Source organism: Alosa alosa, chromosome 19, assembly GCF_017589495.1.
Source record: "Alosa alosa isolate M-15738 ecotype Scorff River chromosome 19, AALO_Geno_1.1, whole genome shotgun sequence".
NCBI classification, from domain to species: domain Eukaryota; kingdom Metazoa; phylum Chordata; class Actinopteri; order Clupeiformes; family Clupeidae; genus Alosa; species Alosa alosa.
The window spans coordinates 26,830,802-26,974,287 of NC_063207.1; the positions used below are offsets into that span (position 1 = coordinate 26,830,802).

Sequence of the window (143,486 nt, forward strand, 5' to 3'; positions counted from 1 at the left end):
TCTTTTTATTTTTAATGAGCAGGTATTGACTCGCCTGCGCTGGGCCATGTTGACATGGAGCCAGCGTCTGTGTTGAGTTTGGAAAAGCCTCTGCGATTGTGAATATAATAACGGCCTGAGATAAAGTGCTTGACAAGGAAATGTATTCTGTGACTGTCTGAGATGTGAATTTTCTTCCAAAGGATTATAGTGGTGATGGGTGTGGGGAGTTGGAGGTTGGGGGGGGGGCATAAAAGGGGGAAAAGCCATGCTTTACATTATCAAGCGGGCCCCACGCTACCTCTATATACAAACCTTCTTTGACTGAGCACTTTTGTTTGTATGTTTTTATGTCAGTGGTTCAATTGCAAAACAAACTATGTTTTTCTCGTCGTAATTATTCCTTCTTGGCTCTCCTTGTGCATTGGTGGTTTGGCATGGACGACTGTAATTTATGGTGTTGTTTACATTGTGCTGTGCTTAGTCCCTGACATAAGGTCATGGGCGAGGTGGGGGTGTTGTGGGGATCCTGGTCAAGAGTCCTGGACAGTAATGAAAAAAAGTGCAGGTCCTCGCGTCTTTCAGGAGTTAAAGTGTGTTTAGGATCAGGCTACACCTGAGGTGAGGATAATCTATCAAACGGCATGAAAGCCCTAATTAAAGCGTCTGTGGGCCTTCCAGACACTGGAGTGAACCCGCTTGGCCTCGTGCTTCACACACACACACCCTCTCCTCTCCACTCTGCTGTTCTTGGCATTGCTGCACTCACATCTCATATACTCAAGAACAAAAGAAAACAACCACAGAGGAGGAGTCCTTGTGCAAAAATCAATGCTTTACCCTAGAAGGGCATTAAACAAATACAAGACCTTTCTGCGTTTTTCAAATAACGGCTGATGTCTTACATACAGTTAATATTTTTATCTCTCAGTTTTGGTGAGTTAGGCTTCCCTTTACTGGTGTGTGTGCCCTTCCTCAAGACCTTGGCATGGGGGCCTGTGGTGTCTTTTTCCAGCATTGCTGCTGTCTGGTAGGGAAAGGCATACCACACTAAGGGCCCATGGCTTGCCTCACCCCTCTGGCTTTGTAAGCCTACGGGAGCAGCAGCAGCGGCGGCTGGATTAACGGTAATTGTGGTGTGTGAAAAAAGCCAGGATTAAAGTGGGATTCTCCCTTATCCATGGGGATATGAAGGCTAATATGCTGCATGAGGAACTAGACACACACATACACAGACACAGACACACACACACACACACACACACACACACACACACACACACACACAAACATACACACACACACGTAGTGTGTTTTGATGGTAATTTACGATTCATAAACTCATGTCCACAATGCTTACAGTACTATGTGTAAACAGTTTTGTAACAATTTGAGGATACAGTATATCCTAAAATGTTGACTTAAATGTGCAGACAGCTACACAGACACTGGCATAGCAGTGCTGGAAGAGGGGACATGACGTAGTTCAGCTAAATACAGGGTATGTCCTTCAAAGAGCCCAATTCTTATGATTCACTTCTCCCAGTGCTGAAGTGTCTAGCCTCAGTGAAGGCTGGAACACCACACACACGCACACGCACACACACGCACAGACACACACACACACTCACACACACACACACACTCACCCACACACACACACACACACACACACACACACACACACACACACACACACACACACACACACACACACACACACACACACACACAAACACACACACACACACACACACACACTGATGTGTTTACGTCTGCTCATGGGTAAGCTTTGTGCTTCCCTGTGACACAATCTGTTACTAAACATCCTACATTTCCCGACAGCGTCTAGTGGAGGGGCACCCGCCTCCAGTCTAGCCTCTCTGACAGCGTCTGAATAGAGATGCATACCAGAGCTGGGTGTCTTCTCCTCATCTGTTTAAAAAATCCCCATCATCATCTTTCATCCCTCTATCTAAAATGGACCTGTGGATGCCCAGGGAACACTCATCCATACATTGAGATATAACATAGTACTGTATGTATATCCACGTACACAGCTGGAACCATGATAGGACATGCTTTAGAAATGTTTACACAAAAGAGAGTTTTACCCTCCCGCTCAGGTTAACCTCCTGAGAGATAGCTCGTCTTCTTTTATCATTTCTGCTTGGTCAGGTTCCTTCAACATTACTGTGTGAAGTGAGCTGAGAAGCCGCAGCCTGCCCTCCCTCTCCCCATAACCAAATCATGTCAAAAAGCAATTAATAACTTAATACCTCCATCAGCCCTGCCACCTTCGCCTCCCCTCCATTTTCCAATGCCGCCGTGAGCCCGTGGTTTTCCTGGTCTCATCTACTAGTGCCCTTGGCGGTCAGCTGTGGTTTTCGGGGGCACAAGGAACCAGGCTGTGGCCAGTGTGGCTCTCTTCGGCTCCCAGGGCTAAGTACCGCAGGTCTGGGAGAGTGGTGGGAGAGAGAGCCTAAGCACTAATGCAGAGTCCAGCCACGCTACAGGTCCTGACTGGCCATTAGCATGGAGTGTGATGCATGCAGCTCAGAGGAGGCAAGAGAGACAGATTTCATCCAATTTAAAGCATTATCAAAGTCCCATGATTGATGCACTATGTGAATATAGATATAGTCCCATAGATTTAGCTGTTGCAACTGGCTGTCACCTTCCTGTGGGTTAGTTTTGTTTTTAAGCTCTCGTTGAAGATTTAGATTTGAACACATATCAACCAGGACCGGCTCCAAGCCCATGGTCAAGGCGAGCTGGATCCAAACCCCAGGCTTTCTGATTACAGTCCATAAAAAAGAAGAAGAAAACATAAATCTACATCAAACCTGAATAGGTTTCTTATATTATGGTAGGTCACGGGGTAACTCTTCATCTCAGCTTAGCTCAGCTTTTTGAAGAGGAAAGTGAAGCCGAGCTTTAGGACGTGGCCACACAATATTTTGTTTTTTTGTTCATTTCTTTTGGCAGGGTCTCCTTGAAACTTGTGGAAGTTCTTGGCAACCCATGCAGGGAATCTCATGATTAAAGAGTCTAAAATAAGTTTATAACTCATGTATTTATTAACCACTGAAAAGAGGGAAAAAGCTCTTTGCTTTTCCTACCAAACCACGTGAGTTGTCTGACCACATAGTTGTGTAATTTCTCTTTCTCTCCCTCTTTCTCTCTCTCTCTTACCGACCCTCTAGTTTTCTTTCTCTTTCTATCTTCCTTCCACCCTCCTTACCCTAACACATACACATCCAGCTCACTCACTTACATTCTCCAGTATATACTCATCCACTCTCTCTCACTCTCCTTCTCCTTCTCTCTCTCTCTCTCTCTCTCTCTCTCTCTGCCTCGTCCACAACCTCACCCACTTACTTTCCTCAGTACCCCCCCCACACCTCCCTCTCTCTGCAGCCCTCTCTGACGCGTGACTTGGTCCGAGGTCACCCCGGCGTGGTCGGGGCCCACACACCTCGGCCGTCTGGGTGGTAGCGGCGCTGTGTAAACGCTGACTCCAGGCCAGTGGTTTGGGCATGCGGCGCGGACTGGACTGCAGAGGTAAAAACTGCCCTCGTGGCTCTCGCGCTGGGCTCGGCCTCACCTTCACAACTCCCATCAAATAACAGCTGCGTCAATATATGGATATATATATTTAATTCCTGTTATGATATCTACTTTAGGCATAGGCTTTCATTTTTGCATATGCCTGCAGAATCATTATTATGACCGCCCAAGAGCTTAAGCGGCGGTCATATAGGTTTAGTCAGATTTTTTTTTTTTTTTTCTTTCTTTTTTTTTTTTCGCATGCCCAAATTTCCGTCAATGATTCCCGGGACACTGAAAGACCGGGGTACACGAAACTTGGTGGGCATGTAACCCCACATGGAAAGCATGGAACCATCGTTTTTTTGTTTTGATCTGTAGCCCCCGCTGGACTGGACCCCCGAAAGGAGGGTAGGGCAGACACAGTTTTCTGTGAATATCTCGAAAACCGTAGGGTTTAGGGAGGACCATTTTTTTTTGTATGTTGATCTCAAGGGGCCATGTCAACCCATTCCATAACCACTCATTTCATGTATAGCCACCTAGTTAAACAAAAAAGTAAAAATGAGGTGTTGTAATTGAAGGTATCTGTGACCTAACATAGTCAAAACTGCACGAAATTGGAAGTGTAGGATCATTATGACACCCTCTGTATGCACGCCAAGTTTTGTGGAATTCCGTTCATGGGGGGGCCACACAATAAATTAATTTATGTTACTATACACCAACTGGCCTGTAGGAGAGTTTTCTGTGAATATCTTGAGAACCGTGAGGGCCTAGGAGGTCCACCTTTTTATGTATGTTGGTCTTAAGGGGCATGTCAACCCATCCCATTACCACTTATTTCATGTATAGCGCCACCTAGTTAAAAATTAAAAAGCAAAAAATTAGGTGTTTTCATCACAATATCTCTGGCTGACAAGGTCAAAACTGCACGAAATTAAAAGTGTAGGATCATTATGACACCCTCCGAATGCATGCCAAGTTTTGTGTACTTTCGTTCATGGGGGGCCTTACAATAAAATAATTTATGTGTACATTTAGTGACGTACACCAACAAGGATTCCCGGGACACTGAAAGACCGGGTACACAAACTTGGTGGGCATGTACCCCCACATGGATAGCATGGAACCGTCATTTTTCGTTTTGATCTGTAGCCCCCCCGCTGGACTGGACCCCCCGAAAGGAGGGTAGGACAGACACAGTTCTCTGTGAATATCTTGAGAACTGTAGGGCCTAGGATGACCATTTTTTTCCCGTATGTTTGCCTCCAGGGGTCATGTTAACCCATTTCATGTGCACACATGTGCACAAACAGATACACACACACACACACATACATTCACAGTAATCATACGTATGACACATACTCACACAGTAGACATATGTACGCTTGCATGCACAGGCACATACGCAGGCACACACACAAGCACGCACACACACACACACACACTCACACACACACACCCACACACATAACATAAACATAACACAAACAATCAAGAATTTCTCAGAATTATGAACAGGCAAGATGGAGGTGGGTGTTGTATAAAATGAATTTTACATGTGAAATCTATGAACTAATCATGTTTTGGTACTTGTTGTCTAGCAGATACCAGTGAGAATTGAGTGTGGATAATGCAATTTAGTGAGACAGTTAGAATCATATAGGCCTTTCAGCGTGATTTCTTTTTGTGGAAAAAATGTGCTGGACTGGGCGGCGGTCATATTTTGTACTGCTCTGCGGTACATCTAGTTATGTTATTATTAGCATGCAGCAGTGAGCATTGAGGTGGTAAAAAGTGTGACTTGATTGTAAAGATTTAATAGTGCATAATACACTTAAATCAGTGTTGTAGGAATTTATAGCTTATCGTGGGTGTTAATTCCCTTTTACTATTACGTGCCTATTTGTAAATACCTTTTGGTTGTGTGCATTCTTCAAATATGACCATCTTCTTATTTCTGTATTTCTATTTCAACTCTGGTGGGTCAAAAGTTGTTATTATCTGTTTTTACCTCTTCAAACTGCTGTGTGAGCTCTCTGGATCCCTGATTGATTTACTATTCACCTCTTTGACAGGCTGCATAGAGACAAGTCATAATTCTGTGCACTTGGGAGATTAAATTCCTGTATCGCTGTCAGCTACATTAACTTACTTCCTGGATCTCAATCCAATTAGTGTTGCAGCCCTCCCTAGCATTAATAAATCAATACCGATGACCGGCTGATAGGCCCTGGACTGTTGATGAGGCTTTTTCCCCTCTCCCCTTGTCCAGCATAGATATGGTCAACATGGTCTCTCTTAGTCTCTCGTTTCTGGTGTTTTGGTTGTTGAGTTTTTACACTCAATGTTTTGCAAATAAATCCAAAGATTTCACTACCTTAACTGCCTTTTGAGGTAAATGCTGGAGAGATCATGATCGTTTGAACGTTTAAATCATAGCCTATTATAACAGGGTAATTAAATATTAATATTCATTAAAGGTAGGAAAATTAGAAGTAACAACATTGGTGATAAGTCTTTGCTGATCTTTGCTATTACTTGGCACCCCTTGGTTAACCCCAACCTTGGTCTTTGTCTCCTCAGCTCTTCTTAAAGGACTCTGCTGTTTACCATGCCCCTGTTTACCAGCCGTCTCTCTCTCTCTCTCTCTCTCTCTCTCTCTCTCTCTCTCTCTCTCTCTCTCTCTCTCTCTCTCTCTCTCTCTCCCCTGCAGCACTTAAGCCACCCCAGCTGCTTGGAATGCCCTCACAGGAGGAGCAGCAATGCAGAGCAGATCGCGGTGGGCAGGATACAGAGTGTGCTGTTAGCGGTTGGCCTTGGGCTCTGTTGCAGATTACCAGGGTTCGGCACTCGGAGAGAATGACACAAATGAATGTGCCGGTGCATAGTGTCCTCCGCCAGCCAAGTAAGAAAACTCACCTCTCAACCCAACCTATATGCCAGAGCTGATGATTTACATGGCAAGCAAGTCTGCAAGGCCAATGAATGAACCCAAGGTCAAAATGCACTGTATAAAGCTCACTTTACATTTGTTTTATATGCTTTCCTAAAGTATTTGTTGTGCCTTATTATGGCACTTGATTTTTCTTGTTTCTTCTGTCTGGCTACACTCTAGTCTGTTGATTGCTGTGATCCCCTTACAACTGGTTGGGGGAACTTGACAGAGGTTGCTTCAGTATGGTTTGTTTCTTGATTGCATACGTCATCCTTCTAAACTGCCTACAGACTAATTTGCCTGTCTAGCTGGGGAGACAGTCGATAGGGCCATTGATTGCTTTCACTTTCAGGGAAAGACTTTTGGGGTGACGGGGAATCTGGTGTCACAAAACCTCACCAGATAGCTTTCCATACAGTTAGTAAGTTGACATGACCTAAATGGGCAATAATTGTAACAATACAATGTTCATTATGGCAAGTGGTCTAGAGAGGAAGAAAAAGGAAGTGGCTATATCCCATTCCCACTGCATTTGTTATAACAAAAATATACACAAAGAATAGTGACCCTCCGTTATGGGCTGCAAGACACATTTTGGAATCAGATAAAACTCTAAAAGATTTCCAGATAAATTCAAGATAGATCAATGCACAACTAAAGGAGGGGAAAAAGTGAAGAGAACGAGCTCATCCCTTTTCAAGGCATATGGTGCAAATTTGATCAGAAGCGATTTTTTAAGAGAGGAGGAGGAGGGGTGGTATTTGTGTCATTGATGTGAAAAATAACGCAGGCTGTAAAAACCCAAATCAAAAGTGCATCTGAAAGTGGTTAAACCCAAAGAAGAACCAGCTGCATCATCAGGGGTGTCTCAATCTCCCCGTGGTTGGCAGGGCGCAGCAGAAAATGCCGAGACAGCCAGCCCCCATATCTCGGCTGCTGCCAGCGAAGATTCCATGTGCTGGAGGAAGGTGGAGGACTGGGCCTTTTCTCCTGGGATGGCAAATGTACCAGTCCCTGGATGTCCTTAAATATTAATGTGGCCTGTTAGAGACATAGCGCTGGCTAATGTGCTGTAGTGGCCCTCAGAGATGGTGCACTCCCCGAGAGTGTGCACGCTTTATTTGCAATTAAACTCCACAAGTAAGACGGCTAATGCAATAGCTTGAAAGATTTGTTCTATTTCTCAATTCAGTTAATCAACACAGATACTGCACTAGTGTGAGAGGAGCTAAGCACAGTAGGTCTGCAGTGTCTAAACTGGCAATGGCCATAGAGGATGTTTAACGGCAAGTTTTGCATTGTGATATACTCAGGTGCTGATGCATGTTGGAAAAAAAAAATTTGTTTGAACTTTGCTGTTTGTCGGCCGTGAGGGTAAGGGCCTATCAGAGATGAAGTGTGATGCAGCTGGATCCATACCCACTGAAGCCCATTATGGTCAGAATGCCTCGTACCAAAACTGAAACATGGTACGCTCAGAGGGCAGCCATTCTGTACTTTTGACCCCTAAGACTGTCCATCCATCATCTCTGACAGGAGAAAATGACAAGGGCAATGTGAAAAATCAATCCCATTACCACAGTAAACAGAGGTCTGTGAGGGGCATGGGCCAGGCTTCTGATCAGCCCCTTCTTGCGAGCTCACTCACGGTCAAATGATGAGGTGAAGGTCAAGTTTCCAAAGTAGACTTCGCAGATGTACCCCAGCGCTGGACCATAAGGTTGGCCCCGGAGGTCCGTCTGCTGGTCCATTTGGAGATGACCCCTTTTTGTCGCGTGCACGCCCTGACATAGCAAACAGACTTGTCCTGATGCCTCCATGGCCACAAACTGGCTCTGGACAAGCTGCCAGCGGCGTGTGGGACCAGAGATGCACAAAGGCAGCTCCTGTTAGCCCTAGTGAAGTGGTCAGGCAAGGGTCAACCAAGGGTCGAGGAGGGGGATGGATGGGGACTGATTTTTTCACTGTGAGGACAACTTCAGTGCAGGATGTCCCAAACCACATTCACCATGTCAAAAATGCGGCATTCATTATTCAGGCTTGGACCTTTCCCCGTCCCTGATAAAAGCTACTTACAGTACATGTCATTAAGTTCATTTGAAAAATATCAGTTATCAGAGTTTTCTTGAATGGATTAAACAGGCTGTATATTTCTGCTGTTTGTCCTCTGTGTTGTATATACCAATCCTCCTTGCTATGTCAACTCTGGGCAGCGGCCCGTCTGTAATCACGAGGAAGAGGTAAGCAATGCCCTCCAGATGTCAGAGAGGGCCCCTGCTGCCTAGACTGGGATCCAGAGGCTTTTTTGGGCAAATTAAAACACAGAGAGCATCAGACATATGGACAAGTCAGCCAAAAGTGACATCCACCTCCTGTTCTAAACTGTGTCCCTCCTTCAGATAAGAGAGTCCAGGCCAGCAATCAGTGTCCACAGCATATGAATGGGACCTTCATCCGTAATGGAGTGTGAAGACAATGATGGAGCAGGACCTTAGAGTGTGTGTATTTGTGTTTTTGTCAGCGTGTGCACACACACACATACACACACACCCCGTTTGATTTGTTTGTGGCTCCTAAGTGGCCTACGACACGCAAGCTGCTCCCCCTCGACCCTGACGAGCGCTACTTTTGGGTGAGTGTGTGTGTGTGTGTGTGTGGTTTCGAGCGAGAGCGAGTGAGGCTACGGGGGCCTTTGCCAGGGCACTCTGGTTTTTCACAGCTTAATTCCATTAGCAGGGTGGCGCACCGTGCTGCCTGTAGAGGTGGAGAGGGACAAAGAAAGAGGCTGGTTCTTCTGCTGGAGCTATTCCTGGAGATGGAGGCGGAGAGGGGGATGTGGCGAGAGGCAGGACGGAGGGATGGAGGAAAGGTGGTGTGTGTGTGTGTGTGTGTGTGTGTGTTGTTTGGGCGGGGGCGGGTGTGGGGGGGTGTCAGTGGTTCCACAGTCTCCCAGGCTGCCGGCTCACTCCTGCCGAGTGTAAACTGTGTTTGCTTTGTAAAGTGACTCTGTGTGTCTGTCTTTGCTCTGCTGACCTGGCTGCTTGCATAATTGAATGCTACCTGTCCCACCCACCCCGGTGGTGCAGGCACTGCCACCTTGTGTTAGGGCTCGCTGCTGCTATGCAAATGGTCTGTGAAGGCAGGAAACACAGCCAGGAAGGTTTCTATGGGACAGTGTGTATACACGTCAGTGAGTGTGCATGTGTGTGTTTGTGTTTGTGTGTGTGTGTGTGTGTGTGTGTGTGTGTGTGTGTGTGTGTGTGTTTTGGGGGCCAAACATTACATACTGGGGTGGATGGTGATTTCCTCCTCCTGCATGTCTCCGTGTGTGTGTTTTGCCCAGACTGGTTGTTGTGACCCTGAGAGAAGTTCCGATTTGCTCTGGCTAATAGCGCACCGCAACAACAAAGACTGCGGTGGGCCACGTTTCCTTTCATAGGCCCAGTTTGGGACAGAGGAAAAGCAGACCAATATGAGGAACACAAGGACCATGGCGAGCACTAAATAGCAGATAAAGCACTAAATAAATGTAATGTGTTGTTGTTGTTAAGAAAGTGAGGTCTGAATCCCTCAATTTACGTCAGTCTCTTCTCCACATCAGTTTTGTCTGCGTCTGTCTCAGATTCACAAACAACCAAAAGCTGTGTTGGTCATTTGAAAAGTCATGAGTTTGTATCAGCTGGCAGCATTTCCATCCTACGGATCACATTAGCTTGGAATTTTCCCACTGATGATTGTTCCTATTGGCCGGTGTAACGGCTTATTCACATCAGATGCGTGGCCTGTGTGTGTATCTCAGGCACAGCTTGCGCCGCGTCGCCACCGCGGGCCAGCTACAGAATAGAAATGCCGCCTCATTTTCACGCGGTCCTGTGAGAAGATCCTATGCAGCTCTGCATCAGAGATGTTCCTGGTGTGAATATGCGCACGCAACCTCCACGCAGTAGTGACGGAACGGAGACGGAACGGAGACAGAACACACACAGCACGCATCTGGTGGGAATGAGGCGTAAGAGACTCTCTGCTGTAGGCTGTTTACTCGAATCTGAAGATCAGAGAGGAAGATAGATCACTTGATCCCAAGATAGGCTCCACTGCTCCAGACATTTTTACCGCAGCTGTGGGAAGAGCAGATAAATGTGCAAACTGTCTTCATTTGAAACTTTCTGCTCACTGGCCATTGCCATTCTTCTGTGTCCATGCAAAGTGGGGGCAATCATGACTGCATTGCCAATCAGCATCACTACAACTGCTGAGTCTGCTAAGCACATGTGATACCAGACTCAGGCCTATTCTCTGTGAGTGGTGATGATCAACTGGTGTTGTTCACTCACTTCATCTGGTAACTTGGATGCACTGTCACTGATTTCCTAGACTAGACTGCCAACAGAGAGGGAGGGATGCATTTTGAACTGAAGGCACTTCAAATGAAACATTCTTGAAAAACACTGATGAAAAAAAGTAATCTGAGATCTCCAATATCACAATTTAGTCAACAATGTATCATGTCTAACAGCATAACAGTATGCAAGAAAACAAAAATACACAACACAGCAAAGCAAATAAGCACATGCAAATACTACTAGGACAAATACTAACATAATGACTCACAGAATGCTCTTATAGTTGCTATTGATTTTCTGAAAAGCTGACCATTTGTGTAACTTCTTTGTACAGTATGTTCTAAAACTTAACTGCTATGGCAGTATTTGTAAAGCAAGACAAAAAAAGAGGGAAAGAGTAAGTGGGAAGAAATACGACTAAAAGGGAGAGATGCTGTCCCTCAGTAGCAGAGAGAGGAAGAGAAGGGAAGAGAAGGGAAGGAGAGTGGGCAAAACCTTGGGTTTCACTGTGCAAATCAGGCATGGCCTCATGTGTGGACCCTCATTGCATGGTTTCACAGCAGCTGCAGAAACCACATCTCCTCCCATGGAGAGCGTCCAGCTCCGTGGCCGGCCCTGAATAAGCACTGGGCCTACAGGAACCAGTTCAAAATGGAGCCGTTAGCAAAAAAAAGAAAGAAAGAAAGAAAGAAAGCACAGCACACAAATGGGGGTTGGGGCTCCAGGGCAAAGGAAACCACGCAGGGATTATGAGCACACTGTTCCAGCCTCAGCAACAAGCCCTCTGGACCCCCCCCACCCCCCGACTACTGTACGCCCGCCCCCAGGCTGGCAAAGCTATTTGTTACCACACAGACCTTTTTTTTTTTGGCCCTCTATCATGATTCCATAAAAGTGGTGATCTGGTGGCAATGAGGAGAATCCAGATCTGGTTACAGCTGGACATTTGGCTGGTAGGCTGATGCCTGCTGCCCCATCGCTTTATTCTTTGAGGTGTATAAAATCTACAGGCCTCGGACAGAAAACTGGAAAGCCATTTAACATATACAGGGTTTCAGTTTGGAGTTTGTGTCATTTCTGGAAGTGCTTCTGACGCAAGAAGCCAGGCGACAGTTTTTCAGAGCCAATCAAGACACGTCCAGTCATATTTGGCCGAGGCGTCATTAGCTGGTTGACAGTTTCATGGTGCTGCTCCAACTGACCCCTATCAGCTCGTGCTGGCGCAGAAAAAAACACACATTGCTTAGTGCTCTGCTAATAATTGTTGAGTGAGTGTTGAAAGGATATATCCAATGAAATTAAAATCAGTGTGAAGACATGGTTTTTGTCACATTGTTTCTTCCCATGCCAACTTTGGTGTCTAGAACTGTCTCTTGCTTAGATCTTGCTGGCCTCTCTTTAGGCCACTTAACGTCTACAGGCAAGGGAAAAGAGAGAGAGAAGGAGAGAGAGAGAGAAAAAATGTTTGTTAGCAACCGTCATAGCAAACACTTATGGTGCTAAACACTCAAAGGCCGATGTGAAAAGCTGATGGAGTATGGGCTCGACACAGAAGGGGTGGATACTGGTATTGTCCTCTGCTGTCCACAGAGGTTTCTGGGAACAATGGACGAATGTCAGCGATGGCATGTTCTCATGTCATCTCTGTGTAATTAGACGTCTTCTGCTAGTCATCTCCTCACCGCTGCTGGATGTAAATATAGACCTATTGAATTGTTTGGCAGAGAATCCCTTTGATTTTCCCTTTGTCTTTTCTTTCTGTGGTGGCTGTGCTCCTGGCCAGCCATACTGCCTTTGTTCTTCAAGGAAAAGGTCAGTGGCGATAAGCAATAGGTTTGTTGTCCAGGAGACATGTACTCTCAGGTCTTTGCAACACAGAGACAACTCAAAGGGAAGTTAGGGACATCTTCTGCAGCTCTGTGCACTTGTTAAGTACACACAAAGGTAACAAAAATGCCAAAAAGTGAACTGGGTGAGAAGTGAACATCCAAACCCAGACTCTCTCACAGTCAGCCTGTGCAGTCCTAGAGAGATGAGAGGACGCTAACGATATAGCAATATTACTGTAATTCACAAATATAACATTATCCCACAAATGCTGCATTTCAAATGGCTCGCAGCATGATTACAGGTAAGAAAAAAACAAGATTAGCCTGGTCCAGGAAGTATTGTATTTCATTATTCCTGTGTGTTATGTTGTGTTGTGTATGTGTGTTGCATTATAGGATGCCTTCATTTCCTTCGGGATAAATCAAGTCAAAGCTCAATCAGTAATTGCTGTGCTTATGAAAATCACCCAGTTCACCCAAATAAAATGCTTAGCTTAATGAATTCAGTTTGTGAGTTCATTTGAAATGGGAAAAAATCGTGGCAGTTTCTGACGATGCCATTTTGATGTGGGCACATTCTTGTCTGGCACATTTTGTATGCTGTAGACTGATGTTTTTACACGCTAATGTTACTGTGTTGTCACAAACAGCCGAGATGTTGAGCACTTAATTTCATAAGCACTAAATTGTTTTTGTTTTTTCAAATGCAGTATTTTCAAATGTTTGATTTGTGTTAATAATTTGTGTTATTGGCTTTTTATTGCTTTGCTAATGTTGTTGGGCTGTGCAGAAGTGGGCTCCCATCTTGCCAGAATCATATCAGTGTAGATGGCCAAGAGTGCCTTAGAGAGGCCTGGAGACAATATGGCATCTTACTGTACATGCTAAGCACAGCTGCTCTGCTTCTTTAGGGAAAATCTACATGCCTGCCTTAGTTATTGCGTGTGTGTGTGTGTGTGTGTGTGTGTGTGTGTGTGTGTGTGTGTGTGTGTGTGTGTGTGTGTCTGTCTGTGTGTGTGTGTGGGACATATGGGAGCCAGCCTCATAATCGTACATTTGTGTGCACGCGTGTGTGGAATGAGTCCCCAGTGTTGATTTAGCGTCACGAGCCATCAGCGGGAACAGTTGCAGCAATGTGCATGACGCAGCTACCACTTCAGGCCCAGCAAACCCATTCACCCCCACCCCCCACCCACCTCAACACCTACCACCCGCCCAAGGAGGGGAACACGCTCCACCTTGCACCTCACACTGGGTTGAGGGACCCACAGGTGTTGAGAGGGAAGCACTGTGGAGCCCAGGGTGGGGGAGAGAGGAGGGGAGCGGGGGTACAGTGGGAGCTCGGCCACCTACCGCGCTCCGCAGGAGCCCAGCAGCGAGCCGCCATCTGCGATGCATTAGAAGCTGCCTGCGTAATAAAGCAGTTGTCATAGGAAATCAATATAATTAACGATACGCCCCGCTCTCTGTCATATCCTCTCAGCTCCCCATCTGCGTGTTCAGAGGGATGCTATGCGCAGGCTTGTGTTTACGTGAGCCTTTTTAGTGTGCCGCTCTGTGTCTGTGTGTGAGTGTGTGTGTGACAAAAGATTACAAGTGTGTTTGTGTGCATGCCTGAGTGAGTGTGTGTGTATGTGTGACTGTGTTTGGGTGTGTATGTGTGTGTGTTTGTGTGTGCGTGTAAGTGTGTGTGTGTGTGTGTGGTTGGGTGTGCGTGTAAGTGTGTGTGTGTGTGTGTGTGTGTTTGTGTGTGCGTGTAAGTGTGTGTGTGTGTGTGTGGTTGGGTGTGGTTGTCACCAAGTTAATTTTGTTGTTTTCCCCACAGTCCTAAAGAAGCTGTTGTCAATGGTATTTAGCCACTCAGTCATATGCTTCAGTCATTTGTCCATAATTTTACATGTTAGGTATAATGCACACGTACTGTAGCCTATAAAAGCCTAATCTGTGGGCAGAGCTGTAGGAAATTTGGCCTCAAACAGATGAAAAATCCTCCTGACAAATAATCTGCATGGACCTCCTCATACACACACACACACACACACACAAACACACACACACACCAGTCTTCAAAGGAGCCTGGGAAATCAAGTCACATATGGAGGACCAGAGCAAACATCTGTGAGGTTGTTGATTAAATCTGAGGCTGTGGAGAGATGAGAGGATGAAGTGTAAAAAAATAAAGTAAAAAGATGAAGAAAAGAAAGAGTGAGGGAGAGAGAGAGGGAAGAAAAAATGAAATGCTCCTGACTGTGAAATGACTGCCAGCTTTCTATTTGTGCTTTCTTTTAGAGTCGCTCCACGGCGATTCTTTCTACTCCAGCAGCATATGGGATGTGGGATTGGAGTTTTGGCGAATCAAAGCCTTCTGGATAAAGATCTCTGGAAGCTCCAACTAGTAAACAGTGCCATAAAAGTGGCTTGCGGGGTGGAGCGTCAAACAAAAACTTGAATGTCTGCCCACCGCCAATAAAGCCACGGCTTCCACAGCCATCTCCTTACTCCCTTTGCTTCTCTTCTTCTCCCTCTCTCTTCCTCTCCCTTCCCCTCTACTCTGCTTCTCTCCCTCTCTCTTCCCCTCCACTTTGCTCCTCTTCCTCTCTCTCTCTCTCTCTTCCCCTCCACTTTCTCTTTTACTCATGTCTTTATCTGTGCCCCCTCTCTCTGCCCTCTATCTCTTTTTCTCTCGAGCACCTCTCTCAGTGGGTCCTTTTTTCTCTCCTTCCCACATCCTTCATCACTCTTTCTCATTTCCCGCCCCTTCCACTCTCCAGAATTGTGTTCTGAGGCTGCCCTACAGTACTTGTTTTTTCCCTCCTTCCTGCCTTTTCCCTCGTTTTTTATCCTCCATTTCCACAAGCTCTGCTCTATCATTATCTAGAACTTTCCTGATCCATCATATCAACCTCGATCAACCTCCACCCACCTCTCTCCTCTCCATAAGTAACACCTGAAAGTTCATTTTCTGTATACATTCATCTAGCAGAAACCACAGAAGGTCCTTCAGCAGTTCTCAGCGCTTGGGTGGAGTAGGGGGTATTTCAGGATCTAAGTGTTTGTGACAGTGCGGCTAAAGGAGAGTGGGGGTGTTTTGACCAGAATATTCCATCTGAAACGACTCAAGCCTAGTAGCAATATACACCGATACATCACTGGTTGGGAAAGTGAGACATGCCCTCCTGCTTTGCGATAGTTACATGCATAACTGTGGGGTTTTTTCTCCCCTCTGTGTGAAAAAATACCTTGGGAGCTGTTGGAAGCCACATCTGGGGCAAATCGTACGGTGTGGTGTTGTGAGCAAGACAAATGTGTAGAACAGACTTAGACTGAGACAACAGTGCCTTCTCTGCAGAGCTCACCGAAATCAGAACCGCCTGTTCTGCGCCTGTATGTGGAAGATGAATGGACTCGACCCCTCCCCAACTCTCATGCCATCCATCCCCATATCCTTCCACCCGGTTGGGTCTTACAGGTGGATAGCTGACTATCTAATGGTGAAGAAAATGCTTCCTGAAGTCAGCCCATGTGTTTTGTAATGCCTGTGAGAAAGATGTCTTGAGGTGATGATGGAAGTGGTCAGTGAGGTCCTGCCCATCCTCATGCTCAATACTGACCTCTAGTGGTCTTTTGAAGATGGACTTCATTACAGTGTTCCCACCACACCAAGACTTCAATAGTCAATCAGAAAACCTTATTTGTGGAAAATTGAAGTCGTACTTAAAAGTAGAGATTTATTAATATCTAATGTGAATGTTGATGTTAATTACCTCATAACTCCAGGGTGAATGGAAAAAATGGTTTCATGAAAAATGATCTAATGAGGTTAAGTAAAGCTGAAAGATATGTAGCCAAATGTGTTAACCAGAATACATGTTTAATAATCCAAAAATCGTGATTCTGATTCTTAGGAACTGCATGCCATCATAATATCTTTCCACATAATTAGTTCAGTACTCTCTCTTTAGAACTTTCCATCAAGTGTAGTCTTAAAGCCTCCTATGTTTAGCTTCCAAATATGGGTGAATATTTAATATCTCTATAATTTGCCCAACCTCTAAGTACTGGCACTCTCCAACCTTGAGATTGCTGGAGGAGTAGCTAGAACGCCTGAGCCCCCAACCGCCCATCATCATCAAACCTGGTGTTAAGGGTTTAATGACCCTCTCCACTGCATGCCTTGTTAACTCTTCCACGGTACAAATTAGAACGTGTTGCAGAGGGCAAAGGTCACAAGCAGCTGCTGTGGCACCTCTACTCAGCCAATCAGAAACAGATGCTGTCCTCTTCGAGCATTAACAGTAAATAGGCCTTCAAATATAATTGAACATATTTTTTAAAGATGACAAGCACAAAATGAATACCCCATCCAGACTGTTTCAGTCAACAAATGTCTTGATCTTGAGCTTCAGCCTAATGGGTGATTCATTGTTGTTGAAGTCATTTCGTAATGATGTATGTTTGTAATAAGATGTAATAACATCAGTTAAACACATTAAAAAGATTATTTTAATACATTGCCTATTAAACATTTGTAAATATTAGTTTCTGTTATTTGCACAGTGTACACAATCTTGTCTTGAAACATTCCTTTCTGCTTGTTGATTTTCTGACAAAACTTTGCCAATTGTTAATGACACAATTCAGTCCATTTGTGTGAAACTGAATCAAAGAAAGAAAGAGAGAGAGAGAGAGAGAGGGAAAGAGAAAGAAAAGAGATTGAGGAAAAAGGGTGAGAATGAGAGAGTACTGATGAGACACCACCGGAAAGGGTTTCATGTGACCCACTCCTCTCACACGCACTGAAACACACTTGTTTATTTTGGTCTGCACCCTGTGATTTCTCGGTCACAAGTGTAAATTACATGTCGCCACCATTAATTATTAAATCCAATCGGTGCTTAATTATTGATGGTATCACCTATTATGCAACGTTGCCACCACTAAAGGAGGCAGTCTGGGAAAGAGCTTTTCTTCATTAAGATTTTCTTGAGGTTAGAGACTCTGCCCACCCATTCCAACCCATATCTCCTGTTCTCTCTTTTCTCTCTACTTCTCTCTCTCTCTCTCTTTCTCTTTCTCCCCTTTTCTCTCTTTCTCTCACTAGTGATTGATGATTGCAGGAAGTTCGTAAATGAAAGATGCACAGGGAAAAAAAGCGCTCTCTCCGAACTGGATCTTCGTGGGTTGGGATGGCCACTCAGAGAGAAAGTAAGTGCTTCTCAAACCACAGCTAAGTATTTTGTGTGGACCTGAGGACACTCAAGCTCCCCTCCGCCCGTAACGATTAGTTTTGGGAGTAGTGGGCGGAGGGTGGCGAGTGGTTACCCACAATGCAATGGGAGTCCGTAGGCCTCGGCCTCACTCCTCCTCTGGTGGTGTGTATATGGTTGCATTGTCATGCCACTTCGAAATGTTTAATCTGCACACAAATAATCAGGCGATAGAGGCAAAGGACCACTTAGCACCCGCGGGTAAACATTAGTGACCATGATCACCTCAAGTCGGTAAGGAACACAGTGGGAGCGAGTCCTAAGACACCAGTCCCTCTCAGGCTATTCCTCATGCTAATAGATTGTTTCATAAGGCTGTAAACCAGAAACTCCAAAGGCTTTGTTGTGTGCGGCACAACATCAGTTCTCAGTTATGTACTTTTTGAAATTTCCTGGACAAATGGATAGTAATAATGATTAGGGCAAATAAAACAATGTGAATGCTACATCTTATTTTGATATAGCACATGCTGCTATGATCATAAGTTTGAAACAAATCAGTTCAGATCTGCTCCAAATCACACATAACATTCATCTTTCAAACTGATATCTACAAGGGGATATTACACTTTTGTGCATGAATACAACTCAGAGCACGAAAACAAAAGCCGCTTGGCATATAGAGACGCTCTCAGCAAACCTTTGAAAAACTGAGCGAATGCTAACAGACAGGGGGTTGGGTGGTAATCAGCCCTCACCGGGGCACTGTTAGTCGTCGCCGGCGATAATCAATATGGCTTAATAACCTATAATCGAGTCTGCGCTCGTCAGAAGCGATGGTGACGGATGGACCTGGGATAGGCCCTGACGCTCCGGCTAATGTGCTCTCAGTGAGCGACTGTTTATTACTCAATAAGGGACTCGGCAACTGCCATGATCAATAATGGATGGGGCTCTTTTAACTGTGTGCAACAGCAGAGGAGCCGGGAGGGACTGCAAGCAGACTAGGCCACTCTGGCTCACCCTCACACTGAGCTGAGCTGAGGGGTGGACATGGCCACGGAGGTCCACTCAGGTTCAGCCCAGTTTAGGATGGATGGGGACGGGGCAGTTTTAGAAGTGATGTTTAATATGGGCCCGCTACATGAAATGTATCTCTCCTTCAGATGGGTGGGCTGCGTCAAGGTCATCGTGTCAATAATATATGGAAATAAACATTTACCGATACACAACAAATGTGAGAAAGAGATTTTAAGAGATATGGATGGTACATGTGTAAACAAAATAACACATTAAAGTAATTTGTCAAACTAAACTTACATATAAAATGGAAACTCCCTATGCTGTTTATGGTTAAGAGAGGATCTTTAAACACAATCAAGATAATGCTATTTTCTGTTTTAACGGAAAGATCAGAGCCCTCAGTTTATGTGTGGAGGTGAGACGGGGACTCATTTATCTCAGATCAAGGGAGCGCTTGGACTGAGGTGGCCTTGATGCTCAAAATCGTTTTGATTCAGCAACCTTGAATGGACCTTTTCAGAAAATTCTTTCACACACATTTCCAAAAACCAGGGATGACAGGTCACCAAAAAAAAGGCAATCTTTCTGGGCCCTCTGAAAATATTTTCCGAAACATAAATAGCAGCACACTTAAAGAATGACACTTTTTTACGCGACGGCACAGCAGTGGCCAGTATATCAGGCAGCCAGGTTGTCCAGATCTCTGTCTGAGGACGAGATGTTTGTGTTTTTTTTGCCAGTAACCACAACTTAGAGGCAAAGAATCCTCTATCCTCACCACAGGCTCCTCAGTCGAGGCCCTGTTCCTGGCCTACGGGACGAGTGGAAAGGGAAAAAGCTGATGGACTCTAAAAGTGGCTGAGGTTTCCTCAGGACTCCAGTGGTCCAGTAGACGCGCCTCTGTGTGTGTGTGTGTGTGTGTGTGTGTGTGTGTGTGTGTGTGTGTGTGTGTGTGTGCTCAGCTCATGAGTAGCCCAGTTCAGACAGAGAAAGCCTCACCAACATCCGGCAGTCTCTGTCCAAATATTTACCCCTTGTGTGTGTGTGTGTGTGTGTGTGTGTGTGTGTGTGTGTGTGTGTGTGTGTGTGTGTGTGTGTGTCTGTGTCTGTGTCTGTGTCTGTGTGTGTGCTTGTCTGTGTATGTGTGTTGGTATCCAGTATGGCCATAGGCTCCATGTGTGGGCAGTGTCCAGGCTCTTTGCCACCTTCCTGACCTCCCTGGGTTTTTGTCTGCTGCTGCCCCACCCGCGGCCCCTCAGCCTGCGGCCCTGCTGCCCGGCCTCACACCACACAGACCACCCAGCCCGCCCAGGCCTGTGAGGGGGCCACTATACCTCCATACAGACTGAGCCTCCTCACCAACAGTTACCCACAGGACCCTAGTGTACGTGTGTATGTGTGTGTGTGTGTGTGTGTGTGTGTGTGTGTGTGTGTGTGTGTGTGTGTGTGTGTGTGTGTGTGTGTGTGGGGGTGGTTATGTGTGGGTTGTAGGTGTGTGTGTGTGTGTGTGTGTGTGTGTGTGTGTGTGTGTGTGTGTGTGTGTGTGTGTGTGTGTGTGTGTGTGTGTGTGTGTGTGTGTGGGTGGGTGGGTGTGTGGGTTGTGGGTGTGTGTCTGTGTGTGTGTGTGTGTGTGTGTGTGTATGTGTGTGTGTGTGTGTGTGTGTGTGTGTGTGTGTGTGTGTGTGTGTGTGTGTGTGTGTGGGGTGGTTGTGTGTGTGTGTGTGTGTGTGTGTGTGTGTGTGTGTGTGTGTGTGTGTGTATGTGTGTGTGTGTCGTGTGTGTGGGTGGGTGGGTGTTCGGGTGTGCTCCCTATGGTTACACATGTGTGTTTGTGAGAGTGTATGTATGCCAGTGTCCAGCCTTTTTTTCTGAATTCATTCATCAACACCTACTATTCGTTGACTACAAGTGAGTTTAATTTTGAAATTATACTCAAATTATCAATTTAAAGATCACCAGACCATAAAACCAGATGACTTCATATGCAGTTGAATGTTGACAATATGTGTGTGTGTGTGTGTGTGTGCATGTGCGGGTCTGCTCCCTATATGTTTAACATCTGATGTCAAGGTGGTGACATTAATCCTGTGCTCCATTGGCCGTGTTGCTTAGTAGTGGCTCTTGCGATGGGACTATTTGTGTGTGGGCCATACCCATCCTGTCATCCAAATTGCCAGGGACAAATCTACCCCATATGTTGAGTAGCATAATGATTATACTTGCCTTGTCCGTGTGTGTGTGTGTGTGTGTGTGTGTGTGTGTGTGTGTGTGTGTGTGTGTGTGTGTGTGTGTGTGTGTGTGTGTGTGTGTGTGTGTGTGTGTGTGTGTGTGGATCACATAAGCCTAAAACACGCCATTAAAGAAGCTCAGTGGTGAAGTAATCACTCAGCATCATCCGAATCCAGGTACAGACAACTACAACAGCACAACACATTCACACATTCACACATGTAATAAATAATCCTTTCAACTCTGCAAACTCATAGAGCTTTTTTGTGCAGCAATCACTCACTGACATGCTGTACCTGTAATGACAGCCTGGTGCATGGGAGTGGGCGCTCATCTGGAGAGTTGTGGAGCTTCAGACGCCCTCAGATCCTCGCAGGCTGATGACTGTGGTGGAGCAGCAGAGGGCTCATAAAGGTGTCAGAGTGTTGAAATGCTCTCTGTTTGAAGCCACTCCCCACCGCAACCCGTCGCCACATCTGACGGTCTGCCCGAGATGCCCCTGAGCAGCCGTCAGGATGCCCTTCTATGCGTCTACTGTTCACTGCTGCTCCTGTTATGGGCCATAAGAGAAGCATCCTGAGAGGGAGAGAGAGAGCGAAAGAAGAGAGAGAGAGAGAGAGAGAGAAAGAGAGAGAGACTGAGGGATGGAGAGAAAATGGGGAGCCAGTGGCAGCCGTTAGGAAGCTGTGCAACCACAGGAGACACGGATGAGTCACCGAGCGGAGTCCTCCGAGCCCCCTCGGAAAAGGCCCAGCCGAAGACTCCTCGCACGCCGGCGTCCGTCCTCCACACCCCTCTGTTTATTTTCCCTTCCTGTCGCCTGATTGGCTCGTGCGGACTACCAGCACTGCGCGCTGCACGGAGAGCTCGTCCCTCGCAGGGCCGATGACAGATCTAAAGGATAGTTCCCTATCCCCTTGTTACAAATAACTTCCTCCGACATGTTTGGGCATGCTGACAATGTTTTGAGTGAAAACAGCTTTCAGGCCTGGCCTGGAGTCAAGCTTTCAACCCCTGGGGTGGGCTACGTCTTCAATCGCTGTTTTATTTCTCCAGAGAAAGAGAGAGAGAGAGAGAATATGAATGTGTCAGAGAGGGAGAGATGGACTTGATGGGTGCAGAAGCTGTGGGTTTAGCGATGGGTAGGAAGACAGAGGGAGAAGGAAAGAGCTGAATAAATTACTTTTACCGTTTTTTCGCCATAGATTCCTAGTAGAAATAAAAATGTCTGAGGAGAGATTACTGGTGTTTCTTGTGACTAGTGAGCAGTGGCTGCTATTTATCATTATCACACTATTCCCAATTTCACTCTTCATCTCTCTTTCCTGAGCTCGTCCTGCCTCTGGCTCCCTCCATCTCTCGTCTGCCTCGCACTCTCTCTCTCTCGCTCTCGGGGTCCTGTGGGAGTCTCGCCTCTGGTCAGTCCACCGCCGTCAGAGTGTTCTACTCAAATGCTTAATCAGAGGAGATGGCGAGATCAATGAGATGTATCGTAACAGGAATCTGAAATGAATCTGTTCCTCCGGATCAATGAGCCCATGTGTGGAGGGCGACTGGACAGAGAGAAGGAGCTGGAGGTGGAGGGGGGTGGAGGAAGACGACCTTCCATGAGACGGGAGCGTGCTGAAGAGATGGTGCATCACTTTTGGGAAGTGGCTCCTCGGAGGAATAAAAATGAGAGAGGGATGCGATGGAGGAGTGCCTGAAGAATGAAGTGTGAATGAAAGAAGCAGATCATTCTGCCTTGCTCACCGTCTAGGAGCATAAATATCCTAAAAAGGCCTCTACTCAAGTGCCTCATCAGTCTATGTGCCAGTGGACTATCCTACAGGGATTAGTTTCTTGATGGATGTCTGTTTACGGTCGCCCCCACCTTCCAAGCTCTTCGTCTGTATTAGTGCCTCCTTTTAGAAATGTGTCAAATGCACAGATCACACTTGTCCAGTCACAAGACTGAATAGCCTTCCAGGGTTTTCTATAAGGAAACCGTTTTTATGAAACAGTTTTATTTACAACACGCGGATGAAGGGTCCTTTGTTGTAGTTTTTGCGTGTAATGGCCATGGCATGATTTGATTTGGGCTACACAGAAGGACATGGTAAAGTTTACTGAACCAACGCACGCCAACCGCAATAGAATTTTTTTTGATGAATATATCCACACCGCGTGTAGAAACAGCTGACAAGTGAAGTTTCACGTAGACATGAATGGAGGACAGTTGCCCCTTTTGATCACTGTCACCCCTAAAGGCTGTGTCCTGGCACCATGCAGTGATCCTACAAGGAAAGATGGTTTGCAAAGACTTGCCACATTTGTGCTAAAACAACCTTCTTTTGCAGTGCATGAGCAACCATAGTGCCACTTGTTAGATTATGTAAGGCAGGGATGGATTACTGCACGGGCCTACCGGGCCCAGGCCCAGGGGCCCAAGGGGTCAGGGGGCCCTAAAGCCCAAGCCTTTGCATGGAATCATTGCCTCATTATTAACAAATGAGGATGTAGGCTATGAATCTGATAGAATTCAGTATTGGCCATCCCAAAAATGCACCAGAATACAGGAAATCAAACAAACATCAAACAAATTAAACAATTTCTGGGGGAGGACCCCCCCCTCCCACATATACGACAATAAATCTCTACTCCAGCTAATGCTTGGGTCTGTTTGATTCTTCAAAGCAATATTACGCTCTTGCTTTTTCATACACCTCACTCAAAATGAAGAACAGATACAGTGAAAAAGGGGGAGAGATGTATAGAGGTAGGGGCTTTACAGACATTAGTGTTCTGCCACCAGTAGATGAATACCAGATTAATAGCCGAGGGAGGCAGCAGGCTTAGAGGGGTTGGTGTATCCTGGGCAGTGGATGAATAATGGCTCTGGAGCATAATGGAGAAAGACAGGCAGACAGAGAGAGAGAGAAAGCAGACAAGGGAAGCCAAGCAAGGCGACGAGGAGATAAAGTAAGGCGAGGAGAAAGTGGGGAAAGAGGTATGTGGGAGCAAGAGAAGACAAGAAGACACTGGTGAGTCACTGCAGAGCATCCCGCCCCATATGGGCCTGATCACAGTTTCTGATGGCACGGCTGATGTCATCGTCACAGAAGATGTTAGCAATTAGGGTCTCGGGCTGAAAACATCTCTGATGGCACTTGCAATGGGGCCTGGATGAAAGTGATGGAGCTTGCCTGAGTTTGCTGTCAATGTTGCAGAACAGGCCAGTCTGCAAACACTGGAAAATTCACAAATTATCCCAGGTCATGAGAGAGTGGAGAACAGAGGGTGCAGAGAATGGGTGGGGTGCCAAGCTAAGGCCCAATGCACTTCAAAGCCAGCATCTCCATTTGCCAGAGAGCTGTTAGAAAGCCTTGAGGGTAGGATTAAAATGGGCTGTTTAGAGGCGGATGTTACATTGATGTGAGCCAGGCAAAGTTTTGGTGCGCAGCCATTATTTATGGCATCACACTAATTCAGTCCTACAGCACAGCTCAGTGTACTGTCTTTGTTTACATAATTGATCTCATCTACCACTATATCTGTCTTTTCACCACTTCATCCAGCTAATTCATCTTCAGGAGAAACTACCTCAGATATCAGACCACGATCTCCTCCACCTCCAATAGCTGTTTGGCTGTTGGAAAAAGACTACGGATGACAAAACACCTTGGCCACCGTGGTCTGCATCAGGAGCTGGGTGAGTGGGGGGTTGAGACGGGGGATGTGGGGGTGGGAGGGCGCCAGCCTTCACTGGTCTGCCGCGCGTCATATTTCTTTATCTGAGGCCCAGGCGGCAGGCGAGCCTCTTTTCCCAGAAGCTGTCAGGCGGCGATGAGATCAACGGCTCATCCATCAGAGCGGCCCGCTGCAGCCAGCCCTTCCGTCTGTGTCGGGAGGCAGCGGAGGCAGCGGAGGCAGCGGAGGCAGCGGAGGTCCCGGCGGCCTCGCGCCCATTACGCTTTCACATCATCATCCCGCCGCCTGTCACGGCTCTCGGAGCGGCCAAACGGCAGCCCCTGAATCTTTTCTTCACTCCCGCTCCCCCAGTGTGGAGTGTGTGTGTGTGTGTGTGTGTGTGTGTGTGTGTGTGTGTGTGTGTGTGTGTGTGTGTGTGTGTGTGTGTGTGTGTGTGTCTGTGTGTGTGTGTGTGTGTGTGTGTGTGTGTGTGTGTGTGTGTGTGTCTGTGTGTGTGTGTGTGTGTGTCTGTGTGTCTGTCTGTGTGTGTGTGTGTGTGTGTGTGTGTGTGTGTGTGTGTGTGTGTCTGTGTGTCTCTGTGTGTGTGTGTGTGTGTGTGTGTGAGTCTGTGTGTGTGTGTGTGTGTCTGTGTGTTTTACGAGGAGCAAAATAGCATATGAATTTGTGACGTGCTCTTTTTGAGTCTCTTTGACTGCAAATGAAAGCCATATTTCTTTTTCGCTCTCACCCCCACGGAGAGAGTGCAAAAGGCAAGGAGAGGAGAAGGGAAAGAGAAGGAGGGAGGGAATTACTCATCCGCACATTCTTGATTCCATTCAATGTGCTGTTCAGTCAGTTGTTTTAGTCAGCTGAATTTGTTTGCGATGTGATGTACAGCTTCCATGCACATAACAGATAACATGTGTCACAATTGTTGAATACAGTTTTTCTCGATTGCTTTTACCTGCTTAAGTAAACTAGAACCCACTTGGTCTTCATGACTACTTTCTTTGCACAGCAGAAGTCATCTCTTGCGAATGTGTTCACACATTTTCATTGGGTTCACACATTTCTCACACCCTTTTGCAAAACAGTTAACACAGGTGTCATTCAAAAGCCCCAAACTCTATTGGTTTTCCCATGCTAAACAAAAGGAAAACATCTTTTCACAGGTGGTATAGATTCCTTGCATAAGTCTGAATCTCTGATACACCTGTGTGAAACTCCTTTGCACAATTCTTCAATCAGCAATCATTCATTATACATAAGAGATGTCTGTTCTGTGTTGCTATTTAGGCAAGTATCATCTAATGTACATTTAGACAAAGTACTGTATTGCCTATTTGGTGGAGAAAACAGTACAAAAGGTGTTTACTGTAGGTCTATTTCGATGAAAAATGACCAAGTTGTAGTTCAATGAAATTTACTGTATGTCTTACATGTCAATGGCAGTTACATCTTGGGAGAAATGAATAAATTATTTTTTGATTCAGTACATTTTGTCTTTTCAGAGTTTTTTTCTGATACCAGAAAAATGAGAAAGCAATGGAACAGACATAGCAAAAATGCTTATTTTGAGAACTAGATTTTGCATTTTGTTGTCCAGTGTGTAATGATTAATTAAAGAGTGTTTTTTAATTGGCAACAAGTTGTAGTGTTTGAAGGGAAGATTTGCTTTTGCTGCATGTTTTAAGTGTTTTGAGAGAGTAACAGCCTTTTGCAAGCAAAATGTGTCATTTTGTCCAGAGTGCTTTTGTTCAGACACGGGTGTTAACTGTTTTGAGAACGTGATTTCAGAGTGGACACAGGTATCAAAACGATCAAGAAAAACTGTAATTGGTCTCAGAGGTACACTATTGTCTCTCACTTCTTGGTGACTGAGTGGATTCTTGTTAGAGTCACCTAATTTCTACCCACAGAGGTATTAGTGGACAAATGCCATTTTCCAGAGAGAGTAAGGAGACTGAGAGGTGTGTTTGAGGGGGACAGAGACAGAAGGAAGGAATTGAGAGGGAGAACGAGGGGGTTGACAGAAACTAAGAGAGAGAGATGTTTATATGGGGGCCCTGTTTTTTTGTGGTTTATTTTCTCTCCCACGTTTCTCATGTTCAACTCTCCGGTGTTTTAAGACGGCCTCTGGAGACGGGTTTCTCCTGAGGAACTGAACAGGCTTCCCCATTCACCCCTGTCGTCTGTCCGCATGGCCCTCGACTCCCTCCACACAGGAAGGAAGCAGTTGTGAAACGCTCAGACAGCTTCCTACAGAGGCGCTTCGCTCGAGCACCTTCGGCTTCACAGACTTCTCCCTTAAGTAAAATTGGTATTTCATAATCTGTGCTTGTTTGAATATATGCTTTAACAGATCTGGAGAGGAATTTTGTCGTCTTGTTTTTGTCCTTGCGTTTCTCCCCAAATAGCCCCATCCAGTGTCGTATGTGCTCCCCCCCCTCTCCCCCTCTCCCCCTCTCCTCCTCTCCTCCTCCTCTCCTCCTCTCCCCTCTCCTCCTCTCCTCCTCTCGTCCTCTCCTCCTCTCCTCCTCTCCTCCTCCCCTCCCTCCTCTCGTCCTCTCGTCCTCTCCTCCTCTCCTCCTCTCCTCCTCTCGTCCTCTCGTCCTCTCGTCCTCTCCTCCTCTCGTCTGGCATTGCCACTCGCCCTCTTTCTCTCTGCTCCCACCCTCTCAAGGTGTTTACATAATGAACATATTGAGTTTGTTATAGAAACTGAGCCTTATTTCCCTTCGCTGTGGGGAAATAAAAAGGGTAGTCTTCATATTAAAACATATTTTTGAAATTATACGATAATTAAAGCAATTAGAACTTGTTTATGAGGCTGGGCTGGGGTTATGGCCACTTTAGGCAGGCACAGGAACAATATGGATCTTGTTTGACTGCTATTTGAAGCGGTTTGGCACGGCAGAGTGTCCTGTTAACAGTGCCTTTCAAGCAGATGATCTGCACTTTGCAGTTTCTTGAAAACTCAACAGAGATTTTACCCAGGCTGTCATCTACAGTTCAGCTTCTAAAGTATCAGTATTTGTGGCAGTTAGGAACCAGTCTTCATAGGGAATGTGATGTTGGAATGGTCTGACTTTCTGGATAAACATAGCCTTTCTGTGTTTTGTGATGGCTCCTTTGAATATGTGACTCTAATCAAAACCAGTTACCAGTTAGAAACATTTCATTCATCCTAACAGCAATTTAAGTGTCATGTTCAAAAAAACACCGTAATGATCAATAACATAGTGTATTAGTTGTTTTCTGACAGTGAGTACCCGTTCAAATGTCATTATGCAACCTCTTGTGACAGTTGATGACTATGGACACACTGTTGATTCATCATCCACAACCATTATGACATGTCATTATACCAATTTAGTGATTTATTAGTAATCTGTCTACAAGCACACATATTTTCACTAGCTTCAGTGTACATGTGTCTGTTTGTGGTGTGATTGACTGATTAAAATGAAACATAGTCTTGCAGTGGTCTCTAGTTTACTTTGATTCTATCTGTGACAGGCAGTGCTGTTTTGGTCCCACATACATGTTGAATCCAAAACACTTCACACCATTGCTGGTTTCATAACAACAGTAAATCTTTGGTCCTTCAATTTGCCTCATCAGAGTATACAGCTCATCTTTAGTTTTATCTAAATTCTTATAATATATTGTGCTGAAAGACAAATGGCTTGTATAGCTCCAGTACATGTTGAAATTTTTCTTTGATAATGCCAGAAATATTCAAATCCAGATCTGTGCCAAGACAGTGTTCAGTGCATGGACTGTTATATGTGTAGATAATGAGGCACTCCACGGTGTCTGTCACAGTGCTACTTAGCACTCGCCTTTCTGAGTGTTCCATGGATGGGTTACCTTCTCTGTTGAACTTGCGCAGTGGGATAGCTGCTGTGATTGGTCCTCTGTATATTTCACCTTTTGCCATCACACGTCTTACTTCTCTGAAGTCAACAACATTCAGGCTCTCAGTTGTACCATTACTACAGTCACTCTGGGTAAGCTTGAGAGCCATGGAGAACTGCACACCTCTAAATGAAAACAAAAACATAACAGCAAAGTAACAGCAAAGACAAGTGGCACTGTGCATATATCATAATCCATTGGTTGCATAAAATGTTCAGGTTAAATAAAAAAAAAAAGAAACAGAAACAGCAACCACTGACACATGTATGAGTGCTATTGCATTGCTCTGTGTGTATGTGAAAAATTAGTATGCTTTTAGTAGACCTTTATCAGGTCAGGAGATAACCGAAATGTTGCTAATAATAAATTAATATTACAAGTGAAATAGACAGTGGGCTGGAGTTATTTTCAGTATGTCCGTCGACCTTTGGTCTTCTACAATGCACTTGTCAACTTAAGAAGCGTGCAAACGTTTTTTGCTCTTGAATCACACCCATTTACAGTACATATGCCCCTTGGTGTCTCTCAGAGATGGTTTCAGACCCTTCAAATCATGAGAGGAAGGAATGAAGCTAAGTGATAAAGTTACCTTGGCATCTTATGGTCACTCTGCATATTGTCCTGAGCTTCAGATTCTGCCTGGACTTCTTTCTGTAGTTTACTGTGGTCGAACCTGCAGAGGAGACATTTAAATAGATTTGAGGCCATTCATGTGATTTACAGAACATTGAAATATCTACAATATATCTTCACTTTGTGTTACAATAATGGAAATCAGAAGTGTAGCTGGTTTTCTACAAACAAGAGGCCATAGAATTTTAGATTAATTAGCAACGGGACTCACTCAACAAAAACTGTTTGTAGTATAGATGCCAGTTTAGAGTTGGTTAATCCATCAATAGATGTCACAGACAAGATGTGTATGTTAGGTGTATGTTATCACAGTTACTATCAGCATCAGTTTCGCCTGGGGCGAAAATACCAACATGAAAGGATAAAACATTTCATAATCAAAATGTTTAAAATATTTGAGTCCAAAGGATAGACTTCAAAGACACACACTCTCTCTCTCTCACACACACACACACACACACACACACACACACACACACACACACACACACACACACACTGACAACATAAACAAACATCCACCCAAAATAACTAGGTGGCTATAATAAAGAGAGATTGTAAAGAGATAGACATAATGCATGTCATTTTCAATGGACTTAGGTATAATGTTGTTTATTTTTCATGTGTAAGAGTACTTGCTAACAAACATTACAGACATTACTCACAAAAGTCCTGCATCCTAACAATACTCACCATCTGACTGACCGATATGTCTCTCACACAGAGTCTGTGACCAGTTATCCATGATGAACAGTCCATTATATCCTCTAACCTTCAGCTGAGTAACGCCCCTTCAACAGTGTAATGCCTGTAATGAATATTGACATGTTTTATACTTTACTGTTTAAGACACTAAACTACCATCATATATTTAACTACTACTCATACACCTCATACACAATGACCTGATTCTCACAGAGAGGGGAATCTACATAAGTTTACTGCATTAAAGGATTGTGAACTTGTGTCACTGGCAGGCATGTACCAGCATGCTGACCTGAAGAAGCTCAGACAGTGGGCCCTTAAGTGGGCTCTTACAGAATGGGCTTTTAATCCGATTCACATTTCTTACATTTGCATTTTAAGTATATATATAAGTATATCTAAGTATATATATATATATATATATATACAGACCAGGGATGTCAAAGTCATTTCAAGATATGTCTGTATAGGGTCAGACTCACAATATTCACAATCTGAGCGTTTTATCCCCTAAGGCTGATAGTAATACAGTAATACAGTACAAACATATAACACACTGTCCTGTGGAAATCACTGAATGGAAGAAATAGACTTTTATGACCCACAGTCTCTCTCACAAATTGATCTGATAAACAGAATTGATTTGATTCCAAAACATTTCGGTAACACTTTACTTGAGTTTACTTGAGAGTGAGTTCATAACACATTCATAGCAGCTCTCATAAACTGCACATAAAGCATTCATGACTGTTTCATGAGACATGACTCAACATTCATACCAAACCTTTCATGAATGTAGAAGACAGAACGACGACAACTTGTCAAAATAAAAGTCCAACAATCGCAAAGCAGCATTGCCGTTCTTCTCTCCAGCCTTTGTAAATATTTCATGAATATCTACATCGAATGTCACTTTACTATACAAGTTGGGAAGTATTCGTAATCACGGAGTTTAACACTGGGAGGTAAACTAGCCTACATTCAGCCGTATTTGTGTAATCAGTGGCAAAAGATGAGAAATTATCTGCAAAGGTTACATCATAAAACAAATACATTTTGTTTGAAAAAAAAAATATTTGTTTGACCATGTTCTGTCTTTTTGGCACTGGAGTAGCCCACTGACTCAGATGGGACGTGATCAGGTAAGAGGTTTGGAACAAAAACGGCAATGCCTCTTTGCGATTGTTGGACTTTTATTTTGACAAGTTGTTGTCGGTCTGTCTTCCACATTCATGAAAGGTTTGGTATGAATGTTGAGTCATGTCTCATGAAACAGTCATGAATGCCTTATATGCAGTTTATGACAGCTGCTATGAATGTGTTATGAACTCACCCGTCAAGTAAAGTGTTACCAACATTTCTGTAATGAAAGCCTTTCATGACCATTTTGAGTCACACTGCATTCCACTTTCCAGTGGTTCAATTTAGGCCTATATATACTTAAATAGCTCTGATATCCAAAAATGTGCTTGGCTTTCACAAGCTAACATTAAATAATTAATTAAATTAATTATTTAACATCAGTGTAGTTTGGTGAAGATACACAGAAACAATTCAAGATTCAGGATTCAAGACTCATTCATAGTAACACCTCATTATACCACTGCTTGGTTGAATTTTCCATTGCCATATTCTTTAGAACGTGTAATAACCATAGGTTATTTGCACACCTATGAAGTAGCTCCGATTTTATAATTATAATAATATAATAATAATAAATTTGTTTTATATAGTGCCTTTCTAGAAACTCAAGGTCACTTAACACGAAGGGGTGGTAGTAAGTGTGTGTGCATGTGTGTGTGTGTGTATGTATGTGTGTGTGCGCAGGAGCGCTGGGTGGGATGGAGAGGGAATTAGAAGCCGAAGGCCTCAGTGAAAAGATGTGTTTTGAGGTGTCCCACAGGCCCACAGAAGAGGCACAGCGGATGTGGAGGGGGCTGGTTCCAAAGAGTTGGGGCGGACACACAAAAGGCCCTGTCCCCAAAAGTCTTAAGTCTGGTGCGAGGTATAGCCAGCTGGTCCTTGTTGGAGGACCGGACCGCAGAGGGGTGTAGGGGTGGAGTAGGTCAGAAAGGTTTTAGAGGCCAGAGCATGGAGGGACTTGTAAATGATGCAGAACTTGATTGGTAAATGTAGCTGTATGAGGGTGGGGGTGATGTGCTGCCAGGGCTTAGTGCCTATTAAGATCACACTTGTGTATTAATTTGCCAAACTCTGTAAAATACAGACGTTTAGAACATAGCAACATTGTAGCATATGACGGAGGTGGCTTTTAGCTAGTTACATGGCAGTAGGCTATGTAAAATAGTGATGTTTCAAAGGTTCATCAGAATCCTGGGATATCCCCGCTTGGGAGAGATGGAACTAACGACTGGCCTTTGGCCATATCAACCATCCATTTAGAACTAGTAACGGCAGTTTGTCCTGTTAGTTGAGAAATTAGTTTATATGTGGCGGATAGAATTGGTTCTATAAACAAGACAGTTTTAGCGATTAAAACATTTATAAATTAAATTAACAGCAAATGAACACATGCAACGCAAGTGGCAACAATGGTATAAGATAATGGACTCCACAGCGTTCGGTTCACTGAAAGAAATGCATGTGGAGGTGTAACTCCGCTGGCACGTTGGGGCTGTTTTACCACCACGAACATGCATTTCTGTCTGTGAACCGAACGCCGTGGAGTCCATTATCCCTTAGGCTATTTATACATGTATAGGAAGGGAAAAAACTTGTGTTTTGGCTTCTCTTGCCGAAACTTGCCAGAAAGTTGTGGGTATACAGAGAAGAAGGATACTCAGGACACAGCCCTGGGGGGTCCTGTAGGAGTCAGAGAGGAAAAGTTGGACCCCATTCTTACCACCCGGCATCGTCCTGACAGGAAGTCCCACAAAACCCCTTTTTCTAACCCAGCATTGTGAGAGGTTAAAGTGTCTGCTAAATGTCCGCTTTAAGTCCAGGACCCAGCTGCACAGACTGGGGTTAAGACCGAGACTCCCAAGCTTGGTGTTAAGTTTGGACTGTGTGGTGTTAAATGCTGAGCTGCAGTCAGCAAACAACATTCTGCAACTTTTCTTCTCCAGGTGGGTCTGTCATAACATAACACATACACCGTACTCATTCTATAGATGCTTTATACTGTATAAGCTATCATTCAAGCTGCACTAATCACCATCTCGTTGGTGAGCTCTCTTTGGCAGCCCAATTGCTGCAGGTTTACATCAAACTATAAAATCTGGTTAACACTATATTAAAAACTATTAAAAAGCCACAGGTGGGAGTGAAAAATGGTTAGTGGTTACTTCACCTCATTTGAATTGTAAGGTTGTGTCAGAATTACTTGAGGTGAGCACGTCACAATAAATGTTGCTGTTTGGCACTGGAAAGCTACAGGGTTGAAACAGCTTCAGGGGAGGGTTGTATCATGAGTGGCGGCCTGCCCGTCAGATCTTCTCATCAAACGGCTTCTGTGGCAACAGCTCCGAGCCCAAATATCATCTTGTGTGGGAGGCCTGGTGTTTGTTTTATTCGAAACCTCGCCTCATACTTTTGGTTAACCATTATCTTGCATCAGGTTTGTTGTTCCAGTCGGCAGTGCTGATCGGGCCTGAAACGAGTGGTTTGTTTAAAATGTGGGTGGCTGGCTCGATTCAGACAGCATTAGCTGAGGCAGCTCTGCTGGACCCGCTCAAGAGTATTTTAAACCTCCCCACAACATGAATGCCTCATTCAGGCCACAGGCCCCCCATTCCTTTCACTGCACTGTCGCCACAACCTGAATACCTTCGGATGTGTGTACAGAGAGCCATAGCCATGCCTACCCCCGAATACTCAAACATGTGTACTCGCAGACAGACATTCTCACCGCACCTCCCAGAGGCATATAGCATTATGACGCCTTATTGGGTCATTACCTGTTAAATGCCACTACAGGTTAAGTGCACTGATACCTGTGTCATTAAGCAGACAAAACACAATTGCCAGTCATGCCTCGCACTTTAAGTGTGCTGTGACATTGCTGTCATAATAAAGTGGATGATAACATATACGCACACTCACAATGACATACAGTAAGCACACTACTACACAGTACACATGCACATGTGCACACACACACAAACACACATAAACACACACACACACATAAGCACACACACACATGTAAGCAGATGCACATACACAGACACAGACACAGACACAAACACAAACACAAACACACACTCACACACACACCCCACATGCGTAAGCAGCCAGTTCGTAAGAATCTGGGTGGAGTGTGACAGAGCTAGTCACCTGGCCTGGCATTCCATTCAGACAGGGCATGCATGAACTGGGTCCCTACTGAGGAATGCAGACATGTATAATACTCAATCAAGCAACAGCAATTAAATTATTTGCGTTTTTACTCTCCTTGACAGATGAAAGAGGCACCTTATCGGTGGTGTGATCAGATTAGACAAAACACGCATCACAAAGTTTCTCACGCCACTTTATTAACACAAGACACTTGCCCTTGATGCAGAGGTATTACTATAACGACAAATCAAGAAGTGATTAGCCAAATAAGGTCATTTGTCGCAAAATATTTGTTTCCTGATTTACAAAAAATCCTGCCTTTGTGTGTGTACTAATCGAGTATACAGTCGGCATAGTTCAATTGAAACGATAAGGAAATTATGTTTATTTAATAAATAGTGAAATGCTCATAAAGGGATGTCTGAGGAAAATCAACAAACAGCAAATGAGTAAATAAATGATAACAATAAATGATTAAGAACTCATGTAACATAATTGTTTCCCTTTCAATTCCCTCGCAGATTGGGGCGATTTACATGTTCCATGTAACAGCGATACAGCTTTCAGGGTATAATTCTCCCATTAATATTTCATTGCCATCAAAGTGTGTTTTCCAAAGGATAGGGTGACGTGCTGGTCAATCCCTCCAACCCCCCATGCAGGCCCTCAGCTCAGCTACAATCCGGCCGGTCACAGGCTGGGCGGAGGAGGACAGCTGTGGTGTGGATGTGGAGGGCAGCGCCTCCGAAGTCATCTTATCCCGCGCGCCCGAGCGCAGGGGCACCTGTAGCGCCCCGGCAGCAACAGTAAATCACGTGACCATTTCCGCGCGAGGAAATCCTAATCCCGACGTTGATCTGCCCGGGCCCCGAGCTCCGCGCGGCTGATAGAGGGCACGCTGAAACCCGAGGCGGCGGCATTAAGAATTAAAAAGCCAGGGAAGTGGTCCCCACGCTCGCCTTGTTTTGTCATCAGCGCTCCATTAGTGTCACTTTAGGCCGTGCGGCCCCCTCCTGCCGCCTTCATTGGGCCTGAGTCAATATCGGGAAAGCCGGCCCGTTTTGGCCCAAATGGTTACAATACACCGTCTTCACGCCTAAAGAGCTGACAAAGGTTATTATAGCGACCCGCTGAGCAGACATGGAGGAGAGAGCTCCAGAGGATAAATCGTTACTCTATCGGCCCCAGACGCAGTAAGTAATGCGAGGTGGTGCCGAGGTGATGGCCCTGTTCATGGGTGTGCTTAGAATGCCACTAGATATGAGAACTACATTATGTGTACCTCTTTCAAACCAAAATGTTAACTTTTAAAGCATTCAAACAAAATGTCATATTTTGATAATAGTGAATTTAATGGATCTTATGTCCATACAATAAAACACTGTTTGGTTACACTTTACTTGACATAAACAAGTCATAAACATTTATGACATAACGTTTCTGTTATTGAGTGACATTCTGTTTTTGTCATAACAAGTTAGGGTTAAGATTAGGGTTAGTTTAAGGGTTAGGGTTAGGATTAGGGTTTGGGTTTGGGTTAGGGTTCATGTCTCATGACAGGGTCATGTGTTCATGACAGTGTCATGTCACTCTTATGTCGATACTGTCAAGTAAAGTGTTACCCACTGTTTTTTGTCTTTGGTCTCTTTTTTGTATGATTTGATGTGCAGAGAAATATCACATAATAGCATAACTTTGTACCATGTGGTCATTCTCACTATGTGGGTGTCCTAATCTTCTGGATACAATTCCAAGCAGCCTCGGTGTCCTGTGCTGAAGTGCACTGAGGCAGAAGGCCGTGGGGAGGCAGGAGGCTGGAGGGAGGTGAGGTGACACGAGCGGGTTGTTTATGATGTGGCCTGCTCAGGTGGTCTGTTCCTGCACCCACAGCCTCCACAGATCTATAGCCGCTGCCACTGCATCCCCACAGGCACAAAGCCACAGGGTACCCCACCCGACCCAACTCAACCCCACCCGACCCAACTCAACCCAAGGCAGCACAGGGCTGCACTCACAACACTGTTTCACATTACACAGGCCCTCAGTGCTGATGCACACAATACACATATCAGTCTCATTACGGAATGACCAGTGGAGAAGTCCTTTGACCAATGGGAATGAATATTTGACTTCTCAAACTTTATTAAAAGACATTATTTTAATAGTGAAAGTGTGTTTGTGGGTTCTAGAGAATTTTCATTATCATAAACATGGGTATGAGAAGCCAAAAGCACTTCACTCTTACCACTGTGCTTCTAGTCTGTCCCTATATAGTAATGTCTCTATAATACTACATGGCAGTGTGCCATCATGCACACAGACACAGATGTAACACACACACACACACACACACACACACACACACACACACACACACACACACACACACACAGAGAGAGAGAGAGAGAGAGACTCACAAACACCATACATACACTAATGGTTAAAGATTTCTCTTTCTTGCTTCTCCAGAATGTCAATAAATAAACCAAATAGCATTAAGAATAACTTGAACTATATGATCGGAGCTCTAATTTGATAAAATTAGTATCAGTGTTTTAAGGTTTGGCCATTTAGGTGAAATCCTAAGCCAAAGTGGGAGTAATTTGGTCGTAGGGAAATTGATTTTGAGCATCAGCACTTTCTCATTTTCAAACAGAGCCTTCGGCTAACCAGGTTAATTTCTGTTAAACGCATTACCCAGGTAGCTCCTGCTCTCCCTCGCAATGATTATGTGTCGGAGTTGAGGGATTAAAATTTCGTGCAAATAAGAGAATTATTATGGTCCCTGACTGGAAAGGGAAATTAAGCGCCGCCATTACGCTCTGTCTCAGGGCCCAGAGCAGAGATTAAAGATGATATTATTAGGAACAGTTGGAGTCTCCATGGGATGAAATAGAGATTTCTATCAAATGGGGATTTCTTTTCTGTCTTCCACTGAGCCAATTTGTCAGGGGGAGCTGTTTACAAAAGATCAGAATGGATGGATATGAATATTATATACTTAAAAAGATGCTACAAATACAATTTGATATTTTTGTCATAGTGACAACACTGCCAATCTACATGCATGTGTAAGTAGGCATAGTATATCAAAAGTCAGCATTTATCCTAAATCCTCAGTACTCTCTAAAGCCCTGAGTCTTCTCTGTTAAGTTTCCATAAGGACAAAACAGAACCTAAAGTGCCCATAAGTATGGCAGATTTGTGTATGGGCAGCTCAATCAATGTATGTTGCAGCCCAGAACATCCAAAAGAGCCCAGTCCCTGCAGCAGCCTGTCCTGTGCGTCCTGTGGCCGGCCCATCTGGGGGCCGCACGTGGCATTTGGGTGCTGCTAAGTGTAACCATGTGGGGGAACCTGACACTGCTGCTGAATGGGCTGAAGGGTTAACCTGGGCAAGCAGGAAAGCCTCAGAGCCCTGGAGATGGATGGTACTTCATTCCCTTTCAACAGAGAGAGAGAGAGAGAAAGAGAGAAAGAGAGAGAGAGAGAGAGAGAGAGAGAGAGAGAGAGAGAAAGAGAGAGAGGGAGAGACAGATAGGCTGGTATACTGAAAACAAGGAGAGTGGAGAAGAGAGACTGAGTGGAATGGCTGGTTGGTTGGTGAGAGGGGAAGATAAAGGGGAGAGGTAGAGAGTGAGAGAGATGGGGCACTCATCTAAACGAGAGGCAGAGAGAGAGAGAGAGAGAGAGCAAAGTAGACTGAGAGGAGAAACAGAGACAGAGAAAAGAGACTTCATCCATCCGGCTCCGTCTCAGGGGTTTCTGCGGCGACCGTGCCTTCCAGTGCGGCCGACCGACAGGAGGCATTTACCGTACGCCATCCGGCAGCCAAACAACAAGCAGCCACACTAATGGGCGAAAAAAGCAAAAAGCCACAAGCCACACGTATCCAGTAAATAGCCGACTGACCGCAGTCATAGAAATGCAGGCCTTTTCCATTCTGTTTGATTCCACGCGCCAGGTACACTCCTGTGCCCATTACAGCGTCCAGGCCAGCCGTCGTCTGACCACTGTTGTGACTCCTGTAAGTTCATCTCAGGGAGTGTGGTCGCATCCCAGGCTCCCACTGAAATGAGAGGAGGGAGCCTCCAGGAGAGGCTGTGTGGGACATGGAGAGAAAGAGAGAGAGAGAGAGGTGGTGGGAGGAGAAGAAAGATAGGAGAGGAGATGAAAGAGAAGAGAAGAGGAACAATGGTCTGCTGAGTCCAAAAGACTTGGTTTGCCATTAGCCAGTGTATTTCATTCTCCTCCCTGTATGTATGTATGTATGTATACAGACACACACACACACACACACACACACACACACATGTTTGTGTGTGTGTATGTGTGTGTGTGTGTGTCTGTGTGTGTGTGTGTGTGTGTGTGTGTGTGTGTGTGTGAGTGTGTGTGTGTGAGTGTGTGAGAGAGAGGTGTGTGTGCTGGAGGATTAGAAGGGCCACACGCTGATGGATCTTCCTGAGGTCAAGTGGGCAGTTCAGTCCCCAAACAGGGATTGGGGGTTGGTTGGGTATCAACCCAGCTCGCCATGCCTCAAACCTCCTGTTGACTCCAGCATGTGCTTTAAGTTAAGGCAGCGACTGCGTCTGATGAGGGGTTAAGTGAATTTCCCAGCTCACCGGCGTCTGGGCTTATTTGCTTTGTTCAGCTCTGCAATGGATTACAAAGAGCCTGTGCCCTCCAATCGCGTGCCCACAAATCCTCCCCAGGTCATTACTGTTACAGAAATGGTGTGATTGAGGCCCCTTATATTTGACTTTACACAGAGATACTGAAACCTGACACACACTGTTACACCAACATTGCACAGACATTCAGCATTCACACAGGGCCAACTAAAACTATATGTCTGTAAGACTGAATTTGATCAAGGTAGAATTTTTTGGCTTTCTCCCTTGGCACTGTTTCATACACAGGCTCAGAGATTGTTTCCACTTTGCCCATCCTTAATGTCAGTCTTTTGAAAGGCGAGCTAATCTTCTGAACTTCAGCTGAATGCTCCTCTGTTCACTGCCCTTTCCTAAACAATTCTGCATTCTGTTGCCGCTTGAAGCCTGAAAATTGTTAAGCATCCACATACTGCTGTTGGGATTGTTGCTCTCTTTGAAACTCTTAGCTCTTCTTATGTTCTTCTTACGTCACCAGCTCTGTCTCTCTCTCTCTCTCTCTCTCTCTCTCTCTCTCTCTCTCTCTCTCTTTCTCTGTCACTCCCTCTCCTTTTTTCATTCTTTCACAGACGCTGTTCAGCAACAGCACTGGCGCCTCCCTTAGGCTGTGATTAAAGTCAATGAGTGAAATAAGATACAAGGAAATTGAAATGATTAGCTTTTATTGTAACCACGGCGACTGGCAGGGCTGCCCTGCCACAGAGCAGGAAGGCAGGGCCCATAAAGCAGGGCCACTCGACTGTGAAAATATGAGTTGGGAAGCACAGCGCAGTGCGGGGAGGAGAGGGAGACGAACGCTGATTATATGCTGATTTTGCGCTGTGCTCCATGAAATGCGCCTGACCTCATCACGCAGTCCCATGACTTCCTGGGACGCCACTGGACGCAGCTGAGTGATCGATCATGCCATACGGCTTTAGTCATTAGTCAGCTCGTATTTTTTCCTCTCTGGAAAAAAGAAACAAAATACTAGCTAGCAGACATCTGAGTATATTTTTGCTCTTCCTTTTTTTGTGCATATATTTATTAGCTGTTAAAATGATTTGCATCATGGAAAACGTCAATGATGCCTGGCATGAATGTGAATGCTATGAACCCTGTTGTGCAAACCATAAATTTGAGGATGCAAAAGGTACTGCCGTTCTGTAGATGAGCAATCTGATGAAAATTAAAATGAAGGCCTCAGCTCAGCTTACTCCCCTTGGCACTCCTCTGTTGCTTACAGATTTGTTTGATCTAAACTCTGTGTGTCCCCCTCTGCACCCCCAGCCCCCCAAGTCATCCCACTAGTCCGCCACACTCGGGCCTGGCAGCGGAATAAAGGCTGCGGAGCCGCACAACTGTGCACAGGCCGGGGCCAAGCGGGCAGGATGCCATCGGTACATTTCCACATTCTCTCATCGCCAGCACTGCGCTTCCTCTCTGCAGGCCATCCATCACCCGCCGAGCGCCACGCGCACACCAGGCGCTCTCTCCCAAACGTGCCACGCCGGCTGGCCGGCCGGCCAGGGGCCTTCACCCCCCGGGCTCCCCGCGCTGCGCCACACAGCTACAAAGCCACAGGGGAGAGGGGAAGGGTGGGTTACAGACCAGTTGGTGGACCACGTGGGCAAAGAGTGAGAATGTGGGCAAGAGGGCCACCATTTCAATCCAGGGCAGATGAAACGGCTTCGCTGGCTCCTTTCCTCTTCTTTTCCTCTCATCGCACCTCCTCCCCCCTGGAGGAGGGGGGATTCCTCTCTCCTGTGGCCTCCGTGATTTCCTTTTTGAAGCCAAGGGGCAAAAAAAAATGTTTTTTTTTTTTTTTTTAAACGGCCGGCAGCCCGGGTCTTGGCAGACCTTCGGCTTCCCTGTGGGGGCACAAATTGTCACGGCCACCGGTTGGCCAATACCAAACCACCGTGACCGGGAGGGAAGTGACATCATGCACCCTGGCTTGGCGTGCGGGTGTGATGGCACTATAATAGCCATAGCACTGCGCTTCTGACGCCTGCCAAGAGCCGCTTAACCACCGGGAACAGCGATGGCGGCAGAGAAGGGGGTAGCGCACTGCCACAAACGGCATCTTAATTTGTCCCAGAGAGCTTCCTGTCAGGGGGGCTCCAGCCTCCGCCCCCGCCCTCACGCCCTCCTCCCCCTCCCTCCCTCGCTACAGGAGCAGTGCCTGACATGGATGTTTGTTTTCCTGAGCTTCATCTGCTTGTTGTGGTTACTCTGCCTTTATTTTTGTGACTCCACAAAACACACACAGGACCATAGCAAATGGAGATAATGCACAGAAGGCCACATCGCTGGCTTAGCTGGACCCAGTTGCCAAGATTTGACCACATGACAAGAGCTAAATATTTGTTTTCCAAAAACTCAGTGCATCAATTGTTCTGTCCATTTTTTCTGATTAATAAAATAAATGGTGCAATTCTTCTACAAATGGCTTTGCCCTGGCTTCATGGAAAATTTTTGTTTTATTTTTGAAGTGAGTGTACTATGACATTAGATGGGATTTAAAAATATAAATTTCATAAGCAGACAGCGTTGATGTCAGTCGCATAACCGGAGGCCTATGGCATGACTTCATCACACTGAAGGAGAGTTTGCAAAAACATGCTCTAGTGAGATCTCTCCACTGCCGGCTTACAGCAAATTTAAACGATGCTTCTTATTTAGGCAAGCATATTACATTGCAATGCGATACTGGATTACATTCGGCAGAAAGAGGAGACGGGCTCTATTCCCCCCCGCCTCCTGCTGAACCCTCCACTCACTTTAGGATGTAACTTCATCACTGATGTGCTGCCAGACCCGTTGGGGGAGCTGAAGTTTGGAAACACCACGCCCCATCAAGGCCTCCCAGTCTGAGGAGAGTGTTTAGCTGCGAGCTGAAACACACAAACATAAAGCTTCATCCAAGAGTGATATCTGCCTCAGAGGATTTGCAGTTTAATGGACTGAGCTAAATGCATTCCATCTTGGCGTTACCAGGTGAATAGGGCCATATCTGGTTTCTGCACACTGTTTTTCTCCACGTCTCATTCCCATTAGCGCTTATCCATTTTCACACTCCGTGGGGTTTTCCCTCTCCCCCCACTTGTAATAGGCCCACTGAAGAGAGCAACACACCTTTAAAGTTCAAGGTTCTTTGATGTAACATAATGTATTATACTGATTTAATGTATCATACTGACAATATGTGCCATGCATAATGTTTCAAATCAGTTTTGCACTTTAAGTTTTTGGCATAACTTAGTGCCATGCATTGTTTATTCATTGCCCACTGAGTAAGACCATGAAAGTAGATGGGCATGTGCTGTGTTATTGTTTTGAGACACAGTGGTTGATGATTCAACTATTCTGTCTTTCATCTCAGTCCAAATACTATGATTTGCCAGTCAACAAGTCAATGCATGCAACAGCAGCTGTTGCACAAGCATCATCATAAACATGAAGATCAAGTGATCCAGGCAATCAATTCCGACATTTGTTATTAAAACACTTTTGAATGCTAAATGACTGGTGTCTACTTCATTTTAAGCCAGCAAACATCAGTACAGTTCTCCACAACCAAGCAAGGGTCAACTTGTCAATCTGCGGCTCAGTAGGTCTACAATAGGGCTCTGATGGTGTGAACTTGAGAAAAAAAGAGTTCCCTGGCCTCCTTTATTTCCTCCGCGCTAAATTGCGTGTTAGCCGTCCAAGCATCCGATGTGAGGAAGCTGTGGCCATTTGCGCATCCCGCCGAAAGGAACCATTTGATGTTGGGTCACATTTTCTGCGCCGCCAGAGACAGATAAGACCGACTGTTCCTCTCACAGCTGTGTGTCCAGGGGCTGTTGGCAAACGCATCTTCTAGCTAGCTTCCTCCACAACAGGCCATTGTGTCACCAAGTGAGAACTGCAGCATCTAATTAAGGTCAGAGGGAAGAGAGGATGGGAGCTCAAGATGTGGGGGTGCAAGAGAGAATTGTTCTCCACATATGATGAGGGAAGGGAGACAGCATGCGCTTGAGTTATGTGGTTTGGAATGGTGGGAAAATAAGACTCACATGTGATAATACTTTGTTATCCCTGCCTCCATTCCTCACCTGTTCACTGTAGAATCTGTTCAATACATACATGATATTCATGTTCAAACTTGACTGACTGTTTTGTTGTCTGTTGCGCATCCACCAATGCCTTCATGTTGCTGTTGAATGGTCTACATTTACATTCATTCATTTAGCAGACACTTTTATCCAAAGCGACATTCAAATGAGGATTAACATTCAAGCTGCATTGCAACGTCTAGAAAGGAGGTATTTTTAATGAGGAATCTGTATTTCTGCCCTTGGCTATTTGGTGTGCACACATCCGCACTGATAATAAATGTTTCACTATAGTTAAAGTCCTAGTTCCATACTCACCTAGAGTCTTGTTTCAGTTCCCTCATATTTGCCTGTCACTTCTTTCTGCTTCTTTTCATTTTCTTTCAACTGTTGGGCATTGTTCTGCTTATAGATCTCTTTTGATGAGAGCACATTTGTTTCATTAGGGATTAAAGGACTGTAGAATGTAAATATGTCTTTCTGGTGGGTAAAATGTTTTAGATCATTGCAACTGTGACAAAATAATCCATTGTCATTGAACTTTGATTCCCAAAAGCAATGCTCAAATGTGTTTGATTCGTGCACTGGCAGATGTGTACATTGCTTAAAGTGCACTAACACAAATACACACACATAGATGGATAGAGAGAGAGAGAGAGAGAGAAACACAGAGAGACAGAGAGAGAGAGAGAGAGAGAGATCAGGACATTGTATGTTACATGGTGCCCTCTTGTGGCACGAGACCTTCTTTGGTTCTTCCATCACAGTCCTGTCTCAAAACATAAATACTACTTGCAATTCCACATTCCATTGTCCTCCACAATGAGATGGACAGAGCCACCATGGTACTGGTTTTTATTTTCCCTTCACTTTTTTGTTGTTTTCAGGCCCTAAAAGTCTGAGCACTAATTATGATAATAAGCGTGCAGATTAGTCAGCATTGCCTCAGAGAGTAGACTGGGAGACATATGTTTATCCACAGTTCTCTGGCAACAGCAGGGCTTTGGTGGTTGATGCTTGTGGAAAAAAATATAATGGGTCTTAATTGGAAGTTTAATTGTCAACAGCACTTCAAGAATGATGAGAGCTCTACAACCAGTGGTATTTGAATATGTTTCATGCCTTCCCCGTTTGCCCATATTTTGTGCTTGTGCTCAGTAATGCTATAGCCATGGTTTTTAAGCACATGGTGTGCCCGGAAAATCATTCAGAGAAAGTGTACCTTGTATGGAACATGTTATGCTATCTTGGACCGTGAAATCAATGGAGAGCATTAGGACTATCTGAATGGGTTAATGGTGAGATATTTGTCTACGCACAATTGTATAAATGACATGTAATGTGGTGTGCGATATGGAATTAAGCAAGGCATGCCATGGATGGTGATGCTGCGATTTGAGTGTGCATTCGGATTTTTATGGGCAAACAGTGTAGAACACCAACAGAGAGAACACATTGGCGCCTGATAGGCTCTACGAAAGGGGGGACGGTATGGAGAGAAAGAAAAAAATGTTGATGAAAGCAAATGAAAACAGACAAGCTGTAGTAGGCCTACAGGCTACAGCCAGGCTGCCAAACTTACCACAGGAGCACAAATTAATGTATGAGAGAGAGAGAGAGAGAGAGAGAGAGAGAGAGAGAGACTCTGTATGTTTGTGTGTGTGTGAGAGAGAGAGAGAGAGAGAGAGAGAGAGAGAGAGAGAGAGAATGTGTGTTTCTGTGTGTGTGAATTTGTAAAAATGGGTGGTGGCTGATTAATAAATCAATGCATCATGGAAACCGAATGAGAATTAATTGTGTGCTTCTCTGCTTGGATTTCCGCGCTTTTGTCAATAGCAGAGTAGCATTACAGCTCTGTGCAACGGAGACGCATGTTTTCTTTGGCCAGGAATTAATAACTTTTCATTCAGTGCGGAAATGACAGGGATAGCAATTAAGGAAATGGAATGATTTTATTGGCCATGATGTTTATATTACTTTCCAGATGTTGGACAGCTGTAAGAGTTCTGGTCTTACAGATATGGCAGTCTGAAGGACTTGGAAGTAGAAGTTTGAGTTATATTTAATGAAAATTGTGCTTTCTATGATGCGTATGTTATGATGAACAACAGAACATGACTGGTTACTGTTCCACTATTTTACTATGACAGAAAGATGCACCCTCATAGTATATTCACAGTGATTCAAATGCTTACATATTTGAATTTTGAATTGTAAAGTACTAGGTTGTGTGCATACAAAATTGTCTATAAGGATAGATCTATGCGTTTTTGTGTAGCCATGGTTACATTGGTTGCTACGTGCACTAAGTGAGAGAAAAGGGAGAGAACAAATTCATTTCCTTCCCTCTGTCCCAACAAACACAAACACAGACACACACGCCCACCCTACTCACACCATCATCTGATCAAATAAAACTATTTACAAATTATTTGTTACATCCAATCTTTCTCAAACACTCAAAATTTTTCAACAGTGCTTTACATAATTGGTATCCAATAGGATTTGTTTCCTGACTACTGTGTCTTTGACCAACCAATGTTTCACATTGTTTTGCATTGTGATGGTCTTACATCTGGTTTCCAGTGAAAATGCATCACCCCATTACCATCGCCTGTGATCTGGAGGATGCTTTAATCTGAGGCTATAAACTCTGCTTAATTACATCCTCTTTAAGTGCTCAGTTAATTATAACATAATCAAACAGGAAATGCATCTATTTTAGTCAAACCGACAGACTGTGTTAAAGATGCTCTGCAGACAGTTGTTTATATCCCCTAATTCTTGAGTGTAAACTACAGAGACACACATAAAGTGCCATGCACTCATGAGTTTAATCTCTATTTGTGCTGAACAGGGGGGGGGGGGAATCAGTGTCCTATACAATATAATATATATATTGATAGGCTAAATGCTTAATTAAAAAAAAAAGTGAGTTTGAATTAGGCTACAGGCTGTCCTATATCAAACTGCTTTTCTTCTATTACCGACACTGGAGATTCTAAAGAATTTATCAAGTGAGTTGTTGGTAGCCTACCATAAACAGTAAGTGAAACTATTCACCAAATTGTATCTTATCAGTAACATGGGGCAACACAACACTTGCAGTAAGGTCGGCCTGTGTAGTATACACCAAAAATCCTTGATCAGCCTACTAACTTCACTTCTACACGGTCTGGTAACCTACCAGTGTTAAAAGTCAAATTAATATATCGAAACGTCACTTCCTGTTTACAATATTCAAGATGGCGTCTGGTGTAGAGGTAGGGATTGCTATGCTACATATTTCGAAAAATGTAATTATTGGTATTTAAACTGCGCTAACTGGTTTATTATTTGACAGTTTCATTGTGTCTGTATATTTACGACGGCAGATATTCATTGATTTTCCCTAGTTTTGACTATTCACTAGTCGTCGCAGTTTTCCGTCGGGCTTTTAGCTAACTGTTAACGTTAGACAACGTTGTTGAGGTTGTTGGTCGGGAAAAAACTACGACATCAGTGAATGGCTAATCATGATTATGAATTATATAATTGTACGTACGTAGTGGAGAAGAATAAGGATTAAACACGGTATTATGAGTGATGTTAAACTCATTTGGTAAATGCGGCAGTGTCGGCGCTAACGTTATTTGTTCGGTGTTGGTGTTATTAAGTTCGAGTGCTCAGCTTAATGTAATGTTAGACCCTTTGTCTTTTGATCCGTATTATATTTGGCGCAGTATTCATAATAATAATAATATTCATAATGATCTGATAAGTTTGCCTATATTAGCTGGTTTCAGTCATTCTGTTAACTCACGTAGGTGTTTACGCCAGTTCCTGAAGAAGAGACAACAGAAAGCCTCGCATCCCAGAAGAGAGAGGAGAGGTTAAGAAAGTTCCGTGAACTTCATTTCAAAAGGGTGAGCGCAACAGTGTTTCTCAGTGATATTGACTATGCAAACTGGCTATTTTGTTGCTGCTGGGAAATAACAAACAATGAACTTGTTGAAAGACGCTGATTAAAGTGTTGCAGTGGTATCCCATTATTGTGGTATACCATGGTATGAATATACACATTGTGTACCAAACAAACCCAGTATGGATATAAAAGTGTCTGGCAAAGCATGAAACATGTCAGACATGTTCACATGAACCCATCTTTGAGAACACCATCCGAAACCATCCATAACCATTACAAAATGCAACATCGAAATAATTTTTCACATCCTGGCTCCTAGCTAAATCTGTCTGACTTGTGCTGCTTACTGACACTCAGTACGGTGTCAAATTACAGAATACCATGCAATTTATATTAGTATTATACAGTTAAAAACTCATACTATTGCATCCCTAACTGATTATCATGCTCATTAGAGTTGAGTAGTAAGTATGGTGTATGTCTCTGTTGCAGAATGAAGCACGCAAACAGAACCATCAGGAGGTGGTTGAGGAGGACAAGAGACTGAAACTTCCATCTAACTGGGAGGCAAAGAAAGCTCGTCTCGAGTATGAGCTAATGGTCGATGAGAAGAAGAAGGTGAACATTTTGCCCTTCTTTTTTGTTTTTTGAAATAAGGTGATAGACTAGCATTTTCAGCCGATTATGATTAATAGCATTTTTTCCCCAATTCATATTAAGCACAGAGTTATATTTTGGTTTGCTATCTGACGTTTACCTATTGGAAAATGTTTTAATTGTGATCCATATTGTGTTAAACATTTAAAATGAAGTATTCTTTTGAACCAGCAAATTTCAAATGAGGCAGCAGGCAAAAAGTTTTTATATTAATAAAATAGCCCAAGTTGCAATATATCAGCGTCTCTGTAGCAGCCAGTTGGGACGGAGCTGTGCAGTATGTATGTTAGGGAGAAGATTACATTGGTGCCGTGTCAACGATGGGAGTGAGGTTTAGGGGGATGCGTATAATGGTAGCCAACTGAGACATAGCTGAGCATTACGCATGCTGAGTAAACCTCCCTCTTGACACCTTAAGAGATGTAAGAGCTGTAAGCGATGCTAGCACCCATGGGTTTTAGCTCCCTTGCTAGTGCACTCGCCTCCCAATCTGGAGGTGCTGTGTGTTGCGGGTTAGAGTCCGGACTATAATGCTTACAAAAATAAATATTACAATAGTGCTATCTCATGGCTGTGCCATCCTTATGGTCACATTGGAATCAGACCTGCTAATTCTTAAAGCTAACACCTGGAAGGTGCTTATGAGGCTTTCAGAATGAGCAAAGAGAATACAGAGTTCTGTATTTTTTATGATTTGAGGCTTTCTATATTCTGTATATTCAATGCTTTGGCAACACCATGGGCTTTTCAAGTGGTCATGTCAATAAAGAGTATTGAATTAAATTAAATTAGATTGAGTGCCCTGCAAGGGGTCCATGTCAGGCAAACATTGGCCTGCACCACAGGCACAGCTCTGATAAACTGCTGTGTGGTTTGTAGGAGTGTGCAGAGCGTGGGGAGAACTACCACCGTGTGAAGCTGCTTGAGATCAGTGCAGAAGATGCTGAGAGGTGGGAGAGGAAGAAGAAAAAGAAGAATCCAGACCCGGGTTTCTCTGGTGAGTCCTGTTCACACACAGTGGAAGCGCACCACTATTTATTATACTGTGGCCAATATGGCTGCCAGCTGTTGCTCTTCAAGCCTTAAGGAGATGAATTGACAAGGGAGGGGGGCGAGGGGGAAACGTGGCTGTTATTCATTGGTCCTGGCAATTATGAACTGAAGAGTTTTTCCTTTCCCACTGACTTTGTATCTCTCTCTCTCTCTCCATCTCTCTTTATTTCTGGCCAACCCAAAAGGCTATGCTGAAGCCCAGCAGCGGCAGTACCAGCGTCTCACCAAGCAAATCAAGCCAGACATGGAGAGCTACGAAAGACAACGAGAGGAATAGTATGTTCCTTGTGCACTTTTACTTGACTACCTGCTATGCCAGTTTTATGCCTGTTAAATGATAATGGAGATGAATTAAATGTTGCATGTTAAATATTTGAATGTAAGGAATGTGAACTGATGAAATATAGTGTGCACAGAGTACATTATGTGTGATATGGAACCTTTCTGGTTACCTTTCAGTGGTGAGGACTTCCACCCCACCTCCAACAGTCTGATTCATGGAACCCACGTGCCCACCAAAGAAGGCGTCGACCGCATGGTCCAGGACCTGGAGAAGCAGTAAGTGGGAGGTTGGAGGGGAAGGAAAGAGACCAGGACATGCCTTAACATTGTGAAAAGACTCCTCTGTTCAACAGTGCAGTCATGAATAACATTAGATGATGGCATCATCTGAGTCGTCTATCTTTGCTGTGTACAGTGTTGGGCCAGACAATGCCAATCTGAAATTTTGATTAAGCCTGAAGATGTAGCAATTAGTGGTTACCCTTTAAATTATCTGCATCAGTTTATATTTTGTGTTGTAGACATCTGTGTAGACAACAAAGCTATGAAAAATTGGGGCGATTTGTAGAATGACCATGTGCTTTAACCTATGATGTCATGCTATGGGCATTTAGTGCTACTTTTCATGATTTTCCATGACAAACAGCACTTGGAAAACTGATAACGTGTGTGTAACGTCAGCCTTGGTGTTCTAGGCTAGATTATGCTTTCAAGATCTATTTTTGGGTGTCCTATTGTAGCCATAGCTTCTGTGAGAGATTAGCCAATGCAGTCGGTGCCAGGCCATGACGCATATCTCCATGCTTTGAAGATGCTTGGAGAGAGAAAAAAAATGACAGTGTCTGTGTTAGCTGTACTGCTTCAGCGGGCTTGAAAGTTGACTGGCTCCATTGTATTGTCAGCTCCTCGAATTAACTGCATGTCAGAAAGTGAAGCAAGACCATCTGGAAAAGATTCAGTCGAGTGAATCCTTTTTTCTAGGGTATTCAAAGCACAAATCTCTGTCTGACCCTGTCACTTTTACCTCTCCTCACCCCTCCAAACAGGATTGAGAAGCGGGCTAAATACAGCCGCAGACGAGCCTACAACGACGACGCGGACATTGACTACATCAACGAGCGCAACGCCAAGTTCAACAAGAAGGCTGAGCGCTTCTACGGCAAATATACTGCCGAGATCAAACAGAACCTGGAGAGAGGAACTGCTGTGTAATCGTAGGTCAATGTTCTAGACATTTCCGGATTCAGCAGCTGTCCATCAGCTTGTAAAAACAAAATCACCCATAATTTCTCTTCTGGGCGATCCCCTGTTATCTTTGTGGAGAACAAGCTTCTCTTTGTCTTCTGGTTGAAGGGTGGCATAACAAAGCAGTGAGGACTGTGATATCATCAGAGGTGACTGTGAAACAGATTTCTCTTACATTTCTTTATATTATTTCTTTTAAGCAGGCAAAGCATTTGACCATATAGCGATTCATTGATCATGCAAGGTTTCTATTCGCATCGGTATTTTTTTGTTTATATAAATGCATTCTATTCCACTTTTATGATTTCTTGTTTGTTTTGCATAATAAACAACTATAGTGTTTACTGATACATCTTTTAATTACGTTTCCTTCTATCTGTGGGAATTGGTGACTCACATTGGTTGTTTGTGCGTGTGTGTGCTCATGTGCTTCCCAAGTGTGCGTGAGAATTCAAAACCATTCATCTCCAGGGGGCATACTGCCAGTGTGCCACATTAAAAATACCAGCCAAAGAATGCATTAGTGTAGGTGTACGGAGAAAAACAACAATTCTGCAATTCAATTTGGTGACTTTATCGGGCTCATCTCAGGCCTCGGAGCAGAGCGACATGAGAGGAGAAGGCTTGTGACCTGAAACTAGATCAAAGGAGACAATGAAGAAACTCATGCTGTCATAATTGGCCATGTCTTCTGTCCACACTCTCCCAAGTCCAGCAGCTGATTTCCTTGGCGTGCCTGGTCAAATGGGTCCTCCTGAGGCCTGTACAGTATGCCAGGGGGCCCGAGGACACGGTTTGACTTTAATTAAACCCCTGCAAAGCTGAATGGAATAAAAACATCTTACATGAAGAGAACAAGTCAAAGATGCAGCACTTGCAGCCAACTATGAGTAGTCGTGTGTGTATAGATGGGGCGGTGGGGTTCTTTGTAACGTGTCACACCATCATATGAATCAGATAAGTGCATGTGATACCCACATGTGGTAAATGAATGTTATGAATTAGCTTTGGAGGGGGTAAAAATAATTGCCCTGTTTGGTTTGTGGATGGGACGGCTGCTTTCAAAGGCGGATGCGTGCGAAGAATTAGTGATTGTTTATGACTTACCCCATACATTTCCACTCAGTTGCAAAATCCTAGGATGAGGGGCAACATGATGACAAGGGGTCAAGTCAATACAAAGCATCCATACCACCTTAAAACCATTGTAGAAATCTGGGTGGTTTGTTGATGTGGCCTAATTGAGGTAGCCTACCTCATTTGCCACTTGTTTTCACTGTCTGTTTAAGTGCCATTACCGTTTATGATAACATGACCTCAACTGCAAAGGGAACAGGTAACAATGACAGCCAGTTGCAGACAATCCTACATCTACCCAACATTGGCAAAGAGAGTGCTTAAAACACACACATACCCTGTTAAAATTTCAAGTCAGTAATTGTTCATCATTTCAATACAGCTTTCAAGTTACCTTAGATCACTTGATCAACAGCTTTCAAGGACATCTCCATTCTTTAAGTCTTAAACATCCCCATTAGTCCACAAACCTTTACAATATTTGATTAGATTGTATCCGCTTGCTTCATGTTGATGAGTCCAACTCCGACCGTAGTCTAAAGACATGTATATTACCTCGCAGAAGATTGATTGTAGTAAGGTGTTGAGAGTCTTTTGGTGAGGATAAGATAGCCCTATTGTTTAACTTGTTACGAGTCCTAAGACAGGCGCCTTTGAATACAAATTAAACTCATGTGATGGCCTCAAATAGATGCCCGGCATCCGTGGCACTAAAAGAGAAAATTAAACATCAAATAAACTTTGCCTGCGAGGGGTGACTTGAAGCATTTTTCTCAAGCCAAACAGAAAAGGCGTTCTGTGTCTGGCAAACAATGGAGGCCTTTATGTGCATCTGTAAACACGGAGGGGTATCTTCAGAAGATGTGTCAAGATTCTTTTGTGGTTTTGCCAGGATGTTCCCGATTTAGAGGGCAGCGTTCCCTTGTGGCGGAGTATCTACATCAAAATAAAGTCTGCTAGCTGCAGCTCACAGCACCGTGAGGATGTTGTAGAACAGTCCCTCACTAAATGCTTTCGGACATGAATGAATAGGCCTACATGTGCGCATGAACGTTGATGACATGTAGGCCTAAATAAAAAAAATCCCGCCCCCTAGCTGCAATGTGAACTCAACTGACAAACGAATTTTAGAACTAGGAATCAATTATTCTGATGTCAAAACTAAATGCTCGAATTCCGTGATAGCAAGAGCACACCCTTGATAAATGGCAGGGGAGGTCATGTAAGGCAACGCATGAATTGACTCGTTTGGGACCATAGCAGACTGGTACACGCTCGAGGTATTCTAAAGACCAAAAGCAATGCTGTACACCTGCCAAATCTGTTTTTATAAACAAGGCTCAACTGTCATGGCTGCAAAATTAATTGCAGAGGATTTATACCACAACATTCAAATATCCGATATTTTATCCCCTTCGTTCGTTGTTTATTAAAACCACTAATAACCTTGAACTTCGGAATCGTACAAGATGAGGTGACATTAGATGTAGTCCTCTACTTCCATCTACTGGCTAGTTGTGCAATTAGTCATTAGTCCCACTAGTCACTAGTGCATGTTCCAGCCTATCCTTTTCTGGGTATGAAGTCTCATTTATTTATTTACATTTATTGTATCTGAGTCATATCAAGAGCTAGACAAAAAGGACTAAGAGCCACTCACAAATCCACATTATATGTCTTTATTCAAACCACAGAAACGTCACAAAAATATCCCACCTGTAGATTTTCTTCTTGCCTTCTTCCCAATTCCCTCAACTGCTTTTTACTGTACATCTGCAAGAAAATATCTATGATGAATTCTATACACCCCCTTCCCATATATACAATAAATACAATATATACAAAGTTCAGCAAGGACTAGCAAGCTTGCTACTGTTTTGATGAAAGAAGGACTTTTGTCTTGACGGGGATCCACTGGCCATAAGGCTTTTTACTGCCCACGATGTCAACCCTGGAGGTTACCTTAACCTCTGCCATGCCCTGAGGTTTGCCATTCGTCGGCTTTGCAACAGTGTTCTGTGAAGATACAAAAATAATCATAAGCATGCTTTCTTTCCTAGGAATATATACTCAGAATTTCACACATTTCTTAATACTTGTGTGGATTTGTGACGTGACAAACTTGAAACAAAAATGCACAACTGCTTTTGTTTCTGCCATTCATACTCACATTGATGCTGAACGTGATGGGTTTTCTCTTTGGAGACATCTTGGGGCTTAATTCGCCATCCTCTGAGGCCATCTCTGTGATCTGCCAGAAAGACAAAAGGAACAGACTTGTTTAACAAAGTGATCACAAACTCTTTTCAAACTTTCTTCATCATCCTCAGACTGATAGAGATGTGACCTTTTTTTTTGTCTTTAGACAACAATCCATGCATATGACTATCTCAAGGTCATTAAGGCCACAATGTACAGGCATAATTGTGACTTAATATCTACGATCTGCAATGTTACAACGGATATCTGTCTGCACTGCTGCCAATGGGCAGTTGCCGAACTTTTGGACCAGTTAGTTCCAGTATATTTGAAGGGAAAAGGAAAAAATAACAGCACAAAAATAAAAATAAAAGATCCCTTTCTCTGATGATGCAGTTTCTGAACCCCAACTTGTGCCACAGAATGGGCACAAACTTATCTTTGGTACATGGAGAGGGGGAGGGGGTTGTTTCTTCTTCTGTTTTTAAGTTTTCAGCTCAGGGATAGTCACTACTGTGCAGTCCCAGCACCTGCACTTCTTCTGCAAGCTGGAGGATGGCTCTGCCAAATAACAACGCATCCGTTTCAACCAAGAGCAAACAAACAAACGTTTCTGTTATGCATGAAGAACAGATCCTGCTAGTACGTTACATGTAGTCAGATATGAGGCGTTGGCTACTTCTTTAATGTCTATGTTGAAACGAGCTAGTCTCCAATTTGAAAGGGTGGAGATCAATGCTATACAAAGATGTACACTTAACTATGGTGCGCTACTAATATGTACTGTACTTATTAAACAAGGTACACTACAGGCATCAACTGTTACTTGACCTTTAATGTGCAAGTGAGACTTAAGAATTAACCCTTTCCACAAACCCAGTGGCGTCACATGACTGCCCCCTCGCTCTCCTAAATCCAAGGGGTGCTGGAGAGCAGACCATGTTATCTGAAGAAATGAATAAAACAAAAAGGCAGAGCACATGAAGCTAAACCATGTTCCTACAGACAGTGATACGAAGGCTGTCAAGAGTTAACACACACTTACACAGGAAAGAATTAAGCATACTCTCGCTCTCACACACACACACCAAGCATGCTCTCGCTCTCACACACACACACACACACACACATCAAGCATGCTCTCGCTCTGACACACAGACACACACTCACACACATCAAGCATGCTCTCGCCTCACACACACACACACAAAACTTTATGCTTACTAAGGGGAGAAACCTCATTTACCTTCAACATTTTCTTTAAATGTCCATGACAGACTCGATGACTCAAATTACCCGAATAAGCCTTTGCTGTAATTAACACACAGCGTTTAGAGGACTATTTATAATCAGCCTGATCCAGGCCAGTCAGATGCCTGCAAATACACTTTCTTTATCAAAAGGAAATTGAAAAGTTATAGAAACGAGCCAGAGAAATGTGTCAGTTTAAAAAATGTTTCACAATTACAAAAATATAAATACATAAATAAAGAGACCCCTTCACTCTTAACAATCTTTTACTTATTGACTGGTGTGTGGGCATTCAGATAGCCATATTGGCAATGGTCAGTTTCAAATACTACACTACTTGCACATCTCCATTGTAGTAGCAGTAGTAGCTCAAGTACTGTTACATTGTACAAGTGTAAAATAAGGTCTTCTGTAGCTCTATCCCTCATTCAAACAGGACGCACAAAAGAATAAATGATCTGCTTCTGTTGACACCCACCTGTTCTAGACTCTGCTGGGGTTCTGGCTCTGGTCTCACCCATGGGACTGGACTGCTATGATCTGGTGAAAGGGCTGCTTTCTCTTCCGACTGGAGGGTCCTCTTCACACTTTCAGGCAACTGCAACCGGTCTGACCCCACAATCTTCACTGCATTTTCCGCAGCAATTCTCAGAAGCTCCCTTTTTTCTGTTAAAGGACAACCCAAGATTATCAATTTATCAGCTTGACAACTAACATTAAGGACACTAACAATAGAGGAAAATGTAACCCACTAGTGTCAGTAGTGTTGCAAACTGACAAATATAAAGTTCCTCTGTAAATAAAAGAGCCATATACTAGAAGCAGGCGCAAAAAAAGCTCTTACCATCCTGACTGAGATGGACTGAGGACTGCTCGGGTGTCCGGGACTTGCTCCTGCGGCTGTAGTCAGAGGGCCTGCTACGGTATCGGCCAACGACGCCACGGTGCCTTCTGCTGTCGGGTGACCTGGAGCGAGAGCGGCTTCTGCGTGTGTGGTGGCGATCTGATGACGGGGAAGGGCTGTAGGAGCGGGAGCGTGCCCGGTAGCGGCGAGGTGGCGAGTGGCGATGACGGCGGCAACGGTGGCGTGACGATTGTCTGTGGCATCGTGGATGAGAGCGGGAACGAGATTGGGTGCTTGATGTAGAGGAACTGGAGGAAGATCTGGAGTGACGTCTCCTCCTATGAGATCTCTTCGAGCTTCTGGATGAGCGACGGTCACGGCTGGTACTGCGGCTGCTCCTGCTGCTGGAATGGGGACTAGAGGAGGGAGAGCCGGATGGATCTTGATCAAAGATCAACCTCAGCCCCTCACTGAGACGTGCTGTCTGAGTTTGCATGCTCTTGTCAGTGGTCTTCATATTTTTCTATGGAGAGCAGAAAAGACAACGATTTAGAATTTTTTTTTTTTTAAATACAACACTGACTAAGTGTATTATGCTATGACTTCGACTTTGCAGCGGTTTAAAACGAGACACAAATTGAATCAGCAGCTCAATTAGCACTAAACAATTTTTGCTCTCGGGGTCCCCCTACAGTTGAGTAGCGCAATAATAAACGAACTAAATATCCGTCTTTTGCAACAAAGTATGAACATAACTCGAATATAATATAGAGGGAATACAGCAGTCTGTAGAAAAAGATCTTAGAATTACAGTAACATAGCAGCTCTTTTCCGTTTCGATATCGGAGGGGGGTCGGTAAAGTCAAAGTCAAAGTCAGCTTTATTGTCAATTTCTTCACATGTTCCAGACATACAAAGAGATCGAAATTACGTTTCTCACTATCCCACGGTGAAGACAAGACATATTTTACCAATTTAAGTCCACAGACAAACATAACATTCAAGTAAACAAAAAAGTAAGTAAATAAGTAAATAAGAGGGCACATATAATAATGGAAAAAAAAATTGAGGTTATGTGCCATCAAAATAATTTTGGAAACGTTATGCTAAGGTAAAATAATAACAATAACAAACACACACACATTTTAAGTGTCGGGTAAACAGGCACAGTTCCGCAGAAACCTAGACGTTAACGTTACACAAGTGAGACCAGCCCGCCCCTCGAGGCTGTCCGAGTTTCATAAACACTGACATTACGCAACTCTGGAAATTTCCAGGGACGACTCGATGGTTCACGTAATCGCAACCGTAATCAGTAGCATTTCAAACACAGCTATCTTATAGATAATCGTAAAACCCCGCAGTCTCACGACGGGTTAACGTTAACATAACATTCCGAAAAATCTCTATAGTTAGCAGCACTAACTTAGCATTCTACACTATCCAGGCCATCCGCTAACGTTAAGTTAATGTTAGCGTCAGCACTCACAAAGGGCAGCTAAGACAATTTAGCTAACGTTTAGGTTAGCCACAGACATTTCTAGCAACATTTTAAAGTGAAAAGTTAAGGGATATTTCACACCCCATGCCACTCTTATTTGACACCAATAATATCGAAATTTTGGTCAGTTTAAAGTTAGTTATCAAACTAGCTAGCAATAAGGAACTTACCAGCGATAGCTTCACGTTGACGTCGTCAGATTTAGCTGCTAAGCTCGCTTAAAGCCACGCTGTTCGGTCTGTTTAACTGGATTAACGTTAAGTAAATAAAGAAACCTTTGATTTGAAGTTCAAATACGTTTACAAGGGAAACTTACTTATGGATTCGTTTAGGTTTTTCTGAGATCACATTTACAATAATTCGCAACAAAATAATAACTCTCTGTTCGGACTTCCACTGGCCCTTCAGACTGTCTCCAATGGCGACTACGGTATGCGCACGAGTCACGATGACCAGAGGCAAATAATATGTTGTGACGTCATGTTCGCGTTTGACCAGTGTGGTTTACACACTTTTCCTCACAAATATCTTGTGTTTCACAATATGGCGATTCAAAGCAGTTGGTGAAGAACAAGCATATACACTAGTTGGATACTAAAGTTAACGACTAAAGGTAGGATATATTTAAACAAAGAAAACATGATAACCAACCAGATCAGATCAGCAAACATCGCGAGAACTGTTATCTACTAGAAATCACTTTGGCTGGCTCTTAGGCTACTAGAACTACTTCCTTCCACAAAAATCATTACTTCACTTGAGGGAAAACGATCGAGAACGACAGACTAGAGACTAAACTATATATTCAAAATATTTTATGTTAAAGTACCTGCATGATGGACGTTCTTGACGTGTTACCCTCGAATTTCGGCCTTGTGATCTTCACGTACCTGTACAGTTGGATAATGCTATGTTATCTTGGAGTTCAGGTTGGGTCTGCAAGGAAGAAATATGACGTGAAGGTAGGCTCCGCATTTGATTTTGTTTGCATGTATGGCATGTACCCATGGGTAAGACTACTCTGTACACTAGCATAGATGGACCTTCCTGTCTGTATGCCAGTCAATGGTGAAACTAACTGTTTATAAGTTCAATAAGTGAAAGTTGAATTTTGTTTAATGTCGTAAATGAATTGGATAGAATACTCTACTCTACTATATACTCTTTTGATCCCGTGAGGGAAATTTGGTCTCTGCATTTATCCCAATCCGTGAAACACACTCAGCACACAGTGAACACACAGTGAGGTGAAGCACACACTAATCCCGGCACAGTGAGCTGCCTGCAACAACAGCGGCGCTCGGGGAGCAGTGAAGGGTTAGGTGCCACGACTGCCCTAAAAAAGGGAGGAGTGTGTGTGCTCCTTTGGGCCTTCCAGTGGTGTGAGTGGCTGCCCAGGGCCAAAGCCACTCTGACTGGACAGAGGGAGGAGTGTGTGTGCTCCTTTGGACCTTAGAGTGGTGTGAATGGCGAGCCAGGGCCAAAGCCACTCTGACTGGGGAGAGGAAGGAGTGTCTGGGTGGAGAATACTGAGAAAAGTACAGTGTCCATGCACTCTTGAATATAAAAATTACTAACTGGAGATAGAGGCCATAAGTCCACTTGTTTAAAAAAGTTAACTTTGGCCTCTTTGCTTATGAGCACATGGTGAGATAAGGGAATAGTGGAGCAGATAAGCAGATATATAAAAGGTTTTGTGCATTTTATGATGAAAGCATGACATTTTGTCTGTGAACTTCCTTTTCAGACGTGGAACCACCTCAGATTTGGCCTCTCGGACCAGGCAGAGTAAAAAAAAAGGCCCTAATTTTCAGGAGTAGGCCATAAAATATTTCTGAAAGTCATTCTAAAATTGTACCAGAGAGGGTTAAAGCGGTTGTTGAAGGAGAGAAATTGGACTATTTCATGGAAAATATAAATTTCAAAAAAGTTGACGAACTCCAGTGATATCCAAATTCCTTGCTGCAGACATTGCAGAGGACTTTATTTTAATCAGCACTTTATTTTTATCAACACCATCATTTACATTAAAAGTAAATGTTCCAATCAATGATCTAGGCAGCACATTTTCTTCTCTCTCCTTTATTTTACAGTCGAATGGTTACTGACTAGAACGGCTCTGGGTCAAAGGTCATACGGAATCAATTTTTTCTCACATTAAATAATCGAAATTAATCAGATATTCTGACAGCCCTATATATTAATTAATATTATTATGTTAGTTTCTTTACATTTATTACTAATACTTTATTGTTACTTTTATACTCTTTATTAATATTTTACACAGGAGAGATGTTAAATTCCTCGTGCTAGGGATTTCACACACTGGCCAACCTACTAGCCTATTTACTGTCAAAACCAAAATCAAAAGTTGTCCGAATGTCCGTTATGGATGTTTATACCTGGTTGCTATGGTTACATTTACACCTGGAATGGCCAGACTGGTGTTCCAGGAAGAATATGTCTGAGGCCAAAATAAGCTTTTCTATTGGAATAAAACAGCATATTTGTAAACATGTACATTATTGTAATGAAGAATAAAGGGGTAAAATGAAATAATGATGTCATTGACCCACAAAGGTCAGGTACAAAATGGCTCCACGTCTGAAATTAAACGTTAGAGTGTTTAGATTATATGTGGAAACTTTTATGCTTTAGTCATAAAATGCACAGTTGTTCTGCTTATCAGTCTAGATGGTTTAAGGTAGACTAGGCCTATTTGGTTTGCTGCATGGTTATGTTGTGCCACTGTACCATTGGATCTCTTCCTTTCCAGTATCCAGCAATGTACAGTGACAAGGACCAGGTGTTTAACTGCATTCAGAGAGCACATCAAAATACCCTGGAGGTGTATCCTCAGTGGCTCGTCTTTCAGACAATTGCATCGTTGGTCTATCCTGTAAGTTTTATCAAAGGTTAAGAAATGTTTCATCACAATTATTAAGATTTCAGATAATATGCCTTAATGTGTAATAGGCTACATACACTCATACAGACGTTCCCAATGTGCCTTCTCTTCCTTGCTGACTAGGTTGCTGCCTCTGTGTTGGGTGCCATCTGGGTGACCAGTAGGTTCTCATATGCCTGGGGCTACTACACTGGAGGTAAGGTCTTCTATTACTGGTAACTAATTTACCTGTTTTTGTCTTTTATATGTGCATCTGAACATGTAATAGCCATGAGAGAAGCTTTAAGGTGTAACAGTGTCTAAAATTGTATTGCAACCTAATTAATTGTACAAAGGGGAACCTGTTCCAATTCAGTTTGCAGTTGAATGTGTATTGCCCTTATAAAGTATGTTCGGAATAGTTGAGTTACATGTATGTTTTTTGGTTAGTCATGGATGTACTTTTACTATTCAGATCCTGCAAAGAGGATGCGTGGTGTTTATGGCTACATTGGATACCTTGGAGTCATCATTCTTTCAATTTCCGTTGCTTTGCAACTACTTAAAGTGTTCTGATAAGTAAGGCAAATATTTGTTATTGTCATGGCGCACAGCTAGGTGAAAACAATCATGTTCCTCCATTACATATTGCTGTAGATTTGATCTGTTTGTGATGTGTTCTCTGAAATTGATCTGTCTGCATAATGCACTGCTTTTAGTAAATTATTCAAAAGGACCACTATTGCTTTTTATTACTTCTAGTAATGACTTCAGAAGATAATTTTAGCTTTGTACATCATAAATTGTATTTGATGATGTATTGCATCAGTAACACTTATCAAGGCATGACTATTTTGCATATCTTTGTCTTTTGACAACTGGAAACATGTACAATTAAACATCAATTAACAAAAACATCTATTTAGAAACAACTTCATATTAAATAGTTTACTCAATACCAGCCTTTGGGGTAGAAAGAGTAGTCTTTCTGCAATGCTTTAGCTTTATTCAGGTGATCATGTGACATAACCCAGAATGTCTTTAAAAGTTACTTGTTTGTTGGTTTTCTGTCATATGTCATCATGTAATGTCTGAAAATTAAAGTATGCCATTGAACTGTAACTTAGTTATTTGATAACAAATGACAAACCTATTCTAACTTCATCCAAGGGCTTGTGTTTTAACAATAAAGTATTTTACAATGTATTGTCAATGTTGTTGCTGATATATAATATATTATATATGATATACTAATTTACTATCATTCTAGTGTGTACAGTCAACTCTTATCTCTGTCCTGCAATAAAGTTCGTAGCTTAGCCATCAAAGCAGAGTTAATCAGGCTAAATGCTTGTGATCAACAATGTCATCTGACCCACTCTCTGACTTGACTTGACTCTCACATGACTCATAAACCAGTATATCCTGTTACTTTTTGATAGGGAAAATACACAAAATGCCTATTAAGAATTTACGAATAGGACATTTTTATAACGACAGATGAACCATTAATATTATCATGTCTAGCCTAAAGCATTGTAATATGGTTAATGCCTCTCGCAGTGCCAGAAGCTGCGCAAGTCCTCACAAGTCCTCTGATGTAAATATGGTTTAGAGACAGTAATTGATCATGCGCATGCGCTTGAGACAAGTCAGTCGGTCGGAAACAAGGAGGAAACTGGACCGAAGACGTCTGAATTGGTAATATTCCGTTGATGTACATCACAAATACATTCGTGGTTACATGCGTTGTTGATAAAAAACAAAACAAATCACACATATACTTTATTTGAATCATGGTATGTTTTTAGAGTAGCGAATAAACGGGCGTTTCTGCAACGACACAAGCTAGGTTAGCCAGGATAACATTAACGTTAGCTTTCAAGATCTGGCAGCTGACTACTACTGCTAGCTAGGTAGCTTGTTGGAGGAGTAGAGGCTTTTATTCCCTGGACAGAATGTGTAGCTTATCGAAAAGCCGTATTTTGTCTATCAACTATACACATAACTTGTTACATTATTGTCCAAGCTGTCTCACGAAAAGAGCTTGTGTTATCGCTTATCCACCAACAGCTGAAGTGAACGTTAATGTTAATCCTTTGTGTGTAACATCTCATTTAAGAACCCATCGACACTGCGCAGCATTGAGGACACGAATACGAAGGTCGAACAATTCAAATAGTTTTGTGAATAGGTTTTTAGCACTCTGGTCCACTGATACATTTTTCTTCAAATAACACATTTGATTCTTGTTCTGCAATCTAGAGCGTTTGGTTTTAGTTATAAGTTCCTTGGCATTGTTGTGTTGTAGCTTGCGCCTCGGTGGCCTACATTTCCCAATCATCCACGCAGAGATCTATCGATTTTTTTCATGTAACTTTAAGCTAATTGTTAAGATGTTTTGCTAGATTTCGGGAATAGGATGGTCCTGTTCTCAACTCTATTTCGGGCGACGTAACCTGTATAAGCGCCTTAAAAATTTACTTCTGTGTAAATAACATGTCTGTTTACTTCTGTTTCTCAGGTGGTGAATCATGTCAGGTTTTCTGGATGGAATCAGATGTGGCGACTGTGAATGCAATGTGGATTGGGGCGAGAAGAGAAACACAATAGCTTCGATAGCTGCTGGGGTTCTTGTAGGTTCCTCCAGTTTAACCCTTAATTATTTGTAGCTCTATGCATAGAGCTGTTTTTGATAATGTACCCTTTTACACCCTACTGAAAAAAAAACAGCCTGACCAGCTTAACTTGGTTTGCTGGTTGACCAGCTTGTTAACCAGCTTGTTTGACCACCCTATGATGGTTGACCTGCTAGACCAGCGAAAACATACCTTCAGCTGGTTTACCCAGCCTACGATGGTAGTTCAGCTGGTTTTGCTTGTCGTACCACCTCAAGCTGATCATTTTAGCTGGTGTTGCTGGTCTACACTGCTGGTTTAACTGGCCATGCCAGCTTATGTTGGTCATTCTAGCAAGCCAACGTGATCATCTTACACAAGAATGTCAAGCTTAAGGCTATTCACCAACATGACTATCTTGTACCAGCTGTATCCTACACGACAGGCTGGTCACACCAGCATGACCAGCTTCCTCAGATGGTCACGCCAGAATATCCAGCTGGTGGCCCCACCAGCTACACCAGCAAGAGCTGGAAGAAAATCAGCAAAGACCAACTAACCAACATAAGCTGGTTTCTAGCTGTTTTTTTTTTTCAGCAGGGCAGTTTGAATCTGAATGTCTTAGTTTTTTTTTTTCTGTTTTAGTTAATCAATTGTGTCTTTATGTCTAAGTTTTTCACAGGATGGTGGATTATCATTGATGCAGCTGTAAAGTATCCAATAGAAGAGGACTTTCACCATGCTTACCACACATGTGGAGTCATAGCCACTGTGGCTTTTTTAATGTAAGCCATTGCAGTAGCTCACAATAGAATGAGACTGTGACAAACAAAGTCCATTTGCAATGATGATGTTCTTTTTGCAGGATCAATGCTGTCTCCAATGGACAGGTGAGGGGAGACAGCTACAGTGAAGGATGTCTGGGACAGACAGGTATGTGGCAGTTGAAATGCTTTCCCACATTATTAGTGATCTTGTGTTCGTTTCAAACACAACATGGATCGTGAAGCTGAACTGTTACTTTTTCACTAGTGTTTTATCCCAAAGTAATAATCCTTGAAGACCTCATTGCACTAATCTCTTGCTTAATTGAATTTCAAAGAGGGCCAGTCCCAGTTTGTGGTAGATTTAATGTGGCCCTTATCTACCAGTAGTTCACTTTTATACTGATACAAATGAGCAGATTAGTCTTTCAAATAATTCATAGAATCACCCCGGTTAAAGGAATCAGTATTCAGTTGGTATGCTTAAAATGCCATGTAATTAATTTTTATGCTTTGCTATATTTGGTAACAATTGCTAATAACAAGCGATTGCTAACAAATGGTAGACTCTTGGTCCTATGACTTATTATAACTGAAAGACGGCCAACCAGGGTGTGACACAATTCCCAGTTACCACTTACGAGAGAAATGGAATGCAGCATATGTTTTGCTTGTGTGTTTATTCTATGAATGGTTGTTATGTAGGCCAAGGACCTCACGTAAAGGAGAAATCTGCTTTTTTTTCACATAGATCTCCGTTTTTCGAGGTCACAAAGTACTGTCGATATGAAAAACGGTTTTACCTAGCCCGAGTTTCTGCTAACCTGACTCTCGCCAGATTAATTTCGTTCCGCCTAGCTCCACTCACATCCATCTGGGATTGCTTCCGTTGAGAGTGATTTTGGCACCAGATTTGATGGTAGAGCCAATCAGGACACAGGGCGGGAGTTTCATAGATGTGACATAGCGTAGAGGCGACTGTGAGACTTCTCAGCGTCACGGGTTGGCTTCGATGTGAGTGGGTGAAGTAGCACGTCAATAGATGACGGACAAGTGACTTATCCAATCATATGCAAGGATTTTTGATGAGGCCCAGCCTTCTGAAACACCTCTCCAATGGATCGATCCCAGATGGATGAGTGGAGCTAGGCGGAACGAAATTCATCTGGCGAGAGTCAGGTTAAGTTTCTGCAGCCAACAGCTAAAATAGCCAGGCAGCTACAGCGCTACACTTTGGGGGCATGAACATGGGGGCTCATGAACATGCCCCCAGAGTGTAGTACCGTAGCTGCCTGGAAGCTCCAACTGTTGGCTGCAACAACTCGAGCTAGATAATAATGATTGTTTTGGGGGGGGGTTCCATACCAACAGTACTCTCTGTGACCTAAAAAAACGGTGATATATATGAAAAATCACCAGATTTCTTCTTTAATATTTATATGTTTACACCACTAAATCCAATCTATGTAATTCCACTGAATGAATTATTTTAGGTGCCAGGGTGTGGCTTTTCATCGGCTTCATGCTGGCATTTGGATCCCTCATCGCTTCCATGTGGATCTTGTTCGGAGGATTTGTTGTCCCCCGTAAGTACTTTAACTGTTGGCCTAGTCCTTTTCATTGCATGTTGAATAGTTTTCTTATAGAAGCCCATTTCCACCGCTTGGGTTATCTCAAAATGTTTAGTATCTTAGTATCTTAGAAACAGGCTTTACTTTCTTATGTGAAAATCACATATGAATCTATATGTTTTTGTTTATATCCTGCAGAGAAACCCATTGTGTACCCTGGAATTGCAGTTTTTTTCCAAAATGCTTTCATTTTCTTTGGGTAAGTGTTTGGTTGTCTAGTGTGTATTTGTGGGTGTAATTGAACCTTAGCACCTGAGATGTAATGAAAGCTTGACTCTTGTGTAGTGATTTTGATGTCTGTTTGCACCAATGTCTTCTGTTCTATTTCAGTGGCCTGGTGTTTAAGTTTGGACGCACTGAAGACTTGTGGCAGTGATGAGCTGTCTTTACTCAGCAGAACTGTTACACACACCTGCTTCTGCTGGCCTCCTGCCCTTTGATTCAGCCTGACCCCTGGTGTGATGAGACCAGTCAGACCAAAAATTGCAAAATGGACCCCAAAGCTTGGCCACCCATGGAGAACATTAGCTTGTTGCAGTGTCAAACCTGTCTGATCTCGTCACGACTGTGGTTATAAAAAAAACATGAAAAGAATGGAGGCCACAGCCATTTTTGATAAGAAACTTGGGTTGCTGTGTCTATGTTGCATACCGTGGTGTGGTATTCCATTTTTGCTTGGCACAGTCTTCAGCTGTAGCAATACTTAACCAGAACAATATCCTAATAAGAACAGTGGTTTGAGGTTAAAAAGTTAAAAACAGTCATATATCAATAAACAGGAGGTGCCCAGAGTTATGATGCTAACTAGTACATAATCTCCTTTGTTTTTTATATATATATATATATATAAATACATATATTGCATATGTTTTCAAATACACCGGTAAATAAAGATTAATATGAGTTTTATGGTTGTGCCACCTAATACTTCAAAGGGAATGTTTCCAAAATCGTTAAAGCTGGAAATTCTGTTCATGGTGTGAGTGAGTATGTTACAGAATGTGTCCCTCTGTGCAAGAAAACGTGAAATGTACCCTTTGCTAAAATTGTTTGTGCTGTTGCAGTCCTCTACTCTATATCTGTCCATATCAGCAAATACAGACTATATTCTGTAGCTTTCACTTAAGTATACATTATTTATAGAAATGGTATGTGGTGGCTTTAGCAAAAACATTTGCATTATGTAAAAAGCACAATTTGATATCTGAGGTCCACGTTTTGAGGAAAAATCAACTAATCTTGTGTTAAGCGTTTGATTGGTCTACATCTGATGTTGGGGAAAAAGAACATGCACTACTTTGTTTTAGTTTCCATTCTCTAAGATGCCATAATAATGGTTCTTTACATGTCTTACCTTGCAAAACAATAAAAAGCTGATTTGTTATTAAACATTGTAAGATGGTCTTCCTATGTATATTAGAATGGGAAATCAATCCCATATGTGCTAGTCAAGTACAAGTAAACAAATGAAAAGCAAAAAGTTGTATGATGAAACTTATTATTGATGTATGTTTTTATTACTTTTTTCTCTCAAAGATTATCCATTGTTTACATCTTCTCACTTGTGTTTTGCCAGGTGGGGAAACTGCAAAATATTTATTCGTTTTACAAACATTGCTGTTTTCATGGAAACATAGTATTAGTTTATTGTAATATATACCATAGAGTGTTGTACCAATATGGACATCTGCATGCTGTTATCAAATGTGTAACAAATTATGGATAATGTTACAGGTAGTACACTCACTTTCCCAAAGGCCTGGTCATCAAAGCACTTCCTGTCCTGAGGGGGTCTCCAAAACCTCTATTTCAGGATGATGCCTGAAAAAGACAGCCATCGTCCATAAAGACTTCAGTAGGTGCATGTTGAACTTTATTCTGTATTCTTCTAAAATGGGGAAAACTGGGTTCAGAAAGTAAAGGTCCTTATTCCAAACATTCACTAATTGAATAATAATTAAGTGAATAATCTAATTACTGAAATTTCCTGTTAAGTGCACCAGTAGAACCAATACTTGGTATGACTTATACTTTCAGAAACCATATTTTCCCGCCTCTGCTTTTTAAATATTGACCACTATGTATGTACCTGTAATGACTCCCATAGTCAGACTTGAAGCAAGTGTGATGAGGAGGATCACAATGTGGTACACAGCAAACCTCACTGCACTGATGGGTGAAGATTTTAGAATATTGTGTTGGGTGCATACAAGGATACAAATACATATAGGAAAGGTTTCAGGAATGTTACCTACATCGTTGTGCTATCTGAGTTGGCAAACTGAAGAAAGAGCCGAACAAACCATCCCAGAATGGCAGGGATCCCATGAACACTGAGAATGCTGCAGGTGTCATGGCATTTGAAAACTACTTCCATAAGGAGCTTAAGGAGAAAACAACAAAGGTTTTTACCGATCCATACTCTATTATCGATCCATTTGAAGCAAAAATATGTACCTTAATATATTGGTGTCCCAAGGTTGACATTATGCCAGCTGATAACCCAACTGCCATGGCAACCCAAGGTTGAGGAAAAGTTGACATACTGCCTCCCACAGCCACCCCACCAGCGAGAATACAGTTCTGGACATGAAGCTGGCAGAACAACACCTGGACCAGTCAGCTTCAACTCCTAACACCACTCATAGAACTGTATTGCAAAGTGCTGGTGTAAAGTAACAAAACTCATATTTTCTCATCCCAAGATATTTCAGTCAATTTATACACTATGTTTGTGCATGCTTTCTTTGATTGGGCTTTCAAAGACTTCATGCCCTCCCCCTTCTCTTTATCTCTGTAAATGTTGCTCATACAAAAGTCTTCTGGACGTTTTAGAAAATTAGTGCCAACCTCACCATGTTGATTTTCCCTCGAGGGTTGAAAAGAACAGAAATCGCGATGGCAGTTACAGCAGAGACAGCCATCGCCAGGTATGTGCTACAGATGACATTTAAAGGCACTGCAAGATCCATATCGTTGTTCAGTAAATGCACTGAGTTAAAACTAGGCCAGAATATCCATAGGAAGTCCCTGAAAAATAAAGATTTAACCAAGAACTCAACATGAGGAGAACACATGGGCCCATAAAGGAAAGCACAAATGCCAAATAGTTACATTATCATTCAGTCAAAGCCACAGCTGGCACTGACCAGCAGGGTATTTATATATAAACTTTATTACAGGCTCTAGGCCCAACAGCAAGACATACAACAACAACAACAACAAAAAAGAATAGATACATAAACACATACAAACATACTCTGATTCATGAGAGTCTTAACAGGCACCCATACCAATGTTTCCATAAATTTGATTGGTATCTGACCGAGCTGCACCTAGGGCTTGTGAGCATCATTATAATACGGTTTTGAGACTCATCAAGTCGGGTCATGAGCTTAAACATTAGGTTCCTCAAGAGAGCCTGTAAAGTGCTTAGCCCTGAGTCACAAAAGAGCTTACTTGCACTGCTACTCCTGGGCTTTTTCAGCAGTATCCTCAGGCATTCAATGCCACCTGAAGTTTGCGCAGGGTCTCCTTTTTGTAGCGTACCCATAATGGGGCTGCATACATAAGGGTGCAGTATGCACGGAACATGCTCACTTTCACATCATCAGAACAGTGATGGAATTTCCGGACTAACATGTTTGCTTGGATATACAACATTTGTCTCTGCCTATACATATCAGCATCATCTTCCATCTTGTCAGTGATGATGTGCCCAAGATATTTCGTACAGTTAAATACCCAGAGGGATTGCCCTGACAGGTAAAACATTGGAAGGTGCAGCTTCTGATCCTCTTTGGTCCTACATATCAATACAACACTCTTTTTTGCATTGTACTGTACATCAAACTCAACCCCATACTCAGAGCATATATCCAACAGCTGCTGAAACCCAACAGTGCTGGGGTACATAATAGCCAAATCGTCTGCGTACATCAGATGGTTTAACAGAGTGTTCCCTATCAGACAACCTGTACACTTCCCCAACTGCTTTGACAGGTTGTCCATGTATAGATTGAACAGGGCTGGAGACAGAAGCCCCCCCTGCCGTACACCATTGCCTACACTAAAGGGTGAGGATTTCCCCATGCATCTGTTTGGCATACCAGTAAACCAGGATACGTATGATGCATCCAGGCACACCCCTAAGCTTAAGTTTAGTAAAAAGCTTATGGTGATTTACCCTGTCAAATGCCTTGGAACAATATACCCTAGAAACATTGTAGAGCCCTGATTTCTGTAAGATTAAACTGCTTCTTTCAAGGCATAGATCTGTGCTGTGCTTAGGCTTAAAACCAAATTGATTTTCTGCTAGTAGTCCGCATTGAAAATATGCAGTGAAAGCTTTTCCAACATTTGTGTAGGGTGGTCCATCCCAGACTGCAGAATTGTTATGTGAAAGCATACCTAAAAGAGGTAAATTGCTTGATACTGTTGCTTTAACAAGATCAAAGTTCATTCTAACTTACCAAATAAGGAGAATAATGTCATCTTTCGATCAGATTTCTCTTTTTCATGTCGTGGTTCAATAACCTTCAATACCCCTGTTAGGATACAAGCCATTTATTTATATAGATAGATAGATAGATAGATAGGGGATATTCTAGGGGATATTCCCACATCTGTGTCAATTGTCCAATGTACAAGCCATGTAAAATATAAATTAAAACAGGGCTTCTAGATTTGAAACGGTCAATCCCAGGATTATACTCAGTAAAGTTTGAATTAGCCACTTATTGAGGAATTATTGAATCCAGTAACTTCCATCAAAGACATTAAGAGAAGCTGGACAGGATTGGTCTTCCCAATCACAACACCCATGGAAATCAGTGATGAGAATGCACTCATTTCTGCAAAGACCAAACTGGCAACACAAATAGTCATTTTAACTGCTTGAAATGCATTTTCTTTCAGTTCTTCAAATTAGAAAATCTCCAAGGAGTGTTTGTGTGACGACTTGGTTTTGCTATCTTGTCTTTCTCAGGAGTTGGCATACAGGGATACCTTTCCATGGTGATTCGCCCTGGATTTGGTAATTGCAGAAGAGTCTGAAACACAATGGCCCACTGCACTGCCATGGCTGCAACTAGCAAGCTGAAGCCAGCACTGCTGAAGCCATTACGAACCAGGAAGGTGGACAAGAAACCAAACCCCATAAAAACCATGACGTGGACATCCTGGAACTCTTGAAACCAAAAGAGAACACACCCTCAGATGCAGTTTACAGGTACAATGCCCTAAATGCTAAGTGACGCATTCATCCAAATGGTGGCTAGTGACCACATGGTTATCTGGGGAAAATGACAATTAGAATGTGATAGTACAAATTAGGTAAAACAGTTGTCATTTTAAGGATCCCCCAGTTTCAGTGAATAAAAACCTGAGCTGCACATTCAACATGACCATTTGAGACTGCATATAAAACCTTTATAAACCATATAATTGGTGAAATCTTCTATTTTATGAGGCTTGTCATGTGAATGGAAGCCTATAGGGAAATTATTTTTTTTCCAAGCATTGCTTTCATGGCAAGCATTTGGGCAGAATGGCAAGGCCAGAGCCTCTTAGAAGCTCTTATCAGCTCTAGCCAGGGCTGCATGCTGTCCACCTTCACCCCAACCGTACAATTGTGAAAGCTATTGAATGAAGAATGTCTGTATTTTAACAAAATGTTAACAAAAGGTTCTTGTATATTGGACTGTCTATACCATAGCCTACTCAAAGGTATTTTTTGGAATAAAAAAGGCACATTTTCACAGTCAATTAGACGTAAACTGGTACAAATACAGATACTGAAGCATTTTCTGTACAAACCTGCATAAAATACAATTGGAAATATGTATGGAACTTCCATGTAGAACGCAAAAAACAAGATAAATATAGTTTCCAAAAGTAAGGCAACGACAGGGAGTCGTGACCGAAGACTAGGTGCATACTGTGGCACCATCAGTATGTTTGAACCTTCATACAATTTTAGCACTGACTCTCAGGCGAGAACTTACTTTGCACATGAGGCAAAAAGGGGTGTTACCTCTGGAGAATTTGAACTACTACTCACACATCACCTTACTCTGCAGATATTCCTGGTAGGATATGATTTTAATGGACAGCAAATATTTTGCTCTGGCTATTTTCAGCTGATTTATCCCAATTCAATTTCCAATGGGACCATAAACACAGTGGGTGTGCATCCTACACTGCTACAATAACACAGAAAATATTTAACAATTAGAAACAAAACATGGGTATTAACATTCTTCTAGGGCAACAGGTAAATATGGGCATCAAATGTCTAAGTGACATGTTAACGACTTCTGTTTACATTTGAATAAAATCCTAATGAAAGACAAGCTCGTATTACAAATAATATTACAAAGTGTATAGGCCTACATCAGAAAGTTTGGGCAGGCCACTGCATTTTGCATACTTTAGTCTTTCATACTTCACATTGTGTAAACCTTAATAAAAAAGCTGACGAAAAGGCAAATAAATTCTAGCTCACAAATATATTTTCACTAATGACTTTAAACTGGTGGGTATGTCTGAAATTACGTGTAAGTTAAGCACATCTTCCATTTCACTGCTGGAAATTGAACTATAACATCCAGTAGGTCTAGTAATTGTTCAGTTTAGATGTACAAATGTGGCTGTAAACTCTCAAAGATTAGCGGCTATTATTAAGGAGTGCCTTTAGATGGCACTGTGTTTCAACAATCTTAATCAAATGGAAAATACTATCCTTTTCATTTTTTCCTTCCTTTTAAAAAAGGTCATGTGCTTTGTATAGAGAATCAGTGTTTATTGAATTGCAAACATTTATCAAATTGTTGTCTTATTCCAAGCACTAGGTGTGAAGATCACACTGTCAATTGTCTCTGAAAACTGCAGTAATAGCTGTTAATTGCTCATGAACCAGCATAATCCTCTTATGATGTTGACTTCAGAAGACCTTTTGAAGACCTGCACTCGTCAAGTTTTTCATAAAATCCTCTTGGCCATCTTTACTCTTAAGTCCACCACTGAGAACCACAATCAAAATATCAGCGGGGTTTATGAACACCTAGAATGTTAGTTTTGCTCATTGACAGATTTCGTAGATTTTGTGATTCCCCACCTGTGAATGGTGTGTTTATATGTGGCTTATGTGAACAGAGCATGTACATGACAGAATTATTACATAACAACACACATCCTGTGTCTGAGAAAGACTAACACATCTTCTTCACACAGGGATCATCTGGAGCTTTGCAAATGTTGATGAGCTAATCGGGGGTCTCACGGGTCATTGAATGGAATAAAAGGTCTATTCCAGACATATGGTCATTTTTTAGGAAAAGTCATGGAATATCAGGGAATTTAAGCATGTTTAAATGTATTCATGCATTATTCTTTACTGCATTATTTCACATATTTCATATATCGCATGGTTGCTACCGTTGGCCTACTTGATCTTTTTCCCACCCATTTATGCCTCTCTTGCTCATCAACAAGATGCAACTTCAGGCAAGATACATATGGGTGTTTTAGCTTTTTAGTCAGTGAAAGTCAGGGAAAAGTCAGGAAATTTGACATGTGACTTAATAGTGGGAACCCTGGCTAAGACTATGATCAGGTTGTGCAAAACATGTCATTAGAAATCCAAAATGGGAGCCACTCCATTAAATGATCTCTCTCTGAATCCCCTTTGTTTTTATGGTATGATCAATGGTTGAATGATTGCTGGTCTACACCATGATCATTAATTTTCTTTCTGGGCAGTCAATCAAAGTGAATACAACAGAATCAACATTTGAGACAATACAGTCAGTGTGGAGCTTCACAACAGTTTATTAGACACGTCATCCTTAAAGAATTACTCACGTTTAAATACTGTGCTGGTGTAAAAACGTATGAGGAAACAACATCTATTCCCGGGCTAACATTACCAAGCAAGCTTTGGACCGCTATGGTCTATTTGAGGGAAACATGTCCAGCATCAATGAGGCAAACACACTCATCATGTGACCACTCAAGCTCTTCACAGTAAAGTAAAGCAAAGTCCTGAATTGGTGTCAGTTAATCAGTCGCACAGCTTCTGTGCCACTGTTTGTCTGTGTCAAGTGTGAAATGATCACTTCCCCTTCCCATGCCACTGGGTGACCCAGACAGGCAGAGCATAGGTGCAGACTTACAAAGGACTGGTTAAGAGACACTTCCAAGGGGCCCCGATAGGCATGAATGCAGACAGACGAATAAAGGGGGAAAGCAAGCAGTGACAGCTCCTTCCTGCTATGCGCATGTACAGGAAAGCTAATGTGGCACATAAAGGGATATTTCCACTCTCTAATTGGATGGAACGTTGGCAACTATCTATACTTCCATTTTAATACATTTTCAGATTGTCCATCACAAAGTTAAAAGAAATGGTTTGAATTTATTGTGAATTTCCTCTTAAATTTAAATCGTAATGTTAGATTGTGTCTGAGACAGCAAAAATCATTTTGGAATCATGTCTCTATATAACGGTTCTAGGTTGCATAACTAGGCAGCTATAGGCCTCTATCCATCCTCAGCCACACTGGCAGCCAGATGGCTTTGTCTGGGGAGGGTCGATCTGCACAGGTGCTCCAACTGTAAGTCCATACCATCCGTCTCGGATGGAGATTCGGCGTTTCTGGTACTGATTGTAGATTCCCTGGGCCAAATTCTGAAATGCCAGGCTGACATTTGTGTTGTCCTTGGAGGAGACTTCCAGATAGCCCACCATGTTGAGCTTCTTAGCCAAGGCCTCTGCTTCCTCGGTCGTGACCTGCCTCTGTACATCCAGGTCACACTTGTGGCCCACCAGCAGGAATATCATGGGGTTGGGTTTGACGTAGTCAAGCACTTCCTGTTGCCAGCTGCAGATGCGCTCAAAGGTCTGTCTCTGGGACAAGTCAAACACGAGCAAACAACCAACAGAATTCCTCATGTAGGACTTGGCAATTGACCTGTGTGAAGGCAAGTATCAGTAGATCAATTAATGGAAATGAAATACATGTAAACCTGTCTCCAGGCAGTGAAATGGTCCATTTGTAAATTATCAGAAAATTAACCAGTCCTGTCTGCCATGAGGGAACAAAACGTATATATTACATTCTTATTGCTATGCCATAACATAGTAATGTTGTTACTGATCCGTGCTGTGATACTGTATAATAATACAATTTGTATTGTCTGGTGTTAATAAAATGTTTAATATGATTGACAGCTTACCTGAATCTCTCTTGTCCAGCAGTGTCCCACAGGAGCAGTTTCACCACAATACCAGGGTCAAAATCCACATGATGAACTTTAAAATCAATTCCAAGCGGAGACAGCCTTGAGTCATCAAATATGCCCTCAGTGTAGCGATGGAGAAGAGAGGACTTTCCTACTGCTGAGTCCCCAAGAATGACAATCCCAAACCTGAAATTCCATGAGACCTCCATTCTGTTGCCAATGTGGCTGGATAAAGACCATAAGCTGGAAAACAGTGTGGTAGGTCAGGGAGATCTTTACTGCTTCAGTTGCATTTTGAAATAACTTTGGTAGAATAAGTTTAGATGTGCCAGTCACCCGAACTTGACTTCAGTAAATCCTCCTCGGACTGAACAAACGAGTTGGATACAAAGACATGTTCATAATTGTTGTTGGCTCCACACCTACTGTAGGTGTGAATGGGTTAGACTGCGTTCAGTATGTGGGCAGATGTCAATACTGCATTTGTGCGTCATGACAAAGTTGACCATGTCAAAACAGACACTTCTGTCTCTTTACACAGATTGTCAAACAGTGTTTTGAAAGTTTTCTCAAAAGAGCCCATCCTCATTTACCTGTGAATGGTGCACCTTTGTTTTGCTAACCTCTTCCTTTTCTTTGTTGCTTGTTGCTGTCAAACAAGAAAGCTTAACCTGTTGGTCCAGCAGGCCTGATTTTTTTTTTGTTTTACAGAAAGGATTGTCACATAGCATGACTGTATTGTGAGGTACTGTATATGCCAAACGATACCTTTATTCTAGACCTAACAAGTCAGAAACACATCATGATAAAAAAAACATTTATTTAAAAAAAATGACTAATGAATCAGAAGAAATCAATTAAGTGTCATACAGTTCATACATTCAGAATGGATCAGGAAAACATATTTAGAGTGTCAAACAAAACACAAAAATTGTGTTTTGGATTTTAAAAAGTCTCTGAGGTGGAGAATGATTCTATGCGGTGGACCAATGATAAGTCAATTCAGTGTTCCTTTGTGTCAAAACATAACCTTCGGTCTCCTCTTGAATAATGATGCAGCTGAAAATGTTCTTCAGTGTACTCAGAAAGTCCAGAGCACGTGAAAGTCATTTAAAAACAGGCGTTCAGCCTACAAACAAATTTTTAGCTCATCTGTGCCAAAACAATAGCTTTAAACATGAATAACAAATTCAAAATAGATTGAACATAGTCTGACAGTTATGTGCTCATGTGTATTGCTGCTACCATCTGTGACAGTGAAAACACATTCTTATTTATCCACATAACAGACCAGCCATCCAGCACATCCACATACTTCTGAAGTGGCTCTCACCCATTTCTGTCTTAACACAGGGAGAAGCGCCGGGCATTGATGTTCATCTTGGTGACCCCAATGAGCTTCAGCGGGGCAGATAGCCCAAATCCAGGTGTGATGGGAGAGTCGCAGAGCAGGTCTGACAGCTCATCGCGCTCCTCCAGCCCAAAGGTGGCGTCGTTCAGCATCTTGCGGTGGAGGTGACAGGTCTGCTCGATCTTCAGCTTGTTAATGTCACTGCGCAGGCGCATCAGTTGCCGGGCAAGCTGCTGGTCTTGTACTCGCATTTCTGTCTGTGTTAAATGGTGAAGTCATTTGATAATTTTTCTTTCAATTACCAAATTTAGTGTAAGACTTCCCACATTAAAGGAGAATTCCGGTGTGATATTGACCTAAAGTGTATTGAAACATGATACTGAGTGTGAACGTATGTCTCATAGCCCATCTCGGCTTGTCCCCTGCACTCCAAAATCTGGCGCTAGTTAGCCGATGCTACCAACAGCTTTTTCAATAGTGGTGCTTTCGCATCGGGCTAGCCATGCAAATAAATCACTGTTTTACACCCATTTACGAGGCTCAATGTATCTCCACACTTCATTGGTAGACTTCCGAGGGCCCTGACATTTAAAACGAGACATTGAGAACTTTGAAAAAGCACTGGTAGTTTACTTACAAGACGATTTATACAGACAGTATCTTCACGAAGTTTAGCGTTTGCAGCCATCTTGAATTTAGTCACGATAAGTCGAGCAACGAGTAAGAATGAACAGCTATGATAAGGGATCAGATTCCAAAAATAATTCAGTGGAAATGCATGGATTCCAGTTGCTGCTACTGGAAGAAACTGGAATCCATGCATTTCCACTGAATTATTTTTGGAATCTGAATTCACCACTATTGAAAAAGCTGTTGGTAGCATCGGCTAACTAGCGCCAGATTTTGGAGTGCAGGGGACAAGCCGAGATGGGCTATGAGACATACGTTCACACTCGGTATCATGTTTCAATACACTTTAGGTCAATATCACACCGGAATTCTCCTTTAAACTCCCCTCTTCTCAACATGTAATTGTATTTTAGAGTTTTGTATTATATTACATATGGTTTGTGTCTGGAAAGTTGGTCTCCATACTAACACCAATGCCAATGAAGTGGTAGTACATTGCTTGGCTTATTGAATGTCATTGTACATTTTTACATTTTGTATACTCTGTTTTAACCATTTCTTTTTAGCAAGACAACAAAGCAAAAGGTCCTGCTCACCAGCTCTCTCCTCAGCCAGACCAGGGCCTCGTCTATGTTGCCGAACTCCCTGAGACTTGTGAAGGGTATGCAGTCTCCATCTGACCCCAGGCCAGGCCCTGTGTCCCTGGGTCCCTGCTGCTTCAGAGATCCTGGAGCACATGTGTCTTTCCCCTGGGTGACAGCCACGCATTCCTCTTTCCCTCTCTGGGCCTTCGGAGCGGGGGCCTCCAACTGGGCCCTCCACTCCAGGTAAGACGGCCTTCTGGTGTCCAGCTGCAGCTTCTCCGTCAGGGCCTTCAGACTTAACAGGTGGTCGTCCTGGCTGAGGCCCACCTTCTCTTTTTGGGAATCTTCCACCATAATGTTTGGGATTCGTTCCATATCCATGACCCTTGATCAGAGATACATTAACATGTCAAACACTGGTGGTATGTATCTGACATCTGATGTATCATACTGGTGGTATGTATCTGCCATAATCAGCCATTTACGTCGTACTATACATATATATACAGGTGCTGGTCATATAATTAGAATATAATTTATTACAGTAATAGTAATAATAATAATAATAATAATAATAATAAAGTGAAACTTGTATAATGTATACATTCATTCCACACAGATTTCAAGAGTTTATTTCTTTTAATTTTGATGATTATAACTGACAACTAATGAAAACTCCAAATTCAGTATCTCAGAAAATTTGAATATTGTGAAAAGGTTCAATATTGAAGACACCTGGTGCCACACTCTAATCAGCTAATTAACTCAAAACACCTGCAAAGGCCTTTAAATGGTCTCTCAGTCTAGTTCTGTAGGCTACACAATCATGGGGAAGACTGCTGACTTGACAATTGTCCAAAAGATGACCTTTGACACCTTGCACAAGGAGGGCAAGACACAAAAGGTCAATGCTAAAGAGGCTGGCTGTTCACAGAGCTCTGTGTCGAAGCACATTAATAGAGAGGTGAAGGGAAGGAAAAGATGTGGTAGAAAACAGTGTACAAGCAATAGGGATAACCGCACTCTGGAGAGGATTGTGAAACAAAACCCATTCAAAAATGTGGGGGAGATTCATAAAGAGTGGACTGCAGCTGGAGTCAGTACTTCAAGAACCACCACGCACAGACGTATGCAAGACACGGGTTTCAGCTGTCGCATTCCTTGTGTCAAGCCACTCTTGAACAAGAGACGGCGTCAGAAGCGTCTCGCCTGGGCTAAAGACAAAAAGGACTGGACTGCTGCTGAGTGGTCCAAAGTTATGTTCTCTGATGAAAGTAAATTTTGCATTTCCTTTGGAAATCAAGGTCCCAGAGTCTGGAGGAAGAGAGGAGAGGCACATAATCCACGTTGCTTGAAGTCCAGTGTATATTTTCCACAGTCAGTGATGGTTTGGGCCGTCTACTGTACCTGCTGCTGACCAACTTTATGGAGATGCAGATTTCATTTTCCAACAGGACTTGGCACCTGCACACAGTGCCAAACCTACCAGTACCTGGTTTAAGGTCCATAGTATCCCTGTTCTTAATTGGCCAGCAAACTTGCCTGACCTCAACCCCATAGAATCTATGGGGTATTGTGAAGAGGAAAATGCGATACGCCAGACCCAACAATGCAGAAGAGCTGAAGGCCACTATCAGAGCAACCTGGGCTCTCATAACACCTGAGCAGTGCCACAGACTGATCGACTCCATGCCACGCCGCATTGCTGCAGTAATTCAGGCAAAAGGAGCCCCAACTAAGTATTGAATGCTGTACATGCTCATACTTTTCATGTTCATACTGGGATTTTCATTAGTTGTCAGTTATAATCATCAAAATAAATAAATAAATAAATATTTGAAATATATAAGTCTGTGTAATGAATGAATATAATATACAAGTTTCACTTTTTGAATGGAATTACTGACATAAATCAACTTTTTATATGACCAGCACCTGTATATATATTAGTATTTATATTTATATATAAAGTATTTAGACATACTTTCTGTCATCATGGCAATATCGCGAAGCCTCTGTCACTGTTTATAACCAGAGAACAATGTATAAGTTGCTCCTCGATGTTTTTCATAGTTTGAGGTTCAGGAGGTTACACTATGACAAATGTATGTATGTAACATATGCTAAAACTGGAATAATAAAACTTAAGAAATGAACATGTAAAGGTCATTACATAGGCCATCCACTGTAAGGATTTAAGAAGCGTTATGTGAAATGTAACATTAGTAACATTAATTTATAATGGGTCTGTTAACCCAATGAAAAGATGAATGTTCACCCAATTAAAAGCCTGCCATCACAGAACAAAGACTGTCTTCTTCACTGCCATCCAGCTTTTTGACTCATTTGTATGCATAAGAGGACTTGAATAAATATAAAAGCAGACACCATTTAATATGAAAGCTAGAGAGAATTTCTAGATTTTGTTCAAGAGTATCATAAACATGTTGATTTTAAAAGTAAGAATACAATGAAAGTTCCTCAGACAATAATTGAAAGAAATTTTAATTCATATACTTAACATTAATGTTTGTGAAAATATAAAATTTTATTTGTTTCCTCACAAAATAAAAAAAAAAAGTGGGTATGTTAAGCAAATTCTACTGCTGCTTATTACCAGCTGAGTAAACTGTTGTTACACCATCATTGTGGCAGTGGTAGTGGTTAAGGAGCTGGGCTAGCATGCAGTAGCCAGAAAAGTTGTGGGTTCAATTCTCGGCTCCCACCGTTGAGGGCTTGAGCAAGGCACCCCCGAGTTGCTCCGGGGACAGTGTAACAATGCCCTTGTAATATAAATGACATATGTAAGTCACTTTGGAAAAAATATAAACGTATTAACTAGACCTGATATTTACATATCAGACTTTCAAACATTTCACGTGGAAACCTTTGCAAATAGGCATACACCATGGAGGTTGTGAGTTCTGTTTGCAATCCTTCACTACAGATGCACAATTGACTGCTACCGTTTTTCTGGTGAGAATGTAAACCAGGGCCATCTGTTTGGGATGTTGATGTAGGTGTTGATACCTTGAGGTGTTACTGATGTTGTTGTTCAGCTTGCCTGAATATGTCTGACTCTGCACCTAATTTAATGTAGTAGTTGTGGCAATATTCAATACCCACAAGGCATGATGCTATTGTAAACTGCTCATCATCAAACTGCCATGATAGGCTATAGCTTCATGTTGGAATCTAAGAGCATGCACACAAGATAGCGCCCTACTGCACCTAGTCTGTGCTTGCCATTGTGTTTCCATTAGGATTCAAGAGTCCGTGGGTAGCTTATGAGACCAATTCAATATAAGCCAGAGTGGTGTTGATTAAGTTGGGTGGCTTTCTAAATAAGATTGTTTTCCAGGTGTTGCCAGTGTGTGAAAATACAGAATTGCATCTGACTCCAACACTGCATCCTTGTTAGTAGAGTTGGTTATTAAACCAGTGTATATCTGTGCATTTAGGCTATGACCAAACAAATTGTTATCCCACATTTATATGAAATTGTTAGTAGCCAACACAGTTTAGCTGCCACAGTAGGCCTACATATTCTAATAATTAATACAGCCAATACAATGAACTAGTAGCCTGGGTGAACCAGACGAACCAGTTAGCAAATTTGAATTTGCACTGGTGGTCCGTCTGGAAAAGATACCATTGACGCCGTTTCCGAACTTCCCGTTTTACAACCTCCAGGGACGTAACCAGCAGTGAAATTGAACTTAAATTCATGCATGAAACTACCTAATTGTTTCAGAAGTGCAGCAAACACATATTTCTTGTATTTTTTTTTTTTACTAAATTCCAAAGAAAATACATGTTCCTGGGTTTTTGCTGATTTGGAAACGGACATCAATGGGACCCTTTCCAGCAGGACCGGAGTGGGGCCACTTTTCAGCCCGGGAGTTTCAGGCCCAAGACCGGCCCACTTTTTTAGTGGTGGTTTATATGGCTCTGATATGGACCAATTAACTCTACTTGGGAGGGGAGAACAACCCATGCAGAGGCTGCGGTGTTAGGCATAGAATGCGAACGTGTGTAGCCAACTTTAAGAGAAGATAGATTAACGTGACAAATGCCAATATTTTTCCCTCGACCGGCCCAAAAGTGAAGCGACCCACCGGGAATTCTCTCGATTCTCCCTATTACCCACTTCGGGCCTGCTTTCCAGATGAACAATATCACCCTGGCCTATGATGGTTATTCTAGTTAGAGGATAGCCAACACAGAGGAGAATTATCAAAGATGGTTGATTACGAAGATACTTCATGAGAGGCCATTTCCTGTCCCTGGAAATGTATGTAAATAGGGTAGCAGTACACGCCCCCGCACATTTATGCAGTGATCGGGCTCTCTTTTTAACATTGAGGTCTATGGCAGAATCCAAGAATTTCCCAGAATTTGTCAAAGCCTTATTTTTCTGAGCAATGGATGCACATTTCGGACACGGTATCATGATCTCCAAACCCTCCTCCCTATTTCAGTAGAATGTTGTGATAGTATGACCCTCCAGTCGAGAGAAAATCAACATTAATGAAGGTGTACACCCTTTATTTGTAATCCGGCTTGTCTGGCGTGGAACCGAGGCGTTCAAACGTATGTCATACGTCAGTGACACGCCCCTGTGCAGGCGGGAACTGAACCAGAGCCCGTCTCTGACTGAACTCCACTTTGCCCTCATAGACATGAACTAGGACGACCCATCTTGCTACGCAATTATCTTTGGAATCTTTGGGCTACGAAATTATCTTTGGAATTATCTTGCTGCAATACCTTTAATACTTTATAAGCAATGTTATTTCACATCACATGCACAGACACTTTTTCAAAGAAAGGCTATCCTATTGCATCTTCACATGGGCTGCCTGTATCCAGACCTTTATGGTTGTTGGGCTTTTGTCCAAAGCGACTTACAAATAAAAACAATAAAATACTTAACATGAACAGTGAACAGTTTTAAAATGTTGGTACATTATTAGCTGCAGTTGGCAAGATTTTTTTGATCATATTCACTGAAACCGACTGTTTGTAGCCAACATTTCAGACTCAGATTTACATTATTGGCTCATCCGAATAATAATAATAATAATAATAATAATAATAATAATAATAATAATAATAGTGGTAGTACTATTAAGTAATAGTAGGCCTATTAATAGCCTAATTATAATAATAAAGGCTATTTATGTATCGACTATGGCGGATTTTCTGCTGCTCAGTTTTTATTTTACCAGTTCCGTATTAAATAAAAAAAGCCTAATAAGATAAACCTTTCCTATCCCGTTTAAATTAGGCAGTACTAGGCTACACCACGAACAAACTGTCAATATTTTTTTTGCGTTTGTACAACTTTTATGACGTGACGTTTCTTGGGCATTTAGCATTTAGGCCTACTATCATGTCAACAGGCAGCGTTGTATGCGCAATGCGGGGGCTATAGGCTATGGCTTTAAGTGTTGTTTCATTTTAAAAAGGGCGGCAAAAGTGGGATATAGTGCGACTGCTCCAGTTCTGTTGCTTTAATCGTTTGATATGTGGATAACTTTCAGCAGACTAAACAAATAAAAGGTAAGATTGTGTTATCACAAAACTAACTGGTTCGTTAAATATGGCGAAGCATATTACAGCCAACTTTGTAGGCTACTTGCAGCAGTGAAGCTGAGTTTGTTGTTAACATCGTTTGTTGGTAACGTAAACGTTTCTTCCGTTACGAGCAGGACTTTTTTATATTCTGCATTCATTTTCATGGGCAAAAGCTAGCCTAATATGCATGAGAAATCAAATTAAGGGAGCTGCAGCTGTTAGCATCAGCACGGTCATAATACTGTAACACAGCAGGGCACACTAGCCCAGTGATGAAGGATCGTGTAAAATCCCCATCCCCAGAAAGTTTCAAACGAAGCTTGGGATGATCACTGATCAAATTACTATTTTCTGACACAACCATTCCCAGGTGCTTCTATCTGTCTGAATCTCATAGCCTATTGAGCTCTTTCTTTACCCATCTCATCTTAATAATGTATTCACAGCACGGTGAATGACATGTTCATGAGTTCATGAGCCTGGTTATTTATTGCAGGACTACATCATGTCACGTTTTATATTTTATTATGATCATTCTCTCTCTTTTGGGCTCTGATAAAACCATAACGCATAAGAAACGCTTCAAGCCGCCTGCCGATGGAGGCGCACATTCACATGCACATTCAAAGCAAACTTTGTTAGCCATAGGATGTTAGCGAGTTATGAACACATTGTTTTGGCTAAGATTATAAATTGCGTGAGTGAAGCTGAATCCATATTGAACATTTGTAGTATGATTTTACATGTTATAAAAAAGGGTCATAAGGGGACAGGTAAAACCTGTTAGACTGTGGTAAGTTAGCCAAAAGTTATCTCTCCATGGACCTGGCCAAAGGCATCGGCAACCACATTAGCTAGCATTAGCCAGGTAAGCTAACCAAGTTGGTTGCTTAACAACCATGAAACTTAACACCATTATGACATAACAGTTGTTAAAGATTAATATTCTTCATACAACAATATATTTGTCCTGACCGTAGGACAATGGTTAGCGGTACCGATTCCCAATCACAAGGTCACGAGTTCGAACCTGGGGTGACCTGGGCGACCTGTGATATGGGGTATGGAAGATCGTGTCAGTGCCAGATGATATTCTCGGTTGAAGGCTGGGGCCCCATTGTGCAGTCTTCTCTGAGTGGTGATCACTGGCACTACTTTGTTCGGTCTGCACATCTAACCATGTGCGGTAAGGCAGTGTTTTTTGTGGCATCCTCATCTTCAGTCAAAGATCCTTGTTTAACATTAACGTTACTCTGCTTCAACCCTCTCTGCTTCAGTTTCGCTAACACTTTTTAGACAGATATGTTCAAACATAGCGATTATTAAACCTAACACAATCGAAATATCATTTCTGACTCAAAAATACCAAAAACAATAGACCAAAACATCACAATACCACTATCAAAAAAACCCATTTATGAACACACAGGAAATCATTCACTAAAGGAGTGTGCACTGCGCAAGTTTCCGGACAATAACGGCTCTGGGACAATTTTGCAACTATCGCCCTCTAGTGGGTGCACCGACAACCTTTTTTGCCTCTTTCTCGCCAAGTAGGCTACTTTGTTCACTACAAAGCTACACACATCATAGTCTAGCTTTCATATTAATTGTAAGTAACTACATTTAAATTTAGTTCATTGTCACCTCTGGTTTTACATGAAAATCTCACAATTTATGTTTATGGGTATGTTTATGTTTATGATTTTGACACTTAAGTGACCAGGTCTAATAATTCCAATATCAATAATAATATCACTTTTATAATAAAAAAAACCTCATATACAAAATACTTTATATGTTTATATTAATGATATCATTCAGACGCTTTCGTTCAAAACGACTTTAAGAAGTGGCCTATAACATTATTATTACATTATTATTAGTTAAAAATAATAAGCCTATTTAAATTTAGTTCATTGTCACCTGTTTTCCATGAAAATCTCACAATTTATGTTTATGGTTTTGGCAGACCCTTTTATCCAAAGTGACTTGGGGCTGTATTTTTCACACTGGCGCATGGTGTAAAACTCGTTTTCCACCCGCGCAAAGTTTAATTAGGTATTTTGCACGTTTATTTTTTAAACAATGCGCCCAGGGGTGTGGCAGTTAACAATCTAGGGAGGGGCCTGGCGCATTGTCTAAACCAGTTGTTCTTAACTGGTCTGGCTTTGGGACCCACAATTTCCCATGTTCATGAAGTCACGACCCATATATTTTATAGCGTTCAAGACAACAGATTTGGTGAGCTACATGCTAAGAAAGGCGAAGTGCCTGTAGGCCTATTTGTTTGGAACATGCTGTTTGGCATTACATTTGTGAAGTCTCCAACTCCTGATGTCACCTTAAAGTACTTGACAGGTCTGTCTTTAACAGGTGTACTTTATTATGAGGCATTTTCACTCATGTTCCAGCAATTGTGAACATCGCACACTGTGGATTCTGCACCATTTTGTCTCAATTTAAGTCTATTTGAAATGGGCGATTTCTTCTCTTTTTTTAACCACAAGCTCCGCGACCCACCCAGAATGGTTCCGCGACCCACTTTTGGGTCCCGACCTACCAGTTAAGAACCACTGGTCTAAACATCGCTATTGTACACCTGGTCAGAAGTCTATGGCGAGTTGTTTATATGTTATTTTAAGAGCGCATTGTCAACAGTCGTATTGGCAGGTGCACGCACCATCCTTCTATCATTCATGAACGCACACCAGCGCACGTCCATGCAAAACATTACAAATTGCACGATTACAATGGGAAACATAATTAGAATAAAGATATTACGAAATACTGTACATCTCATGATGAGTAGTTATTCACCATCATTTGCAAATTGGTAATGATGGTTAAAAGGGATTAGGGGAGAGGCGAGAGACAAGAGTTCAAATAATAGACGAGTGTAAACGGTCTCGCAAGCAGCCTCCTTCAAATGCGCCGTTGAATGCCAAAATACCAATGCATTTATTTGACATATCGCGCTTTGCGCCGTTAAAGGGAATGACAGATGTCATTCTCATTGGTTTAAATGTTACGCCCCAAACACACCCATATGACTGATTAAAAAACCTAGCGCCTTGCGCTCGACGTTTGATAACGAAACCCCTCCCAATGTGGACTGGACATCCTACTAAATTTAAATAAGCTTTTGACAAGTGACGATGCACTTTAGAATGTCATGATAGGGCCCTTGCAGTCTAATAATAATAACTCTAATATCAATAATATCAGTTAAATAATTAATTGTTCAAAATAACTTTAAAAAGTGGCCTATAACATTATTAGTTAAAAATGATAAGCCTACATAAAAAACAGTAATAATAACAACATGATTAAAACAGTAATAATAACAACAATATCAATAATGATAATATCAACAATAAAAATAATGAGTTTTCATATGAACATAAATATAAAAACATAAATATACAATAAGTAGTTTCCGGATGATTTTGCAACTATCGCCCCATAGTGGGTAGGCCTACCCCGGCAACCTTTTTCTCCTCTTTCTCTTCAAGTAGGCTACTTTGTTCACTCCAAGTACCTACATGTTTGTCACATCTGGGTTTACAAGAAAATCTCATAATTTATGTTTATGTGTATGATCATATTTATAGTATTTGGCAGACGCTTTTGTCCAGAGCGACTTGCAATAGACTCTTATGTCGATAACTATAACAATTGAATAAATAACTCATAAATTTCATATGAAATACTATATACTGTTTCTGTTTATATTTATGGTATTTGACACTTTCATCCAAAGCAACTTACGTAACCACAACATTGTTGGTTAAAAATAACAGTTTAAAGGAAAGCTGGAAAGCCAACATTAAGCAAAGTGCTGACAAAAAGTAACAACAATTCTAGTTTGGAAATATCCATGGCAAGCAAGAAGTTGTGTGGCAAATTGTGCTAGATAGGGTCTAACCATACCTCATATTCTTAACTACCATGGTTGCACGTATTATGATGGTTTGGCTCTAGGAGATACCCTATACTCGAAACAGAATGAACTTGAGAACATAGCCAACTCTCCAAAGTCCAAACAAAATCAAGGGAGGTAATTGTAATGCAATTTGGTAGGAAACATCATTCTACTGAGACTGTCGTCTGCTTCCTTTTGGAAAACATGAAATCCAAGCTCGATGCAGGTGGTGTTAGAGGGCTGTATTTCTTGACTTGAGGAAAATTTTGATACCGTGAACCACCAGATACTGCTAGCTAAACTGACTCATTTTACCTTTTCTCTTAACACATTGACATGGATGAAATCATACATTTGAGGATACAGTTAAAGTACAAAGCATGAGATCAGTGATGTGACAATAATCTTGGTGTAGGCCTACCACAGGGTTCGGTCCACTGCTATTTAGGGCCCTATTTTCGTGACTCAAAACCTGGCGGAAAGCGGATTATTATCCCAGCGCAAAGTTTATTCTTATCTTCTCTTTTATTGAGCAACGTGCCAAGGGGTGTGGTAATTAACGAACTAAGGAGGGGTCTGGCGAATTATCTAAAAATCGCTATACTACCTAAAACGCATTACGCCACTGACCAAGACAAACCTAGTCAGAAATCCATGGCGAGTTATTTTTATGTTATTTTAAGAGTGCTTTATGTGATATTGGCGGTTGCACAACACACCCTGCTTCTCTCATCCACGAACACGCACCAGTGCATATCCATGCAAAACATTAAAAATTACACGATTACAATGGGAAACATAATTAGAATAAAGATATTATGAAATACATCTCACAATGAGTAGTTATTCACCATCATTTGCAAATTGGTAATGACGGATAAAAGTGATTAGGCCAGAGGCAAATATGAAGCACAGCTGAAGACGCACTGTCACGAGATAGAAGCAGCAACTCCTCTGCAGGATAAATGTTTTTTATTCAGTCATTCGAACATTATTGGTTGTGTTTGTGTTGGTTTTTCCAGGCTATGTTTTTGGTAACCCATTGTCAGTCAATAGTGAAAGTAATTAACTGTTTTGTCATTGACTGACACCACGGTGAAGTTAGTTTCACTTTGCCAATGAGTTCAAATAATAGACGAGTGCAAATGTGTGTAGGCTAGGTTTTGGTAAAGCATGGTTTAGTGGAATAACTGTTCCACATGGTCTTGTAGTGTTGTCACGATACCAAAATTATGACTTTGATACGATACCTGCCATAAATATCACGATGCTTGATACTGAAACGATACTACGGCAAAATCCTAAGATATCTGGAAAAGAAAGGACTCATACCTCCTCCAAGTGTATTGAGTCATTTGTGTTGAATTCGATGCACTTTTGTAGTGTGCAGGTCAATTCTGGGTTCTAAACTTCTAAACTTCCTACATAATTATTATTTTTTATAGTCAGTAAAATAGTAGGCCTACTTGTTTGTTATAGTTCATTTACATTGTGTTGTGTTTTGGCAATAAAGTAGCTTTAAATAGCCAAACTAGGCTAGATCAAGGTCAGTGTTGAAATTACTGCATGCAAATCACTGAATGCTATGCAGAGGGGGCTAATCTTTAGGCCATCTTATGTACAGTATAGTCTACCCTAGGCCTTCCTGTGTTCATGGGATTTCCTTGACAGTTGCAAAGGGGAAAATGTGAGGATAGTCTTCTTTGCGCCCAGTGTACAAGTACGACGTTCCAACCACTCAGGTCTTTGTTAGATAGGCCTACACCATTACCTGTTGCGTGCATTCCTACATTACGTCTATTTCTTTGAAAACATGATTTGCTCACGTAACAATAAGCCGCTATTATTATTAGGACTCAAAACGCTTTGTTATATGCTGTGGGCTTTAATTAGTGCATTTTGGGTAGCCTATCCTACATCTGGGCAATAATTATTGAACAAATTGCAATCTACATGCCATGACAAATATCACCAGTAGTACTGACCGAACATGAAATAGATTGTTTACAAGTTATGGTAATGTTATTCTGGCATGAACATTGCGCTTTTATCACGTTAGCACCCTATGATTACAGCTCGTTATGTCTCGTCAAAATGATTACAACTCGTTATGTCACGTCAAAATTGATGAAGGAAGGTTCGCTTTATCCCAGAGAACCATACTCGTTTCACTTAGGCTAGACTAAAACAGAAGAGAAGAACTTGGCATATGTAGTCGTGTTTTCTATAGCATATTCGTTAACCTGTCGTTCTTTGAACTCTGTAAATTTTTTGGGATATGTTTGCGTGGTGTTTAGCCCAGTTCCATGTGTAGCCTACTGCTTTAAAATGACTTTGAAACATATTTTACAAACGGGCCTCTGCAGCCTTTTAAAAGAAGCTTTTTTAACTTTTTTAAAATAGTCGAAATAGTTCCAGATTTCACATTTGTTTTATCCACAAGGCCGAGGATTGTCGGGAAAGACTATGTAGACGTTGCCTGCGTACTCACTCACTCGGAGCTGCCTGCTTGACATGCCCACTTGCCTAGATGCGTGCAAGGAGCAGTGACAGCAGCAGTTCACAGACACTGAACGTTATTATTTTAACAAAGTATCGATTCTAAAAACGTCGGAAATCGTATCGTTTTTTTTTGCGTGAAGGCATTGTGATACCTTTTTAGTATCGATACACCGTGCAACACTATGGTCTTGCGTGCAAGCAGATTCCTTCAAATGTGCCGCTGACCATCAAAATACAGATGCGCTGTTCGCAGGTGCTAGGCTAGCGCAAGTCAACGGTATGTGCTAGCCTGCCACTAAAGACAGTCTTACCCACTCCAAAGTACACCCGAGGCAAATAAATTATAACGCCAGACTATCGATGTAAATGTCTGTATTGACAGTGTTATTTCTAACGTTATTCTATCCTTGCATTTCAACGATCGCATTACATTTTGAGGGACTAGTTTCTTAGCAGCGGCGGAATTATACTTGCTCCGGTTAGTAGTACTGCGCCGAAAAGTAAACAGTAAAGCGCACTCCAATGGGGATACCTAGTAGTAGCCTTGGTAATATCAGTCCGCCGCTGAGTTGCAAAATGACTACTAACAACTTTAGGGACCAAAGTATAACTATTGCAACGCGATGCAAGGGTAGTTGTATTTCTTACACTATTCTATCAACACAGACATTTACATCGATTGTCTGGAATTTGCCTCAGGTGTACTTTGGAGTGGGTAAGACTGTCTTTAGTGGCAGGCTAGCACATACCGTTGACTTGCGCTAGCCTAGCACCTGCAAACTCTGCAATTAGAAGGACTGGATGAAACGTGCTGAAAACGGTCTCCACTGATAAATATCACACTTGCTTACTTGGAAATAAGGTCTTATGTCCAAAATCCTGAACCACCCCTTTAAGGCTTAATTTCTCCTTAGGTAAGGGGTTTATTTAAGGGTGTTGCACAGAATAATACCTTAAATTGTTTCTTTAGTTAAGGAAAAACGTTAAGGGATACATACTGCATTGAAAAGGATTTAGCCTACCGTCACGAAAATTATATTGAGATTGTTCAACAGCTGTAACTAGCTGGCTAGTAGGTGATGTCGTTAGTTAGCAATCCACCGAACACAGTGAAGCTTAATGATCTTATCATTCATCTCACCTTAAGAATATTCGCTGAAATTCAGGTAGCAAGTAAAGCATGTTATAGACATGCACTGAGCAATACTGGCTGGCTAGTTAGAAATGATCCTGACTGTCATCAGTGCACCAAAACGATCTTTTTTGTTAATGTTTTGCCTAGCAAACCGAACCGAAGCTCATGGCAGGCTAACAAGACATCCACATCCACATGAAGTTAAAGTTAGCCTACCACTAACGTCATGTAAACCACACAATAACAATACATTTCTGAAAGGCCTATTTGACAGAGTAAGCATATTAACAGAGAGGTTTTATTTTAAATTGTGTCATTTTCAAAAAGTATAATTATTGCAAGTTGCACTACTTTTTGTATTGGTTTTATACAAGATGTAGCCTACTTGTGAAATTTGCACAGTAAAAGTTCTGTATTTTGACTGTAATTGTCTTTGCATTCTGATTAGATTCTCCATTAGAATCATGAGTGGCTCTTTGTAAATAGCATCATTTTCTGGGGCCATGCATTACCCTAGTGTGGAGTTATTCTACATCATGACAGTAAAATAGACCATCCTTAATCAATGTACTGCAGCAATTCCTCTCTCAACCTGTAGAAAATGCTGTGAACATCTGATTATGCATGGTAAAAAAAATACCATCATATACCGTGAAACCGTAAGAATTTTGAAAAATACCGTGATATACATTTTTGGTCATACCGCCCAGCACTATGTCCACCACATGTAACCTGCCAAATGCACGCTGATGATGCAGTTATGTACACGCTAAAGACAAAAATCAGGCTCCACAAAAACTGACAGCTGTCATGAGTAATATGTAACTAACAGTCATCAACACCTCAATTTGTCAAAGACAGTCTGTGTGTATTTTTCAAAAAGGGCAAGCCCCAATACCCCAACATTCTGGTGCGGGGGGTTAAGCTTGAGGTTGTGCATGAATTTAAATACCTAGGAATGATATTTGATTCACAACTTAGCTTCAAGCAGCAGGTCAAACAAACAGTGAACAGAATGTTTAACCTGTCCAATTTTAGACAACTTAACCCTTGAAGTAGCTACATTATATTTTAATGCTATGATCATGTCACATATAACCTATTGCATGATGAGTTGGTCGTTGGTTTGTAAGCCAAGCTTAAAGCCAATTGAAACAGCATAACAATTGTCATATACTTTGGTCTATGATGGTTCCTCCTGTAAGAGGATAGCCAACACTCAAGTAGAATCATCTTGTCCCATTGTCTTTAATACTTAATAAGCAATATTATTGCATGTGTAAAACTTTTATACATTTTAAATATCGGATCTGCCCATGAAGTCTTTAGGCTGTATCCAGCGCTGTATCAGAGTATTTCTCTCTTGAGCTCTGGTGTGAGAAATTAGTTTTAGGATGAGTGACCATTACCAAACCATGCTGTGCCTATTAGTCCGTCATTGGTAATTCATTTTCGAATTCTCACAGAAGCCCACTATTAAACACTTCAGATGCATCTATACTTCTTTGCTACAATTTGAATATTTTGCATGAATTCACTATTGCACTAATTCACTAAATATGTAGGCCTAAGTAGATTCATAGCAGTCAGCAATCCACAGTGCAAAATCCACATTTGCTTTGTTAGTGTCATGTTTTGGCAAAGGAAGACATAAGCAGACACTTACCAGGACATGTGTGATTCCTATAACCTTGCCTTAAGCTTTTTCCTGGAGTCGCATCTCAACCTCTCTGACTCAAAGCTTTCATCTGGGATTTGTAGTGGGAGGGGGTGTGGTGTCGGAGAGGGGGCGTTACCTAGACACCATTGAGGAATTTCTGGCAGGTCTTTATTCTCTCCAGAGCTCCTCAATGCTATGCTCATCATAGGGTGCAAATCAGGACAACATGCAAACTTCATGTGAGCCTCATTTGAATGGCTGTGGCTATTATATCTCACGCTAAACATTTTATGTATAAATAAATATGACTATGGTAAGATATAGGCCTACTTTAATCATCCTGAGGGAAATTAAGTGAGCCAGGGAGATAAATGAGATCCACACTATACGCCATCAGTCTGGTCAGTTGGGGTGGAAAGTTGCATTTGAGAAATGAGAATACAAATGAAAAGTAGTTTGTTGGTGCGCACATCCAAGGCAGGTGCTGGACAAAAAGTGCTAGGCTATCAAAAGGAAAAAAGGTGGATTGTCCGCACACTTGCTCCCATCAGGAATTTTAATTGACTTATTCACCCGTGTGTAATGTTTCGAGCTTATACGCTCTTCATCAGACTTGAATATCAGGCAGACTGTCGCCATATTTAAACAAGTACAAAAGGTCACATGACCCATCCGAGTGATAGGCTATAATTACATAGATTTACAGAACATTTATATACATATATACACAACGTCATAATATCTACAAAAAGCATGTACTTATAGAAAAACATTTATATAATAGACTTTTTTTTTTTTTTTTATATAAATAAATACAAGCTTCCACCCTATCAGAATACTTGGCTGTGTATCAGGCCGCATTAGGTCGTCATAATAAGTAAACATGATATTGGCATCTATCTAAACATGACACAACATCACATAATCAGTTACAGAAAGGGCCTAATACTGAAGTCTTCATTTAACCCTTTATGTGACATCGTGTCCAGTGTGTAAATACAGTATAGTTCACGTTTAAGAAGTAGAGTGTCAATATGGCCCCCCCTCCGGGGACTCTTAATTCCGATGTATTTTAGAGCAGCCACATTATGTTCAGCCTCTTTAAAGTGGACTGCCACTGAACTTTTCATATCCTGATTACGAATTGTGGATCTATGTTCTGTTATCCTGGTTTTGAGTGCTTTTGTGGTTTTACACACATAGGCAAATCCACAGGGGCAAAACAGCATATATATTACATTTTTTGTTTGACACGAGATGATGCCCTTAATTCTGTACTTCTTTCCTGTGTGTGGGTGATTGAATGTGTGTGTCTTGTATGTGAAGTTGCATTGTTGACAATTTCCACATTTATAGTTTCCCGATTGGACATTGCTGAGAAAGTGTGTGGGGGGAGAAAGATGTAAGTCCACCCTAACAAGCATGTTGCGGAGGTTGGGCTGTCTCTTATAGACAACACGTGGTGGTCCTTGAAAGATCTGTCTCAGAGTCGGGTCTGTATCCACAATATGCCAATGTTTTTTTAATAGTCCGTTCAATATCTTTAGCGATGGGAGAGAACTGGACGCAGCAAGTAATCCTAGGCACTTGATTCTGGGCTCTTTCCCTGCTCAGACTCTCAGATTTTATCAAATCTATTAGAGGCTTCTGTGATCCAATGTTCTTTGTATCCCCTTGTTCTGAATCGATCCTTTAGTATGGTAGATTGGATCTGATAGTCCTCATCTGAACTACAAATTCTCCTGATTCTATTGAACTGTGATATGGGGAGGTTTTTCTTAAGAGACGTTGGGTGATATGACTCCCCATGAAGTAAAGAGTTTCTATCGGTGCTCTTATGATACAGATTAGTTTTTAGAGTATTTCCTTCCCTTATTACTAAGATGTCCAAGGAATTCATTTTTGACTCATCCACAGACATGAAATTTAGATGTTGATTGCTTTCACACATGTATCTATGAAATTCTTCTAGTTGGGTCTCATCTCCTTCCCATATGAAAAAAATATCGTCCAGGTACCGTTTCCAATAGGATATGTTCTGTATATAGGGATTCTTTTGGGTGTCGAAGATCACCTCTGATACGAACAGTCCCACGTAGAGAGATGCAAAGCTGGGGGACATTTTAGATCCCAGCTATCAGATCAAGAAGGCATTCAGTTTTTGGGCTATTGATAGTCCTTTTCTCCAAGAAAGATTTTGTAGCCTGTAAACCACCCTGGAAGGAGACGTTTGTGTATAATGACTCAATCTCCATTGATACCAGGAGTTGTTGGGAATTTTTACATTTTACAGACTGGATCATTTTAATAAAATCCATGGAATCTTTCACATATGAAGGGAGCTCGACGACCAAAGATTGTAAAGTATTGTCTACAAATAATGAGATTTTTTTCAGTCAGGGAGCCAATAGCCGCAACAATGGAGCGTCCAGGTGGTGTATCTGTAAACACTTTATGGATTTTAGGGAGAGTATAGGATAACACTGGAGTAATAGGGTAATCCACCTTAATGTATGCATGTTCATGTTTGTTTATATGTCCCATCCCCATTTGTTGGTTTAATTTCTCATGCAGCTGGTTCCTGAATTTCAAGGTAGGGTCAGATTCCAATTTCCTATAACATTTGGAGTTTTTTAGCTGGTTCTGTGTTTCCCTCACGGAACAATCACGGTTTAAGATCACAATGGCCCCGCCTTTATCTGCACTTTGTATAATCAAATCTTTATCCTCTTGTAACGTCCTCAATTCTTGCCTCTGAATTCTAGTTAAGTTATTTCTAACTTTATTATCTGTCTTGTTGCGTATTGCAGCCGCTATGTCATGTTCCACCAATCTGCAAAATGTATCCAGAGAAGGGTTTCTATGTTTTGGAGGTATAAAGTAGGAATCGAGTCCTTGAATCCTCTGAATCGAGTCCTTGATTGAATTGACGTACACGTGTTCAGGTTCATCTTGGGATGATTCTGAGGATCCCGTAGTACCAGCAGATGATGTAGGCTGTAGCATTGACGTCGATATATCCACCTCCACCTGGAGGGCGGGAACATTGTTAGAATCAGTAGAGCCAGCGTTGTCCTAGGTTAAAGTAGGCCTAGATGTGTTGCCATTAAAGAATTCCTTAAGCCTCAGGTTACGAAAAAATCACTGTATGTCTATGTAGGTGTCAACTCCTGTGTAGGCTCCGAGTTGCATTTCGATTTCTTTGAGGGTCTTTTGCCGCGTCGACATTTCTTTTTGGCGTGTTTCTTTTGTAATTTTGTTTCGAGGGTCTTCCTTTCTGCTTGCCATGTTTCTGTCCTAAAAAAGGAACATGTGCATCATCCTCATTTGCGCTAGATTCCGAGTCACGGGATGAGAAGGAGTGCCAGTTTCTTGTGTGTCCACGTCTATATCCACCTTGGGATTGGCCTTCCCTTGTAGTTGGTAGTCGCCATCTGTATACAGTGCCCCCCTCGTAGTCCGCCCCGTCTTTTGCAAACTTCTTTCTCTTTGAAACTCTTAGTTCATCCTCCAGTGCCTTTTTATGTTGTTCGCAGTCTTCCAACAATTTTTCATACTTCTCCTTCTCTGTTATGCTTTCCCCGAGTTCCTTCTTCACATCAATGATTCGTGCTCTCACCGTAGAGAGTTGTGTGGAGGTTTCCTCAATTGTTAGAGCCATGAGATCGAACAAACACTTATTTAGGATTTCACACCATCGGTCACTGAATTCCTTGTTCTCTCGACCCAAGAAAGGTGTTTTAGTTATTCTCAGACCCCTTGGGATCTAGTCCTGAGATAATCACTCAGGGTCACTGCGTGTAGGTAAAGACGAGATTCCTTTTCTTGCAGTTTCTCCAGTGTGCGTATCAAAATGGTTGGTTCATTACCTTGTGGTGTGTCCGTGAATAAAGAGTCCTTCAATATGATTCTTATGTAGTCCGCTTTTTTGAACTCAAAAGTTTTGGAAAGCTCCGACATGGTGGATAAAGTATTGTGTAGTTCCTTTTCTTATTAGGAGTCAGGTGGAGTGCTGCATCCAAAAGTCCAACAAGGCTCGTCAAATGAAAAGTAGTTTGTTGGTGCGCACATCCAAGGCAGGTGCTGGACAAAAAGTGCTAGGCTATCAAAACGAAAAAAGTTAGATTGACAATCTACCTTTTTTCCTTCAGAAATGAGAATACAGACATACAGCCTCTTTTTGGCATGTTCCAGTTTTATTCACAATGCAAACCCTGAAACTTTGCAAAGCACCAATACACCATTCAGCACAAGCAGGTACAAGTTGGCTGAACTGAACATGATGCGCCATTATGAACTAGAAAGAAGTGTGTGTTTGTTTTTGAGCACACAATGTCGAAGTTGGTATTTGAGCATAAATAAACTTTTTGCCAAAATGTTTCATCAAAAGAGTTTTGTTAAATGCTGTGAACAGAACACATATTTTTTATTAGGCTTTTCATGATTCAGATCATATTCCTCCATAGCAAAAGGTAGATGATTGTTCATTTTGTTCAATGGAAGTAAAGTGTGGCAACCTTGTGAACACCATAGAATGAATTGGTCTGACCTGACCCCTCGTGGACAAAGGTGAGCCTTGCCCTGAAGGCCATTTGCAATTTTTTAGAATGTAGAAAAGCTCACAGTTATATATCTCACTGACATAGCCTTACTTCTACTGATTTTGTCCTCTGGTTTGAAGTCAAACTTGAGCATAGGCTGTGTTTCGATTTATACACAAACAAAAAAAGGCACAGGTCCAGACTCAACCCATTTTTCACCATGAAAGGAAGATGGATGCAACTGAAGACATAATAGTTTTAAAAAATATCTTATTCATTTTATTAATCTGATTAAGCCAGCTACCCCTGTCATGACTTGCCTCCATGCCTCTAGTGGAGTTGGTATGGAGAAGGATGGTGTCTATCTCTGATGGGCATGTCACAACACTTTTACAGCGCGTAATATGTCATATTAATCATATAAGGATGTAGGCTATTTATTCATTTAGGCCTATTGTTATTGATTTATTTTGTTTTCATTTATGCTTCATATTGAACTTTGCTTTTTGTGTTAAGGGATGAATGAAAAATGAAATGATCTTATCTTATTTGAGGTTACAGTTCAGTAGCCAAGAAAAGAAATACGACAAGCGATTGTTGCCAATAATACACAGAAAGATCTGCTATATTTAACTATTTTTACTCTATCCTAGTCAGATGTCCTGTCATTCAGATGATAGTTCTGCACCTGAACCTTGGGAACCGCCTATCTCTATTTAAAGCATTACTATTGGTTAATTCAACTGCTTCCTCGTGTCTATCAAGACGTCTACGTCATACAATAAGACAAATTGAGGAAGTTGTAGAAATGACGTGATATGGTGATATTCATTCGGCATCGAAATGTCAGGCTAATCGCTGATATTTAGCTGGTGATCTATAGGCTACTCGTTTGGAAAACGAGTAAATGCTGTTGCTGTTTAATCAGAGACAGTATAAGGGTAAGTGTGGTTGCGTTAGTGTTAATCGCCGTGATATTGTGCAATAGGTTTGGCAAACGTAGGTTTAGGTTTAGGGGCCTATCTTAACTGTCAGAATGTTCAACGTGCATTTCCTCCTCTTTGATAACGTTACAGCAACGACAATGTCATTTAGTTAACGTTGTTTTAATTAATACAGCATTTGTAAATTATGCGTCGACCACTGTGTGCTAACCATCTTTCAGTCACTTAGTGCTATTTAGGCTTTGCATCGAATGTTTTTAGTTTGGTTAAGAGTATTGCACGACGCTTGATACAGAACTTTGTGGTGGTTCTTCCGTTTTCCTTGAAATGGCTAACGTTAACGTTCAGTCAGAATTGTGTTGCACCTGTTTGTTCCGTAAGTTAACCGGGTTCGTCGGCAAGTTAGTGTGACTCAAATTTTAAGGATGTTATGTAATTGAATTGGTTGCCTCTGCAGATCTTCCTGAGTAAACCCAGATAATGTGATTAGGTTCATATCGCTGTAATTTCACTAAGCAGAACTGAGTTGATGCGCAGTTGCAATTCATTCTTGCGGTCTTTTCTCAAAATATGTCTTACACAGACTGAGTAACGTCAAACCTTAGGCCTACGAGTGGCTTCCTGAATTTAGTCAAATGATCAAACTGTTGTTGCACATAGTTAAATCTGAGGCACTCAGGGGGCATTAGCCTAGTTAAAAATGGCTAGTTGTTCAGTCATTGTGATAAAACTTCAAATTGTTATTGAGTTACCCTCCTCCTGAGTGTCCCAGATCTGTTCAACAATGCTCAACCATGGATCCCCATGGCTCAACCATAGGATCCCCAAACTGAAAAGCACCAGAGGAACATCTTTTTAAGCCTGAGTAGTGGCTACTCTATGCAAATTGGTTTAAACCGTAATTTCTTGCTTGACGTTGGCAAAAATGGTTTCTCCCTGGTCTTACCTCCCACCTGTCTATATTTTTAGAGTTCTTGAAGGTGACTGCCTCAGTCTCCCACACGCACACAGGATGTTGATTCATCAACTGCTTTGGTTAGCTGTCTGCTGTGGATTTGCTACTTCAGAGCACAGAGGAAATGACACTGAGAAGCAGTCCACACCAGTGACCCATCCCTTACTGCTTGTATCCTTTGATGGTTTCCGGGCAGACTATTTGAAGACGTATTCCTTTCCACACTTTCAAAAATTTGTCTCTGATGGTGTTCGTGTGGGCTACCTCACTAATGTATTCACAACAAAAACATTTCCCAACCATTACAGCCTAGTCACTGGGTTGTATGCCGAGAGCCATGGCATTCTGGCCAGCCGAATGTATGATCCACAGACCCATAAGACCTTTACCATAGGAGACACCGATCCCTCCTGGTGGGAAGAAGCCACACCTATCTGGGTGTCTGTGCAGAACTCTGGCTATAAGTCAGCTGCTGCCATGTGGCCGGGCTCCGACCTGAAGATCAAGAACAGCACAGCGACCCATTTCCTCCCCTACAGTCCCAAAGTGACTTTCCAAGAGAGGATCGGAAACCTAACCAAGTGGCTGAAAGATGACTCGGATGTTAGGTTTGCTGCTCTTTATTGGGAGGAACCGGACCGGTCAGGCCACAGGTACGGCCCAAACAACACTGTAGAGATGGCCAAGGCCTTGAAAGAGGTGGACAACAACATAGGCTTACTAATGGAACAGCTCCAGCAGGCCAACCTGTGGGGAAAGATTAATGTGATCCTGACCAGTGATCACGGCATGACTCAGTGCTCCGAAGAGCGGCTCATCAAGCTGGACAACTGCCTCAATCGGACCGACTACTCAGTGGTGGACCTCACCCCTGTAGCTGCCATCATGCCTCTTAACAGTAAGTTCCACTGCATACGTAAACACATTTCCAACACAACACAGACACTTTGGACTACCAGTCCAGTATCAATAATCAACAAAGGCTCTCTGCATAGTAGCCTCATTGGGCCTTTATTCAAAATGCCAAAATGCATGGAAGTTTATTCCATCTAAACCTAAATGTGTCCAGACACTAAGCCGTTACAAAACTGTTCTGGTAACTTATAGGTTAACTGTCGCCGAGACCCGAGACCAGAGATTCTTCTTCAAGAGTTGGTCCACATGTCCGCACATTGCATTAAAACCACAAACAAAGTGGCTGTTGACAAAATACTAGCATGTGCATTTATTGCTGACGTACATCCCCGATGCAACTCTTATTCAAAATATTTTCACAGATGTTTCCAGGGTCTACAATCTGCTGAACAAGTGCCACCCTCAAATGAAGGTCTATATGAAGGAAAACATACCAGAGAGATTGCACTACAAGTACAATGAAAGGATTCAGCCCATCATCCTCGTGGCTGAAGAAGGATGGACCATTGTGCAGAATGGCTCGCTTCCTCGACGTAAGCTTCTCACTGCAGTTTTGCCATTACCCCTTTGTATCCTTCAGATATCTAACATCTGGAATGTCATTATAAGGGATAACCTTGTGTGGTTTAAAAGGTTATTAAAATGAGCAACAGTCTATTCACACTGTGTTTACTAATGCCTTTTTTATTACAGTTGGTGACCATGGCTACGACAACTCCCTTCCAAGCATGCACCCTTTTCTGGCAGCTCATGGTCCTGCTTTCCGGAAAGGTTATCACTTGTCTAACTTCAACAGCATAGACATCTACCCGTTAATGTGTCATCTACTGGGCATCCAAGCCTTGCCCAACAACGGCAGCTTTGTCAAAGTTCGCTGCATGCTCGAAAGTGAGACCTGCGCAGACCTCGCAGTGACTGTGGGCATTGTGATTGGAGTCCTCATAGTGCTCACCACACTGACCTGCCTCTTCAGGCTTATGAAAAGCAGAGGGCCTTCTCCCTCTCGGCCCTTTGCTCGCCTTGAGCTACAGGATGATGACGATGATGATCCCCTACTCGACTGATGCACTTCTTTTTTTTTCATTTTAAGGTACACATGTTCAACCCATGTTTTCAACCTAGGTTTCGTATGTATATCTGACACCATTCATACCAGGCTGCTGACTTGCCGTATTGTCAGGTCAAAATAATTTACACCATGACGAGGGCCAGTCAATAGCCAGGTATTAAAATTTGAATGCAATGACGTCACTTCAGTATATGCAGGGTGGTGCAACTCTGCTTAGTGTTAGTGTTCTGCACAAAACTGCTAGGACTTGTGGATATTATAATATTCTATTATACCACTTGTAAACAAATATTTAGTGTTCATTTAGTGTCAACCAGTAAGTTTGTGTTGTATATCACAAGCAATAACTCGGCAGAGGTTAATTCTGTTTTTTTTTTTTTTTTTTTCTAGTAACGTTTGACCCATTGGTATAAATGGAGTTTAAGCTACTTCCTTCCATGGAAACATTGGTTAAAACTTTCTCAGAATGCTCAAAGATAAAATTCCACTCCAACCAGAGACTTTTAGAAGGGCCTATCTGGAAATGATTATTGTATAATATAACAATATATTTTGGACTCTTCCAGTTCTTTTCTACTTGTGTAAAGTTTTTGCTATGTTGCTAAAGATTGCTAATAAGGAATACTGTGGGAGGCTATTCATGTTCGGTTGGTTTGTCTCTAAACTTAAGTGCAGCTGAGCCATTTTTTTTTTTTTTGCACCGTCACATTTTTAAGAAGCTATGCTTCAGTTACTGTCTGCTGGAACTTGGAAACTCCCAAAGACGAGGTGTCACATGAGATGTGAACGTTTGCTTTAATATTGTTTGTTGCTTGTAGACACTGGAATTACTTGAAATCTTTTTAGGCCAGATGTGTGCTAGTATTGGTACAATAGCATTTTCGGTGTCTGAAACAATAATACAAGGTCTAAGCAAATTTAAAAGAAAATGTTTTAAGCAGAGATAAGGGCATGAACTGTTCAGAATTAGTGTTTTTTTTTATTATTTGGAAAAGGTTACGTATTTATATTTCCAGGTGATTTGAGTTGTAAATGAGGGCACACACATTCATTTCCTTGTACATTTGAAGTCTTGCCTGAAAGTATCACTGTTCACTGTTAATAGAATGTATGGAAATACCCTTTTAATCACACCTTCATATTGACAGGCTTTTGGGACATTATTGTGCACTTCTCTATTCAGGCATGTGAAAGGACTTATCCATACACCTTGTAGAAATATTATATCAGGAAAATATTTGTTCTTTATTTAAGTCTAATCTATTCTTGCTTTGATGTGATAAAACGAAAAGGGGCATCTATGTTATGTAAGGAATGTTATGCAGTGTTCTTCTTAGTGAGCGTTTCAGTTTTGTTCTTCTGTCAGAATATATTATCTACCTGCACTATTTGTCACCCCCTTCCAATGGTACGATACTCTTGCACAATTTCACAAGTAATGGTGAAGCTTACACCAGAATATTGGTTTATCTGGCATTTTTCTGTATTGTGGCCAGGGTCATGATTCCACATTGTAAACTATAAAGACTTATTTTCATATAGGAGACAGTAATAGTGCTTTAAGTTAAGGAAAGCCTGAGTAGGCATGAGGTTAATAAAAGCTTTTTTAAATAAAACATTATTGCCATACAGCCTTGTGTAGCTGCACTTATTGTTACCACTTATAAGCCTAATAGCCTGCACCCAGAAGAAGCCATGTTGCTTCAAGAACACCTTTCTTGAAGGACAAATTGTGCATATTTAGGATGGTGGTGTATTTCTTCCCCATTTCCACGTTCTTCTGGATTTTGATTTACCATATGCCGTTGCAAGAAATCATCATCCAGGCAATCGCCATGTGGGGGCAGTCTGCAAAGACTATTGTAGCCTATAGCTCAATGAGCAACAAATAGGGAGCCTTGGGTTGGTGTTTAATCCATGGAGGTATTATATAGACAAAGATCCTTCCTTCAACCCTCTCCTGATGTAGACCTGGAGAGTACGAGGAGGAAGTACCGCCTCCATTCATTTCAATGGCCGATGCTAGCTTCTTCAGCCAAAAATATCCTTAACTGACTGCCACCATCTTTAAAAATGGTGTCTGACTTGCCCACTTCGGGCCACATTTTCACAAACAAGACATTTAGGAGCCACTTTACAGATGGCCACAAATGATGTCATCCATGTGGATTGCCTCCCAACTTGGAAACAGACAATATACTCTTGTGTCCACCAGTGACATGGTATCAAGAATGCCTTGAGGCACGTTTAGTACAAATTTTAACTTGGACTCTTAAGATCAACTGATTTGATTTCTGGGGGCAAAGGTCAAAGTTAAAGGTCACTGTGTCCACATGTATGTCCCTTTAGCGTGAACGTGATATCTCAAGAATGCCTTGTGGCATGTTCTACAAATTTCGGAGGAACATTCACTTGGATTCCTTTCCATAATCTATGTTTTACATGCCTCACCACACAAATGTATGTCAATGCGGTAATTGTAGTTACTCTCCCTCCCAGGAATTGTCCTAATCTGCCAGATGCCACTTGAATATAGTCACCTTCCTAAAATAATGGCATAATTTTTTCAGAAAACACAAAAAAGCCATTATTTTAGGAAGGTGACAATATCTCATTCTAATAAGAGAGGTTTAGGTGCGCGTTTAAGATTGCATGTTGTCGTTCACTTTGCATTGTAACAAAAGTGGACACTCTAAACAACAATTCAGGGGTGAAAGGCTGCAAGAGCATAGAAATGTCTTTTTTAAAAAGGTGTATGTTTTAATCAGTGCATAATCAACTTTGAATTCTGTCATCATTTGTTTGGTTTACAAGATGCTAGCCTAATACAGTAGCCTAACAGTCAGAGCTGCCAACTCTCACACATTGAGAGTGAGATTCATTCATTTGATTGGCTCCACACGCCCTTACACCAATCAAATGCGTAACATATGCCAAATTCTATGGTTGTAGCACTTTGGTTCCGTGACACTAGGTAGCTTATAACCTGTTGTGTCATTTCTTTATCTTGATATACCTGCTTGGCTAATCCAAGACCGTCCAGAAGATTGCTGGGTCACTCAGGAAGGACTTCAGGTTTGTCTTATGTAACACACATTTTAATTGATCTTTCTGAAAAATCTTTTCCCTGAAATCTTTTGAAAATACTCAAGCTGCATGTATCGCTCACTTTGCCACTTTATCCTAGATTACTAAGGTGAGAAATGTCTATGTTCTTCCGTGTTGTCATTGTTATGTGTCATTTGAGATGTCGCCACACCTCAACTGCTGTCGACCCTACCTTTCACAGTACATCCTTAGTTTTAAAACCGCCGATTTGTAAGTTGGGCAGAGTGGGATTCTGTGAAGTAGTTGCCCTGTCATTCAATAGTCAACAGAATAGAAGAGAACGGCTTGTTCTTTGCTTTTATGCACCTTGTGTGTTTTATGTTTTCTTTTTTTTGTAACTATTCTTTAACTATTGCCCTTCTATGCTTCTGTTTATGTAAAGCACATTTAATGACCTCTGTGTATGATATGCGCTATAAATAAACTTGACTTGATACTGCTCCATAGTGTACCAGACTCTATTGTATTTTACTATGCTGTACAGCAACTAAATTACAACAAAGTTTTTATTATAACTGTCATATTAATGAAAAAGTGGGTTCTACAAATTTTATCCAGAGACTTCAACATTTTATACTATGTGAAGGTCAAAAGGGTTTCTGAAATGATGTGGTGGATCTAACAACCTAAAAGTGGAAGAAGTGAAAAGGTGGCCCATGATGGTGGTTCACATGCAAGCAGATCTAGTAAAGGTTATTGGTATCAAGATGTGTCCCCAGGGATACACAATCACAATGTCCAAAAGTACATAAACACATATTTTTTGTTTTATTTCAGGCTATGCTATGAAACCTTATCCTTTCTGTGCTTGATACAATACACATGATGGTGGGAACAGTCATGCCCTGGTAGCCCGCATAGCAGCCGTGGTGACGGTGGCCCAGTACCAGTGTGAAGGTCGGCAAGTGCAAGATGAGGTGTGTATTGCTTCTGTATACCAGGTAACTTGAGAAATGAGAAATTGCTTATTCTATGGTAATTGAATATGGAAATTCTAAGGTCATTGCTTAAGTAATTTTGGCTGTATGGTTATACTTCCTCTGCAGTACCATTTTCCAACACAGGAGGCCAGTATTAGAACAGTATTCAGCTGTTTTCCAAGAAATTGGGTGTATGCGGGAGAACATATATTACTCCTTTGTAAAATTGTCTCATGCTAATATGTTGATATTTGCTGCATTGCTTCCATTGAGCTTTTAGATTTAGAAGTCTTAGATCTGCTGTGTCTCAGAATGTTCATTGAGAACAATATCATGAACCAGGTTATATGATACGTTTTTATTAAGCCTAGTCCTAGACTAAAAGCTCTTTTTCAATGGAAAACCTCTTTGAAATTCTCTTTGTCAGGGACTAGGCTCAATCTTCACCCATACCGGCCCCAAATGTTTACTCGCTCATGGAGCTTCCTATTGTCACTTTGCAAGAATGAGCACAGTTGTCGTAACATGGTGTACTTGTTGCAAGATGTGTTATCTCTTGCAGTTATTCATTTTAAGTCTAATCTCAAAATGTCGGCTTTGTGTTTCCAGTATAGTGAGTTGTGCATGTATATGTGCTCGAATTACATACCAGTGGACCTGCCCCAGAGGACCATTTGTCTTGATGCAAGGGAAAGTGGTTTGATGGTAGCCTATTCTGATGGAACTGAACCTCTAAGGCAGTTATGGGAATTTTGTTCATGTCAGTCTACACAAATTGCTGTGTGCCTTACCTGATTTAGTCATCTAGGTCAGTAATGTAAAGGTCACATGTGTTATCATGCAGGATGACAAGTTAGTCGATGTCCTCTAAACTTCCGTAAGGTACGTGCAGCTTTAAGGGCCAATAATAAAGATGAAAGGTAAAACTAAAGTGTTACCCTTTAATCGAAAGTGACCATTTATCTACAAAACAAGTCAAGTTATTTGGTTAGACAAATCCATTGGGGAACAGTGAAAATCATAATATTCGGGCTGAAATGTTGAACAAAAATTCTTCACATATCAACATCAATTAATCCAAGTTAAGATGTTGACAAATAGATAAGTGAGAGATTGGTCAAATGTGTACCCAGTTCTTTAGTTAACGATGGCTAAGGTCCCCTATATGTATATATGTGTGATAATACAAGGCTTAGCAGGAGCAGGAGCACAAATTGATTGCTTCATTTAGTTTGTCGGACTGAATTAATAATGTACCCCTTAAGTAGCACTTGCTGACACTGTTATTGTTAATGATTACTCATCTGGATCAAGTGCATCATACTGCCTCGAAGACTTGCTGTTCAGGGAAGTTAATTTCATTTTTCAGTGCCTGTATTGTTCAACACAACACAAACAGACAGACAGATATACTGTGAAAGTAGCCTATATGTGTTTGGGGTATGTGTGTCAATGCAAGACAGCCAGACATAGATTTGGTGGATAACTGGTGACCATAAGGTCTTAACTTTGATATCCTACAGAAGTAATATTATAGATCATATATACCGGTACAGTATATATACATATATCACCTCGCCAGAATACAAATACTGTATCTTAAGCCAAATTACTCTCTTTGTGGCAGTAACCACAATACAACACAGTAGATCAAATGTACACTCCTCTAATTGTGCATAATGGACTGACTGTAGCACTCAGTGTTGTAGAAGTCTGATTTCTGGCACTGTCATAGAGGAGGTCCAGCAGTTTTTTTAATGGATATCAGCAAAGAGAGCTGTGTGATGTTGGTGGTGTTGGATAGCATTTAAGACACTACTTTACTATCTTGGACTCGTATGTGGATGATTTGATTTTTATATTTTATATTTTCATATGCTCATAAATATGCTTGGGTAGTGTAGAAATATCATCTTGATGTGAAGATGACACACAAACCTTATCATTTTCTAATCAGTGTTTCTTCTAATGAAACATCCCCTTCTGTTAAACAGGAAATTATATACTACAGTTGTTCCCCTAACCTTCCCCTTCAAAGACACAATTCCTCTATGTGTCAGAGGTGCTGGACATGTTGAATACCGTCTATCTGGGGACCTCATCAATCGAAGAGCTGTGGCTGACTGCATGTACTTTATTGAGAAGTGCGAAGTGAACTCAGTTCCTTTCCTCAGTTTATGTCTTCCACAAATCCTCTACACTATACATTGTCTGCATTTTCATATTGGCTATAGAAGTAGTTCACAAAATTGACTGGAGATGAGTGAACTCAGTGCTGTGGTTGAGGGACCAAGGGAAGACCTTGGTCTTCTAGTCTTCCAAAAGTGTACTGATGCCAAGTAGTTTCTAAGAGGCCATGTGATTTATTAGCGTGTTAGAGGTTCATTGAGATGAGAATTGCCTATACTTGCTGTCTTTTGAATACAATACATTTAGGTTTTCTTTACAAAGGGGTCATGCCTCTGTGTACATGTATTATGTCAGAGCACAGCATTGATTTTGCAATCATTACAGAACAGTACAGCACATTTTGTAAGCTTGAATGTTTTCTAAATGGAGATACTCCATTTTGGAATTGGAATTGGTTTGCAGCCATAGAAACTGCGACCCAATGTGCTGTTGCATATCCACCTACCAATTTCATATTTCGACGTGCCCCGTGATTATTTACACCTTCAAGGCTGCTCGATTGAACTAAACATCAGTCAATTAGCAAATCAGAAATGTTCCTATGATTCCAATTTAGTGAGGAGTCCTTGGCTCCCCTCTAGCTCCCTCTCACTCCCCTCCCCTCTCTCCCCCCTTTTAGATTTGCACCCTGACAGTGACAAATGACTCCTCTGCTCGCCGAGATTGGAAATTAAAAGCATTTAGAGTTGCTCATGCATTTATGCTAATGAGAAATTCAGCTATGATTTGCATGCAAAAGAGCCCGGGCTGAAAGCTCATCATTTTCTCCGTCCCTAGTGCTGCTGTTTCAGTATCCTGCCTCGTCTTTTGACCACAGTGTGGGGGATAAAAACAGTGGGTGTGGGGTTGGGAATGTTTTGGAGTGAAGAAGCACTGAGGCTTTATCTAATGATGGACATTTGCATTTGTCTGTAGAAAAATTAAAACTGACTACTTTTTCTCTTGGTCATGTCAATTGCACATGTATTTGTATATGTTGAAAGTCCCATTTGTTTACTATGAGATGTGATTTAGTATTTTCCCTTTCAGACATTGGCTACTGCAGATTGAAGTTTCATGTGTGCAACTAGCTTGACATAGTAAGTGGACATAATTTCAACTGAAGACTCTTGAACTTGACAAGATAATGCATATCTGTGATTCTCAGTGGTTTTAGGGATGGTTTCCACAAGAATTTTACATAGAAGTCTAACATGCATCACTGACCTAGAAATATTGTTAAAAGCATAACATGCAGGTCTGTGTGTAGCTTGCTGTATTTACAATGAACAGATGGGGTTTAGAATTGTTTGGATTTTGTATATGTGTTCAATAGTGTTGTTAACAGCAAGGTAGTAAGCTAATTGCATATTGCATCAGCTTGTTGGTTTTGATGATGGTGTCTAGCATTCAGAGTTGGGGCTTATACAGGCTTTTAAATCAGTATTTTAAAAGAGGTAAACTATTTTAGGTGAAGTCTGATATGAAAAATGCCAAAAATGAGGCTAGAATTATTACATAATAAACATAATGGTAATGATGTAAAATTCTGACTTGTTTGTTGCTGATCTCATTGCCATTGATGCACTGAAATACAATCTGCATAATGTGTATAGCTTTTAGTCTGTGTAATGCATTTTGTTTTCTTGACGGGGAAGTGCCAGTATTGCTGTATTCACACTGCATAGTAACGTGACCCAGTTCTAATTTTTGAAGTGGCACAGTTGTGGTAGGTGTCATGTTAGTGTACACAGGATAAATGTGGATGGAATTTTACCTGAGTTGTGCTACATGGACTAATATCATATTTGCTCTAGAGAAGGGAATTTTAAGGTGTATCATATGCAACAGCCAGTAGAAGAGGTGCTAGTCATGTGTATAAAAAGTAGCTTGCACTGTAGCAACAGGTGACATTGTGTCAACTATAAAGTACTTTGAGACACTGTCTATTGTTTAAGGCTATAGTATGTTATATATAGTACAATTAATAACAGTGAATTAATTAGCATCTATACTCTGAAATTTCAGTTTAATACAATCAATACAATTCGATGAAACGAACATCGTCATCCACATATGCTAGAGTGCGTGAATGTACTTGCTGGAGTCACACTTAAGGCAGTAGTAGGCTACTGCATGGGAGGTTGAAGTGCTCTCATGTACTTAGATTATTTTTCTGTAAAAGCATTTAATTACAAACTCTTAGAGTGCTATTGCTCTGAACCTGCATAACCTGTGAAGATGCATTGGTCTTGTTAAAGATGAAAAGGTTTATGGATCTCAAACTTAAGCAGCCATTAGAGATCAGACAGAATGCAGCCAACGTGTCACTTTCTCCACTACTTTCAGCATTTACGCTAATATATTAATGTAACATCAGGCTATCTGCCACATACAACTTATTTACATGCTGCAAACCCCATGTGTTTTTCACCCTTATTTAGTGAGTGTTTGTTGATAACATATGTGCATGCATGTTTTACATAGACAATATAGAATAGAAACTATAATTGAAAAACTAGAATAGAAACTATTGACATACCACATTGAGTTTTTCATTCTCTTTATTTACTATATATTCTTACTGTTGGAAATAGATGTAGTATAATGAAGAATGAAATATTCTGTTAATATGGTTTTGTCGTGCCACTTGTATTTGTCATCCTGTCATTTCAGTGAGGAGGCTGCAGCAATTAGACACACGGTTACTGTGCAATTAAAACTGCTGCTTTCATTAATAATTTTGATATAAATTCATCATCACAGGAGAGAATAGGTGCTGCAAAGGCGTTTCAATTATGTTTCTTAATTAGAAATGTCAATACTAAGAAATAATTAAACTCTGAAATACATTAAGGTTGTCATATGTACTTCTTAAAAACAGCATGAGTATCTCTTGCATCTTGCCCTTTTGCGACATCTTATAGTCTCCAAAACATTCACCAAATATAGTACATATTTTAAATAGCCTAGGCCTACATTAGTGTTTCTTACTCTTTCTAGATGATTGAATGCTGTATACGACACATTAATACTTTGTTTTCTTGTTCCCTCTTATTACATACTGTATACGAAGAGAATACGTTGTCACTCAATTGGATGTCAGCAAATAATGGTGTGGTCACTCAGAGTTGTGTGTGATGACAGAAATGAGCGTGTGCCACGCTAGTGTGAAGGCATTGACCCCATACTGCCTGTACAGCATCAGTGTTAGCTACCCGGAAGTCTTGGAGCGTTTCCCTGAAGGGCTGCCAGGGATTGACTCTGTGGCACAGGAAAGATTGAAAACCCTGGTTGGATGTGAATTATGTGAATTACCTTGACTTTAACCTTCACCCTTGATGTAAATAATGAGGATTACATTATGATCTATGTTATCTACCCATCAAAATCTACTTTGCAGCAACTATTTTGTTAACATATATATCTGCTAACTAGTTAAACTTGCACACTTGGAACTTTCAATAGACATGTAATGACTTTAAACATTTTTCTTTCTCAGTAAAGTCTGGCATTTTATATTGTGTATGTTGTGTTATAGAGATAATTTAATTGTTTTCTTATTGTTGTGAACCCCCTCCTCTCCTCTCCTAACCAAAACTTTAAGAGAGCTGCTTAGATACTTCTCAACTTTTTAGATGCTTGATCCCAATTTGTATTGTCATAATACATTTTCTTTCTCAACCACTAATTAATTTCGACTACTTCGAGTTATGATTAGAATTTGGGATCTCTGCCGTTAACAGAGTGGTTTGCCTGCTGATGTGTCGATTCTGTTTGCTGATACATTTACGTATTTGTCAAGGATCCGCAGGAGAAACTTTTGCCAACACCGACCATGTCTTTCACTTTAACAAGCTCTTGCTCGATGGTGTCCCTCTTTAAGCTCTGTCATCCGACTAAACAAATACATAAGCATTTCACAAACATATTTCAATAAATAATAAGAACATATTTTTATTGATCATTAAATACATTTCTGAAACAAACAATGATGGATTTTCAATAATTTGTTTTGAATTGGGACTGGGGATTGTGGGATATGGTAAGTGAACAAGCGTATTGCGTCCAAAACAATAAACACATTAAACTTGGATAATTTCGAAGTTCTACAGCCTGAGACACTTTGCACTGCGACAGACAACTGTTTTTGCAAGCAAACCGGCTGGTGGAGATTTACTAAGATAAAAACTACCATTTCCTAACACAACTGTTGTCATTCCGTGCATGCTTACAAAACCGTAGGCTATTTCACAAATGAAAACAATGCAGGAGCTGACGAAGATGCTGATAATCGAGAACAGTTGCATCACTCTGAGTTTCGGGGATGTTTGCACTCTTTTCGTGCTTTTTCTGATCATCCCAGTGACAGTGGCCTCTGCACAGCATTCTTTTTCTAAATCGAAACTGATAAAAAGCTAGCTGAGGAGCTCAATGGGACAGAGTCGTCTCTGGACTTGCCACACTGATTAGTCGGGAAATGTCGGAAAATGCAGGTATGTAAGTGAGCATCTTTTTATGTATTTGGGCCTAGGCCTATGTGTGTGCAGTAATAGCAATGAGTTACTGTGTGTTATGGTGCGCCGTCTTCAGTGTTTTTTCATGTTATGGTGCACCGCCATCAGCAGTGTTTTTCATGCGTTATGGTGCGTGCGCTGTCACCAGTGTTTTGTTGCTGTGGTGCGCGTACTCCCGATTTTGTCAATCCTTTCATCTCTTATATGCGTGCTGTAATAGGCAGTATCCTATCTTGTCCTATTTATGGTAGGGTAGGCTACTCGTGAACATTTCATTTTCGCGTGCTGTAGGGGGGCCCGCCTTGTTAATCCTGCATAAGGACCCGGTGTTGGCTCGTTGCGCCACTGATGTAAGATTTACATTAAAATCTCAAATAAAGCCTGGGAGGAATCTTATTCTTAAGCTTAGTTTATTGTTCAACAGGTATTTCACAGATGCACAGCAGTCACTATTGATTCACACTTGATGTCTACAGGCCTATTCCTTCCGAAGTGTGCTATGTTAACATTAAAGCCAAACCAGGGGGTAAAGAGGTGTACTTTTACAGCTGAGTGATGTGGTTCAGTTTAATTTACACCGAGTACCTTTGGGTACAGCATGTTATTCTATGTTTTTTAGCCATACTGTCACTTGCCTTTGATTTCTCCTGCAGATAATCCTACAGTCAACGTCACAAATTCAGGCTAATGAAAAGAGCAGTGCTGAAAATAAGAACGGCCTCTTGCTCACATATTCACTCAGGATACTCATTAGTACTGTGGGTATTAGGGTGACTGGAGGGTTTCGCCATTCGTTTGATTTTAATGAAGTTTAAACAATCTCCTAAAAACACCTGTTGGCGGCTATGCCACGGCTAAGAGAGGGACTTGAAAGTGTTCCAGGCTCAAAGGGACGCTCTTCTGTAATGATATGATCAGTCTCTCTGCTCCACGTTTGCCAAATTTCGCTCAAAGCACACATGTGACAGTTTTCTAATTAGAGTCCAATGTTCCCTCAAAGTTGTGGGATGTTATTAGTGGTGTTATTGAAGTTTTTGCTGGTTAATTACTTTGCGGTTTACCTATAGTGGGAATTAAGCTGAGCGAAACTTAACCATGTACTGAAGGCTACCTGAGTGTAGGGCCATTTGTATTTAGAACTGTTATAACTATATCTATCACTAGAAATGTATGAGCACTGGTAAAAGTTAAATAAGCAATGTTGAAAGAAATGTTCTTAACCTTAAAATGTGAAGTCAATAACCATAGCCAAATGAAAGATATTATGAAAATAATTGTGATTCTGATGTCAACTTTTGCAGTCATATGCTGTATTCATGAAATATGAATGAACTTGCAGAATTTAATAGCATGTAGGCTAGCCTACTTCGAATCGAAAAAGACCTGAAAGGTGTTTCTAGATGGGATCAATCTAACTTCAAAGTAGTGTCTTCTTGTTTTGGTCCTGAAGGCACCATTATGTTTGCTGTAATAACATATAATACATCTCTTTCACAAGAGCCATCATATGGGCCTGTCTAAACTTTTCCTGGACTGAAATAATGGACTGCTGGTGGTGGAATGAGATGTGCTAAATGTTAGAATCTTACCAAGCCTTGCTTGATATCAGAGTGGTGACATTTTTTGGTCATTTCATCTGTTGACCTTCTGTGTAACTTAAATGTGTCTTAATTTAAAAGCCAATTTTTTAACATAATTATGCTATCACAATACATAACTGTCTCACTACAAATTAAATGTAATCAGTTGATGAAATTAATTAGTGCTTCTCTCATTAACCTGTTATATTTATTTCATGTGGTGAAAACTTTCATTTTATTTGACACTTGAAGCTGTCATTTGTTTTAAGGAAATGTAAACCTAAATAAGTTATTAGTTTAGTGTAGCCTTAGACAAGGATTTAAAAAGAGTAGTGAATTAAGATATATTTCCTGTTACATACACAATAAATAGCCCATTTAAGGGTGAGAGTTTTTATTAATTGGCGAACAAGCCAAAAGTGATCATTAATAAGAGACCAGCTAAACCATTTGGGAGAGAGGCACCGTGTCTGTGTTTGAAAGAGCTACCGTCTGGTCTGTTAAGACTAAAGAGGTAAGTTGGGATGGGGTGCCTGATGGTGTTTTGTTCAGCTGTGTGAGAAAGCATTCAATTCATAGACTATATATACAGTCTATGATTCAATCAGATCGACTGTCCACTTATTAGATAAGTCTTCGTTTCACAGACGTCGGGGTTTCATGTTTGCTGTTTTCTGCCATGTTGTGTTTTGTTATGTGTGCCATGTTCCAGTGTTGTACACTCCAAGTTCTGTCCTGTTCCTGCACTTCCTGATGTTCTATGGATTGAGACCTACACAGATCCAAGTCTCCCAGACACTCTTTAACCCTGGCTTGTGTCTGTTTCTTTGCTAGATTATTTTCACTAGTTTTCCAGCCCTGCTCTGTTCAGGGTCAAGTCTGCTTCAAGTCAAGGCCGTTTCCAGCTTTTTTCAAGTTCAGTCAAAGTTCTTGTTTCATGCTCAGGCCCTGATTTTAAACTTTGACTGTTTCTGCACTGCATTTCACCTGTTGTTTTTGGATTATCTTGCATTGGAACTATTTGCTCATGATAATTACTTTTTGTGAGTTCGTTCTATGATCAGCCATTTCCAGACTGTAAACTGTGAACTAAATTGATGCTGGTCTGATGTCTTATTCTGAAGATTACCAAACAGAACCTTTTGTTGAGTGGATTTACATCCTAAAATTGTACATTGATTCTAGGCTGCTTTGCTAAATGCCTTTTATGCCAGTTTGTTTGTTTTTAATGACATTGTTGTCATTAAACCACTGCTTTTGGGTTGAAGCTTTCATAGTTGGCTTCACAACCCATGGCAATTTAGGATTGATATACTTGTGATTCCCTCTGTTCTTCATCCATCCAGTTCTGATTCACTTTACTGTATTGGCTTAACTTATCGCTTTTCGTCCTGGTTAGATGGTGAAGGAAAGAAGGGGGCAAACCAAAGCCGTGCTGCTGTTCATCCAGAAACTGTAAGTTAAGGCATGCATGCATCAGCAGATGAACAAAAAGTTGCGTTTGTTGTGTTGGCACACATCTGGGTTGGCGTGAGCCCAGGGGGAGTGGATTAGCATAAGGGGGAAAGTCACAGGGGACACCCGGCACAAGGAGCTGGTGTTCCACTTCACTGGAGAACTCCATCTTGTCCTCCTGTCTCTAATTTGTGAGGTCACATAGTATGGGTCCCAGTGCTGGAACCCTGTGATTGCATGATTAATGCTGGGGAGGGGGGTAGATGGGGCCTTAAAGGCTGCAGTAATAGGGGTTAGCTGTCACCACGGAAGCTTGTCATCCTTTGTCTGTTTGAGCGGGGGTAGAGTGGGATGGGTGTTAAAGCAGATGCGTGGCAGGGTGCAGAGCAAGATCAGAGGGCTGGAGGGGTGCTACAGTGTAGATTGCCAAATGCTCAAGATTCTCAACCCAGGCCAGTGAGTGCTGGCTTACCCAGGATGCACCAGTTATGATTATCCCTGCCTGAGGAATCAATTAGGGCTAAGCACCATTGTCTCCTGGCAAGATCTGAGCATTCAAATTTAAAAATCCAAAATAGGAAAAACTTTCAGGGAGGCATTTGGAATATTTATAATGAACAAATAACTTAATATAATATTAATTATTATTGCCAAGTGTCGTCTTTGCACAGAATTGGATTAAAAGTGAATTTGTCATTTCATACATTGTTTAAACATGCATTTATTCTTGACTATAGTATAAATGGTAGACTAACAGTTCTTGCAGATTACAGCCAGCTCAATAGAGTTTTGACCCCACAAACAGACTTGAGTAGACATCAGAGGCAGTTTTTGTAGAGCAACTATGTGTTATGACGAGGAATAGGGGTATCACCTGTGTGATGATGGACATACTAACAAGTTCAGTATATTTACAGACTGTAATTACCATAGACTGTTATATATATACAGTTATGCTATACAGTCTATCGTAATTACTTTTATTTGATTGCATTGCCTCATCTTACTGCCTTCGGGATGTGCTTTACTTGGCTCTGTGTTTAGATGGACATTGGCACCATATGTGAGTGTCCCCAATGCACAGTGCAAGTCCTCTTTTGATTTGTAATGTTTCACTAAAGTGTCCCCGCCAAAATGAATCCTGATCATTATTTCGGCGCATTCGAGCCAGTCTTGTTTCATCACTGTCCAAGGGCACCACTGTGGTCTCAGCCCTCTCTATCAGATGGCAGCAGATGTCTGTCAGCATGCTCCTCTCTTTTCCTCCCAGACAGAGCGCTCTCTCCCTCTGACTCTCCTGCTCGCCTGTGTCTCTTCAGACGCTGCTGCTGGAGATGAAGTGGAGAGTGAATGGGCCGTGTGGCGATGGACCGCTCCAAAGACAAGGCACGGTCTGCCATCCATTGCTCATTTGTCTCAGAGAGACAGAGAGAGAAAGAAAAATAAATAATGTGGCAGAGCTGAAATAGTTCACTGCTGTGGTGAGAAAGAAAAAAAATCCTCCAAGGGGTGTAAATTGGCTCTTAGAAGGAAGGAGTGAGAGAGAGACAAGAGAAAGAAAAACAATTGCCCTTTACCTTTGAGGTTGCATGTCATTTCTCCGCAACTTACTCTCGGGCAGATTAAGGTCGAGTAGTCCGTTTTGTCTCCCTTTTGAGCCGAGGGAAAGCGAGATTGTGAAGGTCTTCGAAAGAGGTTTTAGATCCATCCCCGGTGGATATGTGGAGACGTGTCTTGATAATAGCCTCTTGGCTGAAAGCCTGAGCTCCTCAGCACATTCTGTCTGGCTGCTCCGCTCCTGTTTTTGATCTGGCTGACATTGAGAGGGTTAGTCCATTATCGTCCATGCTGAAGTCGCAAATGATACAATACAACATGCTTCAGCTGCTATTCTTGCTGTTGCATTTTGACTTGTCTCTGGTGGTGTCTCTTGTCATAAAGTGGTGCTTTTGTCACCTTTTAAAGTGCATTAAAAAATGTCTCTAATAATTACACAGGCCTTTTTTTATCAGTGTACATAACCATTCCTAACATTCATATAAGTCTGGGTTTGACCATTTAAATAAGTTCTTGTTTTTAATATAAGATATTGATGGCTCTTACAAATGGGAAATAAACTGTCTCCGGGACTCTCCTGAGCTCTGTAATAGGCTACTCAAATTTCACTTGCTTCAGTTGTGTTAACCAGACAATAAAGTTCCTAGGAAACAGGCCTCCCCACCTGCCAGTTATTGTGCATGTGTGCACGCTGAAGTGACTCCTGTGGTGGCTGTGTTTGATGAAAATGCTTATAAATTATGTGTAATAAGTTTGGCCACTACAATAATTCCTGGAATTTTCTTTGTCTCTACATTGACACAGTGATGCAGGCAATGAAGCCTTCACTATATAATATTATTATGTGTAGTATCTCATAAGTGTATCTGTTATTATTACCATACTTGCAGCCACTGTACACAGTATTATGGAAACTTTGATCTATTGGAGTGAATTTGTGGTAGTTACCGACAAACAATAAGCTAGAAATCTATACAGTCATAGGCCATATCCTACACATACATTTTTTGACATATTTGACATGAGGTTAGAAGAGATTTTCAAAGAGTCGCCATCTCTCCAAAATATATTACAGACTAGTTCAGGTCCCTTGAACTTGAAGAAATTACTCATATGCAATCTCACAATGGATGTAACCACTTGAATGTAACCAAGTGAGTCTCCCTAGAATGCTCTTTTGTGGCTCAGTGAAAAGCATGGGATGTCGCGTGGTATGTACTGTACTCTTCCTGACTTTCATTTTTCCTTGTTTGCTTGTCTTTCTCTCTTTGATTGTGGGAGAAAATGTGTAATTGCAAATAGGGCCAAATAGGATGTAATTGCTGCTGTTTGATGATTAAAATGCAAAACTAATGATTTCCCAACACTAAGGTCAGACGGAGTTTAATTAGAAAAAGCACAATCAGTGTCACCTCTAGCACACTCTGTTGTCGTCTGGTCCAGTGCTATCCAACTCAGAGCCTGTCTACATAAACGAAAGGGACTTCTAAATGAAGAAACAAAACAAAAATCTTCTCTATTTTTTTCCACTGGAGCTGTGAGTGTTGAGGCTTAAAGAATGGAACCAAGATGAAGGCAAATCCTGTGGGATGCCATTACACATGGCACTAATGTTCCTTTGTGGAATCTGATGGGAACTGGTAGCAAAACAATGAAAGAAATACCTTAACATCTTTTAGTTGTGGCTAACTAACAACCAGGGTTTCTTAGTTCTGTTTTGCCAGGATATTTTGTTTGCCCAGATTTGCCCTTGACTAAATAATAAAGGGAAAATAGTAAATGGAATAATGAAAATGCATCTAATTTTTTCCTCTAGTACAATCTCCTACCACACTATATTTAAAAAGTGCATTTGCCAGATCAGTCAATTACCTGAATTGATTAGTGGAGATAATTAGACATTAGTGTCAATCTAAACTAAGAAAACAGCGTTGGTTGAAATTTATTTATTTATTTATTTATTTATTTATTTATTTAGCTAGCAGCCATTCCTGTTGGATTTGTTATTAGGGCAAGAAAGACTGACCATTCTTCTCAGCATCAACAATTATCATCAAATCCTGCAGGGTTGTATTTTGAGCAGGTTTGGTTGACTGAGGTTTTTTTGTATTTCTTTCATGCGCAAGATCAAGAGGGAAATGAGGCTCTCAGAACAGAATCAAATCAAATCTTGGAGCTGTCTGCCTTCTTGAAAGGCTTGTGTGGCATTAGTGGTGGAATAAGACAGAGCAATTGGACTGTAATTCCTTTTCGGCTATTAGCCACCACTGCTTGCAGCCCGGGTTATTTCTCCCTCACCCTCTCGCCTTTGATTAATTCATTATTTCACAACAAAGCCGAGTTACATTTCGGTTTGGCTCCTCCAAATTGGATACACCAACAATTCCCTTTTCAGCAAGAATGGACGAACAAATGGACGGGAAAAGAAAAGGGAATATTAAAAAGAAGCTGCAGTGTTACGGAGGAAAATAGATGTTCTCTCATTTGGCTTAATAATTTGTGGAGTTTTCATGTTTTATTTATGCTTTGTGGAAGCGCTGGCTCTCGTAAATCACTGGCCTAATGAGGCAAATCAGTTGGGCTGTATTGATTTAGGCTGACTGCCCCCCCCCCCTTCCAACCAGCATCACCACCTCTCCATACCCCTCCACCTCCACAGCTTCAATCAGGCCTGGCTCAGCCCTCATGCTGGCTCCTAATGGAAGTCTCTGGCCCACAGGACACAATCTAGTCCCTTCATTCAATATCTCCATTATTATGTACATTAGCTCTGTCCTCTGTGTTGTTGCTGGCGCTGGCTTGTTTGCTATTTTGGGGGGTAACGAATGTGACCCTTCATGCTTCGAAACTTATAAATCAAGGGGCCAAGAGTTACTTTGTTCACAGAATTCTCCAGATGCCCCCACACACACACACTCCTTCTTCTCTCCCCCACCCCTGTTCCCTGACTCCATGGGCTCCGTGCTGTGCTGACCTTGAGTTTGCTGACATGAGCCCCGTCCCCCCCGAACCTGCTGACACACTCCACACATAGGCGTTTCCGCCCCCACCCACACCCCCCAACACCACCTCCCCAACCCCTTTCCCTCCCCTCGCCCCTCCCCCTGGTCTTGCACCCCCCCTCCGCCCCCACCCCACCGAGCGAGCGCACCTTCGCCAGGCACCCACGGGCCAGAGACGGGCCGTGTTTAGAATGCGAGGCGGCTCCTCTGGTGCGTATCGATTCGCTGAGTCCGCTCCGGCCGCCTCTCCCCGGCAGCGGCAGCCATTCATCAACGCCCCGGTGCCATGACTGGGGAATTCGCTTGGCAAGCCTCTGTCAAACACCGCCGCTGCCGCTTCAGAGGGGCGACGACGGATGACGCAACGTCAGCAAGACATACGACCCATTTGGTTCTGGCTGTTCAAAACAAGCAAAAGCAGTGGTGCACAGTCACGTTTTGGTACTCACCAGTGACTAAGTTCCAGACTGTCTGAGTAAATGTTCCCTAATGCATGTTTTCCATTAAGTGATACTGAGGTGATCCTGTTATGTATGTCTAATTATACAAATCCTATGCTTGTTTCATGTTACTCGTTGTTATTTGAATAATTTAATGATATTTCTATGGGGTGATGATTGTAAACACTTGTTTCATTCTGTGTCTGCATTACCAATGCCAGATTCTCTGCAGAGAGTTTGCAGTTTGCTCTTCACCACCTTGCCCCCACCCCTCTCTACCAATCCCCCCCCAGTTTGGTAAGACATTTTTGATGGATAACTTCAAAAGCCATCAGCAGGCATTTGTCCCATTGCACACGCGGTCAGGGTTAGCTGTGGCAAGGACAGCCAATGGCTCTGTGTCACATTTGCGTTAAATAACTTTGACAGACGGATTTTATTGTCTCTCAGGGTTGGATGTAATCAGATGTGAGGCGGTGCCACACTGAGGCAAATAGGACATGGCTCTGCTGGTGGGAAAGCTGGTCTCCTGACTTCTTCCCTCCCTCTCACCACCCCTCACTCTCTTTCTATTCTCTCTCCCTCTTTTTCTTTCCATTCTCTCTCCCTTTTTCTTTCCATTTCTCTCTTTCACTTTCTCTATCTCCCTCTTTTTCTTTTTCTCTTTTTCCATCTCACTCTCTTTCTCTTCTATCCCCTCTTTCTCAGTCTCCCACTCCTCCAGTGGCAGCATGTGATCTTTCCGCCAAAACAGAAGTAACAGTATAATTGCATTATTTCTACACACCACAGTTATCTTTGTGGCTAATATTATTATTAAGCATGATATCAGTAATCTTGTTTTTGCTTTTATGTGGTCACCACAGAAATCTGTTTTGCCGAAGGCTGTTTAGCACCTGTATCTGCAAATTAAACTGTTATGCTTTACAGGAGTACTGAATATTAGCATGAGCGGAGTTTGTTAGAATGTAAATTAATAGACACGGTACACAATTCAGATCAAATAGAAAGTATTGGTGCTGTGTTATTGCTTTTGTGTCTCAAACAAGAACCAAAACAACTCTGCAACAAAATTATATTCTGGTTGGGTACTCTTTAGTCAAATCTGAATTTGCATGTGGGTCACAGTTTATCTCTGTGCAGAAAACCATTTCTTTGGCCTCCTTGAGTTCCTCTCTGCACACGTCCGTATCAGTGCCATTCATGCTCGGCTTTGTGTGAGTAATACAAGCAAGGACACAGGGTTTGGCAGCACCGCGCTACTCTCTCTGCTCTGTAAATGTACCCCTGTGTACAGCAACAACAGTAAATGCATTTTCTGTTCTTGCCTCTCTTTAATTCACGGTTCAGACTGCGCCCAACTTGCTGAGGCGGCCGGGTCACCCCAGCTCGGTGCTCATCCATCCCCGCCGCTTGCCTTTATCTCCTCTCCTGCATTCCCTCGCTCCGCAACCCATTTGGGAGGTCACGGCCCCTCCTGTCATTTGTGAAATTGCTTGAATGCATTTCACTCAGACCCTCACCCGAGCTCACTCGCAAGCCCACTAACACACACACACACACACACACACACACACACGTGCACGCACTCACTCACACATTCACTCGCTCACACACACACACACACATGCATGCATACACAAGTCTTTATGGATGCGTTCACTATGTCGACACATGGAGTCAAATCATATCCTGAGAGGGGTTGCGCTGCGGGGCAGTGCTCAAAATTCATTGCAGGGTAATCCTCTCACGCAGCGCCACTCTCGGGCCCATGCGCCCAGCACAGGCACCCAGCCCTGCTAATCCACCGCTCTTCCCCTCTCATTCACTGGCAAAAAGGACCCACTGAGAGTGGTTTTACCGTTTAAGCCCTGTGTGTGTGTGTGTGTGTGTGTGTGTACAAAGACAAAGAAACTGGTCTTCACCTTTTCAATTACCCGTTTAAGCCCTGTGTGTGTGTGTGTGTGTGTGTGTGTGTAGTAGGAAGAGGCATGCAAAAGACAAAGAAACTGGTCTTCACCTTTTAAGAAGCATCATTTACTGACATTGTTACAGAAGTAAAGAAACAGGGATACAATTTCTGGTTTTATGAAAAAGGACTCGCACTGGGGGTGGTGACGACTGGGTGTTTGGAGGGCAGAATGAGTTAGGGGGTTAGGCACCCAACAGGGTCTGCACATTTGTAATTGTGTGTGTGTGCGTGCGTGTGTGCGTGCGTGCGCGTGCACATTTGAGCACAAACAGGGTGCCATAGCAGCCAGATGATGCCGTGGAGTGTGGGGCACTGTATGAGATGAGGAGTAGTGTGGTTGCCACGGCTCCCGTCCTTGGGCCCTCCTCCACAGCGCCAGGCTTCATTACTCCCCCGCTCTGCCGCCATGGGCAGGCTGCTCCCCAAGCGGCCGTAAAAGACGGGCGTCCTCTCCACGCGCTGCCTGGACCCAGCTGTGACCTCTCCTTATTAATCACCACCCAGTAACTTCACCAGCCCCCCACCTCCAGGTACCCAGCACCATGTCCCTCGGAACGGCCTGGAGGGAACAGATGAGCTCTGAGAGCCGCCTAATGTGTAATACTTTGGGCACATTATATATATCGCCAGGACTAGCAACAGTATGAATAACTTGGCTAAACAGAGGGGTTCAAACAGTGGAGTTGAAATTAAAACTGGCAAAAGCCTTCTTCATGACTTTGGTGGTCATATTAGTGAAGATGAATATGATTCCTAGCCTAGCAGTTCTTACCTCTCTCTCTTTTTCTTATTTCTCTCTCTTTCTCTCTCCCTCCCTCCCCCTCTCCCTAACTCATTCAGCCCTGGCTTTTCCATCTATGCAGAGGACACAAAGAGTACAGCTATGCCCCCTCTCCCTGAGCCCCAGCAAGTTTTCACAGGATGCCAGATGCACCAATGCCCTGGAGAAGAGCCCAGAGCACGCGGGCACTCTGCGCGGCCTGGACGCTCAGATGGGGTGCCAGGGCAGGCACGGGATGAGTTGTCACGAGCGGACAGCTTCAGAGGATCCCCCAGCTCATACGTGACACGTGTTGGCCCTGCTCCCGATCTTCTCAGCGAAGGAGAGGGCCCAGGGACCCATGTTCACGCTGAATAAGTAGGTGACTGAGCGTCTGTGTGAGAGCGCCATTGGCAGAGCATCGGAATATCAAAAGGTGAAATTCCTTTGGTCGTTCTTTTGACATTGTCCATGAAGTGCTGCGTGCCCGTATCTGTGCAATACAGGTTGGTAGTGCAATTTCATAGTTTGACATGGCAAAAACACATTTGTGTGGCCAGTACATGTTGACAGTTGGGAAGGTTGGAATTTTGATTCACTTTCAACACAAACCAAACTGGCCTCCATTCCTCTTTCACAAACAATGCCGCTGTCCCCCCGACAATGGAGTTCCATGCTTTGCCATGACACCAACTTGTCATTGCTCTGTGGTAATAGGCTTGGCTGGCTCTCCTCTCCTGGGTGTTTCTTGACGCTCTGGCGGTCGGATGGACACTGGGGAGGCGGCGTGCTCTTTGCAGGCAGTCTGTGCAATTTAAACCTGCCTCGGGCATGTAGATATTACTCCCTGGCGACGCGGCTGAAAATTAATGAAAATTGTTTTAGTGGGGATCATCATTAACATTCTCCTTTGGATGCCCTTTTGTCATATTGCCATGGCTCTGTGTGTGTGTGTGTGTGTGTGCCTGTGCCTGCCTGTGCCTGTATGTCGGTGTACTTTTTGCCTCCTTTGCCAGACATTCCTTTTGATGAAGAGCAGATATGGCCATTTTGCATGACAAAATAGGATTTTTTGTTTCCCACTGGCAACTGGTCATTTTACTCTTCTTCTTATAACAATATTTCTTGTTATCACTGCAGCATTGGTTTTGAACCTTAAAATAATACTTTTAGAGGACAGAGCTAAAAGCATGGAGCTTTTTCTCTTCCTTCATCCCCTCCACACACACACACACACACACACACACACACACACACACACACACATGAACATAAAAAGCCACAACTGGAGTCCAGCTCTGTTGGCTGCCGTCTTCAGCAGCAGCATGAAGAGGAGTGTGATTCTCACTGCTCTGCCTGGCTTCACACCTATCGTTAAATTAAGAGCAATCTTTGCTTAAGGTCTGTAAGGGAAGGAAGTAAATATCACCCGCGCTCCTCCCGGCAGAAAATACAATATTTAAATGGGAAGTAATAGAATTGACATTTTACAGTTCATTATGCAGCCCATGACCTTTTGGGTGTATGACTAAGGTGCGTCTGAAATGCACGTATGTGGGGTGCCCCTAATGGGAAATATTTGACTTTGTCATGAACGCACTAAGGTCAGGAATGGAAAAGCTTAGCCCATCCACTCGAGTGTTTGCATTCACAGGTGATACAAACACAGAAAATGAAAGTGGCCCTGGTGTCAACATTTTAGACCACAATCTTGTTTTAGATAAAGACTTTTCATGGAATTGAACATGAATATCAACACATTTATAGACATAAAAGGTTGCCAGGTATGTTGTGTGTCAAATGGTTGGACAAACTTAACCACTGCATCGGCGTACTTACACAAAAGCTATTGATCCTGGAAAATTTGCAAGGGGCCCTCCCGATATCTTGCTCTACCTGACACTACAGTATCATGTGAGGATGTGATTATATCTATTTAAAGCTCTTCATAGGACCTAACACTCAACTTATCTTGTCTAATTTTTTTCATGGACTGTAGAATCTTCAGATTGACCTATAATCTTGTTCTCTCTCTTTTTTAATATAATGATGTCCTCTCTTGTTCCTCAGGGATAATCTTATTACTTGCTTGTCCTTTATTCTCTGTGTTACTCCCTTATTCTTCATTCAATTATTTGATGCATTTAATATGCTAATTTGTAGCACTATATAATTGAGGTCTTACATTTAAAAAGTCTGGTCCAATTTTTAGAAGATTATGAATTTCATCCTTTGGATTATAGTCTGCCAAAAAGATGGAAAAAAATCCTCCTATTATTTTTCAGGCTATTCAAGCTTAATTGTAAAAGGCCTTTGTCATAAAAAGTCAGTCAGCCAATTAAACCCAATTTCTTCTTGGTTTTAGATTGTCGATAGATGGCCCAATTAAGAACACAAGACTGGCGAGTCGACTGTTGTGTTGTCATTGTTCATCTGTCCTCTATAGCTTACCTGCAGTCCCAGAACTGAAATTATACCATATGAACATAAATCAGATGTCAGTGTAACTTTACATAAAACCATAAATCATGTGAACATAACTCTGTCAGTATAACATAACATAATATCATATCATGTATGAACATAGATTGGACATGAATGTGTTACAGTTTTAAATATGTGCTAGGTCTGATTTCATCTGTATAGCAGGTTTTTGAATGAGGCCAGTATGGTAGAACAAAGCAAGCAGTGGAGGATTGCAGTGAGCATTTCATGGGAAAGCTAAGGGAAATGTCAAAGTGATTAGAGTGTCTCAGGCTCTGATTCATGCCGTGGCTCAACAAGGGACTGTTTCACTGAGGAAATCTCATTCCTGAAATATTGAGTGACTGTTGATTCCATGTCAAAACATATTTAAAATTTGAATGCTGTCATTGTCTCTTCGGAGGATGTCTCCTTTCACTGGTGTCACAGGAGGCACCAACCACACATTTTCAATATATTCAAACCCTCTCTTTTCTGATTGTCTGTGTGACATTTTAAGTGGCAAAATAATGTGCTGGGGATGTTTTGAAATTGTTTGGACAGATCACTCAAGGGAGAGGTCTTTGATTGGGAATGTTGACAGAAAAGTGTAGTGACACAAGTGGGGAAAATTAGCTTTTCATTTCCATAGCTGAGAAACACAGAGCAGAAAAGAGAAAAGTCTTCACACAGATCTATTACCTTCATCTAATTGTTTGAATTATAAGATTGCCTGTTCATTAAGGAAAGTGAACTGTGCTGATTATCCTCCACCCCAGCATATTTCAGCTTCTAATAGATTAGCAGAGAGGGGAAACGTATGAGAAATTGGTCATCGTTTTTTCATAGTGGAACTAAGCCTAAATGGAATCATCATTCAAAAAACATTGTGTATTAGCACTTAAACAATGTAGTAATATCTACTGCACTGTGACATCTAGATAACACTCTCTGTACTTTATAACAGCTACTCTATGGTGTGCGTTCCTCTTCCTGTGAGTCATGTTGATGTGTTTGCATGTGAGTTATTTTGGTTGGGCAGGATACTGAGCGTCGAGGCGTGGGAAGGGGCCTTTCCGACAGAGGAGTGACGGAGGAGTGAGCTTGCATGCGGGCCTCGAGCTGGGACTGGGAATGTTCTGTCTGCGTAGGAGCAGCCCAGCCGTGAGAGGACGAGCTGGTCAGCAAGATTCCCCCCTCCTGCTCAGAACCTAAGGCTCTGCTCTGCTCTGCTCAGCTCCGCTGGTGCCTCTGTGGGAAGAGTGGCTTGGGAGGCCAAGTTATCCTGGCCGGAAAGAATGAGCTCGTGGGGCAGCAGCTGTTTGGCAGAGGTGGGCAGGGGTGGGTGGACTGTGAACTCAAACTGATCCATATGGTTTGGACATCCAGCCAACAATTTGGACCCACACAAAAATAAATATAGAGCAGAACATTAATCTCAGCATGAAATGCTTAAATATGGCGCAACAAAAAGACAGAAATTTTGAATATGAACAATATTTTCAAGACATTTTGAATGTGCCAAGAGTAAGAAAGAGAATGTGGCTTTTCATATGCTTCTATATATGTATTAGATGTACCTTCACATTATGACCTGTTATGGGATGATGACAACAACAGTGACTGATCTAAAGCAGACACTGTTAGCCATACAAGGCCATTTTGGCTCACAGCGGCTAATCACATTAGCCTATAACGTGATTTATATTTTGTACAAGAATAGAACCCAAATTAGCTGCCACATCTCCCTTGCAATCTTCCTGACTGGCATTGAGAAGATGAGATTACAATGGAACACTAATAAGGGTTTTGACATTCATGACATGACCACGCGATAGGCCCTACGTTAAATTTTCCTTAAATGATGCTCTCCCCCTCTCTGTCTCACCTCATATGTCAACCGTAATATCATAAATACCCAGGACACCTGAGATGAATATGAGTTGCATTCAAATGCATGTAATCTACATGGTATCTCTGCTTTGGGGGAAGGGTGGGGGATGGGACAAGAAATTGATTTGTCTGCCATCACTGATGTCTAAGACAACACACTGGCTATTCTACTGAAGTGGAGGCACTGGCAGAGTGATTGGACAATGGGCAGTAAGAGATGACACAAGTATCCCCTCCTTTGAACACAACAGCATCAAATTATCCACTTGGCTGTTAGTATTATCAGCCGATCAGCCTCATGACATAATTGCAGGATCTGTGTCTTGTTCGCTCCATTACGTTCACAAAAGGCCTCAGAATTAAACCACTTTAGTGAATAAAGTTGAGCACACTTGACTTTTATTGAGAGATATTTCCACATCTGATGCCATTACGGAGCACAATGGCATGACTGCCAGACAAGCAGAGCAGGAAAGGTACGAGACACAATATGAAGAACAGTCTTTCATTTTTGCATCGTTAATACGCCACACACCTTGTAAAGTCTAGACCACATTCTTTGCTGTCACCACAACCAAACATGAATGAGGTGTGTGTGGTGCAGTGTTAGTGCAGAGTAACATGACCATTTTACCTCAACCAACTTGACCATTTTACCTCAACCAATTACAATGTTTTAAAGCTTAGGGGACTGCAAACCACTCGGGAACATGCCAACTCCTTGCAAGTCTTTGTCATAATTTATTTTGAGTTGGATGCCAAAACAACTGCAGAAATACAAACCTTATCTAGTCAGGTTGTATAATTAATCAGATTTAATTAAAGTGCCCATTGTAGTTTTTTTTTGGTAGTTTTTCGCTTTTTCGTATATTTTTTTCTTTGCGGATCAACATTTTTCATCATTCATTTTTCTTTTGTTTTTATTTTGTCCCTCAAGGAAGCACAACCTGACAGACTTATCAGCTAACATGCCCAGACTCATTTCTTCCTTTCACCACAACTGACATAAATTGGAAAATATCACTTTGATCTAAGAAGCGAAAACAAAAACAAAAACCTAATTAGTTTAATTTGCTCACATCCAAATATGCATGGTTACCAAAGCAGAGAGGTCTGAAGCACATGAAAGAAATAAAGACTTGCAATCAATAGGACACAATTAATCATTCTGTGATTTATTTTAGTCATTTTAGACCCTCTCTAACACTTCTTTGTCACTGCCAAGCTGCAGACATGTTTCATTCTCTGTGCAGGGAGATTGATACAACCGCTGTGATGTATCAAGGCCCTGCACAGAAATGCCTGCCAAGCCAGCTCCAGTCCCTGGAGGTCTTGTAAAAGAAATCCTGGAGTGAAATACTACAAGCCATATTATGGTGCTTAGGCGTTCATATTGCTCCATGTAATGCCTCATGTTGTCCTCAGTAATAAAGTAGAGGGGGTAATACCCCCACAGAGCAGCTAATATGGCAGGGCTGAGATCTGAGAATAAGTATTAATCTCACCGCATTGTCTCTATGATATATGTTTTTTTTCTGTAAATGGAGCTGTAGCTTCAAAATATTCTTAATATTCCAATTATTGTGAAAAAAAAAATGTGTTTACCAATAAATGCTCATTTCACATAGGTAATCTAGTACCTATTATGACTGTAATAAGAAAGCACAGTAAAAAAGAGGTCTTTTTTGTCTCTTTTTAAGTTTAAGAGAATACAGCAGCCATAAGGATTCATGCATACGTGGTGCTCAACTGCTTAATGCTGTGAGCTTAGCGCTCCCCTGCTAGCTTTAGCAATGACTGCTGGCAAGCTCTTACCATTAAGTTTTCACATCAAAGGGATTTAGTCAAATTCAGCGCAGACGGTTAAAAAGTGGGCTCGCTGTGGATCTTGTAAATGCAGTCTTTGAGTTGTGCATCTCAGGGGACACTTCACACACGCAGCAAATGGAGGGTCTCTCTGAAGGGAAGAGGGAGCCAGTGACAGGCGTCAAGAAGGCTCCATGGAGCACTGCTATCACCAGCTGGGCTCAGGTAAGTGTTTTCCCACCAAAAGGCTTCTGTCTCTGTAATGTTCTCCTCTGAGGATCTGTGTTTGTGTGTGTTGGCTGTGTCTTCCAGTGGCACTGTCTGGTATTTAGCTGTATCTGCCTTTGCTGATGTGATTTTGTCTCTTGTTTTAGCATCTTCTTGTCTACATCACTCTTGCTTTTTCAAATGCCAGTTATTTGGGCCTTAAAATACACACAGGCTTGGCAGCTACACTTACCCTTAGACTGTAATTGTTCAGATTCATTTTCCAAGCAAAAACCCATTTACTGAGCTCTATTGTGACTCCTCTGGATTTATTTATTTTCCGCATTTTTGTGGTCATATTCAATGTTTTCCCATTCACAGAATTAGAATACCTATTCTTGTTTCTATGTTTTCATTACATGCTTTCTCTCCCTGAGGGGTGAGTCTCAGCTCCCCTGTTGTGGAGGCAGTGCCCCTTCAAATGCATGAGGTCTTGACTACCTCAGTGTGGGTCCTTGCAGACTGATCAATGCAAATGTTGTTATTTAGCCAAGCCTGAAATTAAAAGGCTTTCGGATCAATCGGATGTGTTTCCACGCAGCAAGGTGGGCTCGCAGCAGTCGCTCTCTTGCTTTCATGTGTAATAATAAAAGAAGAGTCCCCCTGGTCGCTGAACAGTCCTCTGTTTACCTCCTTGTGGTTACACAAAACACACGCAGCAGTATCTCACTGTCAGTCACACTCACACACGCACACAAGCACACTCAGTCACTCACATGCACATGGTTTGGAAAGACCGCATGGTTGAGAAGGGCTACATTCAGAGCTTTTTTGGGCTGACCCACTTTCTGTGCTTGGCCATGCTTGTGCTGCCTGTGCCGGGGGAGATCCCAGCAGATTCCCCCTGAAGAGGAGGCTCAGTCTCCTGACAGTCAAGCACTGTGGCAACGCTACACCCTCCACACACACACACACCCCGCCATCCTCACATTGAAAATAGTGTTTTTTCTTTTCTTATGAACACACAAAGACAACGATTATTTTGCATATTCACTCTCCTCCTCCTCCTCTCTCTCCCTCTCTCTGTCTCTGCAACACACTCACATGCGCCATGATACTTGTCTCACCATTTTAATTTATCAGCTTCTCTGTCTTAAACGCTACAACAGAAATACTGTATTCCACTTTCACTCTTTCTCTCTCTTAGACAAAATAGATAGTCTCCTCTAGCAGCTCTCTCTGATCTGCAACATGGCCCCGTCTGCATTTACCATTTCTGTTAAATTGCTCTAATCTCACTGTATCATAGGGGCCTTAGTGGTTATAAATTAAACATAAATGCAAATTCACCATGCCATTGTTCCTCTCCACTCCTTCAAATAGTGCAGTGTGCATCTGTGGATTAATACAAGAACACTATGCTTGCTTAATGTGCAACGTAACCGTAACAGCTTCACAAGTAGAATATAGGCAGCAACTATAACAACAAACTCATAGACTGGTTAGCACTTAAACTCTGTCAAAATAAGTAAGTTTACTCTAACAGACGTTAAATCTGCATTTTTTCTTTTACCTTGTTTTGGGTCTTGTAGAGTTTTCAAGTTGATTAATTTAGCAACATAATAATTAGACTGCAGGTTACTCTATGTGCAAGCCAGAAAAGCTGGATTCAGATAGTCTTGGTGCTTGTAGTTCCCAAAACGTTCCACTAGGGGTCCTTTCTTTCAAATGTTGGTAATCGTGACTGACGGCCAACATGAGTGACAGTGTTCAGTGTAGACTTTTACAGGTCCTTAGATGTCACTGTTGCATTCATTCACCAAGGCCTGGCGCATAATGAACCGTTGTTTTCATACAGTGGACATAAGGCGATTATTGAGCGATATTAAACTGAATAACCAATTCATTAAAAGTCAGAGTTACATTTTATTGGCCTGTGTTGCCGTTTTACCTGTTGTGTCAATCATCATCATTATTCTTTTCCCAACGTGCAAGGAGAGCATATTAAAGAAAAACTTAATTCGCCTTCAGGATTTATAAACAATAACATTTAATTCTAAAAGGTAATATTTAGGCTAACATATTGTGTAAAAAAACAAGCGGTAGAGAAGGGATAAAATAGAGCTAGGCACAGTGGGCTAGATATCAACCCTGCGTCAATTCAGGCCCACGTGGAAATATTTTTGTCACTTTTTTATGTGCATGCACTTTTCAGTTCAGACGTTGTTCTTATTAATGGTAGGCTACCTTATAGGCAGCAATATCATCATATAGCCAATGGAAAGGGTTTTCCCCTCTTCGCTCATGTGTCATGACAGATGGAAAATAGTGTAGAACAGACTGAGCGGGGAAACTGCAAATTAGGCTATATTGACCTAATAAAAAACGAAGAAACAGCACTGCTTCAAATAAATATAGCCTATCAGGTAATGAACAACCCATTGTCAGATCTACCGTATCTTCTACTTTTTCATTTCCAAAAGATGTTCACGTTGTTTTGTTAGTTTTTTTTATATTCTTCATCGACTATTAGTACTTGGGTGCTTTGAGCGTCTACATATTAACACGCATATCTTGTGATTGCGTATGATGCTGTCTCCCGGAGCAGTAGAAACTGGATTGAGCCGTAGCGGTGGGCGAAAAGCAAAGCCAGACACAGATCGCTACAATCTAGAGAGCACAGGCAGGCTATACTAAGGAAATGATAATGTCAACAAGAAATGTTCAAACAAACAGTGATATTTTCATATTACCTCTGCGGAACTAGCTAAATTATAAATGATGTCTTTCAGATTACAAATAGATCATGTGTATGACAATTCTTGAGACAGTAAATGGTTATGTCTATGAAAAGTATATTTGCCTGGAAAAGGTATGTGCCATTTTCGTGCTCACGGGGTCCTAAACAGCCAAGAACGTCGTTAGACGAGCCAAGAAAAACTCATCAGTATGTTTCTCTTGTTAATAATGATAACATGAAGTTCTGTGAGTCAATAATAATCTCCTTCAGACTTAAACCAGTAATTTTCCTTTGAGCACATTTGTGGATCCAGTCCGTGTTTTCCCCATAGCCGTCGCGCCACAGAGAGGTGGATAACAGCAGTTGGAAATCTCTCTCATACCATGCTGGGCCAGAGGGGCTCCGTGAGACATGCACTCACCCATATCCGGGTTAGAGAGGAAAAGGATGAAAAAAGTTTCATTTAAACCTGGACTAAAACTTTCAACATGAAGCCGCACTGACGCGACTCCCGCTGTTGCTGTCAGTGGATCTTTTTTTTTGCTTCTGATAACACAGCAAAGACGGCTCTCTCGGCGCTTCGTTTGTTCTATTGAAGACATTTCCTTGTCTCTGTTTGTCCGTATTTCTCTGGTTAATTGTTTTGCGTGCGCATTTTAGGTTATTGCCGGGGGATGTTGGAGTGATCATGGCCGCGCAAGTGGCATCTGCCCCGGCCGCATCTAATAGTAAAAATAAAAATGTATCCGGAGGTTTGAGTCAAGAATTAAACTCTGGAAAATCAGGAGGGACGACACAAGGATCTGGCGCAATGCACGGAGCCGGAGACGGGACTGCAACTCTGAATAATGTAGACCATCGTCTACCGACTGAGTTGAACATGACCAACAGAACTTGTACACCAGCGAACAGTAATTCTGACAAGCCGAAGGAAAGTGGAAATATAACAACTTCTGGTTCTTCTTCGTCTAACTCTACAACCTCTCCGAATATGGAAACTGGTTTGATATCAAATCATAAACTAAAAGGCATTGCTGGAGACCTTCCTTCATCTCTCAATCGTGCGCCTCAGCAGACACAGTTCAATCAGTTTTCACATCATCAGCGTCAGTTACAAAGTAACAACATCAACAAGAACCAAATAATGACACCAGGAGATAACGACAATCAGCAGCACGGAGGAAAAGAGAATGTTTTGGGGAGACATGTTGAACATCAGCAAATGCTGAATAAAGGTGGGGAGGATCAGCCTTGCAAACCAGACCAGATGGGCAGTAGGTATGAGCACGCCAACTTTGGACCAACGAACAGCAACAACCACGCGCATAACCCCAGTGGCAAAAGTGGTGTTTCTGAGTTTAATAATTATTATGGTAATTCCAGAGCAGGGCCCTGCTTTGATCAACATGGCGGCCAACAAAGCCATGGTATAGGAATAATGCACTCTTCGACAAACAATAATGTGGAAAACTCGCATGAAAGCTATCATAACACCCAGTACAACCATTACCCGGGGTACCGACAGGGGTACGGTAGCGCCGGCTACGGTATGATGGGCGGCTCGCGTCAGGGTAATAACATGTTGATGGGCCCAAGCAGCAACTCATCTGGCCAAAGCAAAGGGTTGGCATCTGCAAGTTCTTCTGGAGGAAATATCGGGAGCTTTCAGAGATTTCCTGGACAAAGCCAGCACCCCTCGGGGGCTACGCCGACATTGAACCAACTTCTCACGTCTCCGAGTCCCATGATGCGGGGATATGGTGGTGGCTATCCAGACTACAGTAGTTCTGCTGTACCCCAAGCGGGCATGGGGATGAGCAAAGAAATAAGTTCGCAGTATGGGTCTTCGGCTCATGCATGGGGAGGCCAACGAAATCATCCAGGAATGAGTCCTGGGAACGGACAAAGTCTCAACAGACCTCAGGTAAGGAGCACCTCTTAATCGTCTCACTGAAGTGCTTGTGTTTTACTGACCGTGGACTTCATGTTCGCCATGCTGACTTTTGATTCTAAAGAGGCTATAAATGATTAATATGTAGCTATTGCATTCGTGCGCGTAGCACAAACACTGTAGCCCTACATTACGCACACGTAACATCGCTCGTAATGTTAGAATTACCCTACTATACCAATTCATGTTTACAGTAGTCACCTCCTTATGTCTTCTTCCTAAAGTCATACAATTATTCTGTTGGTTAACGCGCAGTACTAACATACCCTATAGTAGATTGAGCCGCTTTAATGCTGCCTGGGTTTCAATTTCCAGTTTTTGTTACGAAGATTATTTGAGTAAAATGCCTCTCAGACCTCGATGTGATTATGAACACGTGCGCCTCGCTGTCGAACTTGGAGCTGCCCGTTTGAATAATACATTATACATGGCAGCAGAAAATAGAGCCATGAAACTTTAGAAGCTAAGTCGCAAAACCAGTTTCATTTGTAGATGTGTGGCTAAAATGGTGTGGCCTGCAAACAACAGCTTTTGAATTCGTCGTCTTTTTCGCTTTTCTGAAAGGTGACATTGTGTTTGCATGTCTTCTCCGTTTGAATTGCGGAGGCAAAACAGTTTATAATAGTCTTCGGACAGCTGGCTCCGAGTTGACATCAAATCTGACACCTGATTGGCTCTTCGTATCCATGGGGCCTTTTGTAAATAAAGAAAAACGCGCGCTCACGGTGACCGTGCAGCTGCTATTCATACAGGCTCGAGCTGTGGTTGAAGGTGATGATGGTGTGTCGAATAAAAGGCAGGTAAAGAACTACATGAAAATTATATCGCTTTAATGACTTTATTACGCACAGTAGACTATCAAAATGTTTGACATATCTTTGAATTGCACATTACACTATAGATAAATTAGAACGCTTGTGTGATGAAGGGCTTTCACCTTAGGCCTAGTAGCCTAATATCCCCCCGAAAGTTATCCTACATCCTATCTTAGTATACATACTTAGACCAAATATAAAGTACTACATTATTATAAAGATGGCATGAACAATATTTCAGGAACAAAACGGAGTAATAATTTTGACATAACCCGGTATCACATTGTGTTCGTCTAATATTGTCGCCTATACCTTACACTCTATCAGCCTTCTAGAGAATTATTTCTCTCGATTTCCACACATAGCTCATGGCCTCAAGATTTTCATATAACATATACTAGCCTTCTTTATGTTATGTAGGCTATACTATTCTAACTAAATATCTATTAGTATTAACATTATGGGCATAACTCTTCGGGCATAACATTGTCATAACAAAAGACATAATTTAGGTTATGAAAACAAATGTGACAACTGCCCCCAGGCTAGCAACAATTAGGTTGCAATATTGTAGGTGTTAAATAATTAAAATAAAATTGTGTGAAGTCTAGATTTTACATTGACTAAAAATAATTTCGAGTGAAAAGACATGTGTTGGTAGTTTACTTAAGTACTTAAATTCCAGTGTAGAATACCAACACAAAGTGGAGCCATAAACTCAATATTTTGACAGCCATTTTTCTGTGTTTAGGATGAATTAACTAGTAGCCAAAGCCCATCTGGAAAAAAACGTGCCTTTCACTTGTTGCCAGTTTTCTTTTCCACCCCCCAATTTTTCTGTCATCAGGTTTAGTCTAGACTGAAAAAAATAACTCTCCTCCACTACAAGCTTGTTACCCCACTTTTTCCTGGCCAGTCACCAGTTATCAGACATGGGGGAACACAGCCTCTCTCTCTTTCTTCTTTCTCTCTGTCTCTCTCTCTCTCTCTCTCTCACGTGCACACACACACACACACACACACACACACACACACACACACACACACACACACACACACACACAGGCTTATCTGTGCAGCAACAGCTAAGGGGAAGTGATGGGCTCCAGCTGAAGTTCTCCACTGTCAGGATAGCATTGTTCTGATTTCAATTGATTCAGCCGTTAGAGGAGTTACTCAAGGCTCCAATGCAGCCAAGGACAACTAATGGAAGAGGGTGCTTCTGTGAATGTCTGTGTAGGGCTGACCCCATAACCCCACTCCCCCATGACCCCATTCACTAGACATTTTTGTCTGTGCACAAAGCAGTTACAACATTGCTTAATATCAGAACTATGGAAAAGTTTTTCTATGCATATGCATTTTTCTATGCATATTTGTGTTGTTACATACTTTTGGAAATGTCACATTATTATTATTATTATTATATTTAGTGATGACATACTATACAAGATATTTCTTCTAAACATTGAATGTATTTTATTTGGAAATAGAACATTTGAGCAAGTGTAATAATAGCTTAATTATATTTTTACTTGATATAGGCAACAATAAAATACAAGAATAATAAATGTATTATATAACATCATTATTTCCCGTAATTTAAATGGGAATGTCTTTAGCTAGATGATGCAGGAATAAAAAAAAAATCTGTTATTAATGGAAAAACTCTTTGTTGTCTGAACCATAAGTAGGAGATGCTGCTGGTAAAGCTGTGTGTCTTTAGTCATGCCCGAGTTCCGCTGACCACAGCCAGGGAGGTGGTGCCTGGTGCCTTATCTGTGGGTGAGAGCCGACGGAAGGAGGCACGCCAGCAGCTGCTCCTGGCCCGTGCTCTTGTCCGCCGCATTTGCTTTGTTTGTGTTGGTTTGTTTACATGTCGGCCTCAGAGCTGATTAGGAACAACTGAGTGAAATTTTAATTTGCTCTGTTGCTCCTGATAAGGGGCCTGGCAGTGTTTTCATCTTCCAGGATGAAACGCCACGTGCAGGAGCGTAATTGGCAGATGGGTTATCCCAGGACTGCCCGTGGCTTTGTTAAAATGCCAATTAGTTCTGATTCACCATGACAAAAAAACAGAGAGAGAGAGAGAGAGAGAGAGATACAGTGATACAGAAATTGACCAGTGAGGTTTCCTGCCTCACATATAATTAGCCTACTAATAAAATAATTGAAGCTTTTTTGGTTCAATCCTGTGATGATAAGAAATTGATTGGAAGAAAAGCTGTGCATTTATTTATATGTGGACTCATTGTCATGTGAGATGTAGCAACATTTGTACAATTAAATAATGTGAAAAACTGTCTAATGCTAATGAATTGTTGTCAGCCTTCAATGTCACCGCATGGGATCATAAAGTAATTTATCACCAATGATCTCAAAGTGCTCAAGCATCATTAAGGGTGTATTATAATGATTTAAAGACATTTCAATTGCAAGACATTAAGCACAAATTCAGAAGGAGCTGCCAGGCATGACCGCCATAGAGGCATGTTGTTCACCTCAGGTAGTCAGCAGGACCATACTGATACGTTTGCCTGCAAACTGCAAGTGTAGGTGTGTTTTTCAAACTCAGTGTTGCAGGAACATTCCTGTTCAGACATTTTGGTATCTGTTTATTTACTTCTTTGGAATAATGTAAGCTGGCGTGACTCTATACTCTCTTGTAGTTTGTAGACAGACAGAAGTGTCTGGAAGCAACAAGGTTGGTCCTGTATGTGCAGAGGCTAGGCTCAAGCTGAGCATGCCAGGTTGGGTTGTTCTGGGGGGTGAATAGCAGACGCCCTAATGTTGACAGTGAGCCAGTGAGCTGCTGGGTGGGTTGAACATGGAAAGCTTTTGTGTCGGCTGCCGGTAGAGCCTCTGTCTGTCTCTCTCTCTCTGGTCGGTCTCCGCAGGGGTGTGAAGTGGGGCTCAGCAAGAGCTGTTTCTGGGGAGCAGGCAGTGAGGAGCTGTGGAAATGGAAAGGTCCCATGTTTTGTTTGGAAGGCTGTCAAGTGTTACAGACCAAGGCAGGGACGGAAATGGGTTTTCTGCACCTCTCAAATGCCAGAGCTTTCAGTATCCATTAAAGATCTGTGATTTGGAAACGTGTTATGCTTTAAGTTGTGTTTATGACCTGCTTAGTGATTTCTGCTAAACCACAATTTGGTTGTAAACCACCACCCGTCTCTCACTCACACACACACACACACACACACACACACACACACACACACATACACACACACACACACATGCTCCCTCCTCTCTGGTATTGCCTCAGGCTATCGTATTTCTTTTCTTCACCAGTCAGTCCGGCGTGTTGGGCAGTGCGCCAGGGTTGTGGCCTCACCTCACAGAGAGGCTCAGTGACCTTCACACATGTAAATTAGCCACGTGCATGGCCTGAGCCAGCGAGCGGGAGCAGTACCTCCCAGAAGGAAAAAAAAAGGATTTCTCCTCTCTGTCCACCGCCCACCCCTACCCCCAGTTCCCATGGGCGTTCCCAAAGCCTGCACGCCCTCCAAGCTGGAAGGGGAGAGGCAGAGCCAGGAAAGAAGGGAATTCGCCCCAGTGGGACTCCCCACGGTTAGCGGACAAACAAGGAGAGCCATTTATATGAAAAACCCACAGTGTTTGTCATTAGATCAGGACTAGGTGTGTGTGCGTGTGCGTGTGCGTGTGCGCGTGTGCGTGTGTGTGCGTGTGTGCACACACATGCGTGTGTGTGCTGAATTGCTTGCTACACTATCTTGGCTACATTGTCATGGAGAGTATGTTCACTGAATTGTGAATTCCTCTGAATGCTGACTGTGTACTATAATGTGCACTGGGTTGATTTTTGCACTTTTCTGCAGTTTTTTGTTTGCTATGTAGAGCTGCAAACTACTCATATGTTGTAAATCTAAAACATTTGCTTACACAGTAAGTCATATTTACTTGGCGAATTTCCAATATTAGAAAAGTTGATACCGTAAAAGTATGCATCATTAAGAGGTGAGTCAGATCAATGCCATGTTGTTTTCTGCAAGTGATTATGTTCTTATTTAATAATAGGTCTATATTAGTTGAAATGGCCGCTAGTGAATGGTGTGGGGTGGACTGACCTGTGAAACTGGCTGTTTTGGTGGCCACCCTTGGAGCTACAGTTTATTATTCTTTGTTTGTAAACTGCAATTTACTCATTAAGATCACAGTGGGAGGATCCATAAAAATGCTGGAAACTGAGAAAATAGCATGTTGTTCTTTTGACCTGCCAATAATAAGAAGAGGCTACTTGAGCTGGAGGGTATTGATGATTGCACTTTATACAAACAGGTATGTCCAGGCAGTTTCTTTTCAAGGTAGATTTTTTATTGTGCATTCAGGAGCTGAAATGAAAGAATCGTAGTTTATATTGTACATGAATAAATAGCTTCAAGGATGGTTATTTCATATGCATTAAATGCCTCTGATAATGTCATATTGGAAAAAAAAGCAGCCAGTGTCCTCTAAAAAGATGAATGCTGGGAAGGGGTAGGTCCTTTTGATGAACACTGTAGAATAAACACAGAAAGGGTACTATAATGCCAGCTGTATGTCACCAGCTACTGTGTTTACCGTTTTGTAGATCACATTACCATAATCAATAGCTCGGGTAACAGAGTGTGCCGCTGTCGCTCATTGGAAAAGTTAAGACAGGCTCTGGGTTTTCCAAAGTGTTTTACATGCGGCTCCATTTCTGGAGCTGAAATGGATGCATCAGTGGGATGAGACACCCCATAGACTCCTGCGCTTTTAGCTAAATGAGGTTGACTGTGAGAGGGGGTTGAGGGTCACTGCCAAGCACGATGCATCACAGTCCTCTGCTCTCTACGAGGACGAATGATCGACTTTGCCCACTTTTAAAAGGCGGCTCTTAAAGAATGGCGTCACTGCCGGCTCCTCAGAGCTCGGGAGTGGACAGAGCTCGGGAGTGGACATATTTTTGTCATTTGGTCTGACACTGTGATTGTGCGCTGTGTGTCAGGGTCAGTGGCAGCAGAGAGCGCAGCTCTGGAAAATGCTGAGTGAGGTGAATCGCCTGGTGACAGTCCATCGTACATCCTGCAGCGTTGGCTGGCTGAAGAAGAAAAAAATAATGCTCCCCAAAGTTCTCTCTCTTTCTCTCTCTCTTTCTTCTCTCCTTCTGTCTCTCCACTGTCCCAAGCTAAATACTGCAGCTTTGCTGTCCTCATTGTGAGAGTCCTTCTGGTTGACCTTCCCCATTGCAAATCAGCACTGCTCTGTCACTCAAGTCATTAAGCATTAAAGATGAATTGTTTCATTATGCTGCTCCTGCAAAAAAGTGAGATTCAGTCCAATTAGTGTTAATTAAGAGTGTGAGGAGCAGGAGGACTTGCAGTGCCCCTGGTTCTTAGGGAGGAGCAGACCTGGGTCTGGGGGTGGGGGTCGGGGTGGGGATGGGGGTGGTTGGAGGGCATAGAGGCACGGCTGTTATTTTAGGAGATGACTTTTGGGGACAAGGTGTTGGTGAGGGGTCATGGGCTCCTCGTTGACCTTTCCCCTCACATGCCTATTCTGTTGAGGCTGTCTTGTTGAGGATGAAAGAAGAAATATGCGCCAACGGTCAGGTTGGTGGTGTTATTTTAATCAATGGGTGGTAATTGTCTTTCCATAGTAATGCTGATTTAATCACTTTGTGATTAAGAGGCTCCTATTTGGCCTATTTGAATGGCCATTTGTGTATGCGTGTGGAATATTTGTTGTATGCTGAACTAGAAAAAGTGGTTGACAAAATGACATTTGGTAGCCTAGATAATTTTTCTGTCTATAAATTGTATAACATTCTTATGGTAAGACATAATGTAGGTTTGTTAAACATTGGATTAAGCCACTTTACTTTGCTTAGAGAAACAGCTTCCACTGACTTACCTCCTAACAAAAGCAATGTCCTCCTGTGTAGTTACATTCATAAAGGACTATACAATACCAAGCAGCTATGTAGTACTTTACCTAGAAAGATTGTAGACTGTGTATGATTGTGTATGTGGTAGTGCAAGGTGGCCTGCAGACACATCTTATTACATTTCTGTATGCACAATATACAGCCTCCATTTATTGCTCTGGGTCTTTCTCAGCATGGCATGTGCCCCATCGGGCTAAACTATGGGTCCTGTGTACATCAGAAGCCATTATGCATAATGGCCTTCCCCGCGTGCCATTCTCTGCATGTTATGATGCTTATTTTATGACTGCTTACATATCAAATATTTAAATAAACAGAATAGGGGCTGGCTCATGCCGGAGGGAAGAGCCATTCATTTCCTCCATGCATACAGGCGGCGTAGGGAGAGGGAGAGGGAGAGGGGGAGAGATAGACGGCAGACATGGGGAGAAGAAATGCTTCGCTTGCCTCCAATCAAAGCGGTCGAGGACGTTTTTTCGCTTACGCTCAGCAGCAGCGGTGGCAGCGGCGGCAGCAGCAGGGCCATCCGTCAGCGCTTCTCCCCAGCCGGAGGGATGGACAGGCCCTGGTGGCACATAAAAAACCGGCCCGCTGTAGTTGTGAATATCAATCCAGCAGCCAAGGAGACTGGACGCAACAGCCGGAAAGCAGAATGTAACACAACGCTGTGTAAAAAAGCAAACGTGTGTGTGTGTGTGTGTGTGTGTGTGTGTGTTTGAGAGAAAGAGAGAGAGAGAAAGAATTGCATGTGAGATGCGAACGAGAGAAGTAAAAGAGGAGAACTGATTTATTTGTGCGTTCCTCGAGAGCACACAACAAGGTCTGAGGCCCCGGCAGAGCTGTGCCTGTGCTGCGTTAGTGGGAGGCCCATTACTGTCAGGCTAATCTTAAAATAATTAATTGAGAAGTCGGCGGTTTTAAAGAGTATTGTAATTGAATCCTAAATTAGGCCTGGGAAAGAGGACACGTCCTGCTTTTTTTCTGCACACCAGCTCACTCTCTCTCTCGGTACTAAAAAACGTGATTATTTGCGACGGGAAGGAGATGTGAATGAAAAAATGGGCATATATTATTCATTTCTTCTGTTCCTTTGATTTTTTTTGACTGATGTGTTTTGAATTGTGATAAGATCAATGCTTTAAGAGAGGACAATTCTTTCAACTCGAGCTCCCTTCTTCCTCTTGTAAACAAACAGGAGTTATGTGAAGTAATAAAATAAACACAATGAAATGCATAAATTCAGTGGCCATTGTTAATAATATCTGAACAGCACAGGCAGCATAGCCTCCATCATTCCATTTCTAGAGGAACCACTGAAGTGCTAGATGTCACGTGCCATCCTTTCAAATTTCAAAGTTCCTGTCTCACCTTGACAAAGCAGTTATTTGCTCATTTTCTGTCCCTCTTTACTGTTATTTATTCCTCCATTGTCCACAAACAGTTCTTCAGTAGGACACAAGTATTGCTTGCCCCCAGCGCCTGTAGTGTGTTGCCTGTTTTCCTTGATGGCTGTGACTGAGGGACGCGTATGGAGAGCCCGTGGGGCATCACAATGTGCTTTCACTTAGACGCTCTGCACTCCAGATGGCTCCGCCGAGAAGCTCTCTTGAAAAGTAGAGGAGGTGGTGGAAAGAAAGAAGAGGGGGGAGAAACGCCCTTTGGATCAAAGCTCAGCCCCAAAAGCGCCCCCTCCATAAAAGTGTGCCTCCTGTATGACTCGTGGAGAAGTCATGTTAAAAAAAAATGGTAGTATTGAGTTTAAGGTCAAACTGAGGTCTTTCTGTCCACTGGGGAATGTTGTGAAGTTTTGTCAAGAAAGACAGATGGTCTGTATTTGGGGCAGTCAGATGTTCAATGACTGCACTGGACTATTGTCTTGGAATATATGCAGCGCCTCACTGCATCCGAAATACAATTAGTTTTTGGAAGTGTGAAAGTTTAATTAAAAATCTAGAAGTTAGTCCATGTTTTTGTTTTATTGTTAGTGATTGGAGATAATTCTTTGTTGTTTCAGACAAGTATATGGCAAGAGGCTCTGGCTACAATATTTTGGCTTTGAATTCATTTCCCACAAAATTGTGGCCTTCAGAGGATCCATAATGAAAGCTGCCTTTTACCTCTGAGTTTGGAAGGTAATTTTTCCAAATAGTGTGCATGTTGTTAGTTCGAGCACTGCCATGAAAATAGATGTACTGTATAAAAGGACGCATCATAAAATTACTTTTTTTTTTGTTCACGCAATCGCCCCTCCAGAGCACTGTTTCCCCACAGTGCAAGTGCATGTGAGTGGTAATAGTGGTCGGAGTGAGGGAGAGAGGGGTCTTTTTCTGGACATGCATTACCCTTGGGGCCAGGACTCATTGATTGCAGAGTGCTGGTCCCACATGTTCACACCTGGCACCATGATTGATTTGGAGATCTTAAGAGATTGAAAAAGGCCCAGCCGCTGCGCTCCACTGCGGGGTGGCCTTGAAAGGTCAGGGGGTCAAAAGCAGCCCATATCCAGGGCACCCCCAGGTCGACAGGCCTATTCTTTGCGGGGCAAAGGCATTAAGAGGACAATCAACCCTCGAGAGCCCCAGCCCTTTGGCCACTCTTATTGTTCCAGCTTGAAGTCAGTTACCAGCAACTCATCAACCCGGAGCATGGTTCGCTGAGGTGTGACTGGAGCCTTGAGAGGCTGCACTCTGCTTCTATTGCCTACTTCATTTTCTCCTGCGGTAGATCCAACCAATCAGGCATCATAGGAAACACCAGTGCATGATGGGTGTGGTAGTGGAGTTAGTTCTGGCATGTGTATGTGTGCGTATGTGAGTGTGGATGGAGGGGGGTGAATTTAATGAAAATCAATTCTTTCTAATTAACTTTTTAAATTTCCTGCTGAGCAATCGGGGGAGTCATCGCACAGTCTAATAATGAAATCAATTTGGTTAAAATTGTTTCAGTTGACTTTTAATGAGTATCTAATAAGTACTGAAGGATAGAAGGTCAGGAAGATCTGTTTGTTGTTCCTCCAGTGATGGGTCGCTGTTCTGTAATAAAATGGCCCTTGGCCAGACTGACCTCCAAAACCCTGGCCAGGGCTACGTTTCCAGTGTCCTATTGATTGTGCATTTTGACTGAACCTTCATAGTGGTTCAGAGAGCTTTACTTTGTGGCTGGAGAACTTCAATCTCACCTCATGGTCGCGCAGGGAATTGAATGTTAGCTGGCTGAGCCATAGAATGCCTTGTTTTGTATTTAAAAGAAACAGACTGAAAGATGTAGTCAGGAAGTGTGTCCATTGGAGCTCTCAGCTGTAATGTCCCTCTCCTCCCCATGAAAATGTTTATGCGTTTTGTTCTCTCTAAATTCACGCAAACGAGCAGCCATTGTTAATTCATAAACACACTTGGTAACGCAGTCTCGTTTACAGTTATGGGAGCTGTAAAGCGCAACACAAGGGCCATTTCTATTAGCCTGGGTGATTCCCCCTGAATATGTTAAAAACGGATACATATTTAATAGCCACATTTGCACCGTAGCAGTAGAGAAGGTGCAATTGGCCAGACAAAGCAGAACATCTATAAGAGCCTGAAAAGAAAATTTGCCTTCCAGATAAACTGCTTTTATTGTCTCCCTCCTTGGGCTTGTTGGAGGAGGCACAGTTGCCGTTGTGCAACTCCCAGGCCTCGGCCTCATGTTGTTGAAGTGAAACTAGAATGCATTCCTCTCGTGCCACGGCTGCCCTCCGCTGAAACGGCTCCACAGTGGGGCCTGGCTTTTTCCCATGCTCCTCTCTGGCGGAGGCCTGTCACTCTCGCATTGTGCTCTCGGGAAACGGGGCGGCTCCTTACCGGGGCCCCGTCTCCCTCTCTCTCTCTCTCTCTTCCTCTCTCTTTCTTTCTCTTCTTCTCCCTCTCCCTCGCCTACGATTCCGAATGGCAGACGTAGGTCAGCCGAACCGATCGTGATTTGCAGTCTGTGCATCTGGCCGTGTGGGGGTGGACACGGGGCTGGCATCTAATTAACGCTGAGGGTGAGCTGGCGGGCGAAGCTGTTGGTGCGCATTAGCACGTCGGAGGGGAAAAACTGGTTTGTTGGCATCGTGTTTTTTTCTCTCAAGGCAGGGAGAGTCGTCCCTTTTCCCTCCGTGTCTTTGTTTCTGGATGTTTCTTTTGTTTTGTGGTGCTCTTG

At 42.2% G+C, this 143,486-nt stretch overlaps 9 protein-coding genes across 14 annotated transcripts in view; 5 read left to right on the forward strand and 4 right to left on the reverse strand.

Moving 5' to 3' along the window:
• The first annotated feature begins 46,271 nt into the window (after positions 1-46,271).
• syf2 (SYF2 pre-mRNA-splicing factor) lies at positions 46,272-50,570 on the forward strand. 2 transcript variants are annotated; one of them, XM_048227869.1, is made up of 7 exons: positions 46,272-46,342; positions 46,886-46,984; positions 47,476-47,601; positions 48,520-48,637; positions 48,879-48,969; positions 49,153-49,251; positions 50,022-50,570. In XM_048227869.1, exons 1-7 carry the CDS (start codon positions 46,325-46,327, stop codon positions 50,185-50,187), a joined length of 717 nt encoding a protein of 238 aa, XP_048083826.1. In that variant the 5' UTR covers positions 46,272-46,324; the 3' UTR covers positions 50,188-50,570. The 2 variants fall into 2 exon arrangements, with proteins under 2 accessions (XP_048083826.1, XP_048083825.1); XM_048227868.1 differs by lacking the exon at positions 46,272-46,342 and adding an exon at positions 46,580-46,615.
• Positions 50,571-52,960: 2,390 nt separating this feature from the next.
• rsrp1 (arginine/serine-rich protein 1) lies at positions 52,961-57,519 on the reverse strand. 4 transcript variants are annotated; one of them, XR_007191815.1, is made up of 6 exons: positions 57,263-57,519; positions 55,592-56,114; positions 55,226-55,413; positions 54,373-54,442; positions 53,468-54,057; positions 53,232-53,313 (listed from the first exon to the last, which is right to left on the reverse strand). XR_007191815.1 is itself a non-coding variant. In XM_048227375.1 (5 exons), the coding sequence occupies exons 2-5, from the start codon at positions 56,106-56,108 to the stop codon at positions 53,167-53,169; spliced, it is 933 nt and encodes a 310-aa protein (XP_048083332.1). In that variant the 5' UTR covers positions 56,109-56,114; positions 57,409-57,514; the 3' UTR covers positions 52,961-53,166. The 4 variants fall into 4 exon arrangements, 2 of the variants coding, with proteins under 2 accessions (XP_048083332.1, XP_048083331.1); XM_048227375.1 differs by lacking the exon at positions 54,373-54,442 and having other exon boundaries at positions 52,961-53,313; positions 53,468-53,548; positions 57,409-57,514; XM_048227374.1 differs by lacking the exon at positions 54,373-54,442 and having other exon boundaries at positions 52,961-53,313; positions 53,468-53,548; positions 57,263-57,511.
• Positions 57,520-57,609: 90 nt separating this feature from the next.
• mgst3b (microsomal glutathione S-transferase 3b) lies at positions 57,610-61,192 on the forward strand. Its single transcript, XM_048227377.1, has 5 exons — positions 57,610-57,705; positions 57,919-58,054; positions 59,869-59,991; positions 60,124-60,196; positions 60,455-61,192. Exons 2-5 carry the CDS (start codon positions 57,926-57,928, stop codon positions 60,553-60,555), a joined length of 426 nt encoding a protein of 141 aa, XP_048083334.1. The 5' UTR covers positions 57,610-57,705; positions 57,919-57,925; the 3' UTR covers positions 60,556-61,192.
• A 392-nt stretch (positions 61,193-61,584) lies between these two features.
• tmem50a (transmembrane protein 50A) lies at positions 61,585-66,381 on the forward strand. The gene is made up of 7 exons (XM_048227376.1): positions 61,585-61,680; positions 62,504-62,615; positions 63,270-63,382; positions 63,463-63,530; positions 64,855-64,947; positions 65,131-65,191; positions 65,323-66,381. Exons 2-7 carry the CDS (start codon positions 62,514-62,516, stop codon positions 65,366-65,368), a joined length of 483 nt encoding a protein of 160 aa, XP_048083333.1. The 5' UTR covers positions 61,585-61,680; positions 62,504-62,513; the 3' UTR covers positions 65,369-66,381.
• On the reverse strand, positions 65,552-70,942 carry rhd (Rh blood group, D antigen). The gene is given in 11 exon segments (XM_048270878.1): positions 65,552-65,557; positions 66,740-66,813; positions 67,082-67,161; positions 67,248-67,375; positions 67,450-67,587; positions 67,848-68,022; positions 69,461-69,539; positions 69,640-69,739; positions 69,742-69,859; positions 70,000-70,180; positions 70,810-70,942. Coding segments are annotated over 11 exon segments (1,212 nt in total).
• Positions 70,943-72,804: 1,862 nt separating this feature from the next.
• Positions 72,805-74,581, reverse strand: LOC125284162 (ras-related protein Rab-39A). The gene is made up of 2 exons (XM_048227956.1): positions 74,230-74,581; positions 72,805-73,964 (listed from the first exon to the last, which is right to left on the reverse strand). The coding sequence occupies exons 1-2, from the start codon at positions 74,442-74,444 to the stop codon at positions 73,544-73,546; spliced, it is 636 nt and encodes a 211-aa protein (XP_048083913.1). The 5' UTR covers positions 74,445-74,581; the 3' UTR covers positions 72,805-73,543.
• A 505-nt stretch (positions 74,582-75,086) lies between these two features.
• Positions 75,087-91,653, reverse strand: LOC125284161 (protein FAM167A-like). Its single transcript, XM_048227955.1, has 3 exons — positions 91,609-91,653; positions 76,813-77,185; positions 75,087-75,843 (listed from the first exon to the last, which is right to left on the reverse strand). The coding sequence occupies exons 1-3, from the start codon at positions 91,614-91,616 to the stop codon at positions 75,580-75,582; spliced, it is 645 nt and encodes a 214-aa protein (XP_048083912.1). The 5' UTR covers positions 91,617-91,653; the 3' UTR covers positions 75,087-75,579.
• Positions 82,213-101,657, forward strand: enpp4 (ectonucleotide pyrophosphatase/phosphodiesterase 4). Of its 2 annotated transcripts, none has more exons than XM_048227954.1 (4): positions 82,213-82,365; positions 98,057-98,940; positions 99,320-99,490; positions 99,651-101,657. In XM_048227954.1, the coding sequence occupies exons 2-4, from the start codon at positions 98,100-98,102 to the stop codon at positions 100,019-100,021; spliced, it is 1,383 nt and encodes a 460-aa protein (XP_048083911.1). In that variant the 5' UTR covers positions 82,213-82,365; positions 98,057-98,099; the 3' UTR covers positions 100,022-101,657. The 2 variants fall into 2 exon arrangements, with proteins under 2 accessions (XP_048083911.1, XP_048083910.1); XM_048227953.1 differs by lacking the exon at positions 82,213-82,365 and adding an exon at positions 96,949-97,084.
• Positions 101,658-127,649: 25,992 nt separating this feature from the next.
• LOC125283896 (AT-rich interactive domain-containing protein 1B-like) overlaps positions 127,650-143,486 on the forward strand; it is a 151,284-nt gene continuing 135,447 nt past the window's right edge. The window contains 1 exon segment of the mRNA XM_048227432.1: positions 127,650-127,893. Within this exon segment, the coding sequence (XP_048083389.1) occupies positions 127,807-127,893 (87 nt within the window). The 5' untranslated portion in view covers positions 127,650-127,806.

What these genes read in the sequence shown, in the direction of transcription:
- rsrp1 (XM_048227375.1), bottom strand. Translation starts at nt 56,108, where the DNA reads ATGAAGACCACTGACAAGAGCATGCAAACTCAGACAGCACGTCTCAGT. An exon ending in AGTCCATCTCAGTCAGGATG is followed by an intron (nt 55,414 to 55,591) that starts GTAAGAGCTTTT and finishes GTCCTTTAACAG; the next exon opens with AAAAAAGGGAGCTTCTGAGA. An exon ending in CCCAGCAGAGTCTAGAACAG is followed by an intron (nt 53,549 to 55,225) that starts GTGGGTGTCAAC and finishes TCTTTCTGGCAG; the next exon opens with ATCACAGAGATGGCCTCAGA.
- LOC125284161 (XM_048227955.1), bottom strand. An exon ending in TCTGGCTGAGGAGAGAGCTG is followed by an intron (nt 75,844 to 76,812) that starts GTGAGCAGGACC and finishes CATTTAACACAG; the next exon opens with ACAGAAATGCGAGTACAAGA.
- LOC125284162 (XM_048227956.1), bottom strand. Translation starts at nt 74,444, where the DNA reads ATGGAGGTCTCATGGAATTTCAGGTTTGGGATTGTCATTCTTGGGGAC. An exon ending in GCTGGACAAGAGAGATTCAG is followed by an intron (nt 73,965 to 74,229) that starts GTAAGCTGTCAA and finishes GCCTTCACACAG; the next exon opens with GTCAATTGCCAAGTCCTACA.
- mgst3b (XM_048227377.1), top strand. Translation starts at nt 57,926, where the DNA reads ATGATGGACGTTCTTGACGTGTTACCCTCGAATTTCGGCCTTGTGATC. An exon ending in TTGCATCGTTGGTCTATCCT is followed by an intron (nt 59,992 to 60,123) that starts GTAAGTTTTATC and finishes CTTGCTGACTAG; the next exon opens with GTTGCTGCCTCTGTGTTGGG. An exon ending in CTGGGGCTACTACACTGGAG is followed by an intron (nt 60,197 to 60,454) that starts GTAAGGTCTTCT and finishes TTTACTATTCAG; the next exon opens with ATCCTGCAAAGAGGATGCGT.
- tmem50a (XM_048227376.1), top strand. Translation starts at nt 62,514, where the DNA reads ATGTCAGGTTTTCTGGATGGAATCAGATGTGGCGACTGTGAATGCAAT. An exon ending in GCCACTGTGGCTTTTTTAAT is followed by an intron (nt 63,383 to 63,462) that starts GTAAGCCATTGC and finishes TTCTTTTTGCAG; the next exon opens with GATCAATGCTGTCTCCAATG. An exon ending in AATGCTTTCATTTTCTTTGG is followed by an intron (nt 65,192 to 65,322) that starts GTAAGTGTTTGG and finishes GTTCTATTTCAG; the next exon opens with TGGCCTGGTGTTTAAGTTTG.
- syf2 (XM_048227868.1), top strand. Translation starts at nt 46,595, where the DNA reads ATGATTATGAATTATATAATT. An exon ending in TCCAGACCCGGGTTTCTCTG is followed by an intron (nt 48,638 to 48,878) that starts GTGAGTCCTGTT and finishes CCAACCCAAAAG; the next exon opens with GCTATGCTGAAGCCCAGCAG. An exon ending in GTCCAGGACCTGGAGAAGCA is followed by an intron (nt 49,252 to 50,021) that starts GTAAGTGGGAGG and finishes CCCTCCAAACAG; the next exon opens with GATTGAGAAGCGGGCTAAAT.
- enpp4 (XM_048227954.1), top strand. Translation starts at nt 98,100, where the DNA reads ATGTTGATTCATCAACTGCTTTGGTTAGCTGTCTGCTGTGGATTTGCT. An exon ending in TGCCATCATGCCTCTTAACA is followed by an intron (nt 98,941 to 99,319) that starts GTAAGTTCCACT and finishes ATATTTTCACAG; the next exon opens with ATGTTTCCAGGGTCTACAAT. An exon ending in GAATGGCTCGCTTCCTCGAC is followed by an intron (nt 99,491 to 99,650) that starts GTAAGCTTCTCA and finishes TTTTTATTACAG; the next exon opens with TTGGTGACCATGGCTACGAC.